This window comes from Myiozetetes cayanensis, unplaced genomic scaffold (genome assembly GCF_022539395.1).
Source record: "Myiozetetes cayanensis isolate MyiCay16 unplaced genomic scaffold, myiCay2020 scf2-11, whole genome shotgun sequence".
NCBI classification, from domain to species: Eukaryota; Metazoa; Chordata; class Aves; order Passeriformes; family Tyrannidae; genus Myiozetetes; species Myiozetetes cayanensis.
Genome location: NW_026087411.1, coordinates 22,897,783 through 23,000,882, shown reverse-complemented (window position 1 = coordinate 23,000,882; position 103,100 = coordinate 22,897,783). Strand labels below are relative to the sequence as shown.

The 103,100-nt window shown below is 36.6% G+C and overlaps 1 protein-coding gene across 4 annotated transcripts; it reads left to right on the top strand.

Moving 5' to 3' along the window:
- The first annotated feature begins 12,166 nt into the window (after window positions 1-12,166).
- SYT14 (synaptotagmin 14) lies at window positions 12,167-102,521 on the top strand. Of its 4 annotated transcripts, XM_050314368.1 has the most exons (9): window positions 12,168-12,269; window positions 24,606-24,653; window positions 38,834-38,998; window positions 44,943-45,161; window positions 71,366-71,634; window positions 73,607-74,056; window positions 88,768-88,957; window positions 92,054-92,110; window positions 93,252-102,521. In XM_050314368.1, the coding sequence occupies exons 1-9, from the start codon at window positions 12,257-12,259 to the stop codon at window positions 93,563-93,565; spliced, it is 1,725 nt and encodes a 574-aa protein (XP_050170325.1). In that variant the 5' UTR covers window positions 12,168-12,256; the 3' UTR covers window positions 93,566-102,521. The 4 variants fall into 4 exon arrangements, with proteins under 4 accessions (XP_050170326.1, XP_050170325.1, XP_050170327.1 ...); XM_050314369.1 differs by lacking the exon at window positions 92,054-92,110 and having other exon boundaries at window positions 12,167-12,269; XM_050314370.1 differs by lacking the exon at window positions 44,943-45,161.
- The last annotated feature ends 579 nt before the right edge of the window (window positions 102,522-103,100 follow it).

Sequence of the window (103,100 nt, the reverse complement as noted above, 5' to 3'; positions counted from 1 at the left end):
CTCCTCTGGCCTTAATCATATGTGGGAATATAATTCTGCTAAAATGCCCCAGTATAAATACCTGCAGACAAGGTATGGTTCAGTTAAGGACTTTCAACTGATGAAAGCGGAAACCTTTCCTTAAAATTATGGAACCTTTTTCTATATAAACATAACATTTTATCCAGAGATCATAGTTGAAGCCTTGATCTCTAAGCTGTGACCACAGGTAGTCAAATCACCAGCTCCAAGAAACTGAGATAGAGACATCCAGTGTCTTGCACACAGTCATACAGCAGATTAGTGGCAGCAGTGGGAACACCAAGTCTTATGACTCCAACCTTGTGCTCAGTGCATTAGATCATAGTTGTCTTGTTTATATCACTGTATTTTCTGAAAGGTTGTTTTTTGGTTTGGTCTTTTTTTTTTTTTTCCTAATCAGATGCTTGTAAATTAAGTTGCTGACTGTAATCAGAAATGTATTTATCACTGACTCTGGCTTACAACCAAGCACACTGTTAATTTTGAAACAGGACAGCATGTTCCTCTCATTCCAAGGAAAAGTTAATTATGAGTCATAGGAGGGTATGTCGTGATTTTGTTGTGACCATTTGTCCTCCACTGTTGCAAAAGACAATTAGTTTCTTAATTTTCATTTGGTGCAACAGCATTGCCTTCAATGAGTTACAGCTTTAGTAAGCTTGATAAAGCAAGGTAGTTTTATAAAGCTGGTGACAATGGGAAGAAATGGGCATGTTTTATAGCTGAGGGAGGATGAGAAGACAAAAAACCCTCACTGCTTTTATAGTTCAATAATCATCAGGTACCCTAGCTACATACTATTTTTTTCATCAACCAAGAATATTTTTGGTCTGTAACCAATCACGTTGTTGGAACATAAGCTCTAAACTCTGTTTGCTCTGCTGTCATGGCAGCAAAAAACTTCCACTTGAATGCTGGCTGTCTAGACGTGCGCAGATTTGCCTTGCCAAAGAGAACTGTGCCCTGTGCTGAGGAAAAGGTCCAGTAATATTAGCCATTTAGATGGATTAAATGATAGCACTGGTCTGCTAGATTGAAATGCTGGATTTCTGTTCGTCTATGTCAGATAGCAACTTTAACATAGGGTTTAGTGGCAGAGTGTTTTTGTGCAACATCAGGCCCCATATGTTATCTCCTCTTACAGTCTGTATTCATTTAATGTAAGCCTATGAATTTGTTTAAGTTCATCAATTCACTTTGTTTATTAATTCACAGTTCATAAATTGTGAATCTTATCAGCTTACTTTAATAGCTAAATGACTAATCACTTGCTTCAAACCATACTTTAGGCTAGAGACATGCTACAGAAATACCAGCATACTTTTCATAAAAAAATACTAACCCCAAGGGAACTCAACCACCAGATAAAAATTGCTGAACATGACATCTGCTTGCAAATAAATTCCCTAATGGCTTATGGAAGCAACTTTTCCATAGAGAATGAACAAAGCCAAATTGTTTTACAATTATATCATCTTCCATTTTATGAATTGCTGGTATCAGTATTATTGTGTTATCCACACCCTGAAATGCAACTTGTAATGTGTAACTTTACATCATTAATTAGTGTAAGAAAAATCCACTCCATTGGATTTTCATGGCTGGGCAAAGTGATCATAATACATCTAGCCCACCCAATAAACACAGAGCTCTGCTCCACGGAAGAGTGCTCCTTAGCCTCATAAAATCCTTGTGAGACATTTGTGGCACCAGAATTGCCACTGGGTGGTACAGAAAAACCCCATACTGTGTCCCGGTGCCCTGCAGAGTTCTCCAACACCTTTCCAACAGACTTTTCACCGTTAACTACTTTGTACCATCATGCCATGCCCAATGGTACACAACACCTACCCACATATCAGTAAATGCCATGAATATACACTATGATGGACTCCATGCAGCTCTTACATTATTTGAGACATTCTGAGTAGAAAAAAAATGGATACCATAATAACATCTTAAGACCACAGAGGCACTTCATGAGACCGAAAAAAGAACCCAGGACCATGCACAAGTGCAGAGACGTCCTGGCTGTGCCAACTGACCCCAGAGCCATGGAATGGTCCCTGGTCCTGTTTTACTGACCAATGTGGTTACAGCTTCTATATCACTATTATTTTAACTGTAAAATAAAGGAAATTTTGTTTCCTTACCTTGCAATATTACCGTGTGGATTGATATAATGAAGATGTAACCAAAGGAACTTGATTTCTCTTTGAGTAAAATATTCTATTATGTAATAAGTGATTATTCTCATTAAATAACTTAAAGGAGGGCCAGACCCTAAACTACAGTGATATAATTCCAGTGGAGTACTTTTCTCTGTTGGAGAGGCACATAGGCTGAAGTTGAAAGAATATCAAAGGTGAGGCTTGGGAGCAAGTTCAAATGAAACACAGACAAAGAATGACCTACCAAGGGCACAAGTGTGTGTAGAGGAGAGGGAACGGAGCACACAGATGATAACCAGCAACAAGCCCCAATGACTTTGGGAGAATTGGCAAAGAAAATAGTGGTGAAGAATACAACTTTCACTTGGACCACCTTCTGGACTGAAAACAATTTTGGGAGCCAGCAAGAACTGCCAAGGGAAAGTAATTGTGTAGATTGAGATCAGCAGTGGAGGGGTTCCAGACATGGGTAACATGTAGCTGGAAAGAATGAAAAATAAGTGTAATAGTGAAAAGGGAGAAAAAAGGCAGAAAGTTAGAAAGCACCCTTCAGACAGATATTGCCTCACAGTTTTAACAATATTATAATGACAAATACAGCACAGTAACTTGTTTTTTAGGATAAATTTTCTTTACGTTTTGCAGTGGGTTTGTGAATATTTTTCACATATCCTTTGAATTTTCCATTACGTTTTTTTTTCCCAAAGGTACTTGTGTATCTACCTCTCTTAGAAAAGACATGAGTACTAGATGGTCATTTAATACATCCGAAATGAAACAGTTTTATTTTAGTGCCTGCCTTAAGCTTTTTGAAAAACAGAGAAATTAAAATACATCTCTTTGGGAAAAACATTTAGATAGCTAAAGTAAATTTATGCCTAAGTCACATCAAACAGAAATAAAAGTTTTAAAACCGTGTGACTAATACCTTACTGCCCCTTCATACAGTTCCATACATTACAAACCAAACTCATCCATTCCCTTACCAAACCAATCCTGCCCTGGAGGAATCATGTTTACTTATCTGCTCTTCTAAGGTTGGACCTATTTCTCTGTAGACAAGCTCCTCATCTAAATGTAAGTTTGCAGTACTCAAATCCTTTATTACCTTGGGGTATGAGCAGGATCAGACGATAATTCAGGCTGGAAGGGAATTAAGGAAGTCAGAGTAGAATATATATCACTTTGTTTCTTCTAATGGAAGAAGGTGGGTCTTAAAAAGGAGAAAGCAGGTTGATTGGCTTTAAAACAGCTTGTTTTACATATTTGAGTGGCAAACTGACCTCAGAATAATTTGTTACCAAGTTTTCCTATTTTTTTTTTTAATAATTTCTGTCTTCCTGAAGTTTCCCATTGATGAGTATTTATTCACATGTCAGAAACTTTTGTGGAAGCTTCTGCTAAATAACAGCCAGAGTGGAAGTTGGGCAATTCTTGTAATCTCATGCTTAAGCTAATAAATATAAAATGGTTTTAATTCATTGATTCAGTAGCTTTTTATTAATTACCTTAAAAACGTAGATAAAGCCTTACTACTTCATACAAATAATACTTTAACTCTGTGATTCTACAGCTCTTCTGCAGAATTCTTTGTCTTGATGTGGTTGTATAAGGGAGCAATATTTAAAAGAACCAGGACTACACTTCCAGTTTACATATAGTGTGATCTTTTTCACTGAAAGAAGCCTTTCAATAAGGCTTATTATGTTAATTTTAAAAAAAGTATTTAAATAGGTTCTTGCATTTAACAGCAATTTTAACGATTCTGCAGGGTGTATACATTTTTAGTAAAAATGTTTCTGTAGATTCAGTAATGTCATTAATGCATCAATAGAATATTTGTGGTGCCATCAGAATAAATGACATATTCTGGTAGTTATTTTAAAAGTAAGATCAGAACATATGTTCAGAAGCAGCATAAAGAACAGCTCTGCTAAGTCCAAGAATCAGAGTAGATCATATGTTGCTGTATAACTTTGAAATATTTGAAATAATTAAAAGGCATGCTAAAGCTTTTATCAGCAAAAAGAAATATGAAATTAGATGGATGCAGCGCTTTGAACCCTTATTACTTTTTAAAATATTTTTACAATACTGCTTCTAGGGACTAAGTTCAATGGGAAAGGGAAGTAATGGGTACTCCACAGGCTTGAGCTCTCAGCTGTGCAGGAACATACACACTATAAGTCACTGCAATTAGAAAGAAATAAAATGCAAATTATATACTTTGCATAACCCTCCCAGTAGGAACGGTTAAGGATACCGGTTAATTCCAGAGAGACCCTAAGAGGTCTGGCTGCAGCTACAGCCTTATCCTGTTGCTAAGGGGACATTGTTTGTCAAGCACTTTGTTTTGTTACTGGATACTGTCATCTGCCTCTACAGAGATCAGTTTCTCCTCCTTTACATGCAGAGCAGCTACACAAAAGTACTCCGTGCAATCCAGGAGTGGCTGCTTGAGCTAACCAGGTTACAGGTGGGAGGGCAGAGAAGCAAAGTAGAGGATCAGAGAGTGCACTAAAGGCAATTAGAGGGAGATGAAGAGTGAGAGCGAAGCAAGCTGTTTCATGGCAACGGGAATGACTTCGACAAGGTTATCCAAGAACAGCAACTGTGGGTAGATTTGGCCAGGGCTAGTCAATAAAACAGGACTGGCATATATGCTGTAAGTAACTAATGCTGTAAACCAACTTGTGAATCTGTTATCGTTTCCCCTTCCTCGGGAGGACGATTAACTCCCTGTGCTGCCACCACCACCTATGCAGGCATCACTTTTACAAGCTACAAGGGCCACAGGGAAGTGAATCTCTCCCACTCTCGGATTCTCAGTGCCAGTTGATGAGCAATCAGCTTTAAGATCACCCTGACAGAAAAACTCTCGTATCGTTCAAGCAACCTGAGATTAAAATATTTTAATAACCAACACTGTGACAGCTTTAACTTTGCCTCTGTGTATGCTGTGGTTTTACAGCTTGTTGCGGCTGAGTCTCTGTTCACACCATTTGCAGTCTCTCATCTCTATCAGATGAGGTTGTGAGAGCAAGGTCATTCATTTTGTGCTGGCGCAAACCAGACCAGTAGTCTCTGTTAGCATCCAGGATCTTGTTCTTTCTAAAAATAGCCCTCCAGGAGAGCTGGATCATATCTTTCCATCCCCTTTTAATATTTTAAGTATGAATAATGGAAATTGAATTTGATTTTGTTCCATGGTATTACCTTTGATGGCTTTTTGATGAAGAAGATTTTTTTCCCTTAAAAAAATAGATGTGACTTTCTGACTGGCTGTTTGTTCATACTACGTATCTGCCTGTTTTCATATCATTATCATATGCTATGGCTTGTCTAATTAGATGTTCACATAACTCTTCCATAAGAAAGCACAGTAATTCCAATCCACTTGTGTGCTGGGATATTCGTATGTGATACTTGTCTTTGAAAGAGCACAGATTTTCTTTGTTGTTAATTTGCAGTAAAATGTTTTGGTATTTAACAGTAGCTGAGCAGCTCATTTTTCATATTTTGCTGCACTTGTGAAGGCCATTTGCTGGGCTTCAAGATTTTTAACCTGATTTCCCAAGCAAGTGAGGCTTATGTGAACATGTTCTCCTTGTCAGATGCTTCTACCTGTGAAAGTGAGGAAAACCTCAGCTTTGACATGGGTGGTCATGTTCATCAAGATCCCAGAAACAGTTAGGTTCCTTCTAGTTTCCTGGAAACTAACTTCTGTGCCGAGGAAAGAGAATGAAATCAGTGCCCCAGTTAAAGAAAAGGCCAGGAGAACTAAGCAATTACAACAATTCATCATTTATACCTTTTGTTTGGCAGCCTCTTGACTGTTCAAGCAGCACGAGCAAAGCTCTGGAATAATTGCGACATGTCCAGTTATGGCTGGAGAGGTAACAGAGGATATGGTGGGGATAAACCAGGGATATCCCACTGAGGAGGGATGGAGATAAGCGGTAGAGAACTACATCTGCAGGACACCCACTTCATTAGCTTGTTTTCTCATGGAAAAATTGGCATGTCTGCATGGATTGTGGGTGAATTTGGGGAATGATTTTTTTTTTGCACAGTTTTGGTTTATCATTTCTGTATTTTGTGTGGGCACGTGCTTGTTGATTGGCACATTTCTTTGGAACTGCATTTAATAGTCTTGGTTATATCTTCATGAGGTTTTTGTTTTGGAACAGTGCAAGGCAATGCAGTAGAATGTTTACTTTGGTCACTTGAGCCAGTTAAGTTTTTTACAAGTGTGCCAGTAGGAGTCATTATGTCATTTATCCAGCTATGAAGTTTGCATGTGACTTTTTCTAACCGAACATCCGCTAGAATAATTAGGCCTCAAAAATCACATTTTTATTCATGTTTTAAGTTTTTATTTCTGTAGCAGATGCACTGCCCATGGATTAACAATGTGAAACTGAACAAAAATCTTTGCTTTTTGATTTAGCTCACGGGACCTTTTCCAACTGTATCTAACTGAAATCCAACCTTGTGGAGTCCCAAATTTGGCAGAAGGAAGGTGCTGCTGGAAACACTATTTTTCCAGTTTCTTCATAAATTATTCATGAATAGCAAGTTACACCCTGAGTATTATTTGGCCAAACCATTTGCTTCAAGAGTCAGGTTTATGATTCTTTTCCAAAAAGTGGAGACTTGAGGGTATCTGGTATATCGCTCTTACCATGTGTAGCTATGTAATTTCTGCCAGAGGGCTCAGGCTGTCTTTCCTAGCTTTCAAAAAGTATAAGAAGCTAAGTAAGAGTCACAGGTTATTTACTTAGTGCCAGCAACTTGATAACACAAACCTTAATATTGAAAGGTCAGGTTTTTAAGGTCCCAATAAGGAACACTTTGCATGCAAAACTAATCTGATTGCAAATCTGACTGGCAGTGTTCACAAAATTGCTGCCAAAAATTCTTATGGGAAGTTGTAAACTGATATCCCAAATCAATTAGGGCATAGCACTGTATTATAATTCTTAGCCATCTTTTCATCTGCTGGAGCAGTAATATCTTTAGGAGATCTTTGTTGAAGATGTTTCAAAGGTTGTGTTTTAACTTCAACATTATGGGTTAGGGATTTTGAGTTTGTCTCTTCAACATTGCTGCATCAATTTTTTTGCATTCCTATAAATGATCCACAAGGATAGAATACCCTGGAGCTGCACATTGTTGTGCTTCTTGCTGGGACTTTCATAAGGCTCCTGGTTAGAAAACGGATTTTCATTTTTGTGGGAGTTTTGATATGTTCTTTCAAAACCTGCTTTTATTCCAGATTGAAATACAGGCAGAGAAAAGGTGTGCGCATGCACACACGCGTATGCACACACACACACAAATACAGGGATGTGCAGGTACATGTGCACACAGTTTTGGAGCACCCTATTAAGCGACATTTCAGCCAAGGAGTGAGTTTTCTATTATATTGATAAAATCAAGATGGTTCATTTTAATGTCAATATTATGTTAAAATATAATATAAAGTAAAAAGTCTTGTGATTAAAATATTTTTCTGAAATGCAGGACATTGCATATTTTGCCTTCCTCTCCAGTGGCATTTCAGTGAAATGACTGGCAACATTCCACTGGAAAATTTACATCCAGCTGTTGGAAATTTTCTTCCACTCTTTGTTTAATCGTGAACTCACTTTGTTCACATCATGACAATTATAGATAGCTTATCTGTCTGGTGTCTTAATTACAAGATTACTAATCTAGGGCTTCAACCTTTCTGGTTACTGATAGCCTGTGTTTTCTAAACTTTCAGTTAGTTTTTTCCCTCATACAAGCTATGGTTTTCATATATTCTAGGTCTCAATGAAGTACAGACTCTTTAATCCTATCTGGTTTAGTACTAGGATTGTGGCTAAAGTGAAAGACAAATCCAAAAGATTTGGTAAAGACCATGCCTTAAATGTGCAAAGAATCAGCTTCTAACGAGGATCAGATAATTTAGAATTCTGAAGTAATTGCACATAAAATATTTGCTCACTTTAAGAAAAACCAGTGCAGAGTTCTACTCAGAAAAAGCAAATATTTTTATATGATGAACACACACAACATGTATATCAGCAATGGCACTATGTTAAACAGACTTGGTATTATAATTTAATTATCATGGATGCTATGTATCATAAATATATTGGATTGGAAGGGACCTTAGAGATTATCTAGTTCCAACCCTCCTGCCATGGGCAGGGATGCCATTCCCTTCATCAGGTTTCTCAGTTATATATATTTATATGCTAATAAACATACAAATATACTTTATCTTATACATATACTTACATAATATTCTATTACTGTACTTGTTTTCCTAGTAACTGAGACTTTCACATTCTTTAATGTATTTTTCTTCCTATGGCACTCATCCATAAGTTTCCAGCAGCTTTTAGTTTTAATTGCTCAAGTGGCTTCACATCCGTGCAGCAGGAGAAGTTTCTCCTGTGTTTGTTGAACAGTTTAGGCCTTATGGGATAAAATTTATCCTGTATGTGTCAGTTACTTGTCTTGCTGTTGGCGAATTTGTTGTCACAATAGGTGATAGTTCTTCCCTTTGACGGGAAAACCTTGATAATGTGAATTGTTTGTACATTATGGATTTATCACCATTACTTAAGGTCTGGCATTGAGCTGTAGTCATGTTTGTGTCCAACTGTGCTTTTCTGTGAAGGGCAGACTTGTGGGATCACACGTAAATGCTTCCAGCAGAATGAATTGCCCATTGGATACAGCAGAAAGCCTCTGGCACATTGAAACTGGCCAGTTGCACTGCTTTTATGCAGAGAATGGATGAAGCTGTAACTTATACTGCTGCAATTACACCACAGGAACAAAATAAAAATAGTTGAATTTTGTAAGTTTGTTCAAGATTTGTTCTTCCTGGTTACACTGAAAAAAATGAGACTCTTATGGTGGTGGGCAGGAGTATCTGCTGTTTGAATACAGCATAGAAATTTTAAACATGTACTTGTGAAAAGCACAAATAGAACTGATTTGATTCAGCATAGCTCTGAAAAGTCGTGTTTTGGTTCCTTACACATATTTTTCACACCATCTCTTTGTTGATGCAGTATCATGCTTGTTCCACTGTATCCTGAAACTGGTTTTCCAAATGGAGCACATCATTACTTTAGTAAAAATTTTGCGTTTCTTTTGCATTTTGAAACCAAAAGCTTGGACCAAGAATTCCAGTCGTAGTGTCACTAACCCTCAAACATATATTTATTCTTCAGTTCTTCACCCTCAAAAACAGTTTGTCCAGTGACACAAAGTTCTGCATCCAATTATGTTAATTGCATACATGAATCACAGAAATGTGATGATATATGAGGCTGTCCAAAAATTTTGGATGACTTTTTAAACATCTTACAAACTGTATGCTGGATTCTGTATGGGTGGATGTCTGTGCCCTGGGAAGTTTTGGTGACATATGACTGGTAGTTCTTTCATATGGGGATTCTGCCAAAAGCAGGGAGAGAAATAAAAAAAAAAAGCCGTACAGAAGAATAACAACTCCAACTACATACTTGATCCCACAGGAATCTTCATCCCTGTGCTCAATACAGTAATTTCATGAGAAAGATGGCTATCAGCGTGAATGGTACAGAAAACTTCAGGACTGGAACACTTTCTAGGAATGAACAGAAAATCATCAGGGTATCAGAGGTAAATGTCAGTGCTGGTACAGAGAAATCTATTTGCCATTAAGCTCTGCTGACATTTTCTCTTCTAAGATCCTTTTTACAGTTGGTTCTGGTCTGGACAAATGTTTGTCATTTGGGACTTTTGTTTTCCAAGACGGTCATTTTGGTCAAACTGACTTTGCTTTTAAATGCCCCACTTTTAAGTTTTCTTTCTCTAACTGAGGTGAAGAACAAAATCAAGAAAACATATTGATTTTTTTCACATGACAAAACATTTCTGAGGGCTGCTAGGCTGAAGGAGATTAATGCTTCCAGGATTTGAATGGTGACTTAATATTGGGCATAAAGATGATATTGGGACCAAAGACATTCCTTCTTACCATCCTGTGAAAATTTTCCTGTGTTTGGCCAGTTCATACATGTCTGAAAAACCTGTTTGCATGTACTGACATGTTTCCTTATAGCTCCAAATGCTAGTGAGTCTTTCTGACACAGTAACAGAGTTTTATACATGACCTACATCCTAGAAAAGATTACAATGTAAAGTCCATAATATAAGCTATCTGCTTGGCTGTTTTCTCTGGTAGTCACAGGAGCCATGCATAGCCTGGTTCAGATGTCCCAAGATCCTTGTGGTAAATGCTTCCGGGTCTTGTGAAACCCTGTCCTCTTTGCTCACTGTGATGGTCCTTTTGCATGGAGCTTCTGGCAGGCAAGGAGAAGAGCAAAGCAGAAGGATATCCTGGGTGGGACAACAACTGCAGACCCCCGGTAAGAGAGGATGGTACAGTACAAGAGAACTGAGGAAAAGTCATGAAAGGGAGAGGAAGGAGTAGCACCAGAGGCTCCAACAACTCCTGTTGACCTACTCCAACAGGTCCACATCCTTCTTATGTTGGGGGCCCCAGAGCTGGACACTGTATTCTAGGTGAGTTCTCATGAGAGCAGAGTAGAGGGGGAGAATCCCCTCCTTTGACCTTTTGGTCATGCTCCTTTTGGTGCAGCCCAGGATACAGTTGGCTTTCTGGGCTGCAAGTGTACCTTGCCAGGTCATTTCCAGCTTCTTGTCAACCAAGCAAGTCTTTTGTGAATGTGGCTCCACATAAGAGTGTTCTCTCAGTTTTATGCCCCCAAAACTATAGGTGATTGAGACTACAGTTACAGAACGCTGTGATTAGAAACAGAAGACACAGGATCCCAATCCATGCTCAAATGCCATCTTCCTAGTGCACCAAGTCAGTCAGGGGTGTGATGGGAGGAACAAAGAGTCTGTGACCATACTGCCATGTATTACAGGAGATCTGGAGCAAGTGAAGGTGGTATGTGTAATTTCAATACTGCTATTTCAGTGGCTTTACTTAGCAATACTTTTTTCAGTGTTTTTACAGGGTTGTACAGGTCCTTGGTGTGGCCAAATATATGTGCACACAGGGAAGGCACATGCATGTGACAGCAGGTGCTGGGGGAGTGAAGTTCTGGAGGTGTTGATGGAAGCACTGGTGCGACCTCACCTTGAATACTGTGTGCAGTTTTGGGCACCAAAATGTAAGAAAGATATTAAACTATTGGAGTGTTCAAAGGAGGGCAATGAAGATGGTGAAGGGCCTTGAGGGGAAACCATAGGAGAGGTGGCTGAGGTCACTCCACTTGTTCAGCCTGGAAAAGAGACTGAGGGGAGACCTCATTGCAGTCTACAACTTCCTCACAAGGGGAGGTAGAGAGGCAGGCACTGATCTCTTCTCTGTGGTGACCAGTGACAGGACCCGAGGGAATGACATGAAGTTGTGTCAGGGGAGGTTTAGGTTGGATATTAGGAAAAGTTTCTTCACCCAGAGGGTGGTTGGGCACTGGAACAGGCTCTCCAGGGAAGTGGTCACAGCACCAAGCCTGACAGAGTTCAAGAAGCATTTGGACAGCGCTCTTAGGCACATGGTGTGGCTCTTGGGGCTGTCCTGCCCAGGGTCAGGGGTTGGACTCGATGCTGCTTGTGGGTCCCTTCCGACTCGGCATATTCTGTGATTCTGAGAAGCATGGCTTGGCTGACACCAGCGCCCTCGGAGCCTCGGCTTCTGTTCCAGCCAATCGCTGTTGGAAAGGAAACCCGCGGAACAGAACCGCGGAAAGCGCCGTGAGCTTCCCCTGACGGGGAGCAGCGTTTCCGCCCCGCAGCCGTGAGGCGCCCGGGACTCCCCTCACCGGGGACGGGCGGGGCCGGCCCGCAGCGGCGGCGGGAGCGCTGACGCGCTGGGCGCCCTCCGGAGGCCGCCCCGCCCCGCTCACCTCCCGGCCCGCCCCGGCCCGGCCCTCCCGCCGCGCCCGCCCCTCCCGCCGCTCCCGCCTGGCATCCGCGGCGCCCGGCAGCGCCTCTCCTGCGTGCGCTCCCTCCGCTTGGTACGGCCCACCCCGCCGGGGATCATGGCGATTGATGGTAAGTAGGCCAATAACGGGCTCCTCTCTCTCGCCCCGAACCTCTCCCCTCCCCCAGCCCCCTCCTCTCCTTCTCCTCCCCGGGCACGGGCAGGGGGCGGCTCCGGGGAGGGAGGGCTCCCACCGCGGCGGGAGCTGGGGGCGCACCGAAGCGAGTGGTCCCCCAGCCGGGGAGGGCGGCGGGGGGCGACTCCTCTGCTCCCCCTCCCCCTCGGCCCGGCTGCGGGGGGTACAGTGCCGGGGCTCTGTGCTGGTGGGGGAGAGGTGAGCGTGGTGCTCCCTCCTCCCGTCTCCGTGCCCAGGAGCCGGGCAGGGGTGAATAAATCCTTGGCACGGTGGCCGGCATCCTTCCTCGTCCTCCTCCTCCTCCGCCGCCGCCTGCTGCCCCGGGGATGCCGGGCGTGCGAGGACCCGAAGAGGGCGAAGCCATCCATCCCCCCGTTCCTTGAGCCGCCCTTGCGCTGTCGGGGAGGCGGGGGCGGGCGGTGCAGCCCCCGGGGCCGGGGCTTTGCCTCCCCTGCCCGCCACCGGGTCCCAGACTCGCGCCTGGGCCGAAAATGTGGGCGCTGGAGGTGCGCAGCCCTTTCCACCCTTCCCACAGGGACTTTGCCAACTGCTTTAAAACTCGCTGGCCCTTTCCTGGCCCCTGAATCTCTGAAAACTGAGTCCCCAGGCGAGGGATGCTCCCCGCTCTCTGCTGGTTGCTGGGAGCTAACAGGCTGCACAGGAACCTGGTGTCCGTAGATCTTTCTAGTCATTACTTAGAAACAACAACAAAGGAGCGAGATGTTCGAGACACTTGTTGGGTTTGTTTGGAGATGATCATCCTCAAAGACAAGACTTATGAGCTTTGCTCTGAAATCTCCCCTCTTAGTTCTGAGAGTAATTTTACACCTCGATAAAAATCCTTTAAAAAAAAATAAGAAATCCCAGAACCTAATTTCCAGCCAGAGAAGATGCTAAGGTATGCAGCTTCCTCGACTGAGGTGTTTTCTTTTTGAAAGCATCTGTTGTTATAACTTAAAGAATCTAGGAAAACAGTGAGGGAAGGGGAAAACCAAACTGTTCTCGTTTGTTTCTCATGTGGGATGCTCCTCTGCTGTCAGTTTCCCTGGATTAGTAATTCAGGCCTCTGTAAAGAGAAGTTGCACTGCGCAAGCAGAGCTGCATGTTCACCCTGTCTTGGAAGCTGTGCACACCAGGAGTCTGAGCTGGCCAGCTTTAAGTTGGCTGGGTTCTTTTCTGCTGAAAAGTCCCCTCAATATTATCAAGAAGATAGCAAAAAATTTCTGCTGGGTCTGGACTTTTTACATAACTCGAGCTCAGAAAGAAAAAAATTATCAGTCCTTCAAAATCTGTCTCTGTTTTCATTTTAAGCAGCATTATCCCAGAAATCTGTGGGAATCTGTTAGATCTGAAAATATTCACAGTATGCGAAACTCATGGGTAATATTTTCAGAGGATTTAGGGTATTACTTCTTAAAAGTTAAAGCAAATAATCATGGATGAATAGAGCAATGTAGCCTTTGAAAACACTTCTCATTATGGCCAGACTTTAGAAATAGCCCAGTTCTTGTAGATACTTATATGAAATATTCAAAATGGGACTTAAGCTTTTGAGAAAATTGGGTGCATAGTTTACAGTTAAATGCAGAGGAAGGATTAAAAAAAAAAAAATCCAATCATGAAAGTGGTCTGCTGGGTTTTGATTTAGTACTCTTCCTGAAGACAGCAAATGCAATGTGTTTTTCTGCTGTAGTCTGTAGCAGGCATGCATCCTCCTCTTTGTTTTCAACTGAATAGCTGATTATCTTGATGTTCTCTCCCTCCTGTTTGTGCAACAGTGCCTTGCCTTGACTGCACTGTTTAGCTGTGTTCTGGCCAGCAGTGCTTGAAAATACGAGTTTGATTTGGTTAAATACTAACTCTTGAAGTTGGCATCAAACCATGGGATTTCTAGTCTAAACTGTCAAAATACAGAATTTGCATTGTGTCCAAGTAAATTTGTAAATGTATTTAAGTAAACAGAGAAAATACTTTGCTCAGTTTTAAAGCCACAGTATTTGGCCAGATTCTTTGGCAAGATTGAAAACTGAAGAATTTGAAGAATTAAACCCCTTCAAAGCAGGACATAGATATGAAGAGTGCACAAAATTAAAAGAACTCAAAACAGAATTTGTTAGCTGCTTTTGGCTGTTCTTAAAAATCTTTAAGTACCATTTCCTATGTCACTTTGTCAGTATACCAGACGACAGTGGTTCTAACAGTGAATCCCAAAGTTTTTGTGAAGATGAGGCTTTTTGTAGCAAGTGTTACAGAGAACCAGTGACCCACTGGCCATGGCTGGTGCCATTACCCTTTTGGACAGTGTCAGTGCTTTGTTATGATCACTGACAGACTTCTAAAAGACAAGTATTCTTGATGTGATCAGGTTCAAAGCCCTCATCTAGTGATTGCAGGAATAATGACATCTTTTTCTTTAGAAGGTTAATGTCATGTTAAAACATGTTCCTTTTGTATTTCTTTATAAACACATCAGGTTACAGTTTACGTCGGTCAGGCAGTCTCAGATTTATGAAGGAACAACAGAGAACAACCCAAACGGAAAAGTTTTGGCACAAATGAGATTAAAGAATTGTATTTGCATTTGTTATTTCTGTGTAGTTATCTCCCAAAACAAAATTAGTATTAGCTAGGAGCTCTGTTTAATGAGCAAGGTAATTTATTGCTTACCATTTCCACTTTTTCACAGGGAAAGATTAAATTAATCTAATAAATAGAGTAACAGAACAGGAAGGTGACAAATACGGTAGAGAGTAAGACCAAACTGAAAGCAGGAGTGAGACCAGACTGATAGGCAGTCCGAGGTTAAAATGCTCCCACCTACAGCTGCCCAGTCCTGGAGTCTTGTGGCAGTTTGCTGGGATTGAGGAGAAAGTTGAGGAGTTACTTCTGAGAACTCTTCAGCATCACTGTGGCAGTGATCCTTATGGCAGCATTAACTGGATTTCTCCATTCTACTTTTCCTCATTTGAGCAATAGCAAAGCTTTGGCATCTTGAGAGGTCTCTTGAATTGAGATCTGGATGAGGAGCTAGCAATGGAAACCACATTGCATTGCATGGAGGAGGGAAAAGAAATGTAAAAGGTCGCAGGTGAGATACTTTATAACCTAAGGCAGAATTGCATATCTCGCATAGCCTCTTGAATCTACTTTTACCATAATTTTGGTCCACACTTGAACGTGCTCTAAGGTAGTACAGGCTATACAGAGGTTTATGTTTCTCAAGGAGCGGAATACATCTAAGATTAATCTTTTCAGAACAAGTTAATTATTTTCAAATTTAAACTCTTTCCTATGGTTTATGTTGTGAGAAGTTTGGTGTTAAGAACTGAGAAGTTGTATTTAAGAGAATAATTAAGCCAGCCAGGTAAGAGGAATCTAACAGAGAAGGAAAAATTACACCTTGGTGCTGTTATCTAATAAGTTATCTAATAAGTGAGACTAATGAACATGGCTTCCCATGTTCTTCCTCTGTGATCCTTTCAGTTTAACACTTCTTCCCGATGTAGAGGCCAAGGTCCTTGCCATGTATCTGTGTTTTTGATCATTTTGTTTTTGCATCTCCTGAGTGTCTCTGAAGTGTTCTGATCTCTCTGATGCTTCTGACAAGACTGACCTCTTCTCTTTCCTCATCTGCCAGCGGTTTGGTTTGGAGCAGGCATCTGCAGCTCTGTGTGCTGTGCAGGGATTTTTTGGCCAGTGGGCTGTCCTCGTGTTTAATGTGGGTCTGTGTTTGTGTTGTATTTGACTGGTGATGTTTATAAAACATGGAATGTTAAATGTATTAAGTTCTTAAAACTTTCTTTCAATTTTTTCTTAAATTATCCAGCGACACTAAGACAAAATAGTAAACAATAAAAGGATGGGGCAGGAAACGAGCCGCTTAATTGTATAACCTTCATTTCCTTGGGAAACAAAGATAAAAATTACTGAATGAACCTACTTTTTGTTTGTGAATAGGAAAAGAGAGAGGATTTAAAACACTGCTTCATATAGGTTGCGTGAAAACTATGCCTAATTGCAAATTTCCAGAATCCAGAAAAGGAAACAATGGAGCAATTAGCTGCTTACAGTTAGGTAGGAGTATCATGAGTGGCTTGTAGGTTGAATCTGGCTTGGGGTACAGTTTTGTCTTGACTTCCTAGTTACCTGGGATATTGAGGTATCACTGCAGCATGTACTTAAAGATGACATGGAGATCCTCGAGTTAGTGCTGATCTGAATTGGCAGTAGTGCTTCCAAATCCAAGCTGGTGCAGCCAGGGCAGGGGTTGAGCAGCAGCATCAGTATTAAATAAAGCCTAAACATAAGAGGGCATATTTTGTACTTAGGCCCACTTTTAAACACATTAGTTCGTTGTGGGGTGGATCACATGTCAGGGTATCAGATTTGATCAACCACGCAGAATCGGTTTTATTTCCTGGTTGGATTTGTCTTACACCATCATTGCTGTAGTGTTGAATCTGTTGAAATAAGGAGAGCTGTTGGGTCTCTATCACCTTGGAGGTTATAGAGGGGGCTATCTTTTTTTTTGTAGAAGAGACATCTAACCTCTAATGCTCTACAGACTTATTTTTGATAAGTTCCCTGTGGGCTGAGATGAAACTATCATACTTAATATAAGAACAGGTGATGTGTTCAGAGTGAAATTCTTCTTGAAATTCTATTCCTTTTTAATGCTTAGCACTTTTGCAAATTGGAACTCTTGGCGTTCAAGGTGGGTGTGCAGGAAAGCAAACACACAGCCACTACCTGGTTAAAGATGTTGACTTATATTACTGCCCATCAAAATACAGGAGATATCCAAGAGAGGAAAGAGTCTTGCTGTCTTCCAGAGAACTTTCAACTGTTTTGACTATTATACGTATGACGTATATATATATACTAATATACGTCATATTTTCTCTTCAACCTAATTCAATTATAATTCTTCCAGCTTTTGTAGTGAGTAATGCAAGGAATCCACAGCTTATAAAAATTTTTTCCTGAATATTGTCAGGTTTTGAACTGCATAAGGTCAAGGGCCTATGTTGTATGTAAAAGTTGAAGTGGATTTCAAGTCAACAGTTAATCCTTGCACCTTCTGATTTTTGCATATTTAACTCTTGGAGGTGGCAGATGTTTTCTGATTTCTGAGTAAATCTGTCTCTAGAATGAGGGGGAAACTTCAGGAGGATTTTGAAAGTTAATTTTAAGACAGCAAATGAGTGTTGGGTTTGTGAACTAATAGGACGCATTCTGCAGAGAAGCATAGTCTTCAGTGTGAAAAGGGGTAGGTTCAGTATGGTTGACACATATTTTTGTTTTATAGGCTAAAATAAGCTGTTTTCCCACTAACTGGAATCTTTTTAAATACAAATTCTTTTTAGTAATTCCCCTTTGTATCACAAACTTACTGCATTGTGTGAAATATGAGAAGTCCAGTTACAGATACTATTTCTGTGAGTATATTTTTCTTCATAGTCCATAGAATCATTTTAAAAATAGAAATATTTCTCAGCTTACTTTCTGTTTTGAAATTTTGCTCTAGATTAGTGATTAGTGGGGGTAACTAAAAAATGTAAGAATTAACTAAAAGTCATGCTAATTTTTCATCCTTTTTCTGGTATCAACTTTTGTTGTTGACATCTTCCTTTTTATTTCCAGAACATCTGATATCAATGTACATTGCTTGGCAATGTATATTTAATAATTTTGGCATTTGCAATGAAGTTCCTTTTGTAGCTGCTTGTTTTCTTTCAGTTCTTATTAAAAAAAATTTACAGGTTTTATATTAGCTCAGATTTGAAGCATTTATACTGGATGTTTCTGTGCTAGTTATATTTACTGTATTTCTTCATTTCCATCAGTAAGACTTATCTGAAGAAGTACCTGACTGAGAAGTAGGTAAAATAAAGAACTTACTAATCTTTTTTTTCAGTGCTAATTCTATTTCAGTTATCAGAAGAGTAGGGAAAGAAAAGTGTCTGGTCATTCTAGGTAGGAAGGAAGGTGAGATAAAACTATTTTCATGATGGGAGAGAGGGTCCCAAATAACCTCTCTGCTTTATTACTTGGTCAGCTTAGAAAATCTGTGCTGTTTCCAGAAACAGAAATGGCTATGCTAATCTTGATTAATTGTCATTGATTGATAATTCATTGATCAGTGTCATTGGTTCTGTTGATTACATATGTAATTCCAAAGTAAGTATCTTCCGTGAGAAAACTGTTTTAATGTTTGTCACTACTTTTATGGCTGGATAACAACAAACAAAATGTTCTTGAGAAAGGTAGATGACCTTAGGCTGAGGAATTACTAGACAGTGATCATTTCAAATGGTGCTAGCAAAGAGGACAGTCTTTACAATAGGAGTTTGCATTATAAAACATTGATTTCTGACTTTCACTCTTGAAAACTTCTGGTCTTGAACATGTGTGCTGCTAATTTAATCCAGTACTTGTTTCTCTTTTAGTGAGTTAGACTGAATAATTGTTCTTTATTCACCTGCTTACATCCACTCTGTGTTTTGTTTTTTTCCGGGTCCTAGAGTCTTAGTCTATTAAGTCAGTCCTCATATGGAAACCATTTGTGTTTTAACTGTTTTCACTGACTTTTCATTTCTCTGTGTGTTCTGTGGTTCCATTTTATTCTTTGAGGTGGTGGGACCAAGAGGAGACCAAAACCACACAAAACATACAAGATGAGGGCATATTTAAACATTTTGTTTTTTACATAAGCAATATTATTTGTAGACTAAAATTGTGAAAAGGGTGCTAAAGGAATGCAGAGATGATTTTACACCATGAGCGAGGATGGGCTAATAAATGTATGTAATCTTTACAGGACAAAGACCATACTGATGCCAGCTGTAGAGTTGCTGTTCTTTTAAGTCTTTTCAACTTTGTTTATTTTTCATTGCAGTTATCTGTCTGTTCATCTAAAACCAGATTCTTCCTTAAATTCAGTTCATGGCATGAGACAGTTTTTCAAGGAGTAGATTTGTTGATGTATGTAACCCAGAACACTCTCATTACGGTTGTCTCCTTTGATAAATTTGCAGTATGTTACATGAAACAGCTTAGCATAAGAATGGGTTTTTAAGTATCTTGTATTCACAGCAGAAGCGTTAGTATTTCCACATGCTTCAGACACGGTAACATTAACAGTGTTAGGCTTTATTCACTTGTATCCCATTTTATGTTTCCACGGTGTGACACTTCTATTTCATGCATTTCCTGCACAGCCTTGTTGTTTCTTTCTCATTTGACAGTCCCACATGCTCAAGCCTTACCTGTGAGCTGTAGTTTTAACTATGACCGTGTCTGACGAGGGGTCCCAGAGCAGAAGGGGAGGAGCTCTGCTGAAATGCACGTCCCGTGCCATTGCTGTGCATGGCTACTATGTGATTTGGCAAGGTGGGCTCTCAGGGGCTGTAATGAACACTGTGCCCCTCACCATCTTTGTGCAACTCAACCTGTGCAGTTGGTTGAGTTCTGCACTGGAATTTTGCAGATTTGCCAAGGGAAAAAACAGTTGTCTAATGTTGAATAAAATGTTAAGTAAACATTCGTTGAATGTGATCCAAACTTATGAAAATGCTAATTAAAATACAATCCTCAGCAGGAAAGTAATTTATCATCTAAAAAGTACATCCCCAAAATTACACCCGATGACAAAGGCTTTTGTGATACAATGTAATGTTCCGCTGCAGCTGCTAACATGGATTTGTTGCTGAGCTGAAGAATAATGAATTTTATGCTCACCACAATTTTGGTATTGGAACTGAGACTGTATGACATGTTTGTTGAAGGGGTGGGATGTACCCTTGCTGAGTTTGTGGGTGATGGCAGGTAGGGAGCAGTTAATAAGCTGGGAGGCAGGGCTGCTGTCTGCCAGGTGCTCAGCAATATAAAAAGTGGCCTGAAGGAACCTCAGAAACTTAAACGAGGACAAATGAAACCAAACCCATGCAGCGCTACAGGCTGCACACAGGCTGGCCAGGAGCAGCCCTGCACAAAAGACCCTGAGGGTCCCGGTGAACAGCAAGTTCATGGACCAGCCAGATGCCTCTGGCCTGTATCCAATTGTGATAACCCAGCATGAGAGGATGACAAACTGGAGTTTGTCAGCAGAGTACATGGCACATGAGGAAAGACTTAGGAAATTCATTTGTGGAGGGGACTCTTACTGCAGCCTTTCTCTGTATAAGGGGGTCTCAGAGATGGAGGTGAGATCTTAAGCTGTGCAGTGAAAGCACATGAGGCAGTGGGTGTGAGCTGCATGAAGAGAAGTCCTGGCTGACTGTGAGGAAGAAGTGCTCACAGTGAGAGGGAACCCGTGGTGTCTGTGGAGGTCATGGAATCTTGGACATTGCAGAACTTGGTTGTTTGAGACCCAGAGGAGTCTCTTGTAAAACTGGTCCTGGTCCTGCTCTGAAGTCTTTCAGAGTGCCAGAAGTCATTCCCAACCTAAATTCCTCTGATAATGCCAGTGTTACATTTCCTAGACAATTGTTTTCAGTGCCCAGTAGTAAAGTTTCAGCTGCAGTCCAAACATAGTAGAACTTTGAATCTTGAAGTGGACTCATTTTAGAAAGACATAAAATTTTCAATTTATACAAAATTCAGGAGGTACTTTGCCTTCTTTGATGTACACCTTTTCATCTCTTTGGTGTAATAATCATTTTGGCTAATAGTGACTTGGTATACAAAATCTTTGTAGAGCCCCTGGTGGTCTAGTGGTAAAGGCGCGGCGCTGTCACCGCCGAGACCCGGGTTCGATTCCCGGTCAGGGCCACTCCCGGGCAGGTGGGGCTCGTTAGCCCTTAAAGGCAACCCACCTAAGTCCTAAGGACCTCGCTGCCACTGTCCAAGCTCGCTTGGCCCCGGCAGATGAACCTTAGGATTAAAGGGTGGGCTCAGTTCCGCGCACACTGTGTCTCACCTAAAAAATCCAATGCGCAGGCTGGAAGGTGTAAAGACCTTCCCCGGATCTTCGCTCGCGAAGACTGGCCATTATACAAAATCTTTGTCTTAAATTGAGAAAATTAAACTTCATCAGGTGTTTCAGCCGCCTCTGAATACCATCTGGCCATTCTGTTTGTGCTAAATCTTTGAATGTTTCAGATTTTTAGGGCCACTAGGTGTTTTTTCTTGCTCAAGAAAACGAAAATGTTTTGTTTGAATGTGAAATTCTAAAATTACTTAATCTTTTTTATTTTACTTATATTGTCTGAAATTATGAAAAGTTCTGTGTCCCCAGGAGGGTGTGTTTCTATTATCAGATTACATTTTGGATGAAGTATTATGTAATTTTATATGCAAACTCACTTAAAATTTTAAAATCTTAAATATGAGATCACATTCATAGTCAAGATGAAATAAAATTAATAATAATTTGTGTCTAAATCTTAATTAACTATAAAATTATGGTGAACTAACACTATATTAGGATCATTTACTTAAAAATAGTATTTGAAGAGTAAAATTTAAGAGGGTCATACCACTGAACATTTGGGATTTGTGGGCTAACCGACATAAACTCAGTTTTTTCAGACTGAAGTGCTAAATTAGGAGTTGACATCTTGCTGTCATGCAAGATGTTTTTGTATTTTCAGTTTGGTTTCTTTCAGTGTCTAGGTTGTTCAAAGCTGAGAGAATTCTTGGGAGTTGGAAAGACAGAAAAACTTGTGTTCATTTGTTAATCTGTGAGTAAAAGCAAGGTTTCAATATTGTATCACTTCCACAGTTTTTAGGAACACTGGGGAAAAGAAGAATCTGCCCAGATCAATTGAGGATAAAATATGTGTTCAATACATAGGTTGACTTAAAATATAAAAGATACTTTCTTCAATGTTATTTTCAAAACATGTAGGTCACTTGATGTATTTTCATTTAACAGTTGATTTTCATCCAAAAGCAAACTTTGGGGAAAAAGTGATAGATCACTCACCTATTAAATAAAAAATAACATTCAGCATTTTCTAACAAAATAAAAAGAATAAAATCCTGACTGAATGCATATTAAATGGTATACATTTATTATGTAGTCTTATGGTCAACAAAAAGTAACATGCAGATTAATGTAAAGGCTTTATTTAGTGGAACACCATCATATTTTAGCATCTAAATGGTTGAATAAAGATCTCTTTCTTTGGAAAACAATAGGTAGCAATGCAGAATCCAAACCTAAAATTAGTATTTTATGATATGAATTCAAGCTGGTTGATTTCACTGAGGGCAGTGAATATAATTTAAATCTGCTGCTGCTCTCTTCTCTTAGTTGTTTCTAGGTGAATCTTTAACTGTCTGGCATCTGTATAATGAAAAATTCTTTAATTTTTTTCAGTAGTTTTTATTATTTCTTTACTGCTGAATTTCAGACTAGCGGGGGAAGAAATTCTAGGGAGAAGACTATAGAGTGACTTTTCAGTCTCTGTTCTGGTTTCTCTTTTGTACCCTGAAGATGATTGCAATGGCATTAAAGAAGATTGTAATCTTCTCCCTAAGTCTTTTTAATGCCTTGTTGTCATAAAAGCAGATTATTATTTTTTAATTTAGTTTTTCTTATGGTTTCTGAATGAAAAGGATGTTGTCCAGCTTCTAGAATGCACTGAAAAGAGGGAATTATATTGCTGTTATAACTGGCTTTCGTAGTAGTGATGACTATATAAAACTCATGGGATCCTCAGACTTACTGACACTTGAGTTCCCATTCAAGAGTATCTTTGAAGCTTGTATTTCACATTACTGATTATGAAAAAAAAAATTGTTGACTAATTTCGTAGACATATGATTTTATTTTAGAAGAGTTATGTTTTACTCCATATATTTGATCCCTTTAATCCTTTTTCCCTCTTCAATATATTCATTTCCCACCGTTATTTCTTTAAAGTTTAAATTTAAATACAAATACAGGTGTCCTCAAAACTTATACAACACCATCTGCTTGTGTTGTCAATTAAGAGTTTTAAGTATTAGTTGATACTACATCACAGTATGCTTTATTGTATGTCAAAATTCATTTATTATGGAATAAAGGAGAGCAATAAGTGCTATATAATGTGTTTCCATATTTTTGAGATGGAAAGAATTTCGTTACCTAAAGCTTGTTTTAATGTGTTGTGAAGCGTTTGGAGCCCAGTAGTGATTAATGCATATGGAATAGGTGCTTCGTGAGTTTTTGTATCTCTTGCTTTGTATTTTCATGGGATTGCAGAGAACTGGGTATGAAAACCTCGGCAGTTCCCCTCACTTCTGCATTCATATGCTGTAGTCATTTGTTGTCAGGGGAAGGAGCCTTAGTGGGTGTTAAGGTGTAATTAAGAGAAGCCATAGCTTGATGTAGTTTGGATTCTAAGGTTTGACCACAGGGCATATAATTCAAAAATATTTTTATTTTAGATATATATTTAAAAGAGAAGAGGATCGTGAATACTGTAGATGTATTCAATATAAAGTGATCACAATAAAAAAAATGAACTCCTCCAGTAATTTCTACAACCCATTAAAAGAATCTCTTCGACAGTTTGCCACTGCCCATTCCTCCTTCTGCAAGGCTTGGCCACAGCTTGTTTCCTGTCCCATCCCTGGATCACACCTTCCTCTGTGAACATGGTTGACCGAAAGTATTCTTCTTCCTTTGTGGGTTCCTTCATTGTTCTCACTCGGTATATTATATATATATTATATATATAAATAATATATATTAGCTGAGTGTTTCTAGCAACAATTTTATTATTCTCATGTAAGTATCTTAAATTTTGTGGGCTTTTTTAATGTAAGAAATCTTTAAAGAAGAAATTCCAAGCAAACCCAGCCTTTGGTAACAGGATTTCTCTCTCTCTCTTTTTTTTTTTTTTTTTTCCCACCATGGAAGATAATGATAATGCTATTTTGGCATTATGTTATGTCACAAGTATTTTTGATATTTTGGCAATTCTTCTGTAGATACTCTGCTGGAGGTCAGTTCCCTCCAAACAGGAAATTATGTTTTGTACTTGGGAAACATTAGTGTGGCTTCAGTTAAAATGCTTGCTTTTGTAATTTTATCTGTATAAATTCAAGGTAAAACTCTTCAAACTGTACCACCATTAGCAATACTAAGCCTAAGATACATTTATTGTTTTCTCCAAAGGATTTAATGTATAAATGGAAAAAATTTGTTTAGCCAGTCTTTTGCATTTTCATTAAATGACATAGTTTTAGTACTTTCTTTTACATTGTTTATAAACCTTATTAAGAAACCAAATACATTTTATTTGTTACTGTTTTCTAATTATTTATTTCCACATAGGTGGAGAACGAACTTGTGGTGTACATGAGCTGATCTGCATTAGAAAAGGTAAGCACTGATTTGTGAAAGGATACTTCTTATCTTGTGAATGGTACTGGTGAGAAATCTGCTGTCTAATGTTATGATCTCACCTTTTCTGGATCTTAGTGTTGCATCTTTGTGTTGCAGAATCTTTTGATGCTGACAGTATCAATGAAAAAAAGAAAAAAAAAGTGAAATTACAAAATAAAATTTGATTTTTTGCAAGAAGGATAAAAGTACTCCTCCAATATTCACCGAGTTATGTGGAATCTGTTAATGTTGTTCAACTGTGATGGGTAACCACGAAAAATTTGATCTTTGCCTTGTCTACATATTTGTAGGATGATTTGATTTTTAGTAGTAATAGAAAGTTAGGAGGATGTTTTAAACAACCGATGTAATGGACTAGCAATCTCTGCCTGTGATTTCAGGTGAGATCCTAATAACTCAACTTTCTTTGAGAACAGCTGCGTCAGTAGTGAAACCAGTAATTGACAGCGCACAGAACAGAGCTGTGCTGAGAGGGAACTGTTACAGGCTTAAAGCTGAGCTACAGTGATTGAAGTTGGAGCTTGACAGAACAGCTCAGCTGATATAAAGACTAGATACACTTCTGTTTTCTGTCCCTTTTGGGAGCCCTACACTCCCTCCTGCAGCATTGCTGTTGAATCTCTGTCTTCTGATCTGAAAACTACCCTTCAACAAAAAAAAAAACAGTTTCTTCAAAGATGAGTTGCTTGAATTGAGTCACAGTTAGGTCAGAAGAGTCTTGGTGTTTTCAAAAGGGAAGGAGTAAGAAAGTGTGGTGGGAGAGGAGGAAGTCTACAAGATTCTTTGACAACAACTAAGTGTTAGACCAGCTCAATAGTATTGTCAAACCACATCATACTTCGTGGGAAGAAACTTTGTCCTCTTAGATTCCATTGCAGTCACTCAGAGATTTTAGTAACATTTTGAGGGTTTTTTGAAACATTTTTTAACATTGCCTAACCTTAGAATTAAGTTTACTGGTTAAGGTCAAAACAGCTTTATGGTCAGAAGTCATCTTTTCCAAATATCTATTAAAAGAATTACTGAATGTTGTATGTGGCTTGACAGTACTGTAATTAAAAACATTTCTCTGCTTTTCTAGAATGTGAATCATTTAGATCTTGGTTTTTTTTGTAACTTCATTTGTATATTGAAGGGGAGGTGAATTTCTTTCTTTTAATGTTTTCTTAGGCTTTGGTTTTGTTTTTTAAAAATCATCTCTATTGCTGTCTCTGTTTTTCCGTTGATGGATGTCAGTACACACAGTGCTCTATATTCCTGCTGTAATAGGCCCTGTTTTTCTTCCTGAATTGTGAAACTCATTGGAATTTCAGGAAGCCTACTGATAAAGTTTCAAAATCTATTAATCTTCTTAATCCCGATTTATTTTATGATACTGTAGTGATTTTAAGAAAAACAATTCTTCTGCGTTCTTGGAGGCAGTGCTGTATGGCTTTAATGTTAATTGCTGGGAAGTTAAATTGAAAAGATATCCTTTTTTTTAAGGTTCTAAGTTATATTTGAACATTAGATTCTAAGCTCCATTTGCCATTGATATGATGCACTTCTTTTTTTTTTTTTTTTTAAACAACAGTTGCATAGAACCTGTGTTTTAGCATTAGTGGTTATAAATTAGCCTAGTGTGATTAAAAGAGAAATATCCTCTTAGTGCCATTTATACCCACATTATGTTGGGTTTCTTTTTAGTTCATATGAGTTTCCATGTGTATTCTAACCTTGTGTGTCCCTGTACCCAGCCATGTTCCTTGTAGAGCATGGATTGGGTGCATTCTTGTCTGTCTTTGCTCCCTACTTGATGTGGACATCTAAAGCAGAAGGTACTTGCCATTGTAGTAAAAATCTTCCAGTTGAGTAGAGTTTTGGTTACTTTATCTAAGACTTTACATCATCTGATACAAATCCAAGATGCTTTCATTGTCTGACCAAGGCCAGGCTCGTAAGGGTTGCTTTGTTTGCCAGCTGTCCAGGCCTGCCTGCTTGCTGAGATAAGGGTGGAGACCCAGCATCTCTACTGACCTCCTCGGAATAGGAAGACATTTCCAAACTGAGAACTCCTGGCTGCCAACAGTCTTGAGCTGGTCAAATCAGACCTTCCAACTTTGTCCTTAATGCCACTGAGTACTCATGTCAAGCTTACGTAGGATGTAGTTCACCATCTCTTGGCTGTGCCGTGAGAGCCAAGCCTTTTTTTGGTCCATGAGCACACTGTAGAAGTTGGACTGACAAATTCAGTGTTCACATCGACACATGGGTAGTCCTGTAGTCCTGTATGGTGCTGAGTAAGTTTGCAGCGTGCCCCTCTTGTTTTTCACTGGTGTCTGTGTGACTGTGGCACCAGGGGAGTACACTCCAGCACTCGTGGCATTCATGCACTCCCTCATTTTCGTTGAATACAGTCAGTGAGGCTATGAGAGCTGGTGCAGCGTTTGACAAAACGGTTCTCTCTCTGCCTGAAAGCCTCTGGTGCTTTCTGCCAGGGGATGGTGGGCAGCTGTGACTGCCCTGTGACTGTAGTTAGAGTGCCCTTGTGGAACCCCTGAAAGAAACATTAGTAGTAAATAGCCAGCGTTAAGTAACTGGAGTTCTTAGAGACGTCCGTGTACATTTGTGCTTTGCTTGTCTCTCCATGTTAAGAAGCAACTAGTAGGATAAACAGTGATGTTCCATCTTATTTCTCCTGTACTGAATAGGGAAAAAGGAGAAGTTAGCAAGCAAGCAAGCATGTGTCTTCTATGAATAATGCACAGGAAAACTTTCCGGTTTCAAGTGATGGAGTGTAATTACAATTTATATGGGGATTGTATGACTTGAAGAACACCTGTTGCTAGTGATCAGGGGTTTTTTTCTAATTGTCAAAGTAACACATTTTTAAATTGGCTTTTTCTTGCCTACCTGTTCATTTTTTGGAAGGAAAATAGGAACTTTGGAGTGTCGTATGATGAAATGTGGCAAGTGACAGAAAGGTCTGAAAAGCTTTGTGTGACCAGACCATTTAGCTCAAATAACATAATAAAAACTTCTTACCTTTGTATGAAAGCTGTAAAACCAAAACCCAAGCCATAAAAAGGAAATACCTGCTCTAAAACTATTCAACTATTAAAATAACCTGAAATATCTTTTTTTTTATTATTATTTTTTTTTTAAAATTTTTATTTCTCAGGTTAGGCAAATTCATGGAGGTTTTTTTTATTTACATTTGTTATTTTCAAATTTTTAGGTACTCTAGGCTGCACTAACGTAGACTGCAAATAGTTGCATTTTTATTTGTATTTCCATTTAAAAGCATCATTAAAGCTTTTTTTTTTATGTTAACAGTGCTTCCACTGAAATAAAACTAACTTAGTTTGTAGATTTATTTTTAGCTTTTTAAGATTCAAAGGTCTGCAAGTACCAGTTCTAATACTCATTGAATATGTGGGATTATCTGAATTCTAGTGTAAATATGAGCCCAGTATGGTATTGATACAGAAATCAGATTTGCTACCTAAAGGTGTAGCAGTGGTCTGGCACAGGTCTGCTCCCATGCCACATAATTTTGTTACAGCTTTGTAGTTGCCCAAGAGAGACCGTGTTGGGTCCACTTCTGGTCTGCACAAGGATTGCAGTACTTTTATCGTGTTTTGTTATTGGGTTTCCTTTTAGCAGATTCATACATTTTTGAAAAGAACCTGCAAAGAGCTTATCAGCTGATAAGGAGACTGATAGGCTTTTCTGGAAAGCCTTAAAACTAATTTGTGTGTATTGTTAAAGAGGCTTCTCCTAAATGCATAAATACAGGGAATGTGTGTCCTGAAAATGTGAGTATTTTGTGGCCGTTATGTAACATCTAATAGCTACAAAATCCTGAACAAGTCACTTTCCAGCTATCAAAAATAACTTCAAAGATATATGATCAGCTATTAGGGAGGCACTAAAGTTGTGTTTCCTATGTTTAACACAGTTAAGTGGTTGAATTGTTAATGTGGGTTTGTATTTACATTGTTGAATTCTGAAAATTGGAAAAAAACCCCAGATTTCTGGTTTTATTATAAATTAACTTCTTGTTTACTTCTATTATTTAATGCAAGTTTATTTTGTGTACACACATGTATTCAATGTCTGACAATACAAATTGAAGACTTGGCTGTGGAAAGAAGAGTCCTGCTTAGTTTTTGACAGCAGGTGACAGGGTTTTTCTGAAACTACTCAGTTAATGGTTTGCCTTTTTGCTGGTTATTTTCCTAGCCCACACTTGGTTTTGAGAGAGTCATGAGAGTTATGTAAGGTGTTCCTTTGGTTATTTGCTATTGACATAAAAGAATTCAGGGAACTTGAGATCAGACTTGAGAAAAATTTATCCTTTTTGGTTGTATAGTGCACTGTAGCTGCAAGTCCAACTTGGAACTGGCCATTGTTAGATGCAGTTATGTTTTATTTAAGGCTGTTTTTGAGTTCTGTTTGTAGAGACAAGACAAACTTGAGACAAGTGCTTATAATGTTAAGCTGTTACTGAAGAAAACCTCTCTTAAATATATTCTGGTATGTATGACATTCACTGTATGGCATGGAAGTGACATTAAAGGAGAAAATACATGGCCATATCACTTTCAGGTCTCTCACCCTTGTTTATTCTCAAAGTAATGCAAAGTGATACTTCTAACTCAGCAATGTATTCTGTATTTAATTCATGGAATTGTAGATTGAGTATCTGAGTAAGGACTGAGTTGCACAGATGTTTAAAAATTATTTTAAGCTCTTTCTTCTTTTGCAAGATGTTCTTTTCTATCTATTGTTGTGGCAGTCTTGCAAACAAAGGAAACTATTCAGCAAACTGACTTTGTGACTAATAATGGAACAGAAGTGCTCTCTTTAATATGCAAAAGAGAAGTTGCAAAAAGACAATGTCTTCGGCTGACAATGAAAAATGTCACTTGTAATAATAATTTTGAAAAGATAAGAAGGTATGAATTTTTGCTTTGTCAGAAGTATGTTTTAAGTAGAACTATACCTCTTTAATGTTCTGGTCAACTATTCTTATCCATTTGCATGTGTCTGAATGTTAAGTTGCAAACTGCATTTAATCCTAATGGAAAAAAATAGTATTTATTCATGAGCTTCATTTTACAAGTAGAAACATTATTTTACTGCAAGTCAAACACATCTGATACTCAAGTTATCTTACAATTTTCATGATTGTCTACACTAAATAATTGCTTCTGAAAAAGAAATAAAATAATTTTTCCCGTATCTCCCTGCTGTCATCCAGTTGATAGAACTCCTTGTTCTTCATAAAAAGAAAGGTGATGCCACAGACAGTAGCAAATTTCTTTAAATGATATAACCTCACATTCCAACTCAGGATATTCTATGATTCTATGACTATAAATATATGTTGTTTCTATGCTCATTTGGAGGTTCAGATTTGGACAGTACAATCTAAAGTGCACTTTCTCTTTTTAAAGGTAGGAATAAAACCTCTTCATTAAAAAGGTATACACAATTAAAGCTACTTTTATAATATACGCAGAAAATAGTAATTAATCTCTTCATAATTATGCACAAATTAGTTTAAAATAGACAAATACTTTTTTTTTTCCCTGAAGACTTGAAAAAAATTTATGTCGTTTATTCCATGAATGCTAAACTTAATAGACCTAGGAGGAATTTTAGAAGTACGGCTACATGTTATAAAAATGAAAGTTATAATGTTAGAATTAACATCACTGGAATATTTACTGAATTTTACAGTCAGTTGGAAAGGCAGTGTCTATGTATATGTTTTGGATTTGAGAAAATTTAATGTGACATAAATACTTTTCTTTGAGTTTACTGAAGCAGAGTATTGCTTCTGTGTGTTCCCCTGTGCTGGGAGTCTTCTGGAAAGCAGCAGCTGCTGGGGTCAGTTAACTCCAACTATGGCAGTACCTTTTCTTTCACAGCAAGTTTTCTGTGTAAGAGCTTTGCTATATCTAAACTCTGGTATTTCTTCATTCGAGAAGTTTGGATGTTCATGTAATCACTTTTACCACACAGTACGTTGCTGTATATTCTAGTTAATTACTGTGCTGGATTGTCTCATGCTTTGTTGTTAATTGTAGTGTCTGATAGGGGAAAATGTGGTTTTAAAAGATTTTTATTACGTAGATTCCCCCGCCCGCCACCCCATAGTGGAGAGCTACTTTGTAATAAGTACGAACTTCTAAACCACAAGTCTCTAGACCCCTGCAGGTCTTTAATACTTTTGCTTTGGGAGGATTATTTGAGAATACCGTTAAAAAATTTATAACCACTGCTGTTCTCTTACCCACTGCGTGGATAATAGTCATGTAATATCCTATGTAATTGCAACAGATTATTGGGATTTGGAGGTAATCAACATGATTCCATGATCAGTGTCTATTCCAAGTGGCAGTGTGATGCTTCCTTTGCTATTTCTTTTCAGAGATTTCTGTTGTGAGATGTTACTTAATAGAAGATGAATTCCATGTTAGAGAGAAAAGGCATTGAGGGACTGGTAAATCTGCAGGGATGGCAGACTGACAACTTCCTCAGCCCATAAGGATTTAGGAATTAAAAGATTTCTGTCAAAAGTTTAAATCTTCTTCTCAGACTATGACTTCAGTTATTCCTAAATTCTTTCTTAGATCAGTGGTATTTTGGAGACCAGAGTCCTCTTTTTCCTGTAATTAAATTTATCTCCAAAAGACAGTTTCAACATGGTATTTTAAAAGAAAGGGAAAAGGATCCTAGAAACGAAAATCTGCAGAGGCAGTATTAGAGTTGCTACAAGTATTTTTATGTGCTTATGTATGTGATTAGTTAATTTGATGAACCCAGCCATTTTTATTATAAACTGTGAGCAGCTGTGTTCAGCCTGGAGAAGAGGAGACTGAAGGGAAACCTCATCGTGGTCTACAACTTCCTCACAAAGGGAGGTGGAGCGTCAGGCACTGATCTCTTCTCTGTGGTGACCAGTGACAGGACCCAAGGGAATGGCCTGAAGCTGTGTCAGGAGAGGTTTAGTTTGGATATTAGGAAAAGTTTCTTCACCCAGAGTGTGTTTGGGCACTGGAACAGGCTCCCCAGAGGAGTGGTCAACATCGAGCCTGACAGAGCTCAAGAAGTGTTTGGAAAATGCTCTCAGGCACATGGTGTGGCTATTGGGGCTGTCCTGCACAGGGCCAGGAGTTGGACTTTGATGATCCTTGTGGGTCTTTTCCAACTCAGCTTATTGTATAATTCTGTGATTGTGTTTTATGAAGTAAATGAACTCTATTTGATGTTTATTTAGTCAAGTAATTTAATTGCTGATGATAAAATCAAATAAACTGAATTTTTGAACTAAAGTAATTTTTAGACTTTATTCCTATGTGAAAGAATTCCTGGAATCTAGATGTTAATAAGTGTTTTTCTTATTATCCTTGTGATTAGAATGAAGGGGAGAAGTTCTGTTTTCTCTCTGTAGAAGTGCATGTTATCTTCAGCCAGTGTGAAGTGACATAAAAGAAATGGTAAAAAAAATGTCTATTATTACTGGTAAGTTTCCACTGGAATAAAAGTGGCAGTGGAGATAGACCAGTGTATCTGTCTTAATACAGTCATTCCAGTGAACCTCTCATGTAAACAAGCACATTTGTGTTTTGCTTAATAATAGGTGCATGGCATTTTTTTAGAAATTAACCAGTTAGTGGCATCGTGTATCACTTCAGATAATGTAAGTTTTCTGTTTTCCTCAGTATTACTTTGAAAGGTCTATTTAAAGGGCATTGTTATTCCAAATAGAAAGTTAAATAAGCACTTTCATCCTGATTTCATTCTGTCAGACCTAAAAACTTCTGAAAGGTTCACATTGCTAAAATTGTTAATAATTTTCTAGTTTAAGAAATACAGTGCTCTTTTCAGTTCTGGATTGAAATTCAGTTGTCATTTCAAGTTTACATTAATTTGATATTGCATGTCACTCAAGGTAATATACTGGATATAGATATTCAGAGTGTTGAAGTATGGGTAGCTCATGTTGCAGGTGCTTTTAATTTGTACTGGAGAGTGTGTAAACTTGCAGTACAGCAAAGTGCAAGATGCACGAGCAACAGACACCAATGAAGGAACACCATAAGACCAGCAGTATAAAGTGTATTTAACACAGTACACTGACAGATGTAAGCTTTAGTAGTGGGCCAAGGTAAGAAGTCTGTGCTGCAGAACAAAGGCAAAATGCAAGTTTTGGAGGGGGCAGCATCTTTATACAGGAAAGTTTCAGTTTTAATGTAGCCTAATGTAACTAAAAAATTAAAACCAATGATATATGAGATGCAATTGTGTGTTTTAAGTCAAGCTAAAACACTTTTCCGGATTGTTTTGGCAAAACATAAAAGAAATAGGTAAGTTCGTAGAAGGGAATTACATAGTTCTAATGTTTTATATGACAGCAAGAAGAAAGATTAAAACAGGAAGCATAGGAAATATGTTTGGAATTTTGTCTTTTGACAGGTTTAATATAAAATATTTAGAGAGAATTTTGATTTCCTTGTCTGTCATTGATTTTTAGCAGCAGTATCAGCTAGACAATTTTTGTGGAAAATCTGCTTTTATTTTTTGTAGGGGAAAGTATTCTAATAGTGATCTCAGCTGCCAGATAGTTTACATTTGTTGTCAAAGAAAAGCTGTTTAGAAAGAGCACAAAACCTTAGGTAACCTTCAATTTCAGTTACTTACTGTTAGAGAAGAGACCATCCTGTGTAGTTAGTCATAAAAGGAAAAAATATTTACATTTAAACTGACACATACGAAAGTACAGTTCGAGTAACCAGTCAGACCAGCAGACTGGTGAGCAGACGGAGGCATAGTGGGGTTTGTTTGTATTTTTCTGTTATGACACGAGTTGCCTGTGAGAAATAAATACCTCCTCCTTGGAGATAAATAATTCAAGCACAGAGAAAAGGCAGTCAAGGCACAAATCTCATTTTTTGGTTCAGTAACCTGTTCAGCCTTCTGAGAATGTGTTAATTTCCTGTGCAAGTTGGAAAGAAGTAAGAAGCGGCAGTAAATAGTGTTTGGATGAAAATATTTTTGAGCTGGACAGCACAGGTTATTTTTGTGTAATGTTAAGATGCAATTAAGTAGCAACAAAAATAATTCTTCTTCAAGACTAAATGCAAAACAACAGTCCTATTTATTTAAAAGAATTTAAAAGGCTAAAATATCTTGGATCAAATTGTAAAAAAATTGAACATGTTATAAATAAAAACAAGCTTACATTTTAAATTTTTTTTGTACTAGGATCTTAAAGGTAATGAGATTCTTCACATCATACCCCCTAGTTACTTGATTTGTGTACAGAAGAGATAGTATTGCATTTGTAAATGAATAATTGAAACATTAAAATGACTACGTGGCTTTGTACACGGTACTAAGTGATGTGGAATGTGGAAGCTCCAAAACCAATGGACTAGATATTAAATACAATTTGGGGGTAGATACATATTAAAAACATAAAGTGCTTTAAAATTTAATATTAAAAGTATTAAATTATTTTTAATATATCTGATAGTTTTTGTTGTTTTGGTGATATTTATTTAAAGATGCTGTTATTTTCTGAAGAGTTTGAAACATCTTTTGTAAAAGAGAAATTATTTCATAACAGGGAAGTTATTTGAGAAAGACATGCTAATTTGATATTTAAGTTGAAGAGATGGTAAGTTTCTGTGTTCTAATAACACTGATTCTAGAGATGATAATAATAAAAGTGAATTAAAGTGATGTTAATATAATGCTTCTGTAATGAGTATAACTTTCTATGCCACTTCCATAGCCAGCAGTTCAATTAGTTTTAATGACTTTGTAGGAAGATGTTTGTTCTTTTAGTATTTTTAAAACTGTGTTATATTATTATGAATTTCAAGCATAAATCCATCCATAAATTCAAACTTTCATTTTTGTTTTTCTTAAGAACTGAGGATAATTATGAAGTTCATACAAGTAGGACATTTGAATTTGAAATATGACTTTGAGAAAGTAATGCTTTTCTACTCATTTCTGATAGTAGAAGAAACCACTGGGAACCTCGGAGAGTTTTTAAAATGCATTTCATGGTACAATTAATGCCCAGCCAAGTCAGAATTTATAACAATGTGTTTTGAATCAAAATAATTCTGGTGCTGAATGTAGCACAGATGTATTTTATATGCAAAAAAGAGCTTCTTTTTCTCTTTATCTGTGAAGTGTACCTGCTTGACACTTCAACTGTGAGAAACTAATTGACGGATTAATGTGATGTGTAAAACCTATATTCATAGATGGGAATTTGTACACATTTCATGTGGAAAATTGAAGTACAATTTTTTTTTCCTGGCTTCATAGTGGTAAGACATTACAGAATTTCGACTTGATAATATACTTAATCTGTGAACAAGTATTCTAAGACGCTTTACATGGTTGCAAATTGATACAGAAATACAATTTTCAAGTCCTATGTTCACACTGAATTACATTAATAATTAATTAGTCTTGCTGCAGCTAGAGTTTCATTCTTTTTGTTAGGTATCAGCCAAAGTTTCTTTTTTCACTCCAGAAAGATGTCATCAGATACTGTGTTTCCATAGAGAACTATCAAGCTTGCAGACAGTGCTTTTTTTTTTTTTACTAATTAGTATCCAGGAAGTACTGGAGAAAAAAACCCAAAGGCTTTGGGTTTTCAAGTTACTTTTAGGCGAACTTCCTTAAGCACATATTTTGATAGATCAAAGTAGCTTTGGTTGCCGAGCAGTGTAAGCTTAAATAAAAAAATAAGATATAACAACTTAAACCTACAGTTTTAAAAGATTGAATGTGAAATACACGAGTGTTTTTCCCTGAAGTTGTTAAACAATTAATCTGTCCTATTAGAAGGAAGCATTTACTGTCCTTTTTTGTGAATCATTCCTTGACCGGAATTTAGTTGAGTCTCCTGCTCAAATCAGTGTTGACACTGAATTCAGACAAAGTTGCTTAGGACAGCCTGCTCCTATAATAAAGCAGTTATTCTCATAGATAAATTCAATCATCCTATGATCTTTATTTGTCAGGCCTTCCTAATCTGTCTTCTTTTCTTGCCTTCTCATCAGTTTCCGGATTGTTCTGTGTTATCCATCTCCATGTTACCATCTTCATAACTCACTGAACATCATTAACTTGTGCCTAATTGCCACCTTCTACTTCACTCTCACTCTGTTGAGAGGGAAGTAGAAGGTGGCAGTTAGGCAATTCTGTTGAGTGCCTGCGTTCTCACGAATCATATTTTCTTCTTCCTGCCTTTTCTGCCACTGCCTCTATGTTTGATAGGTGTTAAGGACTGGAACTCACGGAAGAATGAAGATTTTCTGCTCTTGGCCCAGTCTCTAGTCTCATTTGGGTCAGGACCAATAATTCAAAGAAAACTAGGTGTTGTTCCAATAGCCCCAGACATTCTCAGTTATCCATATGCAGTCTTGGGAAGGGTAGGAGCATGCCTACTGCCAGCAGAACCTTGGGAGATATCATGTGTTAAACTCTGTGGTCAAAAATGAACTGAGGCTTTTGTCAAGTCTCAGAGTTTTCCCATATGTAGTAAGATACCATGAAAATGGAATGCCTGACAAACGATAAATCTATGCCTGACATATGCCAATTTTTTTTTTGTTTCTATTTGTTCATGGTAATGGAAATATTGAAAAAAAAAAAATCCCAACAAACTAGCTGCCTTTCCTCTCTGTTCCAGAAAAAAATTTCTCTTTCCTCACCTTGTTGCTCTGCTTGATGCAGCAGGGTGTCTCACTTGAAGTTATTGGCAAGTTCCTTTTTATGGGAAAATTTTCAGGGTTGTGGACACAATGTTATGTGATCTCTTCTGGTTAGACTTAAAAAGCAAAGCAAAAATTATTTTCAGAGTTTCAGATAGGTCTGGATGTCCAGCTCAAAACAGAAGTGCAGGTCTGACCAATTTATTTTAGATGGTGGAAGGCACATTTCTTTTGATCTTTCAGTTTTTGAAAGACACCTGTATAATAATTTAGGAACAGCACCACAGACCCAAATGTTCCCTGTCATCCTGCAGAATGAACTGAGGAGTTTGTGGAACTGCGTGTGTTTCTCAGTCAGCACTTTTACGTAGATGTATGAGCCCAGATTTACAAAGGGCATATGTCAAATCAGAGAATGATTTAATTTGGAAGGCTCCTGGGAAAGTAATTTGCAGTTCAGTCCCCTTGTCAAAGCAGGGGTAACATTAAAGTTGGATTCTATAACTGATCTAGGCAATCTGTTCCAGTGATAAATCCCTCTTATTCTGGATTTTTTTGCCCCTTTTCTCCAGCTGGAATTTCTCTTGTAGTTCTTTCGGACTCTTGCCTCTTGTTCTTTCTATTGCATCTCTGAGAATGCAGAGTGTGTTGCCAACTTTCCTGTAATCCCACTCCTTTTTCCATAGTGAAAAATGTTGCCATGCAGCATTATAGTCCTAAAGTGAAGTACCTATATCTTGGCAAACAGAATTCATAAATCTGATAAATCTTCATAAATCTTTATATATAGAAAAAAAATCACAAATGGGATTTGTGGTGGTGAGTAGAGAGTCTAGCAAAATTAGCAGGAATAAAGGGATATGTGAAATCCTAGCTTTCATCCAAATGAATGCAGTTGGGTTCAATCCTGAAAGATGCAGTCTGTGTGTTGTGGCCCCAAAAACCACTCTTGAGTGTTAAGGTGTCTGTTACCTCAAGGTCTTACTCTCTCTCTTTAGAATGTAGGTTTGAGACATAACTGAGGCTATAATGCTTCTTAATTGGTCACTACTAATGTACCAATTAACACATTAATAAATTAATCAGCAATCCGCTAGGTATCACAGTTTTATAATGCCTTACACCATTGTTAATTGCATGTAATTATTGAGTTCTAACGCTTTTTTAATATAAATCGCACCATATTATTTTGGAATTACAGTTCTATAACCTTCACTTTAACCTCCCACCTCAGTTAGTAACAGATTTGCAATTCTGTCACCCTTTTAACTTCTCATTTCGAGTGTTTTGGATGTAGACCCCATGGAGAGTCCACTGGGTTTCCCATGGGTCTTCCCTCTGACCCTTTATTAATGAAGCAACTCAGCTTCATTAGAGTCTGTGGACATCTGCATTCCTTTCAAAAGATCTATCCACTTTTGTTTTACTGCCTTTATAAGTTGCTCATTATCTCTTACATTTCTAGACGCTTGTTCTTCCTGCCGTTCTGTGTCCCTTTCTCTACCCATTCTACTTTCATATAAACAAGCTGTCTCTTAATTGCTCTTTCCCCATTGCTCCAATTTGCTACATCCGTTTGCAGATTTCATATTTCTGAAACCCTTTCCTTGGTAATCTTGGCCTTAAATGGTCTTATTGATGTTGTTAGATACTGATGGACTTGTGAGATTCTACCCCTGTCAAATATCAGCAATACTCCCTTTCAGTTACCTGCTTAATGTCCATTACATGTTCTTTATTTTACATGGTTTCTAAGACACATCAATCTACTTTGACCTCTCTTACCTCTATCTGGTTTTGATTAAATGTGCTTTATCTCTATCCCACGTAGCTCTTTCTGGTTCATATGCAAGTGAACATACGTGCTTTTTCTCATTCCATTTTTTGCTCACACGGTATCCTGCTTGTCAGGGAGCAGTGCAGGCCAGCTGGTCCCTAAGGGAAGAGGAGCCAGGTGCTGAGCATAACAGGCTGACAAAGGAAGGGCTCAGTCCCTCCCCAGCAGCACTATCTCAGAGTTGTCCTTGAGTCTAGGTAGGCAAACCTCCCTCCCCTTCCAGGAAGAGGGCTTGCTGTTAGCTCCCTTCCAGTGCTCGTTCTGTCAGATATTCCATCAGAAACCATGAGCCTTGACATCTTCTGGTAATCTCCCCATTTTTCTGTCTTGTTATAGAGTCCAGTACTCTGGCAGAACCTCTTCCTCAAAGGGTCAGTCCTCCCTTAGATTAGGACCAGATGCTTTTCTGTTCTTTGAAAAGATGATTAAACATTAACCCAAATTTAAATGGTGTTTTTTTAGTTATATCTTGCATATATATTTGCACCTTTAGAGGTATTTATTAGTGATCAATTTGGGTAATGTTACAACTTTACAAACTTTTACAAGATTTTGAAAAATGTGTTTTTTTCTGTTTCTTTTAGTATCTCCCGAAGCAATTGGATTCCTGTCTGCAGTTGGGGTGTTCATTATTCTCATGTTGCTACTTTTCCTATATATTAATAAGAAGATGTGTTTTGAAAATGTTAGTGGTTTCCCAGATCTCGATTCAGGATACACTACAAGAAAGAATTCACAAGATAAACTTTGTAAGTATTTGACATACAGTGTACTAAAATTAATTATAAGAATGCACATTTTTACAAGGATGTAACAGCACAACAGTGTTGACTTTTCCTGTGACTGTGCAATACCTGGAAAGGAACAAACTTTTGTGTCCATGAGCCACAGAAGTTCAACAGCTATATAACCGAAGAGTTGGCATTTACTTATGGGAAGATACTTCTCTTGCAGTATGAGAATACTCTTGAACTCATTTTAGACATTCCATAATTGTGTAAAATTAAATATTTTCAAGTAAATTTGTGAATTAATTGGTGGGTTTTCACCAAGCTTATTAAAATCCTTCACGAAACTTTTGGAGGTCTTGCATTTTTCACCTGGAAAGTAATTTTAAAGAAGTAAAACATTAGAAACACCTCTGACTAACAAATTACCGAATACTTTTAATACGACAAAGTCTTTAAGGATCATGCATAACAAAGAAACTTAGACCTTGAAAAAGATATTGAGGGTTGGTAAAACAACCCCTTTCTACTTTTGTGTTGTGGAAATTGAACAGGCTTTTTTAGCTGACTTGAGAGAAAGAGACAGGCATCAGGAAACAGAATGGGAAATTGGAGAGGTCTTCTTCCCCTGTACCTCTTTAAAATATGGAGATAAATTTTTATTTTCAGTTTTCTTGGAGATAAAAAAAGTTCTTCCCCTAAGAAGTCTGTCATATTAACTTGCTTTTTTGCTACAAAACAAATCTTCATGTTCCAAAAGACCTTACCTTATTTAAAAGACAACAGATATTTTGGGGTGAAGAAGTCTCCATGATGTGTGTTGTGTTGTGTTAAAAACTTGTTTCAGTGTGACATTGATGTAAGGATATAATTTAACTCACAACTTCTTCTTTGCAGGTTAGAATAAAAAAAAAAAATTTCCACCTCACACAGTGTTCTGGTTTTTGAAAATAATGAATTTTTTTATGGCTAGTTGGTGCTGCAGTTGATGAAAGACTATGGTTTTGCTGGTTGATTGTGGCCTCGTTTCAAGGTATTTACTTAGCTGTTTTCTTAGTATTTTCAATGCACATTGAATGGAAAGAGGAAAGCTGCGACTTCCCCTGGTAAATATATTGATTTTTGAGATAGCAAAAGTAAATAGCTCTGAAATTGAACTTGGAGAAACAGAGATGATCTGTTTGTGAAACAGAGGACCTTTCATTATTAAAAGTTGTTGCTGAATAGGCTGGACAAATGGCGTTTTTCAAAAACCTTCACCAAAATCTGAGCCTTCCCTCTGTGTCTTCCCTGGTGGACACGCTTAGCAGTGCTGTGGATGATCTGGCCAGTGTTGTTGGAGAGGTCAGCTACACTGTAGCTGATTCAGTAACAGAACAAGTAACCAGCATGATAAATGGCCTTCGTGCAGAAGACGAGAGCTCCAAAATGCAGAATGATAAACCTGTGGAAGGGAGAGAAGAACATACACCACCAGTAACTCATTCTCAGGAAACTAGCATGAAAGTGAAGAGGGGTGTCACAGAACACAAAGAGACTCATAGTTCTAATTCATTAGATTTTGTAAAAAAAGGTACAAGTCAAATTGGAGTATCTGACCATGTCTTGGACAAAAACCAGTGCCAGTTAAAGGGCACAGATAATAATAATCCATCCAGTTATACAGAAGTACCTCAGGTTTTGAAGTCTGTAGGAGGACCTTTTGAAAGGGAAGCCGTAGGGGGAAATGGGTATATTGTAAATGATGAATTCTTGAAGGATAGTCACCTGAAAAGTAATAAATTTACCATGGAGCAATCTATTGAGAAGCAAGATAATTGTCTATATGAACTATTGGATAATTCAAAGAATCGCTTGCATAGAAAAATCAAATCACGTTCACCTGGAGTTGATATTAAGGATTCTGATCAAGTACATAGTATGCATGTTCCCCAAGATTTAGAAACAAAACTTGTTGAAGTACAAAGGCAAAAATTATCAGACTCCAACTTGAAGAAGATGCACAATGACGACCCCAATTGCCTAAATGAAATCAAAGAAAAGAAATTGGAAACCTTTTTTGACAGAAAAGGAAAATTCATCTCAAATGAAGACAGTATGTCAACTACAAGTGCAAATGATGGTAAAAAGAAAAACTCAAAGAAATTAGAGAGAGAGCTATGTAATAAGAAGACAGCAGGAAAAGGTGAGGAGTCTGTTAGCAAACTGCGTTCTTCAACCTTTCCTGAAACTTATGATAATTCCTACTTTTTTCACCTAATTTACACATTTAATAATAGTGTTGCCTGTAGACGAAAGTAGGTTTGTTTTTTTTCAGTGCTTCATTCTCTAATTATGTTGATATTATTTTTTGAACTATTACTTAAAGAAATTGACTAACAAATGGCTTTCCTATGTTCTAACTTTACCTTTTTTCCTATATGTTGTTTCTTACCTTCTCTGCAGTGCCTTGTGTGGTTTCTGTTGAAAACAATTAATTAATTAATTAATTCTGCGAATGTGGTTTTCCTTTTGCTTATTTTAAAAGCATTGCATGAAATGTGCTAAGATAATAAAAGAAATAACTTCTTTTGCATTTACATTACAGTAGATCTTCAGAATATTTCTGGGATATGTAAGATAATAATTCCAAGACACAAGACTCAATGAGAAATGTCTATTAATGATTTGAAGTATAGAAAAAGTGAATGAGGCTTGTCTTATAGTTGTAGTTTTCAAAGAAAACCTGTGTGTTGTTGATATGGATACTGCGTGTGCCGTCTTTAACATCCAGTCTTAAATGATATGATAAGGGGGTTGCAGTTACAGTAAGAAGTAAAACCTTGCATTTTTTCACAGTTGTTTTGCAAGCTGCCCAGGGAAGTTTTAGAAAGCAACATAGGCTTTTCCAGCAGTGCTGTTTCTGCAGAGAAATGCATGATTTCGTAATAGAAACACATTTTTTTTTTCTTCAGTGTGTGTGTTTTCCCTTATCTGAAAATTTCAGTTATCTGCTTTCTTGGGTTTTGGTTTGGTTTTGGTTTTGTTTGGTTGGTTTTTTTAATTTGGTTTAGGAGGTGTTTTCCATGTTTGTATGATAACTATGATCTTATCTATTATTTCTTTATGTAATACTATATTTGTAAACTATATTCTCTCTCAAAAATGGCATTTTAGGTCCCATAATAAGCAAAGTAATAGATTTCAGTAGTGTAGTAAATGCTCATGACCCATGTTAGCCAAATAAAGCAAAATTTTTAGTAAGAACATGAATTCTCTTATGCAGGTTTCCAACTAAGATATAAAAGTCAAATGAGAAGTGGCAAGGAGAGGCATAAAACCTGGAGATTTTTTTTTTTTTTTAATGTACAGGAAGCTATTTTTTCCCAAGAATCTGAAACAAATTTGCATTGTTAACTTAAAAAAGTATTTGCATGGATAGCTTATGTTTTAACTTTAATGAGGTTTTTAAGTCCTGTGAAGAGGTCCTGCGTCATGACTTACAATAATAGTATACCTTCTCAGTCTTTTATGCTAGGAACTGGAGGAAAAAAATAGCTGGTATCCCTGAGAACTTCTGGATGCTTACAAAAGTCAATGTATTATTACATAACTTTCAACTCTTCTTTCAAACATGTTGCTATCATGCTCTATATTATTCCACTCTTTATGCAGGCTGATTAGTGAACCTAATTTCATATTTGTGAATACATTTCTTGCAGTGCTAAAGGATGCATCTAATACTGTTGTCTGACACTATATTTTAGTCCTGGTATGCTCTGCTTTAATTGTAGTTGTAGAAATGTGCAGAAGCTTCCAAGTTGGCAGGTTTCAACCTATTGAGGGCCATATGAGATAGAAAATTTTACTCTATGTTACCAGCAAAAGGAGACGCAGGCATTATTTCTGTTGGAGATTGTGTTGGTGGTTTTTGTTGTTGTTGTTGTTTTGTTTGTTTGTTTGTTTTGTTTTGTTTTTATTCTTCTCCTCAAGTTATAGTTTAAAATCTTTAGCTGTTTCCAAAAATATATTACAGGAAAAACATGCTGGGTATTTGTGCAACAAAGTAAGTAGATTTCACATCAGTTTACTAAGATGTTTTGTCATCTTTGTGTATTGGAATTTGTACTTGAAATGTGGGAGAGCACTTTCCCTGTGTCAGAGAGGCCCATGTTCTTTTATGAAAAAAACACCGAAGTTTGATGAAGTTGTAAATTTTTGGAAAGTTTACTTTTTGAAAAGACATGGTAAGCGCTTCTTATACTTTGCCTGTTAAATTCACTGACCATCCCATTTGCACTCACAATTCTTCATTTTAGGGGTTGAAGAACAGAGCAGGTCTTATCGTGCCTTTCATGTTTGTAGTTACTGAGGGACACTGGAAGTTTGACCAGAAGAACTGAGAATAAATGTGTCCTTTGTGAGGACAGAAACTTGCGGAACCAATGTAATGTGATGCATGCAGTAGGTTGAGATTTGAAGTAGGATGGGTGACAGCAGTGAAGCTGGAAAGCAGGAACTTAGGATATGACTCTACTCATATAAATGTAACTTTCCAAAAGATACATTACCTAAACTTACAGCATAGGTTTTTCTGCGTGAGCGCCAGGGAGAAAAAGACCATGATGGGAAGTGATTTTATTCATCTGCTCTAGAGACTTACCTAAAAGTAGGAAAGATGGACCTCTGTAGTAGTCAAACACTTGACTGTAGAAGAGGCCTACGTGGCTGGCATACGTTGAGTTACTTTAATTTTAAATGACTGAATTTTGGGTAATCTGAATCCTTCCTTTAGTAGGAATACCCAGCCAGGGGAGTGAGACTGACTGGGCATGAAGGCAGAGACTAATGGGAGTGGAAGTGCAGAACTAGAGCTAAGGACAGGGCCTGGGAAAAGGTCTTGAAAGCAGGTAGGGAAGAAGCAGTTGAGTGTGGCTGGATGGCATGTTGGAGAACATTCCCTCACAGAATCAGGAACTGAAAAACAACGTTATGGGTATCTCAAAGTGCTGCCAATAATGGAACTTTGCTGGCAAATCATATGCTGTAGGCTTGCTTACTGAGTAGTGGTCACGCTGGCCTTTACTGAGTTTACATGAAATCTCTTAATGACTTTTGGAGCCTGAGATCTACAGAACCTCTGCAAAGCATGTTAAATTTGGGTGGAATCCGTCTGAAGTTGGGAAGAGGGAGAAGGAAACTTTCCTTTTACAGAAATAAATATGCAACTGAATCTTTGGTTTGTGGGAGGAAGTCATGCTTGAGATGTAGTTGGAAAACGTTAACCACAGGAGTGGGCACTATAGAAGAGCTGGTATAAAAGAAAAGTCTAGAATTGACTAGATAGATTTTTTTTTCCATGTAATTTTTGCTGTTGCCAGATGTCTGCAGTGAGAATATGCATTAATTTCAGTTACTGAACAAGGGGCTGTTTACTGTAAGTTAAATAAAATTGTGCATGCAAACATCTTTCACTAGCATTTCCTTTCCCATTTGTTATTATGCTTTCAAGCACTACTGGCATAAATATCCTAAGACGATTTTTTTGATAGGCTTCTCTTGGCAAATCAGTTTCATTTCTATGCTTTGCTACATGCTCACAGCAAGAATCAGCTGGGAATGTAGGATCAGGAGCTACCTTTTTGATATGTTAGATATCCAAATGCATTTTCCTACTTAATGAAGGATTTCAAGAACGTCAGTGGATGCTGCCTTGAACTGATCAGTTTTCTGTTGAAAAAGTGTTAGAATGGGTATTTGGGGCTTAATGATCTTTCAGGTTTTCTAGAAAATGAAAATAGCTCTCACCAATTACAAAATCACATACTGCTTATAATCACAACAAAATATTTTTAAAATATTACAGAAATTTTAACGAAAATTTCCTAATGAAATATCTTAAATATCTTCAATGATAACCTTTTATGGTTATTTTCTTGTATTCTATTTTGAGCTGTAGTCGATTTGCTTTATTTTATTCAAACAGACAATTCTTATATGAGTAAAGACCAGCATGGTTCATCATCTGAGAGTGAAGATGAAGCACTGGGTAAATATCATGAGGCCTTGTCTAGAACCCAGACTTCCAGGCTGCCAGTGGTGGATGGCAGACAGCAAAAAAACTATATATGGGAAACCAGACAAAAATATAGTCCCCTGTCTGCAGAATATGATGGATACAGTAGTGAAGCCTCAATAGATGAAGGTAAGAGTGATTTAAAAGCCTTCCTTTTACTCCAAATTTCAGAATTATGTTCTGGATAAGTAAGTCCTAGACAAGAGCAGCTTGACCAGCAAATAGTCAAGGTCTGCAAGAAGTATCCAGACATCTTTTATATTTGTGCATGCTCAAAAAAAAAAGTAAATTAAAGCACATTCTTTCAGAAATACTGCAAATGATATAATACCTTGTTATATTAATTTTCATTAAATTTTATTATTATTAATTTTAATTTTTGGGAAAAGTTAAACTGGTTTGATTAAGGAAGGAAGCATGGCAACTCCTGTTGAATCTGTGGTATTATAAATACAAAGAAGACATGTTATTCCTCTCTTGATAAGCTGTTATAACAGCGAAGTAAATGGAATAGGTTATTGACTGTAGTGCATATGATCATTGCAGTGTGCATTACTGGAATGTTCTGGATGTTTTCTTCTCTTGAAAGAAATTACTACAAAGATTAGATTAATGTATTTTTTCCCATGTATCTGAAAGTTGGATGTAAACAATGGATATTCTCTTATGTGCTGTATATTTTTTGATTTTAAGTTAGGGTGACAACTTGACCTAGAGGCTGAGAATTCTGCTGTCAGTATTTTGTCAATATGCCTTTTGTATTTGAAAATAACTGTATGTGAGAATTGTGTCTATAGCCAGTTTCGAGCATGAAAAGTGAGCTTTTGTGGAAGTTAGATGAAAGTCAGATACTAATACAGGTGCCATGTTATATATTTGTTGGTCTCCCTTTAGTACATTAAAATGCAGAACTTTTTCAATATTTGGTGTTTTCTAATGAACATGGATACATGTAATTGAAAGATATCTGTCCTTAAATGTTCTGTGTAGTCCAGAAGTGGTTGAAAAAAGAATACCTTTTCTACTGTGTAATGTAATTAAATTATATAAAAGTCTGTTTGCCATTGAAATTTTTAATTAATGTATGGTCATCCATGATCCCAAGCTAAGACCCAAAGGACATGAAAGCCATAGTTGAATTAAGTTGCAGAGTAAGAGAATTCTCTTTTGATCATCAGAAAATTTAATTCTTTCCTCTGCTGTTAAACTGTAGGAAGGCTGAGTTCCAGCAAATAGTGAAGGAGATGCAGAGGTGAGATCAGGTGGTAAGAACTGTTCCTTGGACACCGTGATGGAGAAGGACAAGGAAGAGGGATAATAAAAGTGTCATGTTTGGGATTTACATCTAGTGAGTGCATCTACATCTCAGCAGTGTTGGTTGGGGAAATATGAAATATAGGATACTAATTTTTTTGTATGGCTTGTGTCACTGTTGGGAAAAAATGATGATACATATTAACAGGAGAGGGAAAAAATATGGTGTTTTTCAGCAAATAGTACAAATTATACAAGAAGACTACTTTCACATATCCAGAATAATGTATTTGTCTCTTTTCAAACCACTGAGGCTGGTTGTTGAAATAGTCATAGTCGTGACAGTTGTCTTTATATTTCATAATTGCTCAGGTTTTATCGACGCTAGTTTGTCTTCTCAGTGAAAAGTCCTCAGTTCATCTGAGCTTTTTACTTTGACCCTGTAACATTTAAGTTTCAAAGGCACTGTGCTAGCCTGTATCCAATTTTTTCTTTTGGTTGTATTTTTTTCTTTTTATAATTGTCTTCCTTCTCATCCTCTTAGGTCATCAGGATTCATAGTCACTAGTTTTTATCCTCTTCTGGGGAATGAAAACTCCAGTCTAGAAATCTATATCATATTTACAATCTAAGACAAAATAACCTTGTGGGCAAGTCCAAGTTTTGCATCAGGAAAGTTACAGTTGTTTCCCCCCTCCTCCTTTTTTGTTATTCTTCTATTGCTAATGAAATCTATCACCAGATGCTGTTCCTTCTCAATGCTCTTTCATTTGGGAAGCAAGCTGGATATAAACCCCATTTATATATATGTAGACACATTCAGGGTTCGGAAAAAAACCACTTTTTAAGAAAAAACTGTCAAAACATTCTAACTTAGAAAATTTACAATTTTTAACCACATACTTCTGCTTGCATAAAATCTTTAATACTGACTGTATTTTGCTTTGGCTTATTTGCTGCTTATGACATCATTCTCTTTCCACATTTTACAAGAAGTGGAGAGTCAGCAATGTTAGTTATTTGACAGCCTGCAGTCATTCTACAGTGTCCGGCAAGATGCTTGCAAATTGAAGTGATGTTTGTCTCCTTTTTGTGATCTATTATAATCTCATCAAAATTATGTTTAATATGATTTAAAAAAAATTTAATATTGGACATGGCAACAGAGTAACAATCTAGTGGTTTTCACTTTTCAGTGACCTAAAGGTGGCACACTAGAATAATTAGTGTTAGTTCTTTTTCACACTCCTCCTAAATTATTTCAAATGTAAAAGAAAGAATCTTTACACAATGATTAAAAAGTTTTAGAATAGAGGAAAAGACAGAGTGTCCCTTGGTATGTTATGATCATTACAGAGGGAAAGCTGCCCAATTTAGAACTTCGATGAAAAGAGAAAACTGCATGAAGAAAGCCTGCAGTCTTAAATAAATGAGGCACTGGCTGTTGCTACCAAACAGTTCATACGTGTTCAGGTAAACAGTCCACTGAACAGATGACATTAAAAATCTCTTATTCCAAGGGGGAGGAATCATCAACATTGTAGATGTTTCAGTGTAACTGAATGTAAAGCTTTACTGTTTTCCTTAAATTTGGAAAATAAATCTGTAGGAGACTTGATGTCATAAGAATCCTGAAATTTTTCATTAAATACTTGGTTTTCACGACTGCTAAATTATTTTTATAGGAAGTGTAAAGACAGATGATAGAACCATTTCTTGATTCTTTTTTAGTGGAGGGTGAGCAAGCCATGTCTTCCTGTCCACTTTATTTCATCTGAGGAAAAATTGTCACTACATTTGACTTCGTGTGCTTCTATTTTCTCATATGCACTTTATCATTTCTACTTCTAAGTCTTTAGCATTTTGGCAGTGTTTCCATCTTATGGCACTGATGAGTCCATATGTTAAACATGACTTGGTAATGTTACAGTGAAATGAGGAGAGGACAGAATTCATTTTTGCCTCATCTCTGTTTTCCTCTTGCTCTTTGCTAGTAAACCAGCCCCTGATCATTAAGATTAAGGACAAGGGGGAATGTTTTTAAACCGAAGGAGAGTAGGTTTACATTAGATATTAGAAAGAAATTCTTCACTGTGAGAATGGTGAGGCACTGGAACAGGTTGTTCAGAGAACTTTTGGATGCCCCATCCCTGGAAGAATTTAAGGGCAGGTTGTATGGAGCTCTGAGTAACCTGGTCTAGTGGAAGATGTCCCTGCCCATGACAGGGGCATTGCAATGAGATGCTCTGTAAGGTTCCCTCTAACCCAACCCATTCCGTGATTCTATGAATTCTATCAGAGGTAGAGTAATATGAGCAATGAAAATGATATTTTATTTTCAGAAAATTGTTTGCTGAATTTTCTGTTCAGCAGTTAATCTCTATCACGTTGTATCTTGAAATAGTGAAGTGAGGTGTGTGTTTCCAGTTTTACTAATAACTGTTTACTCTGAACTTCTGTCTTCACTGTTTAAATTTGTTTAGATGTGTCTGTATTTAACTCTGCACACACAGAATTTAACAATGAGACAAAAATATAATCTTGACTTTGTTAATACACCCTGTTAGATTTACTAAAAGCATGTATAATATTAACATGTTTGCATCACTAAGACCTTCAAAATGTCTGATCATATTTTTTTTAAGGTTCACTTATTATCAATTACATAATTAGTTTATTGTATCAATTTTCTGGCTTCATACCTCTAAAAATGTGATATTCTAAAGCCTGAAAATGTGTGTGGTATGTTTTCATATCATTCTTTTCTCCTCTAGATGGCCATATTAATCTTTCTTTTCAGCGTATTTACATAGAACTCGCATGGCATTTTGTATCATGTTTGTAATAGTTGAATGAAGAAAGCAATATATTCTGCAGGTTTTGGTGGTGTATTTTTGATGATGGAATGTTCTAGTAGCACTTTAGTTAATTCTGTGAAATTTAGGGTTTTAAATTTATTCACAAATACCTGCTTATGACCAGTGTCTGATCTACTTTATATATTTGTATTGCACATTGGATGCATTTAGATTTTAATAACTTACAGTGTGTATTTTAAATGAAAAATAAGTTACTGTTGTCCTTAGGTGCAAATATTTCTACAGACTCAAAGCTACTGTAAATATATAATTTTTGCAGTGAGGTTCTTATGGGCAGACTTAATTCCATAATATTGCTAAAGGAAAATCTAATTTATTAGAAAATCAAGTGGATGACTGATGTCATCATTAAAAGGAAAATGGTAGAGCTTTGCGCCTGAAATTTTCAACTCTTGCACAAATGACCAAAAATTTAATCATGGAAAAGAGAAACCTGTGTAACCACAGTATACGTGGACTTAATCGCTGTGCTTAGGCCCAGAATTCCAGGGTCAGCTTGAAGTTTGAAATTTCAATTTTGCCAGTAATGGTATTTGTGTTATTTCTAATATTATTCAGTAAACTATGGATACTTCCTGAAGTGATCTCTTTTCCTTTTTACTGACACACATCCTGGTAAAACTTCGGTTTAGGTTTTTATAATGAGTATCCTACTTCTTATGTTATTTCCTCCAATTTCAGTATGTTGAATATGTAGTATTGCCTTTATGTGCTCCAACTATTTGTAATATTTTGGAAGAGGGGATTAAGGTAGGCTGTGACATTACACATGTCTTTCAGAAAATAAAGAACAAAAGTAAGAAAAAACCCAACATGAGATATGTCTGCTAACAAAGAATTTATGAATTGAAATAGGGATCTAAATAAGGAAGTGTAAAAATGTTATGTTTAGCATTGGCATTATTCTTTGTACTTCATATTTGGAAATATTTTTAATATCTATATTGTGATCTTAAATGGACCATACTTTCTTAATTACTTCAAATTAAAAAAAAAAAAAAGTAAAATATCATATTAAACTATATTCTTTGTTTCCAAAGTGGAAACTTTGTGTAGTGGCTACTTCCTCAACTTTAACCAAGCATTACACTGGAAAGTTGTGTCTTTCTTATCTCTATAAGCCTCATAGGCAAATACAAGATGTTTTCGTTAAAGAAATGGTTCCCTAAATTCCTAAAAATTTAAGGTTTGAAACTTAGAAATGTAAGGGTGAATATATTGAAATTACAGTTTTGTAGGCAGATGTCAAAGACTATAGGTGGTTCTTTACTTTTGAAATCAAGATTCTCTGAATCCCTTGAGATGAGAAAGGTAGAAAAGGGGAAGAAAACAGTTTGGGTTTTTTCATAGTTGATTTGTGTTACTCTTAAAGCATATCTTGCCCAAATTACCTCTTTAACAGCTGTGCTAAATTCCGGATTAGGGAGCAAGCAAAAGCGATTGATCCCAACTTGAGGCAAAGTGACATCATGATGGAAAAAAGGAGTAAGCTCACTTGCTTACTTAGCACACTTAGATGTACTTTATTTAGCTATAGTTTACCAGTTCTGATACAACCACAGGTTCCATCTCCAGCCTATTTTAAAGTCTTTTTCTAACTTCTCGATTGGTAAAGCCCCATGACTGAAGACATGTTTGTTCAGAGGCTCTATTTCTGGGATTGGCCCAAGTGCCTTACATTTCGCAAGGTTTTTTTTGAAACATATGGAAGCACTAAAAGACTGCAGTGAGAAAACATAAGTTCTCTTAAATGAGAATCTGCTGCTCTAGCAGACATATGCTACTGGATTTTATCCATAATTTCCATATTGTGAAGGTAGAATATGATGTTATTTTTATAGTTTATCTTCTCCACTTCTATTCTTCTCTAGGCTTTCGGCACTTTATGTTGATGTGTCTGTGGACATATGTTTGCCTTGTTCCTCGGTGTCAATCTTTGCACGTGAAGGTGACTGTTCTTCTGGAATCTCTTGGATCTAATTCTTTAGGCAGCTTTTTGCCTTTTATTTCTCGTTAGTTCCTATGTCTTGGGAAAAGTCTCCTCAGTGAATTAAAGTATATATAGAGATTTCCTCTCGATATCTTTTCAACATAAGCACCAAAAACTCCTTCATGCGCACCTCAAAACTGGTATACAGGTGAATCTTCCCAGTTTGTTAAAGCAACCTGTGAAGTTTTCCTCAGTAAATACATTCTGTGAAATAGGATCCTACTTCTTCAGACTTGGCAAGCTGAGGTGAAAGCCACTGGACAGGCTGAGAGAGGAAGAATGGATCACTCAGTGAATCCCATGATAACCAGTTTATTTTCCAGTTGATTTTCTATCATTATTCCTTGCATGCAAGTAGATCTATTTTCAGGCTGTGTGAATGAAGACTTAATGTTTTGAAATTATAGAGTGAGGGCCTTGGTATGGTTGTATTGTGTTCAGCAAAATAAGGCCACAATTTTCTCAAAATTGGTCTGTCCCTACACTTCAGATGTTATGAACTACAGGCAAAGATGATGGCTTACATGGAAAAAGAACTATGTGCTGGTATTCACACTGGAATTTTGAAAGCTCAGTTGAATACTCGATCATAAACAGTTATTTCTTTTATTTTTCCTCTAATGTGCTTCAAAGAAATGAATTAGAAATACTGGAAAGAGTGTATAGCAAGAAGGTGGCCAACCACTTTTTTCTGATGTGGCTTTATCAGATTACCTGTGAAATTTCTCTGGTATAATACCTATAGGAAGTAAATACTCTTTTTGTCCTGCTATTTTGTATAGACTTAGGGTTTCAAATAGTACATTCAGCAAGAGACTTTGAAAGGGTCTTCAGTAAAGAGATTTAAGAGAAGTCTTAAGAAACCTTCAGAGCAATGTTTCATAAATGCTTCAGAGTGTATTTTGAAGGCCAAGTCATGTTACAGCTGTGAATACTCCAGATATTCGTATTTGTGTATCCTACCTGATAGTACTTGTGTACTAACAACTAATGTCATTCTTGTTGCACTGTTTGGAGATTTTTTGGGATTTTTAAAACAACAATATTTCTTTAATTGATACAGCTTCCTTATGCTTGTTTTTTTAATTAAGTAGGCATCTACCCCTGACATTTTTTATTTTAAGAGTAATTAAAAATCTTCATGTAGTACAGGAGAAAGTGCAGTCATGCAATACTAATGGTGCAAAGTTCTGATTCCTGATCGTATGTGTCTGCCTCCTCTGGTTAATTGGAATGAGTCTTTATTGGCTTCAAGCCCTTTAAAATTGGAGAAAGAGAATGTCTTGTGGTTTCGAAGCTCCTGGGGAGTGTGGCCATTCAATCCATAGCTATATCAGCTATATCAAGGGAATATTTAGGGATAGTTTTTTTTGTACAAAAGATACTTTTGTAATTTGAGGATTTGCTGAATAGTGTCCAGAACTAACTTGATTTGCAGCGCTTTCTACTTACTGTCTCTGATGCCGTGGTTTTGGGTTTGGGGCTTCTCTGTGGGGGTTTTTTAGTGTGTTTTTATTTGGGTTTTTTTTCAGTGTGGGTTTTTGGAGTTTTTTTGAGTGCCAAAGTAGCTTCCTAGTGCATTATGACAGACGTCTATTATTCTTCTTTATAGTGGAAGATGGTAGTTCTGTTAAGTACTTGAATTTATGATGCATGTTTCCCCAAAGTAAACTCAAGTGAACATTGCAGAGACTAAGGTGATTTAAAGATTAACTCTTGCTTTGTCTTTTATTCAGTTTTATAGAACTCAGATCCTTTATCCTTCCCAAGAAAGTGTTACCCTTTGTCTTGTGATAAGTTCCTGATAGCAAGGAACTTTTCATAGAAGTAATTCATGTATTAGGCTATGATCATGTTGTGGTTACAGCTCTTTACCTGTAGGAGCAGCAGACTTGCGAAGTCTTGTGTCCTGGAACGGACAGAATTCACAGATGTGGTAGAAAGTACATGTGTAATTCAATATTATTATTGTAATTTTCTTGCGGAATATTATGTAGGGGGCAAGATGTAAACATGAGATTTAAATGCAAACAAGATATGTGTCTGAGTTGAAACATAGTTTGGAAGAGAACAGATTTACATTGAGAAGTTGGGAGTTTAAAAGCCAGATAGATGATATCAAAGTTGTGCACAGTCTTTTCAACCAAAGGAAACACATGAAAGTACTTGATAGAATGAATTTGGATAATTCTGAAACCATGAATTTACCCTGTGATTAGCAGCAGAGATGCTGGAAAAAAAAAGATGCTGTTAAACTATGCATGTCATCTACTGCTGAGAGAGGAAACCTAGTAACAAAACTTAGTCAGGGACGATGATAAGATTTTCAACAGAAAAACTCCTTTTCCAGCTAGACCAACTCCAAAGAGGAGGAAAAACTGTCCTCCAATGGGAAACGGTTTTTTTTCCTGATGTGCACAAGTGAGCAAAGCAATCTCACAAATTAGGTTCCTCCTGCCAGCATTTTGAAGTCTTTGAAGAAATACCCACCCCTTGCACTGATGTGAAGGCTTTGAAGAAAGTCACCCTTAGCAATGTGATATCTCTGAAGTGATGTAAATCATACATTAATAATAACAGGAAAGTTTTCATTTTATTGTAAACTTATTTTTTTAATAAGTCTCTCATCTATTTGAATCTGGAATTTATGAAAGGATCAAGATCTGTCATTAACTTGGAAAAGTTTACATACAGATTTGTGACTGAAATAGTTCTTATTTGAAATAGATGTTCTACATTCATAAAACGTAGAACCGTTTTGTGATAAAAACACAAGAGTACTGTATGAGCAAAAGAGATCATTTCCTTGATGAACCAAGTGCTTTTGCTGATTCTGAGAGTTCACATTGAAAACTGGATATTTCTTGTACTAATATCTAAAAACTATTGAGTGTGGACATTCTTTTTTTCTTGGTATTTTGGTGATATCCAGTGATACAGGGTAGCAGTTACTTTGATCTTTATGCATGTGTACCAGGACATGTGTCTTGTTCTGAAGGACTCTCACAGAACAGACGAAAGAAGGTACAGTTTTCATTAATCTTAGCCCTAATTCAAAAGCTCCCATGGCTCTGTCATGGAAAGAGTGACTAAGAAACAGGATTGAACAGTAGACTGGAAATCTCTGTGTAGACCTTCATTAGGTGCATGGGAAAAAGGGATTTTACCCAATACTCTATTTACCTGCTGAGAACAGTCATGCTACTTGGTCAGCAGAGTGAAGCCGTTTACGTAAATATCAGAACTAAAATCATTACTACAGCTTTGGAATAGAATTGTAGGCTGTTTTGGGTTGGAAGAGACCTTAAAGATCATCTAGTTCCAAACTCCTGCCATGGGCAGGGATGCCACCCACTACATCAGGTTGCCCAGGGCACCATCCAACCAGGCCTTCACGTAACTGTGTTACAAAAGAATGGCTTATCAGTTCTTCCTCTGTTGCAGGTGTGGATAAATGGAGCATTCTTCTTACCTTTAAAGGTTAAAAGCCAAAGTTTTTTAACTCTAGTCTGAGACTAATGTTTGCCTCGTAGTTGTACCTTTTCTCCTCAGGCTAAGGACAGGTTACCATTAGGCCAGTTTTTTATAATCTGATTACATGACATTTTACACATCTTTTTGTAAAGAAGAGCAACAGGAGTTTTTTTGTAACTGAACTATTTTTTTGTTTTGTTACCTAATTAGATTATTTTCCTTATGTGTATGTATCAATTTCATAGGCATGTTTTAACTGTATTGTAAGTGTTCTCTTGCAATTATTTAATAAATGTTCTGTCCTTGTACAAAGAAAAACGATGTTACCATTTTAATCTAATAGCATGTATTTTATTGTTAGGATTATTTTCATAGCTGCTTTGTGTACATTATTTATTGAGACTACTTAGTATCTGACTAAACAACATGAAATTGTTTCTGCAACTTGTGTGGACGGAAAGATCTGTAATTTGTTTTTTTGCAAAATAACCTCTTAGGTTCTGCTTGCAACACTTCTGTGTTACAAAGTTACCCTAACTTTTAGGAATTATTGGAATATATTCCTTGGGAAAAAGGAGAAACACGATATGTTATACAATTTTAAATAATACTGTTTGTTTGTGTCCTTCTGGTTTGAGGTAAGTTCTTGGGGGCAGGGGCTTTGGTTTGTTTGCAATTACTTTTCCTCCACTCTATTTACAAGCTGGAAATAGATCCTTAGCTAGTGTAATTGCTGTGCTTCTGGTCATTCCAGTGCAGCACATCAGGTCTCATGAAAGCAAGTAGGAAAACTCAAAGGGAAAATTATTTTATTATGGAATTTATTCTGGTCCTTTGAGAGAAGCTAGAAGACAGGCTTAACTGGGTGTAAGATTTTCTGTATGGAGTCACCTATGTCCAGTTCAATTAAAACTTGATCTTTAAATGTGTAAATAGGAAATCTTGCTACATTCACCTTTCACACCACTTAATAGTTTGGCAGCATGTGTTTATGTGTATATATTTGTACAATTTGCTTGGGAGTCAAAAAAAAAGTGACCCAGCTTTCTATTTTGACCTTTTTTCTTTCAGTCTTGTTGAACCATTCTGAATTTTGTCCTTAAGAGTGTTTTGTAAAAAATATTCAGTTATCACAATTTTCTAATTGTTTTAAGTTTTAAAGGTTTATGACATTCCTTTGCAAATATATCAATTTGTCAGATAAAGGTTAAAAATTAGATGCATTTTATTCATGTTGAAGTCACACCCAGCTTATTTAAAGGCAGCTTTGACTTAGAGTTGCAAGCCTTGAGGATATTGATCTGAATTATGCATGACTGTCTGGTATGCAGTTCCATTAGCCTGCTGGATGGATAATGTAAACATGTTCAGAATTTTAAGTATCCTACATGAGCATATGAGCGGCAGGTTAAAAATAGAGCTGATAAGAGCATGTGTATCTGAAAAATCCAAATCTTGGAGAATAAAATGACAAAAGGTTCCTGTCTTCAAGAGGCTGACTTCAGGTGTGATTTTCTTTTCTTTGAAATTGCTTGACCTGAGCAAATACAGCTTATGTTTGTGACTTGAACAGGTGACACGATTGCTGTTGTCTACTGCAAAGCATTGACATCTGTACTAGAAAACACACTTGTTAGCAAAAGGCCAGGGCCAACCCTGCAACTTTTGGCAAACAGGGCAGGGCAATGTCTGTTCTTGCTTAAGTTGGTCAAGATTAATTCTAGTGATAGGCTAATTTCATCATATCTTTGAGGAATCTGCTTTGGAATGTTATTTGATTTTGCTCAAACTTTCTGTGGCTTCCAGTATCTCATAGTTCCAGTTTATGTTATATCTGATCAGTTGTTTGTTTATATTTTAGCAGACTGTAGTTTGGAAGTCCAAGTAATGACTTCTGAAACTTTGTTTTTAAACCCTCAGCACTAAAAACAGTGTGTTAGTAAGATTTAAAAACAGATAGTGTATTTTTAGAATTTTGTCCAAGTTTCTGTGAATTTTAATAGGAAAAAAAAGACAACTCTGAAATGAAAAGTATAGTGTCATCTATGTTGCATTTTATAAAACTTATCATATTTCCAAATGTTTCTGTTGCATATGTGGAGTTTGTGGCAATATGGTGAGCTGAATGAAGATCACAAAAATCTATTGCACTTATTTTCAACATCTGATGAATACAAACCAGAAAACCCGTCTAATTTTGCATTAATTAATACCTACCTTCTCAAAGTTATTTTGCTTGGAGTGCCTCATATTTGGCTATGTTAAATGCTGTACATAATATCAGATCGGAACTATTTCTAAATTGTGAGAATGAGAGAGAATAATGATGTCTTTTCCCTGGGCTTTACAGCATTTATTTACTTAATATAATAATAATTGCATGGAAATTTGCAAGCCAATGTATGACTTAAAAGTTCTTCCTGATGATGAAGTTAGTTATGCTGCTCTCATATATTTCTTTCATTTCCTCTCAAAGCTTGGATCATGAAATTTATATTCACACAAATTTGGCCAGTAGATAGCTCTTGGATAGTACCGGTAAAATTTGAAAAGGTTTTTTGAGTTGATGGTCATTTTCCCTTTTAACTGCGGACCAGTTAATTTGTTACAAGACTAGCACTTAATGCTCTCCTTGGGAGAAACTTATCATCCTGTTTGGTAATAGCTGTTACCTTTGACTGTTATCAGAACCAAATTCCTTTCTCTGGCAATGAGAACCACTGCTCTGAATTATCTACTTTTCCTTTCTGTTAAGAAGAAGGGGCTTTAAAAGAAGAAAATCTTTTGAAATAGCAACAGTCGTCATTAGTGTTAAAGGCAATCTGTTGGCCAAAGAGGTGTAGGGAACAACAGTGGCAACTTCCAGACAACTTCAATATTTTGTGAAGAAGGATTTATGAACCTTTTTTATGAGGGATGGTAACAATGGCAGTTGTATCTTTAAAAGAGACTAGTTTGCACTTTAATTCTTCTCAGAGAAGAACGGGGGAATCTCTTGTGTGTTTTTTGTGCCCAGGGAAGATAATGCATGAGAATTTAATACAGAGAAGAAATGATGGCATGTGTAACAGTGAATGTAGTGGCCTGAGTGCAGAGCCATTGTGTAAATATCTCCACTGTTCCAGATGCTCTTTTTTTTTGTTTGTGAGTGGTTCTGACATAAAACTACAGAACTGTAATATTTTGATAATACAGGTGACAGCATAAAAGCCACAATGTAGCAGTCAATTTTAAGTTCCTTTTCCTTGTTCTCTAGCTTTTGATTATTTTTAAGAGACATTTTCAAGGGAAAAAATAGAAGTGAGATTTAATTCTGATTGAATGTTCACAGTGAAAACATTATGTGGATTTTTTCATCCTCCAAATAAAGCTTGACTTCAGAGTTGAATTTCAAACTTAAAATAAGTGCATCTTATGAAATCCAGGTAAATGTAAGTCCAACCTACAGTGACACTGTTGGAAAAATGGAAATATTTAGTATGTCTTCGGTCCATATGTGATTGTTGAAAACTTACAGAATGATACAGTTATTTCATAATGTTAATACAAACAAGGGTAAGAGTCTGGTTTTTATGCATCAGGGTCTCTGCATCAGATATTGTACTTCAAAATGTCTGTATTTTAAAGCAAATCTGAGCCTATGGATATGAAGAAGTTAAATACATTTTTTGTTGAGGGTTTTGTTGTAGTGCTTAGAGAAGTTTAGGTAGCTGAGGACAAGAGACAAGAGCAGCAGTTGTCTGCTCATTCTTCACTGGCTCTCCTGCTCTTAGTTGCCTCCATGGCACTTGTTTGTGCAGTTGATGTCTTTCCAATGATTTAATGCATGGAAAGGTGGGATACCGTTCTGAGTCTGTATCAAGTTCATATTACAATAATTTATTTTACCTTCTGGTTATTCCCCTTTACTTTTTATACATCAGTTCAGATTATGTTATCAGCACTCGGTTTTTGAATCCTGTGTAAATTTTGCTGCCTCAGTGGGAGAGATTCTTTTGTTTTTAAGAAGAGGTCAGAATACAAAAACATAATGGGAAAAATCAGTTTAATTGCCCTCTTCTTCACTGAATTAGTATAAATTATTCCCAGCTTGTTGGAAAGCAGTCTGCATTTGAAAATGTCCATAATAAATTGGTATAAAGAGGCCTAACAATTTCTGTTCAAAGGAATTTTATGTACTCTAGTTTATGCATACAGTGTGTCTGCAACTCCTTTTGGAAATGCTTGCTGAAATTTGCAGTGTTTTACATCTCCCGTGGATATATTGATCTGAAAACACTTGAACTCTACCAGCTCAAAATAAACAGCAAACTCAAAATGATTCTTTGTACTCCCATTTTCATTTTAACACTGTTTCAGTGTTGGTCAGGCTCAAGGAAAACAAAATGAAAAATTTATTTATATCTGTACCTTTTTTCATTTTGTTTTCCTTGAGCAAAAGTACTAGATTTTAAATAGAAACAAACATGCCTGTTTATTTCATTACAGATGGTAGTCTATGTCATACCTCAGGGTTTTTTTTTTGGGGGGCGGGTGGAGAGGAAGAGGAACACTTCAAGTGGTTAGATGTTCATCCTGTATAGATCTCTCTGATTCCTACTGTGCCAGTTCTCTGGTGTTCGATAAGGCACACAAAGCAGTTGTGGGAGAAAGCATATCACTTGTATCCATGGTAACTCGAAAGATACTTTGGAACTCAAAAGGATAGAATAAGCCAGAGTAATAGGTCTCATTATAAGGGCAAAATACATAAAAGGTTCAGGCATATGCTTTTAATTAGTTGCTAAAAATAGCTAGAATCAGAGATGATGCAATGAAACAATAATTCTTAGTGTTAGAAATGAGCAACACTTGAAATCTGAAAGGCTTTTATCTTACTATCTTATGGGTATTCGGTCCATGAATACTAATAGATTTGCAATGGTTTCTTAATCATGCTTAGGACATGAGAGTGCGCACTGATAAAAGCTAGAGCAAGTCTCATATGACTGTAAGTTTTCAAAGTTCCACAGTGATGTTAATTCTCATGGCTGTGATGCAGCTTCTTATGAATAGCATGTGCAAAGCATTCTCTCCTGTTTTGCAAGTGCACTGCTGAAAAATGAATGCAATGTGTGCTTCTGTGAAGGGATAATAAAAATTGGTTAAAAATGCAGATTAATTTGAGATCAAAGATATTTTTCAGAGTAAGTCACTTTAATTAATTTAAAATAGGAAGGTAAGCAATGGGGAAAAGTGTGAAAACTTGAAAGGATGGTCTAGAATTGAATCCCAGAGAACAAAAATAGAACAATATATGAAGTATAAGGTATAGGATATTTGAATAACCATTTTAATAAAAATATTTTAATACAGTGAATAATTTCAAAGTTTTCTATTTGAACAACAGTGTTTGTAAGGGATCCATCTTGTATTGCAGTGCAATTCTCCACATTATTTCCTCTGTTGCTATAGAAACTAATTCTAGTGCAGCTGTGATCGCTTATCAAAATTCTAATGTTTCAATACCCATTTCTTATTTTGAGTTATTTAAATAGCCTTGTCTTACTTTGAATCAAACTGCACATTTCATCACTGCTGAATTGTTGACTGGTCAAAATGTTAATGCAAAGTGATGGCAAATGCTGTGGGATTGTGATTTTTTTTTTTCTTTTTCCTATCTAAGCTATCATACTTATTGTTAAAGTTTGAATAACAAGCAATTTAAGGCTCTTTCATTTGTTAAATTTTAAAGGTCAATATTTGCTGTCTAACATCAGTATTTTGTAATGCGTATTACTTCCTCACTGTAATCTTAATTATATTTAATATTTCATAAACCTTAAATTGTCCCTGTAACTGATACTTGGCATTCGGGGGGTGTGTGTGTGTGCATATTTGTATATGTGTGTTTAAATATATGTCTCTGTGTGTGTGTAAACTATTGTTAGGATGCTTTTAACCTAAAAGTAAGTCTTGACATGTTCCTCTTATCAAAGTAAAAATTTCAGTGTTACTACATTGTCTAAAATGAGAACACTAGAGTAGCATGTCACCAGTTAACAAAATATTGTGAATCTTTTTTGCTCCTTTCATTATTGTCTCTTTGGGACTGAGTTTAGGGTTGTTTTTTTGTGGTGGTCGTAGTGGCGTTTTGGGGTTTTGTGTAGTTTTTTGGCTAGTTGGTGGTTTTGTTTGTTTCTAACAATGAAAGTACTGTGCCGGTAGATTGATGTAATTAATGCAGGATGCAGCAATGCAACATTGTGATTGTGAACCATGTTAAACATCATTCTGCTAAATAGTTTTCAGTTGTAATGCTGAGATCTAAAAACTTTGCTGACACCAAATTACGAGGAAGGGTGTGATGGTAATTGGTCTGGAGACATAGGTTGTATATTTTCTGCTGCTGTAGCAAAGCTACTGAAATGTTTCTGTAGTACTTTTCAAGATAATCACTGACTTTCTAATGAGCGTACACTAATTTCATGTAGAGTGAAATAAATAATTTTCAATTTTGAAATTATCATACAAACATTTTGCATCTGTAGCTGTCAGGCTTTGATTACTAATTAAATGCTGTGCACCACCTTTAAGTCTCTTATTCAACAAGCAGCATCAAACAGTAATTTCAAATTAGATATATAAATTTTTGATAGTATAAGAAAGGTCTGTAAGAAATGAGTTTTGATGGAGATCCTTGTTTTCACTCCATCCCAATGGCAAGTTGGTATTGTAAATACTTACTGTTACACCACCACGGCAACACAATTTTCCAGATAGTGTTTTGGGGAAATTAAGTGGGTTGAGACTGACTCATCCTTGATTGTTCAGCGCTATTGTTTCTTTGGGTGGATGACATGGAAGAACTGTTCCTCTCCTGCTGTTAGCTGAGGTCTGAAGCATCATTCTGTAGACCTTTGCGTGCAATATTCAACTTGGCCCCACTTCTCTCATCCTCACAAGCTCTTGCTTAGCTCTTATGGCTGGTGCTATGCCTGAATGAAAGTCTCTTTACCAGCCAGACTCATATTCATCTAGTCCTGTCAAAATGCCAAAAATTACCTGTTTTGTGAATTGTGTGACAACTATGGAAACATAGCAACATCAAATATTGCATATAAGCCTAGTAAAGCAGCTCATCTGTGACAGTGGGAGGTCTCAGAAGCACTGCAAAGAAGTGCAAGACATTTGGTTTTGAATAATTGTGTTTCCTTATGCCTGGAGAAACTTGTCTGAGGCCTTGCTGGAGTGAGTGGAACAGACTGATGTGCTCCCTGCTGCTTAATCTGTGCCTTTTCTGTGAATTCTTAGCCCTCTTACTGGGTATGTGAAGCAAAGAAATTTTGGTTTCAAAGCATCTCTGTTTCCTGTGATTTCACAGTGTTTGTTTTGCCTTTCTTTTTCTGGAGAGTTTGCCTCATAAGTGATACTAGTGCCATTCCTAAGCATACTTTCTACAGGCACTAATATGTAAAAGGTTTTAGAGTAGTTCTTGACCATACATAGACAGTTTTCTTCTGTTGTTGACCTGTTAGGTACTCCTGCAAACCGAGATCATACTAGATTTTTCTTCTGGGTTCTAGCTGCTTTTTATTTGGTAAAATTATGAGAGGTGTTAAAAAAAGTAGTTTTTTCTGGAGTCCTGTTTACAGAAATACTCTAATATACTGCAGGAAGTGCAGTCCATTTTACTACAGGAAGTCACTGAGCCAGTGTGTCATGGAGAGAAGGGGAAAAAAGTGCCTGAATAGATAAGAGAAATCAAGGTGCTTTGGAATCATAGGATCTGAATAAATAATTACCATTGTCTCCCCACTTAAAAGGAAGAATAATGATAAATCTAAAATATAAATGTAAAAATAAGTGCTTATTGTGGGAAATGTCTTACTGCTCCTGGAATGTAACTAGCTGTGTTCTTTAGGTTGTGCAGATTTTCACCTACAAATATGGATATTCCCACCCATCAGACATCACTGATTTCTCTTTTATCTCTTTGCTTTGTTGACATTGCTTTTTTCTCAGATCTGAACCACTTTTTTGTGTGTCATATGTTGTTTTATTTTCCCCATTCCTTCACCTTTCTTCCTCTGTCATTTTGCTTTGTTATTTTACCTGTTTGTAATTTTTCATTCCTGTTTGCATCTTGTCTTTTTTATTTCTCTCTTTGCACATTTTCTCATTTTCTGTACAGATTTACTAAACTTCTCTCCCTTTATTTCTTTTCTTTGTTCATTCACCAACAACCTATCACTTTTTTTTCTGAATCATTGCACCTCCTTTCTCCTTTTGCCTTTTTCTCTTATTCCCTGTACTTTTTTCCTCCTCCTTTCTCTTCCTTCTTTCCCACTTCAAAGCTGATGATATTGGAAAATTCTGTGGGGGTATATCTCTTAAAAAGTTAGTGGCTTGGAGGTTTCCATCTTGATGGTGTTATACATTTCAGGTGTACTTTAGATTAATAATAATTTTAAAAACTTGAAGTAAAAATAAATAAAAATTTTAAACCAACCAAACCAAAACCAAAACCACAAAAACCAACAGAAGAAATGGCTAGAGTACTAATCTTAAAATATTTGGTTTCAGTTTACGCTTCACTGGAAGCTTTCTGTGATTAGGAGCACTTCTGAGCTAGATTCACAGCAATCTTTGTTACCTCCTTATTTACCCTGTACTTTGTTCTTCATCTGTAAAGTGCCAAACATATTAACTTCTACTATTATAGTACTATTATAATGGCCAGTCTTCGCGAGCAGTGACAGCGCCGCGCCCTTACCACTAGACCACCAGGGGCTCCATAGTACTATTATTATCCACCATAATATATTAACAACTGCAAGACAGCCAAATTGGGATCATATATATATCTTAAGTGGATGGTCAGAAAATATAATTCATGCTCTACTGAAATGGTTCATGCAGAATCATTGTATTACTGCACTCTCTCTAACAGAGCATCCTCTGCACCCAAAATTGATGTGAAAATAAGGCAAAGGAATCAAAACAAACTTTGTGTTCCTATTCTAGAAGCAGGTCTTGATGGAAAATATCTTTCATGGTTCATTTTCACCAGTTAGGGTTAAGTAATAAATAGAAAGCTAAAGTAGTAGAGAATTTACAGATTTTTGTTTTGTTTTAGTTACAAAACATACTAAGGTGAAGCTGTTTTTAAGAAACAACAAAGTTATCACATTTCAACTTGCAGAAAGAGTTCTCACTAAAGGGAGTAGTTGTATCTTATTTAAAATAAAAGTATGGAAAAAAGAATGATGGAATTCTGACGGTTAAGGAACCCGTGTAAGTACTGTATATAATACTTGAATGGGTCTTGTTTCTATCGGCAAATGAATATTTATTGAGATCTTCAAGGGGGTTTCTGTACCACTTAGAAAACTTCGTTTTTTTGTTTTTTGGTTTTGTTTCTTTTTTTTTGTCAAATATAAAAATTAACATGTCTGAAACGAGCCACAGAAACATTAGTATGTTAAAGAAAATTATACTCACAACACATTAATCTTGCTTTCTAATCACGCTTTGTTTCCTCATTTGAGACCGAACAGAATGAGATCAGGAACATTACAGGAATATTAGCTGTGTGTTGCAATTCTTTACCGGGAATTGATTTTAGATCTCTGTGGGATCTTTTTCACCTTTTCGGCACTTTATCCTGCTGCTCAGCTCCAGTGCTTAATACCACAGATGTAGTCGTATAAAACTGGACTGGATTTTGAGCTATAATTTAAAGTGATAATTGCACTCAAATGAAGTATACCAATGACAGGAAAATATATCCTAAGCCCACATCCAGCTGCTACCGTCTAGAGGTACGAGAGGATGCCGGTGTGCACGCCCTGGTGAGAAATGCAGATTCTCAGGGGCCTCAGATTGTTTACAGCAGGTGGAGTTTTCAAAGCTTTTAGCTGTAAAGCACTGAATTTCCCTTAAGCATTTGTAAATGCTGGTGAAAAAGCTGAATTTGGGAGAATTTTCACAGAGATGATAAAAGGCATTTCCTTGTCACCAAGATACTCTTAAGATTTCAAAGCCAGTTGTCAATCATCCTCAGCAAGCAGGACTTGTAGTGTATTTTAAAAGAGAGAAGAAAAAATAAGAGGAAGATTCTATGAATTCATTTAACTTACCTTTTTAGAAGTGATATTTTTCTTAAAATTTTGATAATTTGGAAGAAATGAACAGTGGACAGAGGTGCAAAGAAACACCTGTTCATTTAAGAAGTTAGCCAATGTAGTGATCTGGAAAGTAGTGCAGAGGAAAGTTGGCTGATTATAAAAGTAGTATAAGTGAAACCAAAATCTAAATGGAACAGAAAATAAGGTTTTCTACCTGAGTGAGCACACTTAGTACAAATGCTTTACTGAATGAAATATAATTATGGAAAGAAAGACAGTCAGATTCACAATTTCATTTCTTAAAGATCGCAGCTTTCACAAAGCTTTAGAGCTGGATGTAGTGTCAGAAAACAAGAGACTTTAAAAGTTAAAAAAAAAAAAAAAGAGTTCTGGAAAGCTTGATGCACTGATATTCACATCAATAAAAAATTAAAATATCAAACCATTCGGATTAAACATTGTTTTGGACAAGTGAAAATTATAAATCCAAAACTAGGTAGCAGAACTCCATCCTATTCAAATTAATAGAAATACTGTATAAGGAATCAGGAAATGATACATAAATTGAAAGCAAATTAATTCAATAGACCCTAATGTATCATTTTCATTGAGAGACTACCAAAATATTTGGGAAGGAAACAAAAGAATGTCTTTGACAGCTGGTTCACTATAATGCTTTTAATAATGTATTTGTAGTTAAAATGTTATAAATTGGGCTAATTTAGGAAAGAGAAAGAATTTTTCACTAGTGCAGGGCTTTTTGATACTGCTCTGTAAAACAGACTATAAATTGTTACAAATAAGAAGTGCTCTAGTAGGTGCAGAAAAGAGCAAATTTCTTTTGTCTGAAAACAAAACCAACCAGTTCTGCAGGTTCAAGATGTAAACAGACACATAAAAAACAAACAAACAAACAAACAACTATGCATGTTTCAGTAATTTCAGTTGTTTTTAGACCTTTCCTGTGGAAGAAAATTGAAGCTGTAATGACTGGACATAAAGATAATTCTATGTTTTTGGATTACTTTTATTTAAAAATCAAAAGAGAACATCTTTATTACATCAATAACTAGTAGCATTAGCCTTAGAGGGTGAAGAAAATGCAGTGCTAAGAACTTCACGACATCAGATGTAAATGGCAGCAATGCTGTTTTGATTTCTCCAGGTCAGCAATTAAGCTCATAGTGTCTGGAATTTTCTAAATATTAGGAAATAGAGTTGTCTTTTATTGAAAAAAAAAAAAAACACACCAAAGAGATATGATTATTTTTCTTGTTATCTGGTGATAACATATGCCTAATGTAGAAAATAGTTCAACTGTGAATAAAAGTCTAAAATGTGGCAAATGCAAAAAGAAAGCTCAAAAAAGAATTTTTTCTGTTGTCCATAATGACCCCATACCACTCTTATATTCCGCGTTTTTTCCACTAAGCAAGCCTCGTAGCATAACTCTTTAGGAAGAGATACAGAATAATACCAAGATAATTTGTTATATTTTGAAATAATAAGGGACTTGTCCTCACAAAGATGCATGTAAGCTTTTAATTTTAAAGGAAGGAGAGGCTTGAGGTTCCATTCAATATTTAATATTTATATTTTATACTCCTCGTAATGTGGGGTAATTCAGTCAACATAATATTTTTGGATGGTAAAAAAGTTCAAACACGAAAATTCCATTTGGACTGTCTGTGCTGCTTATCAGAAATCTCTAAGGATATTTAATCATTCAGAATAAGAAAGGTTTCTTTAATTTTTAAACATGTATTTCATTTTATGTTTTATTTAAATTGTCTTAACATTTACATAGAACCCCTTGAAGGCTTGAAAACTTGAAATTTATGTTCCATTAAAAAAATAAATAATTTTGTAACATAGTGTAAGTGGAGACATATTAGAGAAAGAAAAGGTACCATTTGAATATGAAGATATTCTAAAAATTACAAAATCTGACTTGCAGAAATTACTAATTTATATAGTGCTTATTTGTTTTAAAGGAACTGGAAAACAGATTCCAAAAGAACCGTTGGGCTAATGTTGCCTCCCACAATAGTGTGAATTTTTAAAGAAGTAATATATATGAGAAAATCAAACCTGCAAAAGTGTAGTTAATGACTGCTTATGAAACAAGGAAATTAAAGGCACAAGGATGGTTTCTTTTCCCATATGTTAAGAGATAGGTGTTCTTGGAATTATTCAGGAAATATGGTCCAAAGAGGGCTAGGTTTGTGCTGCTGCGGAGAACCTTTGGGAAAATTATTAAGATAGCAAAGGTTAAACACTAAAAACATGGAAAAGAAAGAACATCACCAGCTGCGGGGTGAAATGCTGTGCAGCTTAGCATGGTCCACAAGAGACCAGGATAGAGACGAGAAGTGAGGAGCTTTGGAATTAGCAAATTCAAATAGTAGCTGCAAACTGACAGCATTTCTTCTGGTAAACTTTTGCGTCTTTAAACTTTGATTCCACATAACAAAAAAGTTTGTGTATTTTCTCACAGCTATCGATTGTATGTGCCAGGAATACTCAGTTTGGCCTAGGTTGTTGTTGTATCAGATTTTACTGACAGTCTCTTGAGATTGATTGCAAGGTATGTATCATCTCCTGTTGACTTGCAGTGTGTCCTACAGGGACTTATAAAAACAGATTACCCTTCACTGTTTAGCAAACAGTACTAAAAAGAAGACATTTATTTACTTCAGACTTAAATGTACTAATGACAGTTTACATGCTACAATTTCTGAGTGTACCAGCAAAATGCTAATCTGCTTGTGTTTCTCAGGTATTTCACTTACAGTTCAGATTTCTTTAGCTATGAAGCAAGGCCTTTACTATCACCACTATATGAGTGTTTTCCCAGCCCACTAAGGAAGGAAGACAATTTTTATTAAAGTAATTAACCCTTTAAAAATTTATTATTCAAATCTGCCTATTGACAGCAATACACTGAATTCTCAATGTAGGACTTACCAAATGTTTGTTACTAAACAAATTTAGTTTCACTCATATTATGACAATGCAAAGTCATTTCACATACTTTGGCTGGAAAGCTGGATATGAGATCTTTCTTTCTATTTGTCTTTCCTCTGTTCTGGCATTTTCTGGTAGGAACCTCAAAACCTGGTTTGGTTTCTTTGTGGTTGTATCTTTCTTCCACTTTTGGGATGTATGTTGGCTTGGTTTTCACCCTGTCTAGTCCGAACTGTTATGGTCATTTAATATGATTTATTTCATTGAGGGAATTGGCAAAAATGATTTTCTATCTGATTTGAGAGCAGAAGGTGTTTTTGGAAATGTGCAAAGGAACAATTCAACCATTACTCTTAGATTTTCAGGGTAACCATTTGCTTGTTGAGAGTAACTCTTTAGCAGATGTTATTGGCCACATTCAGTGGTCTTGGTAAGGTGTTCTTTGGCTTTGTCACAGTACAAAAGTATGCGCAAGTGTACCTGTGTCTTAAGTTCACACCTTAAATGAAAGGTACAAGGTATATTTTAGACAGGGGTTTGACAGGTAAATATGCAAACACTTCAGATCATGCTTTTCTTTCAGCTCCAAACGTTTTCCTCCAGAACAATCAGTGTTAGGCCAGCAGGCACTAGCAGTGATTTTGTATGTTAAACTTTGATGCATATGCAAAATTGCGTTGACAGATTGATTGTTGAAATTAGTTGCTCCTTCTGTGTAATTTTTAAGGAAAATACCCAGTATCAGGTATTTTATGTTGCTGTATTCACTGGTATCATTTGTCTTTGATATCATCAGCCATTGCAATATCTTAATGTAATTAAAATCTTCAGTATGTGTATATATATTCAGTCTTCATATATATTTATATTTATTTTATATATTATATACAGAGAGCTGTAACAAAAAAATCATTTTATTGCATCATTTACTATGGGAAGGGAGAAACTAATATAAAATTAGGCATTTTCACTTTAAAAATTAATTTTTAAACTTTGATATCTTTTTATGCTGATAAAGCTTTTGTTCAAAACCAGTTTGTACGTGTTTAGACAGAGGTGTCCTTAGATTTTTAATCCCAGATCCTTGTTGTAAGAATGTATGAGCTATTTCAGTTTGGTAGACTAAACTTTCAAAAATGTGTTAGTTTAAACCTACCCCAGTGCTTTAGCTTTTTCTGAGGTTTTTGAATCACAGCTGTTAATAAGAATTTTCTTTTCTTCACATCTTCCCTGCCTACATTAAAAGCACCTCTTTCTGTCACACAGCCTGTACAGTTTTCCCATAGGGGCATATAATGGAGTTCATCAAAGTGAAAAAAGTGAGTCACACAGTCATTTATTTACTAATGTAAGACAATAATGATGTTGATAGTTACCTGGATACACTTTCATATTGTTAGGCTGTGCAAAAGCTAGGAGGCAAAAACTCTGCAGAATTGACTACAAGTGAAAAGAAAGATTTCAAGTCAGGGCTGCATGGTGGTTACTGTCTTGTTTAATGCTGTTTGTTGCCTTTTAGCAACAATGAGCAGAAATCTTGTTGCTCTGAATTTGCTAGAATATTTAATTATATAAATTATGAGAAGGAAGCCCAGTTTTCATGGTATAGAGAACCCAAGGATATGTATTATTATTTTATTGTGATTAAAATATCAGTTTAGATTCTAAAATTATGCCTATCTGGTTTCATGGGCACAAGTTATCTGATATTCATAGGTAAGATTTTATGTTTATCTGCTAGACAGATGACTGCAATTCAAGAATAGGATTCCCTGCTGGCTGTTTTGCTTTCCAGCCCCATGGAACTGGAGTTTCAAGAGTTAGTGGCACTGGTCAAACTAAGAGCAGGAGTGCTGTAACAGCAATTTGGAACCACTCTGAAGGGCAGGCTGACTCTGGTGGGTTTGTCAGAGAAGAGGGGGTTCCTGACAGTGGTTTCATCTCGTTGTAGTGTTTTAATTACTCATTTGCCTTAGCTAAATCTCAGAGATGTTCTGTTGGGAGCCATTGAAATAGAGAAGAGCCCTGCATCCCCCAGTTATCTTTGAGGCCTGTATTTATATGTGCAGTAGATATGCTCCATAATGAACTGTTCTGTCCTTTCCCAGCAGTGCACATTGTCTCCCTTCTAGCCAGTGTGTGTGGGAGTGCTTCCCATGGGCAGTGTGCACCCAAACCATGTTGGTTTGGGCTTTACATCAAATCTTAGATGCTGTGAAGTGTTCCAGCATGCCACAGTCAGATACAGCCCAGCCTTCTAAAGGAATGGAGAGCTAAAGAGAGCCTTTTGCTTAAGGCTGTTTCTTAGGAGAGCCACGTGACTCTGTTCTTGGCCTTCTCCATAAAGGTAACTCTTATGCATACTCAGTCTGTTTGTATGATGTGTGGAACAAATGGTGATTACCTCTGAAGAAGTTAAAAGGCTGGAGAATTTAGGATACAGTCAGGGCAATCCTGGATACAAAATTTTGATGATGAAACTAAAACATACCACCTTTGTCATGTGGGAAAGATCAGTTTCTATATCTGAAGAATCTGAAATCAAAGCTTACATTAGTCTAATGTTAATACTTTTGTTAACTTCCTTGTTTGGTAGATTTTTCTGTGAGTGCAAGTATTATGTCTGACACCAGAAAACATTTTTACTTTGGAATTTTTATGTATAAGGTAATTCTATGTGTGAGGGGCATCAAAATCTTCATTAAAACCTTTACAGAAGAGGTAAACAAAATGTGACACAGGTCTTCACCTATCCTTTTGTTCCTTTTGTTTCAGCTACTGCACACCTTGCTGTCCTTTCCCAATTCTGTTCAACTGTGTAATGCTGCATAGTAAAATAAGAGATTAAAAACTTGAAATGTAATTATTTTGAATTAGCTTTCTATATCTGTAGCCATGCATCAGGTTTGTTTTCTGAGGAGATGTATAACCACATTTCTATCTATCTATCTAGTGTGAGAAGCAAAGATGTCAGCATCAAGTATTCATCCCCAGCACAAGATTGCTCATGATCCTTTTTCCACTGTCTTTAGCCACTAGATCTAGTGTCTAACTTCCAGACCCTTTAGCTCTCCTTAACAAGTAATAAAGAATTTGAGACACTGCTTCACTTGTTCAGTTCACCAGTGAGCAGAGTTCACTTGTGTGAAAGGCTGCCTTTATTAGTACCTCATTTGTCTTCAGAGTTTAATTTGATATCTCCCTGGTGGGCAACTGCAGGGGAGGTGATCAGTTTGATATCGTGGCTTTAGGGAGTGCGTTTTGTTTCCATAATTGGTCTACCTTCAACCTGCACAGAACCTGACTTAAGATATCCAAAGGTTTTTGCAAGGTAAGCATCACTGAAGTCCATGCCTAGAATTTTTGTCATGTTGTATTTGTGCTATATTTATTTCTATATGGTTTACACAATCCATTCTGACTATACACTTAAAACTTTGCTTTTATCTAAATTTCTTTCATCTGAGATAATTCATTTCCTTTTGTAGCAAATTTTTTTTCTGTAGTATTTGTCATCTGATCTGAAACATACAATAAAAAAAAAAAAGACATATGTAGATTTTTAAAAACTCTGTCCAGTCATTTAGACTTAATTTTCCACAGAACTGTTTCAACAGTAAGTAATCAGAAAGTAAGTAAAGAATTTTCACTTATTCTCAGCGAACTGCATACAGAGGATGAGAAGAACACCTCCGCTAGATGAACTGCAGCCGCCTCCATACCAGGATGACAGTGGTTCTCCTCATCTTTCCTGTACGCCTTCTGAAGTCGGAGACAGTAAATGTGAATATTCCCAGTGTAGCAACAGTCCGAGATGTTCATATAAGTGCCCAAGTGAGGGAAGCACGGGACACGAAATAGAAAGCTTTCATAACAAAGGATACGAAGAGGATGTGCCAAGTGATAGCACAGCCATTCTTAGTCCGGAGGTAAATGGAAATAGTTAAGTGTTCTAAAGTGCCATATGCAATGCCACTTTTCAGAGCTTTCTGATCTAAAAATCTGTACGGGGTTATATGGACACTAATATTGCATCTCATTAATTTTTTTTAAAAAAGTTTGTCAGAAAATATTACAATAGCATCTCAGATTGTTCAGATTGCTGTAGTTACCTTTATGGCACCTTAACTTTGAAACAAGCTTCCAATAAGAGTGAAGTATTTTTTAAACCAGTTAGAAAACTTCACACTCTAAGGACTGTGGTCAAAATTCTTCTGCAGAATTTTTCAAACAACCTAAATAAAACATAAGTTTTGTAAATGCATTTCAAACTGAAGACTCCATAATGTAAAACAACTTTTATGGAAAAAAAAAACAAACTATGAAGATTTTTCTTTTAACTGTTGATATGGTATAGTGGCTAGTCCACTTCATTTTCATATTTTCTACTCTAACTGTAATGATATCTATGTTTTTTTCTGTGAAGAAATTGTCTTTTCTGACTCATGTTTGCTTGAAATGTCTTTAACAACCAGTTACTGCACTGGCATCTATGGGTAAGTCTAATTAGTGATATCACGTGCAGAAGAGGCTCCTTTTGGTGCAAATTTGTCTTTTGTTGCTACCTGAAATATTGAAGTACATGTTAAGCTCAGTCCTGTTGTGCCAACAGCTGTTTCTGCCTTAGTAGACCTTTTGGTAAGTTGATGTTGCATACCTGGGGTGTTGGTACTAGATCTGGAAGGCCCAGTTGCAAGGTACTCCAGTGGCGAGCTATCTTTGTGTACCTGGTGATCAGCTATGATCTGTATTAACTTCATTGCTCATAAAGACATGGTGTGTACATGTAGTCCTTGGATCTGGATAGATTGGAAGAAATCTAATCCTAGTTCTTCCTGTTTTGTGTCACTCCAGTTGTTAATGTAAGCATACTCAATAAAAACTGAGAATGCTGCCAGCTTTTTTTATAGCCACTCAAAACTTGAAGAGTGAAGCTTTTAGAGGAATGAATTCCCATAGCTACGTAGTAACCAGATTAAAACCAGAATATTTTTTAACACAAAAGGCTTTGTTGTGGCATTCATTCGTGTGAGCAAGCGTACAAGATATACTTGAAATATATTCGTTTTACATACCTGGGATAACTTATTGTATGAGCAGTAGGTTGACCTGTGCTTGTAAATATTTTGTTTCAGTATCACTGTCAAATTAACTAATATAAATTTCTAAAAATATAGGGGATCAGTATTTTGTTCAAAATTTGAAGTGTCAATAAACAACCTGAATTTTAAGTTTAAAATACAGTTTTAGGACTGATGCAGTCTGCAGAAGGTTCAGAAGGTGTGTTCAAAACAGATGCATCTTGTACAGTTCCAGTAAAATTACATGAATTAAGCCATGATAGTGAGTGCCATCCCTGCCCATGGCAGGGGGCTTGGAACTAGGTGATCTTTAAGGTCCCTTCCAACCCAAACCATTCTGTGATTCTGTGATGAGGAGCTGCACATGCAAGTAGGTTTGTAATTCCTGTATTCTTTGCTGGTATCTCACTCTGCTCTCAGTCATTAGCCAGCTCTTCAAACACTGTAATATGTTAACTTAAAAATGTGTGTATACTCACACTGAAATAAGGCAGTTCTATCTTTTAACAAATGTATATACATTTTAACATATGGGCACAGAAGAGATCATCAATGCAGCCTAATTCAGTCTGAGCTCTGTCTGATTGGCTCCTGGCTTTTGGTGGTATTGGCCAGGTAAAGTCTTTTGATTTCTTCTTGTCTGCTAGTCAGCCCTCTCCTTGGGCTTTTGGTGTTTGATAACCTTGTTTATGAAATGAACAAAAGGATCATAGTGCCTTTACATTGTCTAAAGAAAGCCATGCATTTCCACACTAGATTTAATAATAGAATACAATAAATAAATAAATAAATAAATGACTTTTTTTTCCTTCTTCTTCAGGATATGTCAGCTCGAGGATCATCTTCACAGCTTCCTAAACCTTTTGATCCTGAGCCAGTAGCTAAATATGGCACACTGGATGTGACTTTTGACTATGACTCACAGGAACAGAAGCTTTTGGTGACAGTGACAGCTGTCACAGACATTCCCACATACAGCAGGACAGGTGGAAGCTCGTGGCAAGTACACCTAGTCCTTCTCCCTATAAAGAAGCAGAGAGCAAAAACCAGCATCCAGCGGGGACCGTGCCCTGTCTTCACAGAGACATTCAAATTTAATCACGTTGAGTCTGAGATGATTGGGAATTATGCAGTTCGCTTTAGACTGTACAGCGTACGTCGCATGAAAAAAGAGAGGATTGTGGGAGAAAAGATTTTTTACTTAACAAAATTGAATCTTCAAGGGAAGATGTCAGTGCCAGTGATACTGGAACCTTCTTACAGTCTGTCTGTGAGTATTAAATGAGGCAGAATAAGAATGCAGTGATATACACTGTCCTGAATTCTGTAAGAATAGTGTGTATATTTATAGTCATCACATCCACTTGTTTTTTTTCAACAGCCATAGCACTGTATTAGCACAGCGATTATTTCCTTAGAGCTTCTATAAGTACATTCACTTTCCACATGCAAAAGCTGCCCATATTTTTCTATTTAATTACTTTGAAATTTCCAGTCTACAAATAGGGATACAGTGGTGAATATATGTATATATGCAAATATATATATATGTATGTTCCTTACTACCCTCAGCACTTGAATTTAAAAAGAAAAAAAAAAAAAAAAAAAGCTATACTAGCAATTGCCCTCCATCTGTTGCAATTAAGTCTCGATTGCAATAGGTATTTTCATTTCAAGAAAGATAAGAAAGAGGAATTTTGAGAGCATAAAGCAATTTTTAATAACTTCAGATTAGAACCTTGTAAATAATTGATTTCTGGTTCAGTGTGAAGTGAAATAGTGAATAATAGCTCAAAATGAAAAGGATTTTTTTTCTGAAAAAAACTACTTATCTGATGAACAAAATTTTTTGTCCCCCAAATAATTTAATATTTTTAATAAAGCAAAGTAACAGTAATTAAGAGTAAACTTTAGATATCACTTTCAATAAACACAGAAGATCACTAAATTGGCAGTGATTAGCATCTTCTTTTTAGTTTTTATAAGTATTTAAGTATACATTTGTCCAGAAAGGGAATGTTCGTCATGTTATGGTCTGGGCTTCCTAGGCTAGGAGTGCTCTTGGCTTAAGAGCTACATATGTGCTTAATGATGGGCTTTTTTGGGAAAAAGATAATACATTGTATGTATTTTGGAGGAGGGTGTTAAAAAATCAATAGAAGGAAAAGAGGAGGAGACGGGAAAGAACGGAAAGTATTTTTTTCAGATGAAGCAATGCAATTAATTTCTTCTGTATTTTGAAACTTCAGTTCGATTGAAATGGCATTTCTGTTGAACATGAGTATTGCAAAAGACACTCAAAATAAAACGCCATTGTATTTAATGACTAAAAATATATTAATTAGTAAAAGCTGAGAAGAAAACATGGACCTGATGGAGCATCAACTGACAATAGAACAGATTTTTTACGCTTCCTTAAGAAGTACAAATTAGTCTAATCTAAGAGTGAAGGAAGCTGAACATGAGCCAGCAGTGTGCCCAGGTGGCCAAGAAGGCCAATGGCATCCTGGCCTGGATCAGGAACAGCGTGGCCAGCAGGAGTAGGGAAGTGATCCTTCCCCTGTACTCAGCTCTGGTGAGGCCACACCTGGAGTGCTGTGTCCAGTTCTGGGCCCCTCAGTTCAGGAAGGATATTGAGGTGCTGGAGCAGGTCCAGAGAAGAGCAACCAGGCTGGTGAAGGGACTTGAGCACAAGTCCTATGAGGAGAGGCTGAGGGAGCTGGGGTTGTTTAGTCTGGAGAAGAGGAGGCTCAGGGGTGACCTCATCACTCTCTACAACTCCCTGAGAGGAGGTTGTAGCCAGGTGGGAGTCAGTCTTTTCTCCCAGGCAACAAGCAGTAGGACAAGAGGGCACAGGCTTAAGCTCTGCCAGGGGAGGATTAGGTTGGATATTAGGAAGAAATTCTTTACAGAGAGGGTAATCAGGCTTTGGAATGGTCTGCCCAGAGAGGTGGTGGATTCACCATCCCTGGAGGTTTTTAAGATGAGACTGGATGTGGCACTCAGTGCCATGATCTAGTAACCACAGCGGTGTTGGATCAAGGGTTGGATGATTCTGTGATTCTATGAACTGGTTCATTTACCTAGTGCAAACTTTCCTGATGCAGTTTGCTAGTTTCACGGCTTGGAAAAAAACACCCCATGAAACAAAACATTAAATATTCTAAATGTATTTGCTAAGTTTGTGTGTGTTTTCAATAGGTTCTTGTATAAAATTTACCAAAGTCAGTGACAGAGGCCAATGAAGGAACCTGTGATTGATTAGTATATCACACGTATGCATTGGTTATTCTTCAGTATTATTTTCTTGAGTTTTTTTGACAGGGAGTTTTAAAACAAATTCCAGGAGGCAGCAGAGATGATAAGGCTGTTATTTATTTTCTGTGATTGTAAGGCATGCCATATCATCATTTTTCTCTCCTCAATTTTTGCAGGAAGGAACAGGAATAAGGAATATTGGTAGGAAGTTAAAGTATCTTCCAGAGTTTGTTGCTTTAACAGGGTTTAAGCAGCCCCACCCGTTGCTGGAAAGGATCCTTCAGAGTCTTGATAGCTTGAATGAGGATCCATGGTTTTTTGGAACCGTGTAAATAATTTTTAAAGCTTTGGAAATTCATTGATATCTGAGTTTACAGGTATTTTTCTCTTATCATGTATAGCCAGTATAGTATTTTTTCAGCGAGCAGTTTTACAGGATTTAACATAGAGTTGTTTTGCAGGAGTGTTAAATTTCATTGTGTTCTTAGGATGTATGACTGGAAATGGGGAATATCCTTGGATCACTTGACTTTAAGCCCTTGTTATTGGAAACAGCCAGGTCGTCTTGAAGACAAAATTGTGAATTTTCATCTGAAAACACCAGGTTATTTCATTTCAGTTTCTTCATGGCCAAGTTATTACCATTTGGTATTATGCCAGCATAAGTTCTTACCCTTCTCAGGTGTTTACCTCTGGGTATTCCTTTTTAACTGTCCTTTTGCTAAAATAAAACAACAATGTTTATGTTCAACTGATCATAAACATCAGGCAGGGGTTATTTAACAGGAGGAGGTTGTTTCAGTTTGGAGATATCCAGTTGCTGAAGGATATTTGTAATTTTAAAATCCGTGATGAGGTACACTGTACATTCTGAATTAAATTTGTTTTGTTCAGTTGCAGAGGGTTTTGTTAGTGAGAAGTGTTTGTATTTGACAGCTTTTTTTATGAAGATACTTCTTGGACTGATGACAGTTGTCCTATTTTTTCCACTGCTTCTCATTATATGGATTTTATATATTAAATATACCTTCTGTCACTGAAACTCCCTAATCCATTGAAACATCTATGCTAATCTCTTCTGCAGAAATGTATTTTCGTTGCTTCTGTCTGTGCCTGATATTATATTAATGTATTTTATTAGCTAATCATCTGCCTTTTGATTGTGTAAGAACACTTTGTATGTGTTGGAATGTGGTTAAAGGTAGATCAGCAAGTTCAGTGCCTTCAGACATAGTGACACACTCACATGAGTGGGGCCTGCAAGTCTTTGGTTATAGTTAAAATGTGAACCAGTGCATGTCGTGGTGGGAATGTGGTACTATTATGTTCCTTAAATAGATTTCAAAGCTACACATGGCTCCAAATTTACAAATATATTAACAAAATATCTTTTTCACCCAAGCTTTCACCCTGTTCATCACCTTCCTACATTGTGTATAACGTCTTGCATTAGCAGCTATTATCCCCAGTCTTATTGCCATTTGTTTTTAACAGTCCTGTGTTGCTGCAGTTCTCCCACGTAACAGGGAATTCCTCCTCAGCCCCCTTATTTATCACACATTTCCTTCCAAGTTCAGCATATATTTGAGTTAAGAGCAAGCAATGGAACCAATATGAGCTAGGCAGAGTGCAGTTGTCACTGTTACTTTAAACTGTGTCCCTTTCAGATTTGATAGAAATTGTTCATTGAATCAAAAGTTTAATATTTACACTGTGGTTTTGTCAGAGTAGAGCTTGTGTAGGAATATCTTTGTTGATGCTTTCAGATAAATTTTCCTTTTAGGACAATGGTAGACAAATTTGTGTTGACCCATCTTGAAGTTCAGAAATTTTCTTTATTTGTCTTCAGGAAATCCCTGTGGACCTATTTTTAGTTGCTCTTCATTCTTCTCACCCCCCAAAATTTTCCTGACAGTGAACAACAGCCTCTAGTATGATGTGATTATAAAGCCATATAAGCAGTTTATTGAGTGAAATCTGTTTGGAAAAGATCAAAGAAACAAGCGTAATCTGTCCCATAGGTTGCTTTTTGGTGTAGGATGACAACAATCCATCATGTTTTTTATTTTGTGATCAATTTGGGAAATACCATTTGGGCAACCAAAACATACCTCTTCCTGCTAAGCAAATGTAGTAATTATTCATTGTGTATCATCAATTTACAAGGTGTTTACTGGGGAGAATTCAGTTTATTTTTATTTCTGTCTCTAGCATTCTCTAACATTGAACTCCCAGGTGTGATCTCCATAACAAAGAATGGATGGTGTTGGCAATCGTATGTGCTTAAAAGATTATTTTTGTATATCTTTAGTCCAAATACCCAGAGCATCTGGATAATTATTTTAATTGCAATTTTTTTTGAGTGGAGGCATTTGTGCTTGCAGTGTATAAAGATGCTCACTCTTGCACACACACATGCACTGTCTCCACTGTGAGGACAGTGGTTTATCAGCTGGTGTACATTGGTTTATGCACTGTGCTTAAGGCACAATGTTTCATGTTGCCTTTTATGCATGGCATATCTTCAGTATTCTTATTAATGGATGTTTATCAGTTCATCATCTTCTCAGAAATAAAAGCTTTTGGAGTGGCATTTCTTTCCTGGGAATTCTTGTCCATCACAGAGTCAAGCTGTCAGGCTTTATGCAAACAATTAAAAGTATAAGAGTCACTACTGGTGACTCTGTTACTTTGTTCTTGTGGCATGGTCTATCTAGGATTGTATTTTGAAAGATAAATACCAAAATTCATAGATATAAACAGAGTTTTATTAAATACCAGTATGATAGTTAAAGCTGATAATAAAAAAATTTACTTTTTCTTTAAAAAAGAAAAAAAGGCAAAATATTTTCTGCTTAGTATTTTAACTAGAATTTTACCAAAAAAAACCCAGTTACTATGTGATGGTGCAAAAATGCTTTCAGTTAGCTTGTAAAAATTATGTCCATCAAAATAAGGGGCAATTATCTTTAAACTCTGAGCACATTTTTGTCTCGGGAATAACACTCAATTCATTTGAGTAACTGGTGTAAAACACAGAAGATTAGAATTGATCCTTTGACACAAGTAGAAAGATGACTTGTGATTTCTTTTAAAGAGTCATTAGGTGATGGGAAAATGGTTATTATGATAGTGAGGCTGCAGGAGAACTTGACAGTACTTGGCAAAGGAAACATTCTCCCTGTGTTTGGCTGCCTGTGCAACATTTCATGGCAGTATCAGCAAGCAGCAGTTATTGTTTTCTCAGTGTCATGGATGGGGTTAAAAAAAATTGGCAAGTACCTGAAAACTGTGAAGAAATATGTCTTAGTCTTATTCTCCATATGTTTTTAATTAAAATAAGGAAATCCTGGTGAGAGGTCTGGAGCATAAGTCTTATGAGGAGAGGCTGAGGGAGCTGGGGTTGTTTAGTCTGTAGAAAAGGAGGCTCAGTGAGGACCTTATCACTCTCTGCTACTACATGAAGGGAGGTTGTAGTGAGGTGTGAATTGGTCTCTCCTACCAGGGAACAAGTGACAGGACAAGAGGAAATGGCATCAAGTTGCACGAGGGAAGGTTTAGATTAGATATTAGAAAAAAAATTTTACAGAAAGGGTTGTAGAGCATTCAAACAGAGTGCCCAAGGATGTGGTGGAGTTACTATCACTGGAAGTGTTCGAGAAATATGTGGATATGGCATTTGAGAACATGGTTTAATGGTAAACGTGGTGGTAGTGCTAGGTTGATGGAACACCAGGGGCTTTCTTCAACACATTATCAAAACCAGAACTTGAATTTAATGTTAACTTTCAGCTGCCTTGCTGACATCCAGATGGGGAGCAAGTTCCTACATTGGTAACAAGACCTATTACTATAACACTGAATGTAGGATACCAAGAGAACTTTTTAAAGACAGCAATGCAAAGAATTTTATCTAGTTGTCAAAAATCATCATCTGGTCGCAGAATAAAATAACAATTTTAAACCTGGTATCTTTTGCCTTTAATCAATCACTTGTGTCAAGAAAGTTATATGCTCAGTTTGGTCCTCACAGTCTTTGATATTTGCATCAGCAAATAATGGAAACTATGTTTCAGATATGGCATTACTATTTTGAGTGCATGATGATACTTTTCAGCCTCTGAAATGCCCCCAGTCAAATGACAGGCTGTGCATGACTCTTCTAGATTAAATCAAAGTAATCCTCCTGAGCAATACTCTTATTTACTCAGAAAAACCAGTCTGTTCAGTGACAAACATATTGTCTAGAATTCTATGTGTAGATTCGATCATCTTTAAAAAAATAAAATGGAGAAAGCTTATCAATACATAAAGCTAAAAAAGTCAGGTAACTGAGATTCTCAGACTATCACTCCCTGTAGCAAAAGTCTGGTCTCCCAACCTGCATTGCAATTTCAAACAGCAATAAGGAAAATAATCACACTGTAAATCTCCTGGGAGTGACTTTTTAGAAGTTACAAGTAAAGATTACCAAGGTTGTCACTCACATGAAATTTCCACTTTTGAAGACTATGGAACTGTTTGCTTAAATCTTCCTCAAGAACTCCACACTTTCAGTGGAGGTACGCTTTAACTTATCTATCCAAGTGAAATTTGTTTCCCTTAGAGATGCTGAGTTTCTGGAATATTTTGTTTTCTTATAATTATAATTCTTTCTTGTTTGCATCTATGTGTACACACAAATGCCTTCTTGCTTTTGCTACTGCTTTTCAAGAAAACTAGAAAAAGTCAAAGCACAGAATCAGTTCTGTTTGCAGGTTTGAGTACCTTTCAGCAAAAGCACGTGCACTGGCTTCCTTCAATTTATTTCCATTGAGGGAAACCCCAATCAGAGATGTTGCACAAACAGATGAAGTCACCTAGCCTGCAAATTCATAATGTACACGTTTGTGAAACTTTCAGATTTAGTTTTTAGTTTACTTACTCAGTGATTCTTATTCTTCTCCTGGGCTTTGCGGTGTTAAGTCTTCTTCATTAGTATTTTTCATTTCAGACTTGAGGATCTTCAGGTAATCACTTTTTTTTGTATATTCAAGCAGCCTGTATTTGGTACCAGATATGCATTTCTGTTCGTAGGGTGCCTTTAGCAAGGGATTCTTTTAGAGTGTCAGCCTCTTGTCAGGTTTGGCCTCTGTATGGTTTGACCTTGAGCTGAATCTTTCACAGCTCCTGCCTTTCTGTTGGGCTTAATCAGCTGTCAGCTGGCACAGGGAGAATCCAGCTTATCTCTTGCACTTCTTTGTGGTTTGGATGATAGCTCTGAAAACTGAAGCACATCCCTTCCAACTGCAAACACCTGGTGGTCCTCTGATCATGGGATTAAACGTGAGCTGAACAAATCAAAAGGGAGGTTAAATGAGAGCTGGGTGAACTGTGTGATCGCAAAGTCTGACAATACCTGACAAATGCACTTACTTGTAATGTTACAGATTTGTTCATTGTGAAAAACAGTTGCATGTATGTTTAGGCAATCAAATACTAATCCATAGATTGACTACTCATAAATTGTGCTTAATGTTTGATCACTGAATCTTTCTCTTTTCCCAGTCTGAAGGGTGTAATCAAGAGGAGAAAAAAAGAGAAAAATTAAATTATTTGCCATTGATCTCCTCAATGAGCATAGACTAACTGCATCTGGACAGAGCATTGTCATTTAAAGAAGTCTGTAGTCTTGGAAGCTGTCCCACGGTAACATCTCTATGCTCTTACATGTTTGACAGGGAGTAAAGAGAGGGGGAGGTGTGAGTGAGCCCAGGTAGGAACTGTTAGCGTAGCTTCATCAGGAGTGCAGGTAAAATGTCTGCATTTTGTGTCAGATGTTCTAAACTAAATTGCTAACACAAACATCTAACAGCTTTTAGTGCTTGAATCTTTCTTTATGCTACATGTCTTATCTCAGAAAACAGAATTCAATAACAAAAGGCCTTTTGCCTCTTTTTCTCCCAGCCCAAGGCTGTATAAAAAGCTGGTAGACTTCTGCAGTGTGAAAACAGCACTTTGCAAATGCTATAAATTCCATTGTACATTCATTTCCAATTGCCTTCACTGCTGCTTGGGTTTGCTCTGCAAATTTCAAGCCCATTATGTCTGTGGAATAACTTGGTGACCTTTTGTCATCTGGCAAGGAAGCAAAGGTGTAATTTAAATGCAGGGTAATAGAAGTTATAGAAAACTTCCAAGTGTTTCCTTCTCGGTAGAGAATTAATGTTTTGTTCTGCAGAGCTGATGATTTTAAAAGTATGTAGACCTAAAGTACTAATAGCAAATTCTCATGAAGTAGGAAAAGCAATACAGAAATCTCTCCGAGAACTTTTCAAAATTTTTCAGAAAAGTTGAATCTTGATTTGCCATTGTTAAGAATATATAAATTTTATTTTAGTTTAGTTTTATGACTAAATTATTGTATCTAAAGTTTGCAACCAAACCTTATTTTAATATTATAGTATTCTTACTAGAAGACCCACAAAGATTTTATTTTTTTATTAAAATTAATTAATTTTAAAGTATTTGAAAATGGAAATTTGAGTGTCATGTATCTAAGGAAGTTTGATAGCTCTGTGCATTATAGTATCTCTGCTACATTAAAGTTGTGCATAGAATTTTTAAGGTTTTAGTCCCTTGAATCTAGTGAATAAAAAAATTATTAATTTTGCTTTGATCTCAATTTTTCAGTGTTCCATCTGTGAGAAAACAATGTGTTTTAAAAACAGGGTAGAACAGAAGCTTTTGATGAGAAATGTGAATATTATCACTTCATATAGTCTGATTTTCAACTACGTTGATAGTAGTTTAAGAAACAAGACAACGCATATTTGACATGAATACCGTTGATGTTGAATGAATTTATTTGCTAAGGATCCTAAATTGGAATTGTTGACTAAGAAGTCCTGATAATTTTTAAAGCATGCCATTCTATCCAAAATAAATATTTTTTGTTCCTAAAATCAAATCACATAATGGAGATATTAGAATATTTACTTTCATGTTTGTGATTTAAGTTGATTTAGTAATACTACAAAGTGTTAAGTGCATAAATAAAAATTCACATTATGCTTAATTGGAATGGGCTTCAAGGAAGCTATTAAGAAACCCCCCCCCCCAAATAATTTCCTATCATAGATAATGGTACTTTCCTAAACTTGAATCTTTGTGAAATGCTTAAAACTATATGTTTCAATGTTTGCAAGTTCAGGTTGTTAGTTTAAAAGCAAAATACTGATAACTATTTATTTTCTTAATTTTACAGTACAGGGCAGCCGACTTTAAACTTTGACATGTCTAATTATTTTTCACCCCTGTGTTTTCAGGGCTGAATTCTTCAGGTGGTTTCTCTTTCCCAGGAATGATCTGGATATTGTTTCAAAAGTAGTTTAGCTTTGAAACATGTTTTTATAAAGTAGCTGGTGTTGCAGCCACTGATGAAGGATGTGGAGCCTCTAGGTTTGGTTTTCTCCTCCCTGAGAGCTGGGCTGGAGCCTGTGTAGTGCTCGGATGCTCTCATCACGTCAGCAAGCTTTTGCCTCAAAGGGGAACAGTAGCTTCAGGGTTCAGCACTGGATTGGGTAGTGATTAACAGAGATTTTAGACTTTTATCTTAAAACTGTTGGAGACCTGGATTGAGTTCCCTCTTTTGGCTACTAGGATTCAAATTTCCTCCCCTAACCTCTCAGTTGTATTGACCTAGAAGTAGAAAAAGTAATGTGCAAAAAAGTTCTTTAAGAGATTAGTGGTATAACATTAACATTTAAAATTGGAGAGACATTTTGACAAGTAACATGCTGTGAATCAGATTTTTGTTGCTGAAGGATTGTCAGCAAGGTTTCATCTTTCCTATGTATATTTTGAAAAGCCAAGAGAATCAGATGTTCTTGTTTGGTAAGCCTACAGAGACATGATTTTAACCTGTGCATTGTGGAAAATGAACTTTTAACTGCCTTCAGAGCATGGTCACATTATTCCCTGTCATTAACTCCATTTGGCTTAAGAACAAAATTTATAAGCAGAGCTCCAGGGTATAGAAAAATAACAGTAGGAGATGAATATGTAAGTAGCAAATACTGTGTTTCCATGGAACTATGGTGCAGGAAGACAAATAAATACATTTTACTTATATTACCATTGATGCAAATAGATGGTTCTCTGTTGTAAGAGGGCAGAGAAGAGTACTACTGAAAATGCTTCTTAGGGGTTGAAGTCTGATGTAAAGCATTATATGTGTTCATGTCCATCGGCATGAGAGAAGAGTGGGGTTTTTTTTTTGATTGCCAACTTTTGTGCAATAGGGACACGTGAAATACAGACTGCTTAATGGGCATGTTTTTATTATATATTTCTTAAAAAGAGGTGTTTCTTCCCTAGATAATATATGCAAAGAGTCCATCAAGAACAATAGTTTGGAGAATTATTAATTTAAGTTTTTGTAGAATATAACACATTCATTTTTATTCGTAACATTTCCTTACAATGCAGTGGAAACAGTGATTCTTGCAAGTGTTGGTCAAATAAAATCAGACTGACTGTAAGAAAGTACTGCTTTGTGATGTATATGGGAAAAGGTTTGGGTCCTTTGCACACAGCTCTCTGTTAGAAAATTGAAAAGCTGCAGTTTTTTTTTTTTACTGTAGTAAGACCAACCTTTGAACCAAATACTTGGAATAGACTTCACCATTTATTTTTTGCTTGTGCTTACTGTTAAGAATGTATTTTTGTTATGGCTAAATTGACAAAATAGGTTTGGGGTTTAGTATTAATGTCCTCAACCTCGAGAGGCCATTTCTAGCACTGTGGTCAGATCATCAACACTTTGACAGTTCAACGCAGTTCTTAAAAATCTGCATATAAGGTTTTAAAGCAGTTCTTGCTAGGCTATTCTGGTGCTTCACTGACCTTGAAAGGCCTTTTCTGTTATGGAACCTTAGTCCTTTTTTCCCTACTTGTTAAATTACACAGAGTGTTTATAAAGGAAGAGAGAGAAGAGTTATGAAAATAAATTAACATAGACAGATTTCAAACAAATAGTAACTTTTGGTCTGAATCTTAAGTTTCCCACAGTGAAGCAACAGAGTCAAAGTGGCCTACAGATAGATTAACAGACAGATGGAATGCATATCTAGATGGAGATGAAAAGCATCTGGTAGCACTGTAATGTTATCATGAGATGAAAGCTTCATTGTAGCTAAGTTTGTATTCATGTTGAACCAATTAGCAATTTCAGTGTTACCATTTTACAATTTTGCACTTGATCATGAAGCTTATATTTTGAGCAGGTAAAAATGTACCTTCTTAAGTTGCTTTTTCTTGATGAGTTGGGGAATGACTCTTCTACAATTCTGACTTGTGTAAACGGAAAAACCCCTCTAAAGAGAAACTTCAGTAAAGCTGTTATTTCCAACTCTAGTGCAGCTTATGGACTTAACACAAAGTCAATTTACTTACCAACAGAGGGGATTATCATGGAATACCTTACTTGAAACAATGAATGGATTTCCAAGTGTGAACAATAAACTCTAGGCTGGAGAAAATAGTTTTGAGGAGATATCTAATAATACTCTGAATTCCTGCTTTTGACATTTTACTGCAATGGAAAGTCTTTCTTCATTTGTTAATCTGAGCTCTTTCGATCTCAGCTGTCTGTTACCATCCCTGATTCCGGTTTTTTCTTCTCTTCCTCATAGGATTTTTCTGTCTTCTTTCAAAAGAAAACTGATGAAATGCAACCTCATCTTCCCCCTTTCTCAGGTCTTTCACACAGTTGTGCCCAAATCCTCTGTTTTCTCCCTCAGTATAGCCACAGAAGGTATATTTTGGCTGATATTGTTTAACACTATTTTTACCCAGTATCATAATTTTGTCTCCTAGTCTGCTTCACAACTCACTGCTTCATTTTCCTTCTTAACATTTCATTTTCTCTTAAATTAGAATTTTCCAGTTTGTAACTAAAAAGCATTTCTTTGCGTCAGCATGAAACAAAATGAGTTGGAGTTTGTTTTTTTTAATGTGAAATGGAAAACCAAATATGGTTGGAATTTTTTCTTAAGTGAATTTGGTTGCTTTATTTTAGTGTCTTTAAACTTATGTCCCCACAGCATTTTGTACGAAGGAGATTCATAAATTTATTTTATAATAAGGACTAAACAACATTCCTTTGTTTGTCTCAAACCTGCAAAGTATTTTGGTTTAGAAAATAAATATCATAGCAAGACATTTAAGTTAGGTGCTCTCTCCAGATTTTCATCAAGCTTGCATCTACCAGTTCTTTCTATGAGACAATTCTAAGGTATAGTCAGTTGCATTTCCATCCACTTACAGATCTAAAGCATCACCTAGGTCTTCTTGACCCACGATTCCACTGGTGAGATCCTTTTGCCTTGCCTTGAGAAAGGCAGTCTTGTCCTTCACCCATCCACTCAGGATTAGGCTGTAAAAGAATGATATTTCTAGTCCATCCTTATGTACCTTTGTAATACCACACATTTCATTTTTCAGTCGTTTTCCTCCTTCTCTATTATACCACACAGAAGCTACTTGTTTTCCCTTTCATGGTACTTCAGGACTTATTCCCATGCAGTTGTCACTTATTTACTATTCACTATTTCTAACAGGCTAAACCTTACTCTGATACCCATTGTAATAAGTTTAACTGTGTCATAAACTGGTTTAGACTGAGTCCCTCTTTGAACATCAGTAAACTGTTCAAATAAGTCACAATTAGAAAAAATGTGCTATAATCACATTCTCTTGGTATGTCACAGCTCTTACAGAATTTGGGAAGAGCGTTATCCAGCTGCTCACTTTGTATTGTATCTCTTTTGTGGACTCGCAGCACGATCTTAATTAAATTTGAGACCTAAGTGAACAGTGTCAGGTTGACTGTACTTAAATTCCTGGCTCAACAAAATAATACGATGAATAATATCCATAGGGATAATGTGTCACAATTTTAAAATACCAGAAAACTTAAATAATAGCTTCAGTTGTGACAGGCGGAGTCTTTCAAGTGTGCAGTGTATACTGTGACTGCTGAGTCAATTCATCTTTATTTTAAACTTTCCATTTTGTTTTCTAGTGTTGAAGCTAGGAATCAAAAGTTTCCTTTTCTATGAGTGACAAGGATCAGAGAATGAATGTGTACTTGAATTTAATTTTCAGCAATTTACAGTTTGTGAGCAATTTGAAATTTATTCTTGGCATTGAATAAAAGACTTCTTGAGAAATAATTAAAGATTTAAAACTTTGAATTTGCAGTTTGGGAGATGGAAGTCAGAAAGTTTTGTTGAGGTCCTTCTTTAGTAGTAAGAATACATTTTCTAACAACAGTGAATGTTTATTAATGAGGAGCTGGATTGCTGCTTGAATATTCTGTCAGATGTCTTGGAAATGTTCTGTGTAAAAGAACTAGTTAAAATGTCAATAAGAAGAATAGGTTCATAATTTCTTGTAGGTATCATGTCTTCTATAATTTGAGATTCTGTAATGTGTTTGGGCTTTACTTGCATTTTTATGTGTATGCATTTGGGCTTCATCTATGTCAGATGAATTTTCTTGCTTATAAAGTTAACTTTTGTCTTGATGAGGATTTGTGCTATTTAGGCTTTAGATCTGATCTTACGCCCATGTCAGCTGTTACTGGAAATGAGAGAGACATTTGGAATCTGGAAGAATCGGCTTCACAAAATCATCGTGACTCCTTGAAAGAGTAATGCCAGGTTCCCAAATGAGTCAAGCCATATTTGAAAAATCTGTGGATCCAATTTACATTTTATCTGAGAGGATCATAAAGGGATGTGCTGATAATCCAAAAGTCTCTTCCTGGCTACCAAGGAAATTGCCGTACTGTCGGATAGATTCCATCCAGTGTCTTGTTTTTAATAATACAACTCTATGTGCCAGTGCAAATGAAAGCAGGAACAACCATGGTATGATTAGCATGGCAGCATAAAGAAAGTATATAATTTTTTTCTTTTTTTTTCTAAAGCCAGTAATGAGAAGTTAAAATGATAAAAATTATTTTAGAAACTCCCTTTAAAGATGCAATGTGGTGAGACTCCATGAGAGATACAAGTTTTTTGGAAGCTTGCAGGATGGAAATTAAAGCATTACTTGCTGTGTTTTGGATGACATTCCTCCTTTCCCGCCCAAGACAAAGGATCTATTGCAGTTCTGTATCCCTGTACCAATTAAATTCCTTGTAACCTAATTTATTCTAGACAGAGCGCATTTTTCTATTTGCATGTGTTCTGTTATTGTGCTACTCATAAATTCTCAGTCTAGAGAATAACCTTTACAAAGGATGAATAAGAATTTTCTGCATTTTATTATCTTCAAAGTTCCACTGGTGTTTTGCATTTTTGGAAAGTAAAAGATCCAAGGTTTAATGTTCTCCATGATGCTGACAAATTATGTTACAGGTCTTACCTTAGCAGTTGAAGTAAATAGGGACCATAAAGGCTCTTCTTCTTCATCTTCTGCTATTATTTTTCCTGAATAATGAAGCAGTGGAAACACTGAAGAATTGGTTTCGTTTCAGACCACTTTAGTCTCTGTTACCTCTAACATGTGCAAATTAAGTATATATTAAGAATGTACATTTCTTATTGAGTGATTGAATGGGACTTCTGCTATTGTCAGTAAGTTGCTTTCATAATTTTCTATGCATTATTCTAAAAATTGACTTCCCAGTAAATTGTCCGATAAAGCACACAGAACTTTTTATCTGTTTTGTAGGGCTGTGACTCTCAAATGAGCATGTCAGAAGTGTCCTGCAGTGAAAGTACCTCCTCTTGTCAGTCTCTGGTACATGGCTCAGCTCCAGAAATCCTCATTGGCCTCCTTTATAATGCTACAACTGGAAGATTATCAGCAGAAGTGATAAAAGGCAGCCACTTCAAAAACTTGGCAGCAAACAGACCACCCAGTGAGTGAAAATCTTTTTTCATCCTAATGCTTCTGTACTGGTGGGGCTCTTGGTAGCAAGGACTTCAATCCTATCACTTAGTCTTACCCAATCAAAATGAAATAGAGCAATCATCAACTAATCTGTTTCATGTTTTATATTTCTAGTCAGTTGGGAAATAGCAAAAATCTAAAATTCAAAATATTAATTGTAAGTTGACAAGCCTGTTTTAATTTTTCATGATGACTGACTAATAAATTACCTTTATCATAATGATTAATTGCTAAATTACTAATGCCTCACATCACAGGCCAAGAATAAAAAGTCAGTGTTTAAAGAGAAAGTACATGCCAGTTAATATTAATATAAACACTCTGAACAGTTATTGCCGTTCCTAGAGGGGTTGATACTGCAGTCATTAATTGCTTATGTGCCTGTATATATGTAGTAATCTATGTAACTTGGGAATGTCAGTGAAGACAACGGAGAAACCACTTGAGACCTTTCACATATTTACTGTACAGAAGGAATGTTCACCATCAGAAAGGACTTGAACTGTGTGTTGAGGCATTTGTTCAAAAATACATTTTTCTGAAATATCTGTGAACTTTATATACTTCTAAACTGGGGCCAGATGGAATGTCACACACAGAGAATGTTATTACTCTCTCTAGTTCTTCGATACAGCTTGAGAAAGTTCAGTAATGAACTTCTTTAGAAAAATATTTTTTATTGTTTTTAAGATGATGAGTCTGATTTACATAAGTGGTTATGAGACTTAGCTACCTGTTCCTTTTGATTTTGTCTGGAGGCTCAGGCTTTAGCCACTTTTTCTGTTTCTTAAACCAAATATTGTTATGGCACTAGCAGATTATCTGGCACTACTGGGTTATGTAGCAGGCTGCCAACATTTTTTAAGTGGTTTGCACATCTCTCTTTGTCTCCAGAGTTTAGGAAGTAAGCCAGACGACCTGATACTGGTGCTCTCTCATCTTTCCTGCTTTCTCAACCCATGTTTATTCTATTCATTAATTGGCTCACCTTACTCTGCTTTGCTTTCTCTCTACTTTTGACACTGATGGAGCCAGACTTTGTTGGCATGGCCAGAGAAGGAAGAAAGATGAATCTCTAACACTTTTGAATAATTAGGGTAGCTGCCCCAGAGTCACCTATTTGGAGATAAGGTATGGAAATAGATGGGGAAAGCCAAGGAGGTCCAAGGACACCGGGTTGGGAGAAGGAATGAAAGGGAGAGAAGACCTGGAGAGAGGGATCATGTGTTTCCTTAAAGCAAAAACAGATGCTAATCATTCTGGAATCTCAGAGATAGGCAGTTTTTATTTGATATTTAGAATATGCAAGTTAGGAGGGGTTCAGTACTTATTTTGAAAACAGAGGTGTTCATTCCCTACTATGTTAATTCCCAAAATATGCTCTGTGGGCCCATGCTGTGTAGCTAATAGTTGTGTGTGTCAATGGGGTGAAATATCTGTTTCAGATTGCAAGAAAGCAGCATAGAAATTGGCATGTAGCCCTGTAATACCATGTTCTGTCTAATCTTTTTGGAGGGAAGATCTTTCATGTTATCTTTTATCATCTTCTGTGAAGGATAGGGGAAAGTTTTGATCTTCATAATAATAATAGTCCAGTTCTGTTTAGGCAAATGTGGGTTCAGAGTTCTGTTTTTTCTTAGAAAACTGCAAACTAATGCACTTTCTGAGCCTGGTAAAACCATGCACAGGATATTGTGGAATCCAGATTTCCCCTGTGGGTTGTTTTGTGCCTCCCCCTCCCCTCTGCCCAGTAGTGGTGCCATCTTCTTTTAAACTCCTGGACCCAGGTGCATACCACTGCCCTTTCCAAACTCCTTGTTGAACAAATTGTGGACACCTACCAGCCTCAGTCTGTGCCATCATTTCCTCAAAATGATAACTAAGGCCCATAGGGATGATGATGAAATGTTCTGGTCAGATTTGTTTTTCAGAGTACCAGTGGTGCAAAATCCTGAGAAGTGCTGAAAAGTACATGAGCAGTTCAGTTTTCATTCATGTATTGAGGAACAATGATAGAAATGGAAGCAATTATTCTTTCCCACATGCGATCCTTTCTGTAGTCTAAGGGTTGTGAATCTATGAATTTTTGTGAAGTGCTTCTGCAGCAAATATGAACTGAATACTAAATTTCTACTTCTTGGTAGTACAAACTCCTCTGCTGCATATTTATATGTTATAGGGTAACTAATTTAACAACTGAGTACAGACCAATAGGCCAGATCCTGCAGGTGATAACAGTGGATGTTGAAATGTGTCTTTGTTTCTCTCTGTGACAATTAATATTTTGTCTGAGAAAAAGATGCTTCTTAGTATTCTTTAAAGTTTTGTTAAAATGGGGTATGAGCTTTTGCATATTAAATGCATGTGTGTGTCTGGATGCACACACACATTAAATCCATAAATACATGGATTTTAACAAGTGAGATCTTTACATTCTAAATAGAGACCCATAGTTGATTTTTAGATATAAGTGTCCCTCAACTATTTTTAGAGATTAGATCAGAGTCATTCTCATGCCCAGGTTCATCACTACTCAAGAACTAAAGTATAACAGTCAGATATCAGTAACTATAAAAGCTAAGGGCAAACCCATCTTTGTTTTCAGTTCAGTGATTTTTCATTTTATTGCTTTTAATAGGTGCAGTTTAATTACTATGTACAGTTTTTCTAATTATGCTGGAGTTTGCATGAAAAAGCATAAGGTTTGATAAAAAGGATACAGTGATTTTTACCCAATCTGCTACAACCTAATCATTTGCATGATTCTTGCTTTGTTGAGTGTGTTTTAGAACCCAGTGGGTATTAGTGCTAAGATAACCCATTATGTAAGTGGTGTAATTTTTGTTGAAGATTACACAAAATCTGCACAAAATTTTCATTTCATTAAATTTTACCTGACAATCCCTTTGTTCAGTCCTTTTTCTGATCCATGCTGCTAAGGTTTCGTGTTCTTCCACTCCAGTGAATAGTGTTTCCTCTTAAACTTTAACCTTTGATCCTCTCTCACCCAACTACTGACATCTGGTCATTATTTCTTTTACTGCTTTCCACCCCCTGTTGTCAGACGGACTGTTCTGTTGTCTAAAACACTTGATAGGTGGACAGGTTTATATAATCCGAGGTGAGTTCCTGTAGAAACTAATTGGATGTTGTCTTTTTCATGCAAAAGAAAATGTGCCAGCAGTAAAATTTCCACGGCTGCCTGCCATATCAGTTTATAAATGTATATGTTTATTTTTTGTGGCAATCTCTAATGCAAAAGTTGCATTTATCTCTGATTATGGATGTTGGGATTTCAGTGTACCTGCAAAGTGAGAATATTCAATTTGTTTCTTTTTACATAAACTCCAATCTTTAATTCATATTATCCATTAACGAGAATAAGACAGGAATAGAGAACGAAACACAAGATTGTTTTATACGGTTTTATGTTGCCTGTCATCAGATAACTTCATGAAATGTGCATCTGTCTGCAGGAGCATGGTTTGGTGCTTCTGGTCAAAGGAAAATAGAGCTTTAAAAATAAGGGTTTATACCCAAATGCTAATTCCTAATGTGTGCTAACTACATTACTTGCATCAGCTTCTTAAATGTACTGCTTAAGAGTACTGTACAAACTACATTTTAAACAACCATCTTGAATTATGCAAAAACTTGTTTCTCTTTAAACATGTATTTAATGTATTCCTTCATTAATCTAGGAATTAAGAGGGGTTTTGTATTGTGTAAACTTCCATCTTTGAATGAACTTTGCTACATTTCGGTCTTCAAAATAAATAAAACTGAAAAGCCCAAAGTGAGAACCGCATCCATGCAGAGATCATTCTTAAGCATTTTATTCTGGCTGTTTTGATATAGTCACTGTGTATCAACGTTACCTTTTTTTTTTTCCTCTTCATTAGTTGCCTTTATTCCACTTCATTTATTCATATTCTTTGAAAATTCAGTGGTATGCTTTATAGTGTTGTGCCTGCTTGGAGCTTGCTAAGTGTTAATGCAACTTAAGTTTGTTAAGACTAAATAAGGGGGATCAACGGGAAGAGGATTATGAGGTATACCTTTAACTTAACCCATGTACATAGTAATGAAGCTAGTTAATTTGTTAGTGTGTTTGTAATATTTTGCTTACTTGTCATTTTTCCATGTGTCTAAACTAAGCTGTGTTCAATTGTCCTGGTATACACCATATCCTTGTTTCTTCTACATTCTCCAAAACTTTTGTTCTAAGATATCTGACATTGCAAATATGATTTATTTTGTAGATACGTATGTTAAGTTAACACTGCTGAACTCGATGGGGCAAGAGATGTCCAAATGCAAAACTTCCATCCGCCGAGGACAGCCAAACCCAGTGTACAAGGAAACTTTCGTTTTCCAGGTGGCTCTGTTTCAGCTGTCGGACGTGACACTCATACTGTCTGTATATAATAAGCGCAGCATGAAGCGAAAAGAGATGATAGGGTGGATTTCCTTAGGTCTCAACAGCTCAGGAGAAGACGAACTCAATCACTGGACTGAAATGAAAGAATCTAAAGGACAGCAAGTGTGTAGGTGGCATACTTTACTAGAATCATAATGGATGGTAGGAAGTGTGGTCATGGTTTAAAGGGACTTTGTTCTCCCGAGAAGATGATCATCTCTGGTCACAATCAACAGATCTGTTACAGGAGTAAAAAAACAAAAATTGAGGTCAACATTCCATCATAAAGAGTGCACAACATGCAAAATGGCGGAATTTAATATACAATCTTCACTTAGTGTCATAAACTTCCTTGGTGTCAGAGAAGCCTGGCTGTACACAGATACGTTAGCAGTCCCTTCCCTATCCACCTGATGCTGTATTTGTTTGGGTTTGTTTTGTGGTTTTCAATTCAGAAACATTTTGTGTAAGGTTCTTTGAATTTATGTAAGCTCCTCCTTGTGTACTTTTTGTATTGCTTTAATACTGTAGCTTCTGACCTGCCTGCGTTCAGATTAAAGGTCAATAGTTTGCACTTTGAGAAAAAGTTAATGGTCTGTCTAGCAAAAGCAAAAAAAAAAAAAACAAAACCCATTGGTGAAAGAACACTTAGTAATATAGTAAATAGAAATATACTGTTGTTTTACACTGAGTTTCTTTCCAGGAGCTTAGTACAAGTAAGTTTTGAATTTTTGATGTGCAGTTGGTTTGAAAAATACTAGCATTTGGGCATCAGGTGAACTTTGACATCGAACTAATGTTTCTTCAATCTGTGACAGGAACGAGCTCTATATATGGCATAAATTGGGTTTTTCCCTCTTGCCTGTACTTCTGCCTAATCCAAAGAGACCAGATCATTAGTTTGGTCCCTTCCAAAACTCCTTAGACAGGTTGTACTGTAAAACTATGTAACTTTCTGTTGAAAGCACTTCCTGTATTCATGTATTCCAATGTAGGAAGCTCATAGAGCACGACTTTACTAAAATATATTTTCATTAAACAAATTGATACAGATTTCTTTAAAATGTCAGCAGTTCGAAGTTAGGCTGAAAGACTGTGAAGGAAGGTGCAGCAGTTGAACTGCTCTGAATGAATGTGAAATACTATGGCTTTGCTTGAAGCAGGTGTGAGTCTCTTCTGAGCTCTTTTAGGAACTACCATATGCTGTTCACTGGAACTAGAGAGCAGACAAGGAGTTTTTACCTTTCTTCTTGAAGAAGAGAACATCAGTAAGTTGTATTTCTAGTGATTTTCCAGCAATTGAATGAATGTTCCCACACAAAATAGAAGTTTGCTTTGCTTGTGTTCAGGCTGGGAAACATGGCTTTCTAATGATGCAGATGAGAAGTTGCAGTATTACAAGAAGGTTTGCCATCAGATAAACACTTGTGGCATCCACCAAAATTGGGGGAAATATCAGTGCTTCTGAGATTCCTATTTGCCCCAAATGCTTTAGCTGGACTAGCGCTGATTTATTGACTGCTGAATCTAATTCATATTACTGAAATTGTGGGTTATTGAGTAAACATATTTATTTTTAAAAAGCTTCCCAATTCAGATATTCTTTTTGCCGGTAATGAATAAGCTCTATTTATTTTTAATTGTTCCTGTATGGAAAGCAAGCTTTTTTTAATTATTATTTTTATAAATGATGGTGATGTCTTACTAATATGGGACCTCACTGACTGTTGTAGCACTTGGTGGGTAGAGGAGCAAAGTGTTAGATTTTGCTGAGAGAATTAGTGTTAGTCTGGGGTGTTCTCATTAGGACAAGTGTTTTTCTCTTGAATTTCTTTATATTGTCTTTGAAGAATCCTGACCTTGCGTTATACAGGCTGTCAAGTACAGTGAGATTGGTGACGGTGAGTATGCTGTAATAAAGATATTTCACATGGTTCTCAAATTCTCTCACTACTTAACAATTGCATTAAGTCCTTTTGAAAGTATATTATAATTCCACGTGTTGGTTTATTTGATGCCTTTTGATGGGTTTATTTTCAGAGCCAGGCTTTCGGTTTTTGTGGATTTAAAGTTTTAAACACTATTACAGACCTTTTCGGGGTTTTTTTCCTTCTGATATTGCGCTGCTGCTTCATTTACAGAAGCTTTATTTACTAAATACAAATAATGCAAAAACTTTCTTTAAACAGGAATGGTCTTGCAGCAATACTCTTTCAGTCCTTTTTGTTGATCAGTTTGTGAAATATAATGTTGAGCGTAGAATTTAATAAAAAGTCAACATTAATTTTATATGCATAAGGAAAATGCTCAGATTTTCACAATCCTTTCAGTTTTCAATATAATAGAAACAATGACTTAGAAGCTGTTCAAAAGCAGTTTTTCCTAAATGTGGAAGTGTTTTTATCCATTCTCTTTGTGGATATTTGGATGCTCTTTCCTGAAGCTGAAAGTTGTCTCTTGGTGGTTGTCTCTTTGTACAGGTTTTGCTATGTAAAATAATGTACAATATTTAACAGCAAGAACTGAGCCAGTTAATTCTAATGGAGAATGTACGTAACATCACCACTGAACAAATGAAGAAGTCAGTTTGGAAGGTGCAGCAAATAACCTCTTACAAAACCAAACTAAACAAAACCGTGTCATGATGTGCATTTCTGTTTGTAGGTTGATTTGCATCAGCTTTCCATCTAACCGTTTAGATTTTAAGGCACTGAAATCTTAATTTAGACACAGCGCAGATTTATAGTAGTCCGTGTTGGGCACATTAGGGAAGAGGAATCTCTCTCTAGGTCACACGACTTTTCCTGAAGTATCCAAGACCGGTCTGTGTTTCACAGAAGCAGGATTGATTTACTTGGATCTATACTGTACAGAGCCTAGGAACTCAATGTATAAAGAATGTAAATGAATGTTAAATTTTGAGGCAGTAGAATATGGATTTGCCATGCAAAACCAGTCACACCAATAATTGGATTCGTCTTGGGCTTTTTGTGAGTTAATTGTAGTACCAATAGCTGTCATGTTGGTTTTTTTTCCTAGAATCCGTTCTTATTATTTGATTTGTTTGTAATTTTGTTTTTCTTACTACTTATGCGAACCTATACTTTTGTATTTGAAATATACCTTTAGATATTGTGGATTTTTCAAACCTTACATAAGGGCTTTACACATACATTGTGTTTTGTGCATTCAGTTAGGTCATAAGCACGGAACAGAATTTCTAAAGAACAAAGTATCAGTAACCAATTAGAGACACTTGTGTTTTCCTCAGAGTTGGCTGTGGTTTTTTTCATAGCTTTTTGTTGTTTGCCTTTGTTCAAAAGTACAGTAAGCACTTGGAAAAGATTATCAAGCTAATTACTTTTATGTGTACCAGTTTACCACGTAGAGATTGCAGATCTTGAATTGAATCTGTTTCCTGTCAGTGTAGCCTTAAATAATTATAGAGCAGTGACGTTCTTGCAGATTCTATTCTTGAAAATATTGCATCCTTTCTGTGTATGAACTATTTGGTTTAATGTTTAGAATGTTTCACGTAAGTCGTCTTAAAGTATTATAAATGTAAAAAACTTGGTTAGTTCCTTTCTGTGGTAAGGGCAAGGTTGTGAAGGGCAGGATAGCCAAGCATGATATCACTTGAGCTGAAAACAAATTTTATGGAATTTACTGTGGGACATATTTTTCTCTGTAAATTTTTGCAACGATTCGTGATGACAGATGTAGTGTCAGCATCAGTACCTTCCAAACTGTCACACCTTTGGAGCAACTTTTTTGTTGTCTAAAGTTTATGTTTTTGATTTATTCTCTTTTCTCCCCAATGACTTACTCCTGCAAACTCCCCAGCACCCTGAGAAGCTGTCTGTGGCAGTCACAGGGCCTTAGAAGTCAGGGACATTCTGCACCACTTACTTTAAGGTACTGGTGCAAAATTTCTGTGCCCTGTACAATTCCTAAAGATTTCTGAAATTAAAACCATCAGTTTTAATGTAGTGAAGAAGAAGAAGAAAACTTCTTTGAGGGAGACATTTTAATGTAGAAATTTAATATAGATTACTCTTACACATACCAATTCTAAAAAATTTCAGAGGTAAAATCAGGGAATGAGGGTTGAGGGAAGGCCTTTTGGCCTGAGCTGTTTCAACTGGAAACTAACAGCAGAATGCCCTTTTGTTGAACTGAGCCCTTTACTTCCTTATCACACCTCTCTGGAGGAAAAAAATTTGTCCTGTTTAAAGCAGTCTTTAAAATTATGGCTTGTCACTTGTAAGACAGACTGACTTCCTCCTGAAGCTGAAATCTCAGTAACAACTAAACATCCATTTAGTTCTCCGACTGATGTGCATGCTTGCCTGCTGTTACTGTTAGTGAGAGGAGCCCATGGGCATCAACAGGAGAGCAGACCTCACCCTGAAAGTGTGAAGAACAATAGGATTTGCAGGTTAGAGAAGTAGTGCAGCATGGAACCTGCAGCACAGCCAAATGTGATTTCAGTTATGAATGAAGGTAGAAAAGCAAACAGCCGTATATTGACACAAACTTGTTATTTAATAATTCTCTCTTATATTTGTTTCTTCCTTTTCTCAGACTTTGAAATATTTTTAAAACTTAGTATTAAAAATGTTGAAGCAGTCCCCGAACACCTTGATAATTTTAACTGGAACATTCAGCAAAGTTTATTGTTAGAACGAGCCTTCAGGAATGTTCTGTGGTTTTGGTCTCTAACTCAACTGCTAGATTTCAGACTGCTTTGTTCTGATGATTGTTTTTGAGGGGAAAGTTGCAGGAGCATTTCCTTGTCACTGAATCAACAATGCCTGTTGAAGAGATGTCATCTGAGAGCGAGAGCATTAAAATAAGAGATGTCTTCATACAGTAGCGGTGGCAGTGACTCACATTCCACTCTTGGAGCCTTGTGGCCCTTGGAGGGCCCTACTCAAAGAAACTGTGACATGGGAATTGTGGGAGTTCATACATTCAAAGCAGCGCTGGTCTGTGTGGGCATCACGTGGCTTCTAAACTAGTGTATTTTACAGAGGTAGATGTTTTTTATTTGCCCAGGGTGAGTAGGGCAGGTGCCAATTGACCTGTAGTGACATGGATTAGTTTAGCCTTAAGAACTTATCACTGCCCCTCCTTAAGTTCAAGCAGGGTTTTTTCCTTTCTGCAGACTATGCAGAAATTTTATGCACCCAGTGTATCTGCTTATATTATGCCTACCTGTCAATATGGCACAGTTATGTTAGTGCTGGCAAGCTTAGTTCTTACATTAGGTGGTGTGACTGAATTAATAAATGGGCCTGGTACATGCTGGATCAGGTTTTACTGCTCAGGCTTACGCTGGTACCAATACAGAAGTAAGATCCTTCTGTGGAGGAGTGTGCCAGGAGTTAGGAAAGTGGGTAGTATTGCTCCTGTAGGAATGAAGACCAAGAAACAGCTATGCCCAGAAAATGGGCAAGGCTACCTTATAGCAAGAAGGAATCATTCACTTCCTAGGAAGCATGTGCTGATTGAGCTGGCATAAAGACCCTACTCAGGAGAGCAGAAGCAGTAATACCATAGCACTGAAGGAATACCTCATGGACATTCAGGGATGTAATTAATGTCATCCTTTTGTCTCTTATATCTGAGGACAAGAGTCTTGCCCATTTTATCAGTACAATTTTTTTGCTGTGTTTTGCGAATCCTGTGGACATTCACTGCGTGCTGAGGGTCTAAAGTGGATTGCTTTTTAACTTTTGGTTTATTTACAAAGCATGAGTTTGAATGAATTTACAGAATTAACTAGAAGCATTATCATAGCTTTGAGATGTAATCTCTAGGCCATAGTGCAAGCAAGGAGCAGGGCTTTGGAACAGTTTTGATAGTCAGTTTTGCAAATGGCTTATTATGACATTTTAAGAAAATTTCTAAGCAGTTGAATGTATTAGGGAATATTTACAAAAAAGGAGATAGAGCAATGATCTTTTTTTACTATACAGCTAGTTTGCTGTCCTTTCCAGTAAACCACAAGGTTCATTAGTGCTCAGTACTGTTTTGTTTACGATAACTGTTTTTAATGTGATTTTCATGACGAAGTGTAATTAGTGAAACCTTTTATTCAATTTTTCCCTTTCTTTGCTTTTTTTAAGGAGAGATTTCTCCTTATATAGTATATATACTTTCTTACAGAGCTTTCTTACCTATTTTTATATAAGATTTAACAATGTAAGATTAAATGCTCTATGAGCAAGCTATATCACTGTTAACACAATCAAAAGTGCTAATATAATGACTAAGGGCCTGAACCTTCTGCCTTTTACTCAGGTCCTGGTTTAACCAGATGTATTTCATGTTGTGTAGTACCTTTCCCTGTAAGTAGTTCCATCTATTTCTTGGGATGTCTCAGAGAAAGGCACTACTGACATGAATAACAGTGGTAAAACTGAGCCTCTTCTCCATTCTTAGTGGGACATCTGTCATGAATACAGGCTGCTGGCTCTGTCCCAAAGTATAGTTATAGATTATAGTTCCCTTGATCTTCAGTGATTTTGAACTTGTTTTTCTGGTGACTATAACCTAATAACTGATCTTAGTGAATACAAATATTGAATTGTGCTGTTATCAGCAAGATTATTAAAATGTATTTCACATCTTCATTCATTCTATCATTGGGATATAAGGATTTTGAAGCATTATACTGCATAGACATAGCACATATTCACCACATTTCTAGAAAGTATGGAAAATACAGTATGTAGCATTTTCTTGCATACTTTTATACTGCCTGTAAGTCACCGATGCACTCGGTGCCTTCCTTCTTTTATATAAAACTAATGCATAGAGAAACTAAAGTTATGGTGTGTAAGCAATGTCACTGCAACTGAAGAGATGTCTTAAACTGATTATTTCTAGTCCAGGAGGTTTCAAAGGGCAGTTCAGTTTAACACAGTGCTTTAAATTTCTTTGAATTTGAAGTTTTCCCCTTTCCTTCCTCACGCCCTGTCCAAGGAACTTCCTCATATGACTGTTTATTCTTAATTGATTCCTGTGTCTGATGTAAGTCACATGGTGTTAACCAAAGAACCAAGTCTGTTTCTAATTATTTGGACAAATAATGTTTGCACTTGCTATTACGTAAAAGACAGAAATGATATGATGGATCTCTGTTAACAAATACAAAATAGGCTTCTGTGAATGTGACTCCCAGCTGAGAATTCCAGATACCTCTTTTCTGACTGGATGTGCATTGTTGTATCAGTAGCAAAGTGTTTGGGTTGTATTTCATGGTGCATTTTAATCAAAATCCTATTACAGACAAAAATGTAAGTCAGTCAGTGCTGTCAAATTAGCTTGGTTTAGCCATGTTATACCTATATCTGAAGTGTGCTATTTTGAGAACAGATTTGGCTTTCCTGTGTCTGAAGTCCTGATATTGTACAATAATTATCTTGTGTATGCTGGTCTTACAGGAACAGACTGATGCTGCATTGTATGTACATTTCCTACCGGTATCCCTTCATTGTATAATTTATGTAATATAACGCAGTTTTCAACTACTATTTCAACCTGAAATTCCTTAAATTTCAGTGCATGTATAGCCTTAAATATTTAAGACACCAAGCACAGTTTTAATGGGAATAGGTTATATTTGCAAGTCCTGTTTGACACAGAAGTCAGAGAATTATTTTTATATATCAGTCAAAGATTGTAGAAAAAATGGGTATATTGCAGTCATCTTATCAACCATGCTCGTACTTATATGCATTTAAAAAAAAAAAAGGGCATTTTTACTAAGGTTTTTAGAGGTAAAATATCAGTGCTCATTTCCTTTCTTGAATTTATTTTGTTTTCATACTTTCATTTCTGTACAGAACCGTGGTGCCCTTAACTAATACCCAAGACTGAATTCACACCTATTTTCAGTATTCCTTGAGCTGCTTTTCTTCTCCGTTCCTTTTTCAAACTGAATAAGTGCTAATTAAAATTTCCCTAAAAAAAAAAAATTTCCCTTTTTTTTTTTCATTTTGACAGTAACATAATTAGAGCAAATGACTGTTTGCAGCTGTTTATGCAGCTTATTAAAGTCTTAGAAGTTTGTTTGAAGCTGTCATTATAATCCAGATGAAGACATACGTTTCATGGCATTTCAGTCCACAGCAGGTGAAAACGGGAGCTCTGGCGATGAACGTGCAGATCTGCACGTTGGGTGTCAGACTGTACATCCCCAGAGGGATTTATAATTAAATGTCACATTGTATCTACAGTATCTCCAGTTGTGTGTTGTCAGATTCTTGTTGTTTTGTTTTCTTTCTTACTAACTAGCAAAAAACTACTTTTATCATCTTTGTGCTGCTGTATATTAATCCTGAGGGTTTCCAGTGCGCAAGATCGGTTTAATGTTGTCAGTTCTCTTTCTGTGAAAAAAACCCTGGACTTTCAGCATACACATCCCATTCCTGTTCCGGGGAGAGCCAGAATGCCACCAGCTGGTTTTAGTTGTATTTACCTGCACAGCACAGGTAACTTTAATCCCAAGTTAGTTTGAGTGAAACATGCTATAGTATATTTTCAAACCATGGATCTGTCACAGCATTAAAACAGTCATTTTGCATATCTGAAACTTTGCAGCTGTGGATTTGTATTTTGTTTACTTCTATCTCTGTGAAATGTATTTTTGTCAGTTTGAGGACTTTGGATATTACAAAGTATTTTCTGTATGTGGAATCAGCTTTTTGCATGTGAATTTAATTGCTGAAAAGTATTTGAAAAAAAAAAGGAAAAATCACTTTTAAAACTGGTTGTCGTCACTTTCCTTTGGAATTCATTAGATTGTAAGCAAAACCAGACTTCACTGTTCAGAAGATAGTAATGCTTGGTCAACTATTGGAGCTGCTGTCTGCATTAAAAAATAATAAAATATTTTTTAATTTTGGCAAGTTAATCCTAGCCCTTACGCACATTTTGGCTCTGTTTACAAATTTCCTAAGTTACCCCAATTCCCTTTCTGTTCCTCACAGTCTTTGTTGATGTCATGAATCTTCTACTTAGAGAATTTTAAATTAACCAGTGTGATAATGTTCTAAAAAATATGATGTGTATACTGGCAAATAAAGACACACTCAGGTGATCATTCTGTTTGACTTGATACAGTTTTCTTTTGGGGTCATCCATTGTGATTCTCTTTGCTTCTTTGTCCCACATACACTTATCAGAAAAGATCTCATCTAACGTATTTATGTTTAACTTCTTTCTAAGGAATAAGCAGGCTGAAATAATTGAGAGTTGATTTAAACATGAACGAACACTTTCCATAAGGAACAATTATAATTTTACTGTGACCCAGCTTAGGTCTTCTGTACTATCCTCTGATGACTTTTGTGGTACCTGCTGGCAAAAAGGCTTCCTGGGCTTCCATGGCGGCTCAGTTTCTGAGGTGCCTGAATAAATGTGTGTTTTCATACCTATTAGCATGCATGAAAAAAGAAGTGTTAGAACCATTAAAGTAGGTTTTCCTATCCTAAAGGTAGGAAGACTTAGTGTAAAAAGCTTTTATTGTTTCTTCCCATTCCTGCAGATGAAAGGAGCGCAGCCCAGTGACCTTCAGCAGATGAAAGTGGAGGGAGGGGTGTGTTTCTTTGCTATACGATCCTGATCATCTGGACCTGTCATCATCTGTACAAATCTTAGGACTTCTGCAAATAAGAAAAAA

Coding starts and splice junctions, on each gene's coding strand:
- SYT14 (XM_050314371.1), top strand. CDS start 40,214: ATGGCGTTTTTCAAAAACCTTCACCAAAATCTGAGCCTTCCCTCTGTG. Junction 41,163..44,942: donor TAAGAAGACAGCAGGAAAAG/GTGAGGAGTCTG, acceptor TTATTCAAACAG/ACAATTCTTATATGAGTAAA. Junction 45,162..71,365: donor TGAAGCCTCAATAGATGAAG/GTAAGAGTGATT, acceptor ACTTATTCTCAG/CGAACTGCATACAGAGGATG.